This window comes from Mustelus asterias, chromosome 4 (assembly GCF_964213995.1).
Source record: "Mustelus asterias chromosome 4, sMusAst1.hap1.1, whole genome shotgun sequence".
In the NCBI taxonomy this organism is placed as follows: domain Eukaryota; kingdom Metazoa; phylum Chordata; class Chondrichthyes; order Carcharhiniformes; family Triakidae; genus Mustelus; species Mustelus asterias.
The window spans coordinates 60,650,543-60,794,721 of NC_135804.1; the positions used below are offsets into that span (position 1 = coordinate 60,650,543).

The window sequence follows — 144,179 nt, forward strand, 5'->3', positions numbered from 1 at the left end:
GCCAGGCTAGAGACATGAAATGCCATATGTGTCAGGGTAGTATGGGTGGCAAAGGAAGCCACTGGTGTTATTCTCAGGATAAGGGTGAGGTTGACAAGGCCAACATTTATTGCCTGCACTTAAGAAAGCGTTGATGAATCATCTATTTGAATTCCTGCATTGAACTCTGTACAGTGAAGGTATGACCATTGTGTGTTATTGTATCACTGGATTTTGACCACTGACAATGTTGTGCGACTTGGAGGGCAACTTTGAAATTACAGCTTTCCCATGCACCCCCTGCCCTTCTAGGGGGCTGTGGATTTAGAGGGAGCTGCTCCCTGTCATTCGGTGAATATTACACTGCAATCTGCACTCATCAAAGCCCTAGAAATGACAGCAATCGGTTCATCTGTTCTTATTGGTTGAAGTGGAGGGACGACTCTTGGCCAGAAACCAAACTACGCTGCAGATTCTTCTATCTATACCACAACAAGCAAACTGGGTCTTGGTTGACCATTGTCTAAAAGGCATCACCGCCAATATTGCAGCACTCCCTCAGTAAAAAAAGAAAATGTCCTTCATGACCTCTGGATATTCCCAGGTGCTTTTCTCCAAGTACAAAGGACATCGGAACATAGGATCTAGGAGCAGGAGTAAGCCATTCAGCCGGTTGGGGCTGCTGCACCATTCAGTAAGATCATGACTGATCAGATTGTGATTTCAACTCCACTTTTTTGTCTGCTCCCTCATAATTCTTGACTCCTTAGTTCAAGGCTGAGATTGATAGGCTTTTGATTAGTAGGGGAATGAAGGGTTACGGAGAGAAGGCAGGAAAGTGGACTTCATGAGTGTTAAACCAACCATTATTTTATTAAATGATGGAGCAGGCTCAAAGGGCTCCTGTTCTTCTTTTGGTCTAATGGTCTATCAAAAACGTTTTCAACTCTGCAGTGAATAAATTCAATGATTGGGGAAGAAAATTCCAAATACAACGACCCTCAAAGAAAAGACTTCTCCTCATCTCCATCTCAAAGGTAGACCAAAGAGATAGTCATTGACTTCAGGAAGCGTAGTAGAGAACATACCCCTGTCTACATCAATGGGGATGAAGAAATGGTTGAGAGCTTCAAGTTTTTAGGTGTCCAGTTCACCAACAACCTCTCCTGGTCCCCCCACGCTGACACTATAGTTAAGAAAGCCCACCAACGCCTCTACTTTCTCAGAAGATGAAGGAAATTTGATATGTCCAATACGACTCTCACCCACCTTTACAGATGCACCATAGAAAGCATTCTTTCTGGTTGTATCACAGCTTGGTATGGTTCCTACTCTGCCCAAGACAGCAAGAAACTACAAAGAGTCATGAATGAAGCCCAGTCCATCACTCAACTATATGAACGGAGTGGGAATGGAAGGATACAAAAGAGTGGTCTAGTTTGGACCAGGGAGCGGCGCGGGCTAATTGTTCTTTGTTTCTCGTTTCAAGGCTTCATTCTATGATCATCTTGCTGGTGCCAGTACAGAGCGAGACTGCGGATAGTTGGGAACCTGTCTCGGGGGCAGGGAATTCAGATGGTGTTCGTAAAGCAGAAGTGGAAATGAATAGGGTTGGGAAGCATTTTCTGATCAGGGCCAATGTGATCTCCTGGACTCGTTTCGATCGCCTCAGGGGGTCGGAGAGGAATTTCCCAGATTTTTTTCCCCCATATTGGCCCTGGGGTTTTCACTCTGGGTTTTCGCCTTTCCCTGGAGATCACATGGTCTGGAATGGGGGGGTGGGGGTGAGTTAATAGGTTGTGATGAACAAAGCATCGTAGCTGTGAGGGACAGCTCGGTGGATAGGATATTAGGATGTAGATAGACTGGAAAATTGGGCGGGGATCCTGGATTCAGGATTCAATCCTGGACCGGGGAGCGGCGCGGGCTTGGAGGGCCGAAGGGCCTGTTCCTGTGCTGTATTGTTCTTTGTTCTTCAAACCAGCCTCCCATCCATTGACTCTGTCTACATTTCCCACTGCTTCGGAAAAACAGCCAGCATAATTAAGGACCCATGCACCCTGGACATTCTCTCTTCCACCTTCTTTCGTTGGGAAAAAGATACAAATGTCTGAGATCATGTACCAACCGACTCAAGAACAGTTTCTTCCCTGCTGCTGTCAGACTTTTGAATGGACCTATCTCGCATTAAGCTGATCTTTCTCTACACCCTAGCTATGACTGTAGCACTACATTCTGCACTCTCTCCTTTCCTTCTCTATGAACAGTATGCTTTATCTGTATAGTGCACAAGAAACAATACTGTTTGCTGTATACTAATACATGCAACAATAATAAATCAAATCAAAGAGCAGGATTTTCCCCCCCCCTCCCCACCCCCCACCCCGCTATGGCATGTTTTCTAGCGGTGAAGGTGGCTCGCCATTGGGATCTTCCCATCCAGATGATGTCGACAGTGTTTTACGTGGCTCACCCGTCCTGCTGCAAGGGGATGGTACGGCCAGCAGGAAAGGTTGGAAATCTCATCCCAAGTACTTTCCAAGTGTAGCCACTAATGTAATGTAGGGAATCTGGCAGCTTTCACAGTAACACCTGTATTTATGATAATGTAATTATAAAATCATAGAATCCCTACATTGCAGAAGGAGGCATTCAGCTCATTGAATCTGCACTGACCCTCGACAGAGCATTTTAGCCAGGCACACTGCCCCATCCTAACCCCACTAATTCCCTAACCTGCGCGTCTTTGGATGACTTTGATAATGACCAAATAATCTGTTTTTAATGATATTGACTGGGAGACAAATATTGGCCAAAGCACTCAGAAGAACTCCCCTTCTCTACTGTGGAAATAGTGCCATGGAGTACTGCACTGCATGGGTTACTCCAGTATGGAGCACCAGTCTTAATAACATGTTCAAGTCCTTGAGTTGGGCTTTAACCTACAACCTCCTAATTCACAACCAAGCTGGCAATTAAGAAGAATATGTTTATCTGGAAGGAATGGAACTAAAAGTGGACAGTGAGACAACAGATAAATTATGCAGTAATTAATTTCAGAACTGACACAAGCTTGAGACTGCTAGTCATTCTGGAGTTCATTACCCCCGCCCAGGAATGTGAGAGACTGAATATTGGAAACCCTTGCTATAGAAACTAGCCAAATGGGCCAAGCTTTCATTGCATACTGGCATCCAGTACTGGTCCTGCCCAATTGCTTCTACATGGTCAGACTGCTTTTCTGATATTCAACAACAACATAAACTTATATTTGTATAGCACCTTTAACAATAGCCCAAGGCCCTTCACAGCATTAATGAAGAAATGTGATATCAAGCCACATAGATATTGGAAGACCAAAAGATTGCTCAAAGTGTTAGGATCTCTCCAGACACTGATAACTTTTAATAAAATTCAAATGACTGACTGAAAGACCACATGACAAGATTTCAAACTTTAAGACTTTTACTGTAACAGATAAACTAAAAACAATATTGACTAAGCACTGATTTGTAGGCAACCTGCACTCTAGACTAGAAAAAATAAACTCCCCATTTAACTTTTAGCACTACCAAAGATTTCTTTCTATGGTGATATTTAATACTGTCCCTTAACTTCATTCTCCTGGAACTAATCCAAAGCTATATTCTCCACTCCCATTGGCCTGCTTCCTTTAGCCTTTCAGAGCTGCGTAACCTCTAATCCCAGCATTAAATTTCATTGTGAGGGTTACATTGGAGATTCCTCTCTTCTATGCTAAGCTCGATGAATGTTCCAGCCTCCCTTAAATTCTTGTGAAATTATTCCAGATTTGGGACTTGCCTCATTGCCCTAAAGTTAAGGTTAAAGTTTATTTATTAGTCACAAGTAGGCTTACATTCACACTGCAATGAAGTTACTGTGAAAATCCCCTAGTGGCCACACTCCGGCACCCGTTTGGGTACAATGAAGGAGAATTTAGCATGGCCAATCCACCTAACCTGCACATCTTTGGACTATGGGAGGAAACCAGAGCATCCGGAGAAAACCCACGTAGGCACAGGGAGAATGTGCAAACTCCACACAGACAGTAACCCAAGCCGGGAATTGAACCCGGGTCCCTGGCACTGTGAGGTAGCAGTGCTGACCACTGTGCCACCATGCTAGCCATTGTGGAAGTCCTAGCACTGTGGGTCATGCCTGCCTACAGACAGAGAACTGAAGAAGAAAAACTGTGAATGATACCAACTCTTTGATTTAAAGCCTTTTTTTGTTACTGCCAAAGAACATTTGAGCAACAGAAAGAAGTGAATGATCAATGGAGTTTAGGGAGAGAACTCCAGAGAGAGAGAGAGAGGCCTAGGTGGCTTAAGGATTAACAGTGGGGACTAGGGCAAGATTTCCAAGGATTGGACGCAACACGAACAATCTTTCTCCACTGATGTCTATTCTGATATAAAAGCAAACTACAGCAGATGCTGGAATCTCCTGTCTATTCTGCCCTGCCCTCACTGCCTGTCCCATAGAGAGGCCAGTCTCGAGTTTAGATATTTACCATCCATGCCATCTGGGTCTTCCTTGGGCATGTTTTCCAGGTGATTTACCTCACATAACCTCTTTTTCAAACAAACAATCTCCTTTTATTCACATCACAGAATATGTGAGCTTCCTTGATATTACTGCCTCAAAATAAATTCTTCTTAACTCCAGTTATGTAAGATACTTTTACAAAACTTGACGAGTAAAGCGTATTTTTAATGAAGAAAGGAACAGGCTGAAGCCAAGTTGTATCACCCGCTACCACCACCCTGAGCTGAAAGGTAATTCAAAGTCCAATGGGAAATGTTGTGGAGTTCCTCCTCCTCCAGGTGCTATGCCTTACAAAGATGTTGGCAACCATGGACTTCCATTGAATTGGTGCTTAGCAGAGTACTGCAGTGGTTTGCCATTGGCTTCTGCAGTATGGCTAACCAGGAAACTCTCCTGCTCCTACTGCCACACTGGAAGGATCAACCTTAAAGCAAAATATTACATATGCTGGAATTCTGAAATAATAGCAGGAACCACAGGAAAACCTCAGCAGGTCTGGCAATATCTGTGGAGAGAGAAACAGAGTTAACATTTTGAGTCCAGAGTCATACTGGACTCCAAAGTTTAACTCAGTTTCTTCCTCCACAGAAGAATGACACATTCTCGTATTGCACACCTTAGACACTAATGCTCATCAATATAACAACATATCAGAACCATCTGAAGCTAAATTCCATTGACTTTTTATATGACTACTACATTGATCTGTGTACATGGATTCTAAATCTCTTAGGGGCATCAGTATGTTGGACTTGAAACATTCACTCCATTTTCTCTTTCCACAGATACTGCCAGACCTGCTGAGCATTTCTCACACTTTCTGTTTTGATTTCAGATATGTTATGAACATGCTTTTTTAAAAAATCAACAAGTACTGGAGGAGTGTGACTTGAACCCAAAGCTTTTGTTTTAGAGGTAGGTTTGCCAACTGGAATTAAATGTTGTTCTGCCTTCTTACACCAATTGCAAAGCAAAAAAACTCATTGCCCATAGGATGATGTTTGGCTGTTAAGCAAAAAAGCCTTGCCCACCCCTCCTATTTTTCAATACTTATAGATCTGGTAAAGAGAAATGTTCGAAGATTTTTTGAAAAGAACAATCTTTTTAAATCAAAAGAGAAAATACTGGAAATGTTTTTATAATGCCCTGATGATTTTTCTCCAGGGTTTCACAGAGTTGTGATCTGGAGATTGATCCTAGATTGCTCGAGACTCTTATACATGTGCATTAAATAGATTACTTGCATATTTTTGTTAATTCTTTCATGGAATGTGGGCATCACTGGCAAGGCCAATATTTTTTGCCCATTTCTAATTGCCCTTGAGCTGAGTGGCCGGATGGGCCATGTCAATCCAACTCAGAGGTGGGGGACACCACCCACTTTTATTTCTTCGGATTTATGAATGGAATAAATTATGAATGAATGTATGAATGAATGAGTGGAGTGGAGGAGAAAGGGGGGCGGGTGGAGTATAGAAGTCACGCCCCGCCCCTAACGCACCTGACGCTGGGTGACGCGGTGACGTAGCGACGGCGCCTCGCCCCCCCCCCCCTCCCACCCCGTGGCGACGTCCAAAGAGGCGGCGGGAGCCGGAGAGAAAGTGCGAGAAGATGGAGCGCGAGGTGGCGGCGGCAACGGGAGGCAGCGGCTCGGGGCGCAGCTGAAGAGAGGCCGGAGGGGGAGGAGGAGGAGGAAGAGGCCCAGGAAACACCGAGGATTGAAGAGCGGCCTAGTAGAGTTTAGAGTGAGGAGACAATACCAGACGAGCGAGTTTCCACCCCCTCCCCGGTCCCCCCCCTCCCCCCCCCAAACACACCCGGTGCCTCCCGGGGGGAATATGAGCCACCGCCGGTCGCTCCATGTGGATTTCCCGGTCGCTGCAGAGGGGAGCGGTTCTCGCTGAGGAAGCCGAGCGGCTGCCCTCCCCGCGGCCGCCCGAGCTGGCCCAGGGCCGCTTCTACCCGCGCTGTTACCAGCGCTCGGACGCCGCCATGGCCGCCCCGTTCTGTGGCCAGGAGCCGGCGGCTCCGCCTCAGGCCCAGAACCAGGGCAGCCCAGTTCCGCCGCAGGCCCCCAGCCGGCCTGAGGCCCCGGCGGCTCAGGCCCCTCAGTGCAGCCTGTGCCACTCCCGGGGCCTGCCGCCGGCCTCGGGGCCGCGTTCCCGGAGCCTGGCAGCCGGGCCTCCCCACCCCCCTCCCTCTCCTTCCCCGGCCGCCTCGGCAGCGGGTGGCTTGGCCGAGGAGCTGCGCCTGCTGCCCTGCCGCCACTCCTTCTGCCAGCCCTGCCTGGAGGCTCACCACCACCAGCGGCGTCGGGGACAGCGCCCGCCGCCCAACCGGCACCGCCCGGGCAACGGGCCGGGCCCCGAGGCCGAGGCCTCGTCGTCCTCCTCGTCCTCTTCCTCCTCCTCGTCGTGCTCGGGCACTTCGGCCGAGCTCAGCTGCCCGATCTGCGAGCGCCTGATGCCGCCCGCCGACAGCGAAGGGCTGCCGGCCGAGCTGCTGCTGCTCAACAACCTGCTGGACGTGGTGTCGGCGGCTGAGGACGAGCTGGAGCCCGGCGGGGGCAATGCGAGGGGCCGGCCCCGGCCCAAGAGTTCGCAGGCCGGCTGCAGCTCGTGTGACGAGGGCGCCCCGGTGACCTCCCGCTGCCTGGATTGTGCCGAGTATCTGTGCGATCACTGTGTGCGGGCTCACCAGCGGGTCCGCCTCACCAAGGAGCACATCATCCACCGATTCAGGCAGCAGCAACAACACTACAACCAGCAGCCCTTCCCCAGCCTGCCGCTCACACACGAACGGGTCAGCTACTGCCAGCAACACGACAACGAAGTAGGTTTGCCCGCTTACTAACTTGGTTTCAAAATGTGAAGAGGCCGGAGGGCATTTGCTCGCTCTTTTGATTCGTTCGTTGCACGGGGTTAAAATGCAGCGCGTTTCGTTGGTTGCACGGGGTTAAAATACAGTGCCTTTCGTTCGTTGTCCGGAGCTAAAATGCGGCGCCTTTCGTTCGTTATGCGGGGTTAAAATGCGGCGCGTTTCGTTCGCTTTGCAACATTTTCGTTATTTCGGGAGAGAATGCAATATGTTTCATTTATTAAATAAGGTCAAACGTTTTAGTTGCATTATTTCCGACTTAAAAAAATTACTTTGAAAATTTTCGTGTTTTGAAAGGTAGCACCGAGAGGGTTTTAGTTAATTGGGAAGATTTTAGAAAATACATTCTAATCTCTCACGTAATGTTTGATTATTTTCAATTCAGTATTTGTACTGATTTGGTTTCATCAGTAACATTGGTTTAATATTATAAATATTTTGATTTGATACCGAGGACACCAATGGTAGTATCAGTATCCGTTAAATTGTGTGTATGAGTTTAGCCTAACTTAAAGATTACAATTGCTTCCAACATATTTGAAATATTTTAAGACCTTATTTCAAATTCAAACTGTTTCTTCGTGTTCATGTTTAAGGTCGGAGGTTTTGTGCTTGTGAAATGACTTTACGTTCTGGGTTTCCCCTTTTTCAGGTCATTTTAATTTGGATAAGAATTTAAACTGCTCGCAAACATTTCGAAATGAGCCCGTGTAGGATTTACTTTTCATTTTTAATCTGCCCGGTACAGTAGTTCATTGAAACAATCTGGAGGCAACGTGTTCTGACTGGATTTGCAACCTATCTTCAGTCTAATACCATAAATATTAATCACTTTTTGATTTCGATTAAACATTTGGCTTAGTATTACAGGAGTTTTCGACATCTTGATAGCTGTTACCGTCCTCGCTGCCTTGTCTACGTATTTGAATTAAGTAAAATTCACACGTTTTCATGTGAAATCGTTGCATAATTTTTCTAAATCCTGGGTTAATAGTCGTAAAATACAGGTTACTAGCATGTGGTTGGCAGTGTATTCAAACGGGTGTTAACGAAAAGGGCGGTGTGCCCATAGAAAAATCTGGAATGTGCGAGGCGAGGGTGGATCGTGCCGTGATTCGAGGAATTAATTTGGTCAATTCTTTGTTTCCACAAACCATGGTATGGCGAGACGCCAAGTATTTTTCATCGCGATGGTGTCAATGTGCTAAACGTGTTTCATGTTCGGCAGTTTGGTAACAATGTGTCTTCGGAAACGTGTATCGGGCAGCATAGCAGCCCTGTTAACATGTTGTGTTCATTCATGTTCTGCCCAGTGTGGATTGCACAACATATCAATAACGTATCGATTAATCTTGGAATGTCGTGATTAGCGGCAGTATTTTAATTCAGCACTCTGGAGAAAATCACGCCTGGTTTTATATCTCAGAATTATTCGGTGCTGAAGGATGTGGATTTGGTTTTGTGTGTAGACACACGTGTCCTCTCCTTCCAGTCCAGGGGTGCTGGGCAGTTTTTTCCACCAAACAAAATGGTGCCGGTTGTTGGGCGGGCGAGCTCACAAAGTATGCAATTCACTTTAAGGAGATTGGGTCCAGTCGTGTTTTGCATTCTGTAAGCGAAGGGCCATGCTTTGTGTGTCTCTTCCCCTACCGCCCCCCCATATTTCAAGTAACTGCGTGAAGGCAGCGTAGCTTGTAGAAAGCATCAAAGTTTTGTCATTCATTTTTAGTCCTTTCATTAATATTGGGACTATTTTTTAGTGAGATACTTCCCACCCAGGGGAGCAAAACTTCTTTGATTTAAAGAATTGCAATATATGATTTTTCATATATTGCAATGTAACGGTGGGGACACAATTCAATTTCCATTGAGGAGAGGTGAGATTTTGGGTATTTTTAATACATATAATTGGCCAAGTAGAGATGATGCAAATTTTTAATAGTGCACAATGCTCATCAGGATGGATTAACTCATTGGTCAATGGAGTCCAGTGTTCAGCAGTACCTAGTAAAACGCAACAGATTGCAGAAAATCTACATACAACTCCAGAATCAATTTAAATGATTCTGGTATGTTGTGATTAGTTGCTTTTATTGTGCAGACATTCCAAGAGCCTGTTTCTTCATGCAAATTGCTTCACATGTGTGGAAGGGAGTGAGGTGGGTCTGCATATTATGTTCTTTGTGTCCAGAGTCCAAGACTGGTTCTGCTAAATTCCTGTTTAACAAAAATAGCTTATTTCCATTTCGCATAATAGTAAACACAGCTATTTTTCTCATAACTTTCTAGTTAGTTACAATTTGAGGATAGCATTCTTCATAGCAAGACCTTGACTGGAGAGGTTAGAACTGCCTGCTCTATTATACTATTTGAAGTGGTGAATTCTCCTGGACTCCTTGCCAACGCTCTTATTGTGATTTGCTGGACATTGCGCACAAAAGGACTGTTGCATTCAGCTCAGTGACAGGACATGAGAAGTAATTTAATACATGCAAATTACTATGGCGGATTTCTTGAGTGACATGACATGGTGCTACATAGTTGCAAATTAATTCCTGACCCTGGTCTCATTAGCAAACTCCTTTTCCACTGCAAAAAGGTCAGCACAATACATGGATAGGAATGGAAATGTTGGGTGAGGTTATTCCATCAAAATAACCGTTGGTACTGTGCATAGATATGTTTTCATTTGAGCTGCACTGATTTGGGATGAGATCGCTAGTCTATCTAATGTTTTGAATGCAGCCTTTCCATTCAAAGTCTGGGTTTTAATCTTAAACGTCTCCTTTCTGATTTAAAATAGTAGAATTTTACATTGGGAACCTATTTGCCTGGCTTATGAATAGGCTGCCACGTTTTTTTCTTTAACATAGCTGTGAAAGGATGTGTTATGGATTTTCTTTCTACTCTATTCTAATGACATTTGTGTATGAAACAAGATCATTTTGTTTTGATTATTTAGTGAAGTTTGAGTGTCCACTCAAATATTCTTAAGTCAGTCTGGATGCATGCCTCACTTGGAACACAACATAAGCTGAGGGAATGTTGCATTGTCAGATGGTGACTTTGAGATGTTTCCACAAATGACCATAAGAAGTGTTTGAAGGAAAAAGCAGGAGGGTTCTTCTGGCTATTATTTATGCATCCACCATCACTAAAATAAATTATCTGGTCATTTATATAATTGTGGGATCTTGTGTGCAAATCGGCTGGCATGTTTAACCAAATTCAACACTGACTACTTCACCTTATGATTTCTGTAAAGAGTTTGGATGCTCTGAGATGGAGAGTCACTAAATAAATAAGTCCTTCCTCATGCTCCCTGATATTCTCTACTTCAAACCTTTTAGAAATTGGATGAGTCACTGACCAGCAAAAATCATTTTTCCAGCTTTAACTAATCAAACTTCTTAGTTTTGAACTAATTTATAGCTGTGAACTGATGAAAAGTAGCTACTAAATTATAATCCCAGTGATCGAAGGGTTCAGTGATTTTTTTTTTTTTTGTTGCACTTTCTATCTAGGTTTGATATCCTCCCTAAAGGAAAAAGGGTTTAAAACTGGGTATGTTATTCCAGCTGGCCTGGCGCATTTTGTGCACACTTAGTATTGCATCTTTCTCTCTTATGCTATTCAGGTTTTTGAGTTATCCGCTCACCTGAGTTATGAATCATTATCCAACCTCCTAGACCTCAGTAAAGTTTGACCCTTTGTGTCTGATCACTCTGCGATGTATCACTTTGCATTTTCCAAGAACCAGATTTTTGATCTCAAGGGAGTCAAGGTGGTAGGCCAGAAAGTGGAATTATGTCACAGTCAGATTTGTCATAAATTCTTATTGAATGGTGGAGCAGCTGAATGACCTCCCTTTTTTTGATCTTATAAATGTCATCTGATTGTTCACTTTGTCTCTGATCCCCGAGACTTGCCTACAGGTAAGCACACTCATTCCCGTCATTTGCAAGGTCCAAGTGGAGAATTTTGGTCAGTATTTTGTGAAAGGAGAGGAGATGAATTATCGCAAAATCAGGCTCCCATTGATTACTTTTTCTGATATATCAACGGTGAGCCAAAAATGAAAGTAGTATGACTTGAGTATTTTGCATATGATACAAAGATAGGTGGAGGGACGGTAGTATTGAGGAGGCAGGGAGGTTGCAGAAGGACTTGGACAGGTTAAGAGAGTGGGCAAAGAATTCACAGATGGAATACAACATACCAAAGTGTGAGGTTTTGCACTTCAGTAGGAAGAATAGAGGCATAGAGTATTTTCTAAATGGGGGGAGTTCAGAAATCGGAAGCACAAAGAGACTTGGGAGTCCTAGTTCAGGACTAGGTAAGGTTAACTTGCAGGATGAGTTGGTAGTTAGAAAGGCAAATGCAATGTTAGCATTCATTTTGAGACGACTAGAATACAAGAGCAAGGATGTACTGCTGAGGCTCTTTATGGCTTTGGTCAGACCACATTTGCGATATTGAGAGCAATTTTGGGCCCTGTAACTAAGGAAGGATATATATGCTGGCCTTGGAGAGGGCCAGGAGGAGGTTCACAAGGATCCAATTGCACAGCCTCAGAATAAAGGGATGACCGTTTGGAACCAAGATGAGAAGGAATTCTTTAGCCAGAGGGTGGTGAATCTATGGAATTCATTGCCACAGAAAGCTGTGGAGGCCAGGTCATTGAGTATATTTAAGACATAGGTGCTTGATTGGTAAGGGGACCAAGGGTTATGGGGAAAAGAAACATATCATTTCATAATTGAATGGCTGAGCAGACTCTGGGCTGAATAGCCTAATTCTGCACGTATATCTTATGGTCTTATTGTGTAAGAAACGGGGAAGAGGAAGCAATTGGTTTGGTTTTTGTTTCAGGCAACTTCTCGCGTAATTCTGGATTAGGAAATTATGGTTGTGGATTGCTATCTTTTGAGCCAAAGTTGGAAAGCTCAAGTAACATTGTATGGACATAATTGAGCTTGTGGTCAAATACTTGTCAACAGTATAGTTGCGAATGTACAGCAACTGTGAACAAGCTACATAAAAGTTCTTAACTTCAGATTTTTCAGGAGAAGGAGGGTGTCGGATGGGGAGGGGGTCTTCCCTGAAGTTACATGAAGGTTTTTGAATGTGGAGATAGTGTGGGAAAGTGGCAATTATGTCATTGAAGGATGAATTTCCTGTGCGCCTCCGCACCTTGGAGATGAAGCGGTGGATGAAATTGAGGGGTATGATGGGATTCTGCTAGTTATGTATGGCAAAGTTAATGATGGGAGTGAAGTTGATGGCAAGAGACACATGATTTGAGGATCAGGATTTTTCAGTATTCAATTGAGATTATGAATGTTTGAATAATTTAATGTACATTAAAGTGGAAGTGGATCGTGGCTATTTTTCTGGTTCTTAGATTGGGATGATACTGGAGATTTTGATTAAGTATTAGGATGATGTGTTTTGGTTACTTGATAACTGATCATTGGCAATCTGTTACCTGTGTAGATTTACCATTGGTAGACCCATGGGTGAAAATTCATAATCAAGCCCTCTGATCGTTTCTGGCACTCGCATAGCCTTGAAGGACAGGAATTGCATTAAGCCAACTAATCTTTTGGATTGGGTAGTTACACTTCATTTTTGCTGGATAGTGTGGAGGAGGAGCATACTGACTTGTTCAAGGCCCCTGTTGCAGGTTGTTGGTTAAAGACATGATTGGGCCCTGCAATGGTTAACCATTTTGTACCTATCCAAGTTTTGAGATTATCTCATCAAAATACTGGCAGACTGACTTTTTGTCCTTCAAAGATTTTGGCTTCAGAAGTAGTGGATAAATGAACATTTATTCAATTAAAAAAATACAGTGCATTTTGCTCTAGGAAGAAACTTGGTGAGATGTTGTAGAAGTTTATGGGTTTCCAATGGTAACGGTAATAGATTGAGTGGGAAGATTTAGTAACCATTGCAGTTGGGCTGCATCTAGACTTCAATCCACAGTAAGTATTTCGTGTGGCTAACTACATTTTCTCCCTTTGCCGTATCAAACTTGGAATTCTGCAGGTTTGTATCACTGTAATTGGGATACGGGTTACCTTATCTTGGTGCTGAGCTTATTGTGAACCCACCTTCAATTATTTATAGTACTCAAGTTCTGTCAATATTAGCAATATCTTCAAATGTAAAATCACTTTTGTTAGAGTATATAAAGGTTTTGTTAATTCCCAGCAGCATCTGCTTCATCTGACCTTTCTCCACAGAATGCTGTGCAGCTGTATAGTTTCATTGATTGCAAAGAAGAGGGACCCCATCGTGCTGAACTAATTTTAATGCTGTGCTGGAGGCCTTTTGTTGAGATCTATATATAGGTTTATTCCTGCGAATCAGTTAACAATGTGTCCTGCTTAATTTTTTTCTCCCGGCATTGCAGTTATTCTCATATGATAATGCTCTGCTTTTAAACATCTCCAGCCAACTGCCATTTCTTGCTGCTCTCAGCACCCTTCCAAGTGTAAGAAGCAACTTGCTTACTGGCAATGAGCTGGAGTAGATTTGCTTTGTACATGCTACTATTTAGAAATATCAGTGTTTTTATGTAGGTGAAGCAAGCCAAAAGGCAAACAATACTAATTGCATTGTGCACAGGCAATTGTCTCCTTGATTTCCATTGCCCCGCCCATCTTTCCAAGATATTTCAATTACTCCATCATCAGGGCTAATGGATGGCAAGTTTCAGTTAGTGTCCATGAAATCCCCACAGTGTGGCTTTTATACCCAAGTCAAGTTGCTTTTTAAAAAAAAACGAGGAATTTAATATCATACCAAAGTCAGATGTTTCTCAATTAGGTGTTAAGGTTGGATCTGACTGTGGACTCCCAGGATATAGCAATGGTTTTGGTTGATTACTTTGTACAGATGATGCTGAGTTACCAATCCTTCCTTCAAGCTATGTACCATCAAGAATTGAACATATTTCACCATTGTTTAATTGCTGGATCAAAATCTTTCAGCTCTTAGGTACTGGCAATGGAGAGCATCTTTGCCACTTGGATTGTGGTGTTTCAGGAAAGCCCACCATAACCGTATCGAGGGTACAAGAGAGAATCTGACAAAGTCAGGATTTATCGTCTGTGTTGGAAAAGGGGTTACTGTGAAAAGGATCTGGCTGAATTGACACCTTTTCCCCACTATGGACACCTGTATATGGTATCCATAATGACCACTGAGCTAATGTGTTACGGGCAGTTAATGCTTGTGGAACTAAACTCACGGTGTGATATTTACCACACAGCCAATTTTTGTAAGTAAAACTTGAAAACACAGGCACAGACAGTTGGCTGCTTTTCTCTTCATTCGAGGATCAGTCAAGTCAAAACGCTCGGTCTCTATTATCTTTATCCTTTCGCTCTGTATGGGTTAATGTACCAGATGCCCACTGAGCTGCCAACAGAATTTTCCTCATTCTGTACATGCAAATAATTAAAATTGTTAATGTTGTGTGGATTGTGTGTTTGAGTCCATGTTTTCCATGTAGAGGAAAAAAGCACTTAACCTTTTTCCCATTGTCTTAAGATAAAGGACTAAAACTGTCGTGACTTAATGTCACGTGGGCAGTGGAAGCATGTTTTTTTGAAGTTGTTGGAAAAAAGTAGAAGGGACTTTATATGTTGTTCTTGGTCTTGAAGTGAATAATATTGACACTAGATGCCTAAAATGGGAAGTGTTCTGGTCCCTTGTGTGCTATCATCCTTCACCTTGAGCACAAAGTTCACAAGTCATTTGAAAATTCACAAATCACTTTTAAAAAAAAAAAAATAGCTTAGCCTCTGTGGTAGTAATTCACTTGGCAATTCATTTTGGAATCGCCTGTTTGTAACTAGTACCAATATGACTAGGCTATTCTGTATAGATTTGAAATTGGTCTCTGACTGGAATCTTTACCCTTCCCTTTCTAAAATACTGACTGCCTTGAGTCACCCAAGTTACCCCTCAGATCTGCCAAATTACAAATGGTGTAGAATTATTTCAAAATGTCCTTTACTGGAAGTCATAGTTGCAGGCAATTGTCCTTTTGGTTTTATGGTCTTAATTTAGACTGATGGGGTAAAGAAATATCTGCAAATGTCTTGAATAAAATTTAATTTGGGCTGTCTGAAGAGAAGCAAATTGGGGCTGGACATTCTCCATCCACTGATACGCAAAGCAGGCGGTGGGGGAAAAAACTCATTGTAGTAAGAAAAGCTTTGAATACTAGTTGTGACTTGATGTAGACCTTGGGTGGCAAATTTTCTATTTAAATTTCTTAGGTCAATTTTCTTCAACATTTACTCCAGAGAAACTGTTGGTTTTACTGGCTTCACCTGAGCCTGGATTTATGGTGGTGGAATGTACAATTGAGAAATATGCTGGTGTGTAGAAATTAGGCATATATAGTAGAGGACAGTATAGGAACGTAATATCTCAACTTTTCACTGAAAATTAGTAGCTTTGATCCAATGCATTCCGTGATTAGTTATTTTTTTTGTTTAGGTTCTCGTGGGAAGTGTGGAATTAACTGTATGCTAAAAAGCCAGTAATTTGAGCTGGAATTTAATTAGATACTGCTCTGCACCAAAAGTTGTTAATATTGCAGTTGAGTCAATTTATTGGGGGGGGGGGGGGGGTGAAGAATGTGCAAGAGAGAACTTTTTATTTGGCTATCTCATTTTCTCCTGAAATATGTTCTTGGGTTTCCCCCCCTTCTCTCCCAGTTTCTTTGCACGGAGTACAGTTCCACAATGGGAAATAATTTTTCTTCCTTTCTCGTAGTTCTTGTCAACCAAATAGTCTCTATTATTTTGATAGAAGAGGAAAGGGTAGCATCTAATCATGAAATTAGTAGTAAACCAGCAATGTTGCCAGCTAAAACTAGCAGCATGGAACTTGCAATCTTACCCCCCAAATGTGTTCTGTGTGTGCACCTTCAATTATTTCAGAGACTTGGTGGCTAAGTAACTGTTAGAATGGCAGCTGCTGTTAATGCCTTTCTGCCATTTGTTATTAATGCATGGCACTTTTTTTTTGTCACTGGTGACCTTGTGTTCCTGAGGATATGACCTTAACATGCCTCTTTCTTTGAATTGTGTGCTTAGGGTAAGACTCTAGGCATCCAAGGGGGGAGGAGAGGAATGGCTTTACTGCAGATGGTCTTATTTACTGTGTTTTATGGGACTGAGTTTGGTTTATGTTCAGTTCTTTCATTGCTTTATGTTCAAATCTTTCATTGCTTGAAACTTGCTGTTAGGAAAGGGAATTTTGAAGTTGGGGTAGTTTGACTGGCTCATGCAATGAGAGGGAAAAGTGGATGGGGTGTTCTGTGTAGTGACTTTGGATAAGGACAGAATCTAGCTTGTCTCGGACTGCTATTGTTAGAAACCTGGTCAAATAAGTAGGTTTTGAAGTTTACTCGGGATGGAGAAAGGAAGATGAGCCAGAAAAGCGTTATAGTTGGCTTTGGGAGGTGACAGAATCGGAGATTTTCAGCAGCAGATGGGTTAAGGTGGGGGTGGGCATGGGAAATGTTCATGGTGGATTTGTTGCCTTGCAGTCTTTCCATTGTGACAGATTGGAGCTGCCCATTGACAACACCATTCCCTCCTGTAATTCCATGTGGAGACGAGGCTAGTAGGAATGAAACATTTGCTTTAAAAGTTAGTGATTTGTCCTCTCTGAACAAATTTGCCAGTACAATTTAAGATAATTGTATCTTCTGTCACCTATGAGCTTTTCATCTCGTTACTTTCAAAAAGGGCATTGCATATTGATTGCAGATAAAACCGGCATTGCAGTGATGCTCAACTCTGGGGTCTTTTGATAAAGTAGCAGGTTGTACCCTGGAGCATTAGAGTAATGGCATCAAATAGTCATATTCTGATACTTTAGAGTTGTGAAAACATTGGCGTGATCCTCGAGAGCTATGTATCCTTCCTTGTGGAGGGAAGGGGATAATTTAACAAGAGGCCGCAATAAATTGAGAGGTAATTTAAGTTGAGATGCTAATTGGTTGGCCTGTTACACATGCTGTGTTTTTTTACAGGAATTTTTACATTACCTCATCTTAAAATGAAAGCTTGTAATGTGTGTTTACTGAGCCACCCCTACTGGCTCTTCTTCCAAACCTCTGAATTTCTTGTTAGTCAGCCATTAATTTATTCACACTTTTTTTCCAGCATTTAATGAAAATACTCTGGCGTTTTGCCAGAACAGTTGAAGCTGGCTCAGGTCCAGATGCTGAAGTGTCAACAACTGAAAGTTAAATAATGATTATACATTTTTATTATCCTGTTGACAGTGAGGTTGAAGAAAAGTTATAAAGAAGAACATTGTTTGTATGTATACTATTACCAGATTGATATCCAGATTAACCTGCTGTTCATGTACACAGTTATAAATTTGGGTAGCCAGAGTTTTTAAAAACTCAATTTTTCTGTAATAGTTTTCAGTGAGTAACTGCTTGTACTTTTCATTCACTTTGAAATCTCTCTTTCTCCCCACCCTACCACCATTTTAAGTGTTGAACAGTTAATTTGAATTGATTCTTAATGTACAGATCAATCAAGATTTACAGCACACTGGTGTTTCTTTTTCGGATTACTAGTAGGAATTTCTATAAGAGACACTAAATGGTATAGTGGGGTTATAATGCTATTGCTTAATCTCTGGGTTTGGGTACAGTCTATTTCAGCTGTTTGAAAGTTAAAATGCTTTGAACCAGAGACTGGGCGTCTTGGTGGCACAATGTTTAGCATTGCTGCCTCACAATGCCAGGGACCTGGGTTCAATTCCAGCCTTGGGTGATTGTCTTTATGGAGTTTGTATGTTCTCCCCATGTCTGTGTGGGTTTCCTCCGGGTGCATTGGTTTCCTCCCACAGTCCAAAGATGTGCAGGTTAGGTCAATTGGCCATGCTATATTGCCCATTAGCGTCCCAAGATGTGTAGGTTTCGGGGATGGGGCTTGGGTGGGATGCTCTGTCGGAGAGTTGGTGCAGACTCAATGGGCCAAATGACCTCCTGCACTGAAGTGGTCTCTAAACCCGAGTCAAAATTGTTTATAATTTGGCATGAACAGCCCTGGACATTGAAAGAGAGGCAGTAAGTGGCTGGATGGTTAACAAATAATGCAATTGAACTAAAATGTGCTTCTGAGGTGCAGAGTTCACTTACTGAACATGTCACAAGCTGCTGTACTTCTAACATGGTGAGAGTTGATGTTGATAGTGGGTGCTCAAAATGGCAATGTATCATTCACCAGATGTAGTGTTGTTTTTTAATGGATACTGAAGCATCACCAGCAGTTATTTGGCATGAAATTTCAACAGTGCAGAATGTTTGGTGTCCCAAACTGGTAATGCTTAAATTCTGTAAAGATAGATAGCAATCCACCTCTTAATTCTAATGTTAATGTTGTAAATATTTGATAGTACAAAATAAATAGGTGGCAATGGCAAACTAATGAATCCTGCCTACTGAATGCAGGAGTACAGCTTGTTGTTCTCTTGTAGTTGTATGAGCTAGGCTTGGACATAGTCTCAATCCTTACAATATTTTTAAATTGAGTGAGAAGTATTTAAATTTTTGTTAGTCTTTTTGCTGTTTTGTCTTGATTAGTTTTTCTGTTGACTGCAGTTTGATCGGGAATGTATTGCTGTGAGATGGCTGAGATACCTGTATGGATGGATATGTTAGCTGAGAGTTTGTTGGTAGATATTTTAGTTTGTGGGAGTAAGAAAGAAATCCCAGCAGCGTCCGCTTTGGTCCTTATCTGTTTTGTATGGATGGGCACTGTATAATGATCAGATGCTTCTGCTTTGATTTCCCCTCTTCCCCCAGCTTGGGCCACCATGGCCAATTACTGTCTTTTGGCTAGGTAAGGATCAGGAAGTGAATTTCAGGTCATTCCTCTTTAGGCTTTCGTGTGAAGATATGATTAGGGCCAGCCAGAAAAGTTCTTCCTCGTTCCCCTGATCAAGGAGGCTGCCAAATGGTCTGAACGAGTTATTGAGCTTCTGACCATTCCATCGTCACTCAGCAGTTGTAGGAGAGGAAAGTTGGGGGGCTTTTGAGATTAAATTCTTATACTAGCAGCCTGTACCCAGATGTTCACATTGTATAGACATGGTGCTGTGTGTAATTATTTAAATAAATAGTGCACATCAATGAACACCTGAGAACATCCTTCAGCTATGGAGAGTTTCTTGCCAGTTCAAAAAGTGGAGGGACAGAGGTGAAAAAGCATGAGAAACCAAGGTAGCTCTGAACAGATTGATCCAGAAAGACCTTTATTTTCTGATTCTTGCTCATCTTTCATAGTTCTCCAAATCTCTCCCAGAGTATACACTGCCATATTTGTTCAGTTTTTGCTGGCTGTATTATTCAGTGTCTTCTGGTGGCCTTCATATTGCCCTTTGTGCAGAAAAGAGAATGAATGGTAAGCTTGCTACTGAAAGGAGCCGGGTAACTAGCAACTGGTGAGGCAGGGGATGATGAGCAAAATGATAAGTGGTGGTGCAAGGATCGGCAGGCATCAGTTCTTTGCAAGGCGCTACCTGTGGCAGCACAGGAAGTGATATTGCAGGAATTGTGACTGCATGTAGAGACATGTTCGGCACAACCTTGTGGGCTGAAGGGCCTGTATTGTGCTGTAGTGTTTCTATGTGTGGTGAATGAGTTGTGGTGGGAGCAAGCACAGTCTGATAGAAATTGTTTGCACTTATGTTTGCCCTTTTTGCTTAAAATTCTAACCCAGGGTTTTGGTAGATTTTTGGTGCCTCAAACGGCGGTTAACTCTGATCCTGAACTCGCCCAATGTCCATGTCAAAACCATTTTCTTTCTCTCCTTTTCCTCCTCCTACTACCATACCACACATGCACATAGCTCAGGGTATTGAGGAAAATGTACCTTTTCAATACTGCTACTAAGATCACCAAACTTGGCACATGCCAGAGATTGAACTTGGGGCCTTCTTGACATACATAGTACCCACTGGGGAAATAACTTGCAATGGAGCTCTCCCTATGGAAAATATTCATGACGTGGCATCACAGTGGATTTTGGAAGGTAATAATGGCCAATTTTTTTCTGTAAAGGATGTTTGTGAACATATAGTTATCATGGTCACTAATGCTGAGGCTAGCTTTATATTCCATATTTGAATTTAAATTCCACTACCTGCCACGATTTGAACATGTCCTAGAGCACTAGCCTGTGACTCTGGATTATTAGTCCAGAGACATTACAACTGCACCACTGTCTCTCCTGTGGGACTTAACTGGGAACCAATTTGCAATTTGGGAAAGGAGGTGACATGGTTTGTGGAAGTAATGTTGTTTTGAGCAACACCAACCCAGTTGAAGTGTGTTGCCTATAAATCATATCTTTGCAAATCAACTTGTTACACAGTACTTTGACAAATTCAGTGTTATGATTTGGACGCATTTTGATATTTAACAGCTGGGATGTTGCCAGCATTAAGCTGGCAGATACCCAAGTGACGATTGTACACTTACTTCTGTTGATAAATTAAGGAAACCAGGGCTTTAAGTTTCATGCATTCTTTAATGTACAGTGGAATCATAAAATCATTAGATATGTTTGCTGAATTGTGGTTATAAAACTATTCAGGTAATTCTTGCTCTCCAAACTGGAATCACTGGCTACAATTTCATAATTTGAAAATGGCATTGAGAATATTGATTTGGACAACAGAAAGATGCTTTGTTTCCCTTCAGCTTAACAAAATTGTAATTACCTTGCAGTGAGCCAATTTTTAAAAAGAAATCCACAATATGTAGGCAGCCTATACTTGTTGCTTATCGCAAATTACCTTTGAAGAGGTGGTTTTGTGCTGCTGTCTTGAATTGCTATAGTCCATGTAGTGTAGGTACACTCTGTGCTATTAGGGACTATGCTAATGTTCATTGGAGAGCCTGGCATCTTGTTTTGGAATCCTCTAGCAAGGCCCAGTGGTGGTTGGCATTCAGTAACCACCCCATGTTTTTAAATAAAAATCACTGAGACCTCAGTGCCACATAGGCATCATAGCTGACAAACTCTGGTGCCTTGACGTCAACGTTGCCCTAAGTGAGACTTGACATAACCGGAGCCTCACGCTTAAAGCACTACCTGCCCATTAAGTGATGGAGTCTGCAGACTGAGATCTGGATTTAGCAGCAGCCATCTTGGAATCCATTGAACCATAGTGGAAATAAGTTGCCTTCTATTCCAAGGATCTGCCTAGAAGAGAATGTTATGGAGTTCTAAGATTTTGATCCAGCAACATTGAAGGAATATCGAAATGTTTATAAGTCAGTGTGACTAGGGGAACTACAGGATTTCATTGTAATTGTTCTTTGCCGTGGTGGACGTCATGGCTTGGAAGGTGCTATCAAAAAAGCCTTGGCTGCAGTACATTTTGTAGATTTGAAATATAGAAAATGTACGGCACAGGAGGAAACCATTCAGTCTGTATCTGCGAGCTGGAAAGAGCTATCCAAACGTACCCCACTTTCAGCTCTTGGTCCCACACCCCTACAGACAACTGTTTTACTGGGGGGTGGGGGTGAGCGGGTGACTATTTAAGGTAGTGAATGGAGCACTAATTTAAGAAACTATTTGTCCTGGATGGTGTTGAGTTTTGTTGTTGGAGCTGCATTTATCTTGGCAAGAATATTCCATCACGCTCCTGACTTTTGCCTTCCGGACAGAATTGAGAGTAGGAATGTGAGTTAATTGCCACATAATTCCCAGCTGCTGACCTGCTCAGGTAGCCATAGTATTTACATGGCTGGTCCAATTCAGTTCCTGGTTGCTTGTGAACCTGAGTGTCTTAATTTGGGATTCAGCAATGGTAATGGCTAGAGAAATGTGATGGGAAGGTGGTAAGACAAAATGTTGAAAAGTAAAAGTTACTGGTTACATTGATCAAGTATTGTAAATCTTTCACCAAAGGGAGTTTTCTAATGATTAGGCCATTAAATATTTTTTTGGCCCAAATCTTTTTAATAGAAAATCAATTGAAGATGCTGTAGCAGTATTAAAAATTGTTCAAATAATTGTTGCTTGTACTAACCAATTGAATAGTGTATTCATGTGCTGTTCAGTTGCCAATCAACTTTAGTTTTACAGTATTTGTCTCTAATCAATGTGTTCCTTGGTTTTTCAAAAATCCCTACCTCTAAAATGTTAGTACCTACTCTCGTCTATTTTTGCAACACATTCAGGGTATGTCTCTGGTGGATTGGCCTGCTATATTGTTTCTTGGTGAACAAAGATTTTTATTATCATATGTTTATTAGTGTAACAACTAGGCTTACGTTAACACTGCAATGAAGTAACTGAAAATCCCCTAGTTGTCACACTCCAGAGCCTGTTTGGGTATTGTTGCGAAATTGAGTTTGTGAAGTTGGAATTTGATGTTGGTAAAGATTAAAGATGTAAAAAAAATTGTAAAAATGCTGGAGGGGAAAAAAACATAGCGTGTTCCCTTAAATCTGGTGTTTTGTTACAATGCTTGGAGGTTTAAAATGCAAAGTACTTTGAGTCCAAGCTGAAACATTTGTATCAAAAGTCAAGCAGTAGTCTTGACAAGGCAACCTGTTTGAATTTTGCCCAATCAATTTAAAGCAGGCACTCAGCTACCCAAAACCTATAAGATTTGAATTTGATGTTGACAATATCAGACCAATCCTATTATAGGAAAATTGATAGGTCATCGCAGGTATAAAATAGTGCAGGGAAAAAGGAGAGCAACTGAAGGACTGCCACCTCTCATGCCTTGAGAGGGGCGGAGATGCTCTCAACTCTGCCAGCTTCAGATATCTCGAACGCACCATCTAACTAACGAAAAGTACTAAATCAGAGAGAACTTGCAGACAGAGGAATCCACAGAAGAACTTAAAAAGTTTCCGAAAGCCACAAAACCTGTTTGTATTTTTGAGTGACTGAATTCTATTATTATAATTCTTTTGTTAATGAATGAATATTGCATTTATTTGTACCACATTCCAGCAGAATCTTATTTTATTTGGTATGTTACTTGAGTTAAAGTTCCCTATTAGTGTTTATTTTAAAGAGTGTGTCAGGTATTTGTTAGTTAACCGCTAAATGTTCCTGAAGGACAGTTCACACCTTCCCGCACACTTTTTTAAAAACAGATTACGAGGCGAGGTATTCCTCTTTGGGGGATTTGGCATAACCTCGCAAAAGAGGGTCAACCTCCCCATCATAACAGTACACTGAAGAAGAATTTAGCATGGCGAATGCTCCTAACTAGCACATCTTTCGGACTGTGGGAGGAAACTGGAGCATCCGCAGGAAGTCCACACAGACACAGGAGAGCGTGCAACTCTGCAAAGGCAGTGACTCAAGCTGGGAATTGAACCCGGGTCCCAGGCACTGAGGCAGCAGTGCTAACCAATTTTGTCTTTTAAAAAGCATTTAGACAGTTACATGGGTAAGATGGGTACAGGGGGGTATGGGCCAAATGCAGGCAATTGGGACTAGCTTAGGGGTTTTAAAAGAAAGGTGAATGGGCAAGCTGGGCCGAAGGGCTTGTTTCCATGCTATAAACCTCTATGACTCTCTTACAATGTGCCACTGGGTTAGGTGGATTATGATGTGGAGATGCCGGCGTTGGACTGGGGTAAACACAGTAAGAACCTGGTGTTGTTAAACTTCTTATTAGGTGGATTATCCATGGTAAATGTGTGTGGGATGGGAATAAGGGGAGAGCCTGGGTTTGATGCTCTTTCTGAGAGTCGATGCAAACTTGATGGGCCAGGTGGCCTCTTTCTGCACTATAGGGATTCTATGAATCCAGTGATGGAGCTCGACAAGAATATGTTGGCTAATTGCCTTTTGTGCATTTTGAATTTATATTTTCCATACCACACTGCAAGAGCTAGGGTTTAGCAGATTTCTTATGCTGCCAATGGTATAAATTGAGGTGGAGAGAATATAAAATAATGAACAGCCTAATTTTTCAAATTGTTTGTTGTTTTTGAAATGTTGGATTCGAGTTGCTTTTATGCTACCAAGCTAACGAACCGATCAATGATTCAGCTTGTGAGGCTTGTTTAAAATCACAAAGCAAATGAGACTTTTTTGGCTTGGAAGCAATTGTTAATAAGATCCACTGATGTTTGCCACAAGTGCTTGTGCACATCTAGTGACTTGTGTTATAAAATTGCCACTTTTGGCATGTAAAATGTGAATATGATTTCATGAAGGGACATCTGGACAATATGCAGCATGGTTTTGATTAGGAAATTTCGATCTCCCTTTCTCCATAACCCTCTGCGTTCTGCTAGTTCTGACCTCTAGTGTATTCCAAATTATAATTGTGCTCTCATTGACCATACCTTTAGTTGCCAAGGGCCTAATCTCTGGAATTCCCTTCCACGCCTCTCCACCTCACTTTCCTCCTTTGACGCATTCCTTAAAACCTTGCTGTTTGACCAGGCTTTTAATCATGACCTAATGTGACTGGGGGATATCACACTTTTGTTTTATAAAAATCGTGTGAAATATGTTTCATTCAAGCAGTTTTTAAACAAATGCAATGCATGCTGCCGTAGAATTTATACTCTGACTGAGATTATGTTGTATATTTACATTAAATTTTTGAGATTTGATAAAATAATGTAGCATATAGTGTTGGATTAAAATCTAAAATGTGCAAAGCATTTGACAAAATGCATATCCACTTGGGTTGGCCTCGTTTATTCAGAATGGTTTTGAATTAACAGCATTTAACATAGATGTGGAATTCTTGCCTGATCCATTTCGTTGGAGCTTTGAAAGGATAGTGCCCCTCCTCCTCTCAGTTGTGCTGCTGTAGAGTGTTAGATTTCAGAAGCATAGCATTCCATTATATTCATCTTTTTTTTTAAAAATAGAAGTTGAAAGAAAGTGGTATGTTTGTGTGACCACCAGAGGAGCTATTCATGAATTTAGCATTTTCTTTGCAGTGGTCTCATTGAAGCATTTAGCATATGCTCCTCTGCTGTACTGCTTGAGGAGGGAGCAAAAGGTGATTCTTTTGACCTGCTGATCATGTTTCCTATTCCCCCCCCCCCCAACTCCAAGGAGATTGAATGGAAATAGAGCCTTTGTTTTATATGCTAATTCCATACAAAACAGGATTTTACTCCTCTGCCTGGTTAGCTGTGTCTTGAAAGTTTTAAGAAGCAAAATTTCTTTGGACTGTGGGTGAATGGCTCTAAAGTTCTAGTGCTTTTCAGTGGGTTTAGATTTCAGTCACACGGATTTTTTTCCTAATTTAGTTTTGTGGGCCAGTGGACTGTACACCAATGTAGAAGACGGCTGAGAATTGTTCTGAAGAACTATAAAGTTATCAATTTTATTGGGGTTTTGACAGGAGAATTTGCCTTCCATTTTCACGTGCTGAAGCTTTTCACCAAATACTTTTTAAAGCTCCACATTTTCCCCTTTGAAGCTTGTTTATGAGGCTTGAGGATTCAACAGTGGTCTGTGCTGGTTAGCTGATTTCATGATGTGAAGATGCCGGCGTTGGACTGGGGTAAACACAGTAAGGAGTCTAACAACACCAGGTCAAAGTCCAACAGGTTTATTTGGTAGCAAACGCCACTAGCTTTCAGAGCACTGCTCCTTCATCAGGTGAGTGGGAGTTCTGTTCACAAACAGGGCATATAAAGACACAAACTCAATTTACTGAATAATGATTGGAATGCGAGTCTTTACAGCTAATCAAGTCTTAACTCCACTCACATTGTCTGTACCTTTATGTGGAATTGGTATTAGAGGAGGAAATAATTTCCCATGCAACTGAAATTAATGCCTAGATCGCAAGTTGCTAATGTATAGAGAATTGCTCTTTAGATGAGATAGTGGAGATGAATTCTATGACTCTAAAAAGCATTTAGACAGTGACATGGGTAAGATTGGTTTAGAGGGATATGGGCCAAATGCGGGCAGTTGAGACTAACTTAATGATTAAAAACTGGGCAGCGTGGATAAGTTGGGCTGAAGGGCCGGTTTCCATGCTGTAAACCTCTGGCTCTATGACTCTACTTGGTCCATTTTGGAACTGATCAGCATGAGTTGGTGCCCACAGAAAAGATGTAGAACAAAGAATCAGTTTGGAGAGCCAAAACTTTAGATATCCTGCTTCTTGAGAGGCTGTGGTTTGCCTCTGCCTTGTGTTAATAATGCAATGGGAATCAATGTCCTTTTCTTCTGTTGTTGGTTGGTTTTAACAAATGTCACCAAATCCAGTATATTCATCTTTTTTCTAAATAGAAGCTGAATGAAAGCAGTGTGTTTGTGTGAGATAAAAGGGGTTTTGCCCTTCAAACAGGGATACGTTCTTCGTGTCATGTGTTGAAAAAGTTGTAACGAAAGTTGACTTCCCTTGCCCAATTGCAAGATTGTGGTCTGGAAACCACTTGTTTTCATATTTAACATTCAAAATCTGACAAGATTTTGGGCCTGGGATAAATGTACTCCACCTGTGAAACTGTAGGAACCTCACTTGGATGTCTACAAAATAAAATTGCATCTAAAAATCCTCCAGATTATTTGTTTGAAATACATTCTAATGCAAGTGATCTTGCATTATGATCTTGTATTCTAGTTCTAGATCTCTCAGCACTTGTCAAGTCTATGGGGCCTATTTGCAGACTCTTGAGGCAGGCGAAAGTAACAAGTGTCCCATGTGGTCACTCCTGCAGCACATTCACAGAAAATGCTGGAGAAACCTAGTAGGTCTGACAGCATCTGTGGAGAGAGAATAGAGCCAACGCTTCGACCCTTCAAAGACAGCATTTGTTTATGTTTCAGAATCCAGAATTCACAGTATTTTGTCTTTAACAGACTAATAATGTTTCAATGAGTCACAGTTTTTACATGGGATAAGTGCTGCTGCAATCAATAGCACTTGTATGCACTATAGAGATGGAAAAATCTGGAGCTCGAATTCTACCGTACCAGTGCCAATCTCTAGAGCCCATTGGATCCCAAGATTTCCAGTCCAACAGTGCTATTCTGGAATCCATCTGGATAACAGAATCATGTCTGCACAATGGTACTGAGACATGCATGAAGTTAAATTGAATTAAGGAGGTCTGTGAATTTGGACTTTTATTCTTTTGAGGATATGGTGAAAAGAACATTAACATGTTCTTAGTGCAAAGCTTGAAATCTGTTGTGTTCATTTCCTTTCTCATTCCCTTTCCAACAATTTAACTAACATAGTCAATATCTCAATGTTATCAGAACCTTGACATTTATCTGTAGCAAAATAAATAGCTCAATTTATATTGCCTAATTTGGTTGTGCTCAAATCTATGCTGAAATTCTGTAGTGTCCTGTTGTATCTGGATGACTACAGTTGTGGCCATCCAGGCTCCAGAAGCTATATGAAAGAAAGCATTATGCTAATTCATATGTCAGAAGGAAGAGCTATGACTGACTAACAGTTTGATAATTGTTTTGAATTTATTTTTTGTTCTGGCGTTTAGGTAGTGTGGAGCAGCAAGGGTGAGGATTGTTAAAATTAGGAGAAGCGTTCTTTCTATGAAGCAATTAGAAAGATGTTGGAGGTGACATTTTTGGGGGTGGGGAAAATGATGCCAATTACCTTGTGTTGAACTAAAATACATCTTGAAACACATGAATGTGTCTTTTTAATGAGTGGACTGGGTTAAATCGAACTATTATATTTATTTTGGCCACTGACTCTGAAGTCCAAGTATTCCACAATCAATGTATGGCAAACTTTGACATTAAGGCATACCGGTTTTGACTGGTCTTGCCAAATGCTACCAGTCTACATGCTGAAGCAGCTGCAGCCATGTTTGATAGGACATGATCTCTGTAGGAACAATACTATCCTTCGCATGTACAGATAGACCTGCTCATGCATGTATTGATGGGTGCGCACGATGCAGCTAGCTTACAGGGAGGTGAAATAAATGTTTATTGAAGTAATTGTTCATTTAATTAAAAACAATAAAAGGTTTTTGTTGCAATATTTTGGAACAGATTATAATAGATTTTATATACAAGTGAATGTCTGGCTTTAGATACTAATTTGTGTTCTTAGAAAATTGAAGTGTGGCGTGTATCATTTGGTGATGTTCAAATTCTGCCTGTGGTTTTATGATGTTTAAGAACCATATTAAACATATTCCCTGTTACCAAGAGTTTTTAAAAATAGACAAAGATTGATAATTTGACCTGAGAACCTGTTTAAAATTGTACCAGTAAAGAAAGCCTAGATGTTTATATATAAGATTAAGTAGGTAGGAACTTAATGTAGGATTTGTAGCCCTAGACTGTATGTCCAGGTAAACCTGATATGTTTGTTGAAGATGCTGCAGTTTTGATGCCGCACCCACCATTTGTCTGCAGGCTTTTGTTTTTGGTGTTCATTCAAGGTTCATTTCCCCTGTTTTTCTTGACAATCTGTATATTCTTGTGAGCAGACAAATGAGTTGATTCATTCTGCTTTACTACAATTGATAACTTCGCAAAGCATAGGAACAATTTGAGTTATTCAAACAGTACTTTCTCATATGACCTAATGTTTAACTGAGGGCTGGAATCTTTACACATGAATTGGGAGCAGAGTAGGCCATTTGTCCTCTTGAGCCTGCTCTACTGTTTGGTAAGATCATGGTTAATCTGATTGTGGCCAAAACACGACATTCCTGTGTACCCCAATAACCATTGACTCCCATGTTAGTCAAGAATCTATCCACTATGATCTATCCTTTGACGACTCTGTCCTCTTTGCAACTTACTTTCCTACTTATCTTTGATTAGCAATCATTCATGTGGTCCTTTCATTCACATCATTATTGTAAGAATTGAGGGCCCAGTGCTAAACCTTGTGGCACTCGACTTGTCACATCTTGCTGACCCAAAATTGGCCCATTTGTTGATACTCTGTTTCTTGTTAGCCAATTAATATGTTACCATCTACACCATGAGTTCGTATTTTGCGTAATGACCTTTGATGTGGCATCTAATCAAATACGATCTGGAAATCATCTTGTGTATGCAGTTAAGTGGTGGGAAGTTGGTAGATGCCCATGATTCTCCTAGACATGGTTTTAGTAATATTTTCTCTGACATTCTGAACCAGTTGAAGACTATTTACTTTCACCAATGATGACACAGGAAAACAAAGAAGGAACTTTTCACAAAGCATTTGTAGACTTCCTGGCACCATGATCAGAACAGCACTAATGGAAGCCTTGGAGTAGGTCTGTTCCATGCTACCTGCCACATTTGACCTCGGGAGCCAAAGCATGCCAGTGTGTTCACATAGAAACTAGAAGCAGAAATAGGCCCTTTGAGCCTGGTCTGTCATTCATTATGATCATGGCTGATCTCTAAATTTGAGACCCCCTCCCCCACCATCCCTTGATCCCATTAGCCCCAAGAGCGATATCTAATTTCTGCTTGAAATCAGACAACGCTTTGGCCTCAACTACCTTCTGTGGTAGTGAATTCCACACTCTGGGTGAAGAAATTTCTCCTCACCTCAGTTCTAAAAGGTTTGCACCTTATCCTCAAACTATGACCCCTAGTTCTAGACTCCCTCACCATCGGGAACGTTCTTTGCATCTAACCCTGTTGGAATTTTATAAGTTTGAGATCCCCGCTCACTGTTCTAAACTCCAATTAATAGAATCCTAACTGATTTAGTCTCCTCATATGACGAACCTGCCATCCCTGGGATCAGCCTGGTAAACCTTTGCTGCACTCCTTCTATGTATGGCAAGGTCATCCTTGGTCATAAAGACACCCCCCCCCCCCCCCCCCAAACTACTTTCCGTGGTAGTGAATTCCACACATTCACCATTCTCTGTATGGAGAGAGACTTACAATTCTCTATATTGTATAGTTGCCCTATACAATTGCAGTAAATCATCCCTATTCCTATACTCAAATCCTCTTTTGCCGCCTTCACTGCCTGCTATATCTGCGTGCTTACTTTCAGCGGCTGATGTACAAGGACACCAAGGTCTTGCTGAATATCCACCCCTCTCAATTTACACCTATTTAAGTAATCTGTCTTCCTATTATTGCTACCAAAGTGGATAACCTTACATTTATCCACATTATACTCCCATCTGCCATGCATATGCCCACAAACTCAGCCTGTCCAAATCACTGTGCATCCTCCTCACAGCTCACTCTCCACCCAACTTTGTAATATGTCAAATTTGCAGATGATACATTTAGTTCCTGCTTCTAAAGATATAGTATCGTACCTATGATGTACCTTACACTGAAATATATTTGGAAGATGCTTTAGCTGAACAATCCCATGAGTTCACTGCATTGATCAGAGTTCAGGACAGGTATGTGTCTCTGAAAAGGACAGGAAAGGCAGGATTCAGGGACTGGACGTACAGGGAAATTGAGAGTCTAGTCAAAAAGAAAAAGGATGCATACACAAGGTCTAGGCAACTAAAAACAGATGAAGCATTTGAAGAATGCAAGAAAAGAGCTCAAACGGAGTTAAGAGGGCAAAAAGGAGTCTCAAAATATCCTTGGCAGACAGGATTAAGGAGATTTCCAAGGCATTTTATATTAGGAACAGGAGGGTAGCTAGAGAAACAGTTGGTTCACTCGAGGACAAAGGAGGGAAATTATGTGTAGAACCAAAGGAAGTGGGTGAGATCCTTAATAAATACTTTGCATCGGTAATTACAAAGGAGAGGGACACGTCAATTAATGGTGTCTTGGAGGGATGTGTAAACCCTTTAGAACAAGTCATTACGAGGGAGGAAGTGTTAGGTGAATTACAAATCATTGCAGTAGACAAATCCCCAGGGCCAAATGCTATCTATCTCAGATTACTGAGGGAGATGAGATGAAATTGTTGGGCCTCTAACAGAAATTTTTGTTTTTTCGGCCACTGGTGAGGTCCCAGAGGATTGGCTATCCTCCAGTGTTGTCCCGTTATCCAAGAAGGGTAGCGAGGATAACCCAGGTAATTATAGGCCAGCGAGCTTGACGTCAGTGATTTAATTTAATGGAGTTTTTTGAAGAGGTGACAACAATGATTGACAAGGGAAGGGCTGTGGATGTTGTCTACATGGACTTTAGTAAGGCATTTGACAAGGTCCCTCATGGCAGGCTGGTGCAAAAGATTAAATCTCACGGGATCGGGGTGAACGAGCTAGATGAATTCAAAACTGGCTTGGCCATAGAAGAAAGAGGATAGTGGTGAAAGGGTTTTTCTGAATGGCGATCTGTAACTAGTGGTGGTCTGCAGGGATCAATGTTGGGACGTCTGCTGTTTGTAATATATATAAATGCCTTGGAAGAAAACGGAGCTGGTCTGATTAGCAAGTTTGGGGATCGTACTCAGATTGGCGGAGTTGTGAATAGTGATGAAGATTCAGAGAATACAGCAGGATATAGATAGGCTGGAAAATTGGGTGGAGAAATGTCAATGGAATTTAATCTGGACAAATGCGAGGTGATGCATTTTGGTAGATCCAATTCAGCTGGAGCTATAAAATGGCAGAACCATCAGGAGCATAGACACAGATCTGGGAGTACAGGTTCACAGATCCTTAAAAGTGGCAGCACAGGTGGAAAAGATGGTGAAGAAAGCATATGGCATGCTTGCCTTCATCAGACGGGGCATTGAGTATAAAAGTTGGCAAATTATGTTACAGTTGTATAAAATATTGGTTAGGCCACATTTGCAATACTGCGTCCAATTCTGGTCACCACACTACCAGAGGACGTGGAGGTTTTGGAGAGAGTACAGAAAAGGTTTACTAGGATGTTGCCTGGTATGGAGAGTATTAGCTATGAGGTAAGATTAAATAAACTGGAATTGTTCTCCCTGGAAAGACAGAGGCTGAGGGGTGACCTGATAGAAGTTTATAAAATTGAGAGGTATAGATAGGGTGAACAATTGGAAGGTTTTTCCCAGGGCAGAAATGACAATTACAAGGGGGCACAAGTTCAAGATAAGGGAGGAAAGGTTCAGTGAAGATGTGCGGGGGAAGTTCTTTTTACACTGAGGGTGGTGGGGACCTGGAATGCACTGCCAAGTGAGATGGTTGAGGCAGTTACATTAGCCACATTTAAGACTTATCTTGATAGACATATGAAGAAACAGGGAATAGAGGAATACAAGCGGTTGGTCTAGATAGGTAAACGTGATTGGCGCAGGCTTGGAGGGCCAAAGGACCTGTTCCTGTTCTATACTGTTCTTTGTTTATCCCAAAACGCAAAGAACAATGTCATGTTTGCTGTGTCCATTCTGAGTGTTTTTATTCTGCAGATAAATGAAGTTGTTTCCTATTTTGAGCAAAACTGATTGACAAAGCAAGCCTCAAATTCAGTTTAGTCTGACATCCTAATTTAAATAACTAACATTGATTTTCTTCTCTTCCAGGTGATGCGTCTGTACTGTGATACTTGCGCTGTCCCAATTTGTCGAGAATGCACAATGAGCCGTCATGTAGGGCACAGCTTTGTCTACCTCCAGGATGCCGTACAGGACTCCAAAGAAATTACCCTACAGTTGTTGGCAGATGCACAGCAAGGCCGACAGGCAATTCAGGTTTGTAAATATGAACCTTCAAGAAGTAGTAATATTCTCCCATATCCTTTTGTTCTGATTTCTTAAATCTTGTTCTGTCCTCGTTTCAGTTTAACTTCATGAGTCACAAGACTTCAATTATATTTCTCAGCTTATTACCTCCACTTTTGCCTTTTCCCTTGTGTGTTTCCTCAGCTTCTGAAGAAAAGACCTTTTAAAATACTTCAGTAAATGTCCTCAGTATATGTACAGATTATCCCCACAGTAATTCCCAGTTGGCCACGAAGATTAAAATCTTCATTACAGCTGAGGTCTTAGCACTGATCATTGCAATTAACAGTACCATTCACACTGTTAACATTTACCCTTCATTTTTCAAATCCACCCCCTCTTAGGAGCCAATAAACTTGCCTCAGTGTATGGTGTGATGTCACCTTTCTTTTATTATGCTCTTGCAATGCTCCTAATTTTGTTCCCTATTTATCTTTGCACAGGTTTCTGTGGGTCTTGATGGCGATGATAATCGCTAAATAATAATCACATGGGCAAATGCAGGTTAATTAAGGAAAGCCAGCATGGATTTATTAAAGGCAAATTGTGTTAGCAAACTTGATTGAATTTTTTGAGGTAACTGAGGGTTGATGATTCTGCTGCTGATGTGGTGTACGTGGACTTAGAAAAAGGCTTTTACTGTGCAACACATCGGACTTGAGCAAAGCTAGAGCTCGTAAAACAAAAGGGACAGTAGCAACATAGGAAATGGTAATAGAAGTTGATTGTTTTCAGACTGGAGTAATGTTTGTAACAGAGTTCTCCAAGCATTGCCGTAAGGACCACTGACCTAGGCATTGGTTTGAAGAACTCAATTTCAAAATTTGTAGATGGCTCAAAACTACATATTGTGAACCGAGGGTAGTATAGCATTTCAAAAGAATACAAGCTGTAGGGGAAATGTGTGAACAAATGGCAGATGAAATTTAATGCAAAAAAAAGTGTGAAGTAATACATTTTGCTAGAAAGAATGTAGACTTTGAAAATAAGGGTACAATTCTGAAGGGGGGTGCAGGCACCAAGGGACCTGGGTTTTTTTTATATATATATATATAGCAAGGAAGTTGTGCTAAATTTGTATGAAACACCAGTTCTCCCTCAACTGGAGTATTGTGTTCAGTTCTGGTCACCACACTTCAGGAAGGATATGAAGGCATTAGAGTGCACAAATTCAGAGTAATGCTTCTAGGGGTGAGGAATTAAAGTTATCTAGAAATATTGGAGAAGCTGGGATTGTTTTCCTTCAAGAATAGGTTAAGAGGAGATTTGATAGAGGCATTCAAAATCTTCGACATGGGTGTGGACTGACTGGATGTAGAGTAACTATTCCTGTTGGAAAAAATGAGAACTAGAGGGCACACATTGAAGGTAGTTAGCAGAAAAATCAATGGCGACATGCGGAAAAACGTTTTCACAGTCAGTATTTGGGCTTTGGAATGCACTGTCAGTCTGGTGGAAGTAGGGTCTGTTGAGGCATACAAAAGGGAATTGAATTATTAGCTGAAAAGGAAGAATGCAGTATTTTAGGTAGAAGTAGGGGGAATGGCACAGTTAAATTGCTTCTTCAGAGAACTAGCACAATGTGACTGTTTCACAGACTGTTGCTGTTGAAAGTTAGTTTATCAGCAAATTTATAACTGCATATCCAAATTGTGTATTTGAAGAGCAGGAGATCCACATTAATTCCTGAGCATCTTACCAGCCTAAGAAGTTTTTGGGTTGCTTCCAACTCATGTCTAAGTCCAAACAGAACATGCATTTTTTTCATCCTCCTGTACATCACTCTAAGGAACTATTCACATGCCCAGAGTGTGTGCTGCCAAAATGGGCTACATTGCAACTTCAGTTTTCACTTGCTCACTCCTTTTCCCCCAAGTTGACTAATTAATTATGTTGTAGTGATCGAACATGCACACCTCTGGTAAAGGCCTATATAGTTGTGTTTAGATGCTAAATCTGTGACCAATGATTCGTTCTCATCTTAGCACAAAGAATGATGAGGTCGGTTTTAGCACAGCTAGCTGAGGTCAATTACCTGAACTCAGACTAGTGTTTGAACCTCTGACCTTTTGTATAGCTCAGCTATCAATTTGCTGAATGTCATAACAGGGTTTCAAATGTTAGAATGTAAACAAGCAGTGAAAGGTTGAATTGAAGTCTAGTATTTGTACACTTAGAAGCAAATATTTCCAGGTACACACTACATATTGTGCACCTCCTATCTATTGCCAACGCCTAAATGTATTTAAATGCTTCAGGTGATATGCAGTTAATATTAAAAGCCACTTTAACTGCATCCTGAACATTTCTTGGATTTTGGCAGCTACCATATCAATAATTTGTTTATCATGTGTTCACACCCAGCTGAATGGCTGTTACAGGAGTGTGAGCTTCAGGTAAGTACATCTGTGTAGATGTTGTGCAGCACTGATTTTTTTTGCTCCTGTGATTTCAAAGCGAATGAGTGCTTGCTCTGGAATTATATTCATTTTGTGCTGCTATTTAAATGCTGCTTGCAGGATACCCAAACCTTTTGTCCTGCTTGAACATACCTGGTGTGGGAAAATCATTAGCATACGCTGGATATTGCTTGTTTGTAGGGGTGTTAAGAGTACTTGCAATTGAGTTTTAAAACAAAATTAGGTTTGCATTCTCTGGAAATTTGAAACGTGCATCTTTCCAGGAGTGATGTGGCTGACTTTGTTTTTTTCAAAAAGGAACCATCAGCTATCATTACAGCAGTTTTTAATGCCTGCAATCCTGTCATCTTTTCTGAAGGTGACTAAAATGATGTACTGTGCCTTGGGAGTGGTAAATACTCTGATGCCTTGCACATATGAAAGATTATTCCTCCACAGTAGGTGTAGTGTCATTGTATAGCATCCTAATCTTGTCTTTAAAACCCTTTGTTAGTGCACAATTTCACCAGGATCAATGGTTACTTGTTAGAGCATGAACCTTGCTTTCTGTTTGCTTGACCACACTCTGCTCCTGTCCCGCTAGACAAACATTACCTCCTGCATTTGGACATTGTGAATTGTTGGAGGGTTAAGATTTAGGGTAAATTAAGTATTTTAGTGAAGCTTTTCCTATTCGGTTATTGCTGTGTTGTATATCATTTTGTTCGAGATGATACAATGCTGCCGTCCTTATTTGGATGTAGCTCAAAGGATGCACAATGGTTTTCTATGGAGGTTGCACCCATTTTGCTAATTTCAATTTGCACTTTAATTTCCTGCCAATCACTGCACTTGCTGGAACATAAACATTTGCACAACGTATTTAACAGCATGTAAGATGTGGAAGCTGTTCGATCTTTAATTTGATTTGCACTGATACCATAAGGTATTAAAAGACACAGGGTTTAAAAATGATTAAAATTTCATTGTAATGCCAGAAAAATTATACTGCACCCAACATTTTGGTTGTAATTTTGGACCTTGGGGTAATTGTAGGAAATTCAATATATGCCTCTTAAGCTGGGACCAGAGCCATTATCAATGAGTTGGGATGTATTCTACCCAGTTGCTGAGTGCACAATTTGCAACGGATCAGTGGTTTCTTCTCTGGTATAGAAGGAGGTTTCTGCAACATGCAGAAAGACCATTCCCTAAAACATAAGCCATATTTAGTGCTTGCAGAAGTATTAAGGATTGATTGTCACTGACTTGCTCTGCTCAACCTTCTTCAGTATTGGCTGTTTGTGTTCATCAGGAAGCTGCCACTTTGTACTTAGCGCCTAATAGAGCAGGAAATTCCTTTTTCCGAAATGTAGTCTAATGAGAGAGTATTTGGGGTGGGGGTGGAATTTCTTTTGTTAATTGAAGAAATTTTAGTTGCAGTAAGCTTTTTTTGGCTACTCCATTGATGCAATACCCTTGCTTGTGCATTTAGTTCAAAACATGACCTAGTGAATTAAACCTTATGAGTCCAAAAAGCTGAGAAATTAACATCCCCTGATAAACAAAAAACTGTTGAGAATTTTTTCATAAAATATACTTCCGATATTCTAACACCTCCATCCCCCTCTGAATCTTAGTTTACTCCCTGATGACTCATTTGTTCAGAGTGTACATCTGGTGTAGTACAGAGGCATGCAGATTGCAGAAGCCCAGGTTTGATCTCCTTGTTCTATGCTTAATAAGTTGGGTCAGCAGTTAGTAACTTTGGATTCCCGGTTCTGAGACTTCTTGGGCACCATACAGTCAGGGTTCATAGGATTTATTATCTAGTGAACTTTACAGTAAATTTTGAGCTGTCTTCCAGGGTCAGTGTTTTTGCCTGTCCCACAGTTAGCTTGGCTGGTTGGGCAAATTGCACTCAAATAATGGAGACAAGTGAGGTATTTAACTCCATCCTTTAGAAGAAGATATATTGCGAATGAAGCATGATAGATGTGCTTGTATCTTCATTTAATGCCTGAATCTACAATTTATTTCACTTATTTTGGTGAGATGGTGACAATTTATAGTACTTGTATTATGCACAGGTATATGTATATAATGTACATAAATTAGTTTGTATAACTATTGTATAACATTGTGGGTGGCACAGTGGTTAGCACTGCTGCTTCACAGCACCAGGGACCTGGGTTCGATTCCCGGCTTGGGTCACTGTCTGTGTGGAGTTTGCACATTCTCCTCGTGTCTGCGTGGGTTTCCTCCAAGTGCTCCGGTTTCCTCCCACAGTCCAAAGATGTGCGGGTTAGGTTGATTGGCCATGCTAAAAAATTGTCCCTTAGTGTCCTGAGATGTGTAGATTAGAGGAATTAGCGGGTAAATATGTAGGGATATGGGGTTAGGGCCTGGGTGGGATTATGGTCGGTGCAGACTCGATGGACCAAATGGCCTCTTTCTGCACTGTAGGGTTTCTATGATTCTATGAACTTTCACAAGATTCAATCACTCTCTAGATTCATAATAAATAGATACATAATTGGAAAATGGATTCTGTCAGCCTGGGAAACGTTCCACTGTCAGGATGTAACTGCAGTAACTGAACAGCCGTGGCTTAATTTCACGTGCCCACAATTGTCCTCCTTTATAATCTAAATTGGACTGCTGTGATTTATTTTAAAGACTGAGATCCTATACTTTGAGTTTTCAATTTCACATCTATTGGGGCCGTTTTTTCTGAGTCCAAAACAGCCTAACTGGAATTCTAAACACCATTTAAATGGAGAGGCTGGATTATATTTGCAGTCCTCGTGAGCTATGCTGTAATATATGATGTGGGCATGATTCTTTTGCTGCATTAAAAACACCTTCCTGTGGGTGGGGTGGCAATGTCTTGGTAAACTCCCTCAATTTGAGGTGCCACATTTTTATGTGAATCAGCTGCTGGGTGATGGGAGGAAATGATGTGGAGATGCCGGCGTTGGACTGGGGTAAACACAGTAAGAGTTTTAACAACAGGTTAAAGTCCAACAGGTTTATTTGGTAGCAAATGCCATTAGCTTTCGGAGCGCTGCCCCTTCGTCAGATGGAGTGGATATCTGCTCTCATACAGGGCATGCAGAGACACAAAATCAAGTTACAGAATACTGATTAAAATGTGAATCTCTACAGCCAACCAGGTCTTAAAGATACAGACAATGTAAGTGGAGGGAGCATTAAGCACAGGCTAAAGATGGGAGGAAAACCAAGTATAAGCACTACATTTATTTTCCTGGGCTATATTCCTGCTGTTAGTAGCAGAGGAGAGCAGACTAAGCTTTGGAGAAAAATGGGAAAGTGGGAAATTTGCCAAGTAATGGATCTTGTGAAGGATCCTAATGAGACATAAACTTGGTTATAACTGCTGTAAGGAATTTGTATCTGGTTACACAGTCAGTGTTTAAAAGGTTAGTAAATCTGTAAATTTTAAGTGCCAGCAGTTGAAATGGAATGTACTTGGCTGTTTATGATTTTAGTTGAATATTTTAAGCCTCAAATAAAATTGCAAGTAATTTTATTTTGATTTAATATCTTACCTGCCATTTGAATAAATTGAACTGTACGTTGTTCCAAAATAGAGAATATGAAGTTGCAAGTTGGTGAAAAGAAAGATTGTTCTGCTCATGCAATCCCCTAAAGATGAACAACCTATAGTGACGAAGTTGGTCAAAGGAGCTGTGCTGATGTCTAATATCTGCAACTCGGGCTGAACCTGATCTGACTTCTGTGACTTCTGTAACTCTCTCCCCCAACTAATTTCTGCAATATATCAGTGCTTCAAATAAGCTTTGCTGAAATAATGGGACTCAGAAGATTCAAATTCTTTTTCCAGCTGAGGGATGGTCTTCGAATTGAATCTGCTTTTCAGTACACCTAAAAGTGACCTAACATATGAGCAGGGGCAAAGACCATCCTGTAATGGTCTGGGAGATTGTCACAGCCAAGCCTAATGTCATATTTCTGGTATCAGAAGGCGCATTTCTAATGAGATGTCCACATAGCGATCAAGACTGTTGTGTTTTTGGTCTTATACTTGCTCAAGTTCCAAAGTCATTCCAGTAAGCAGACTTCATATGTTCTATGATTCAACGTGCAGCCTTTATTGCCCATTATCTGGGTAAATAATGGCAGGACCCAAGAATCATTACTCAGGAACCTTGCTTTGTACATTGGCTGCTGGAATGGATCATATGCTGCTTTCTTTGAAATACACGTCTTAGTAGACAGAGACTGAGCTGTTTTTTATTTACATAAGATGAATCATAAGTGGATCGTGCATGTCTGTTCTCCTTGATGCAACAAAATACCACAATTATTTTTCTCTGGAGAAGGGATGTTAAAACACACAATTCTTTTTGTACTGTTTAATATAGCTTAGTCTTAGAATTGACTCCGATCTTCTGGTCAGTACATTCTACTCTGGCTGCTCTCTGCAAAGTTGAAGCACTCTAATCTAAACATGGATAGAACTTTCCCTGGGATTTTCCCAATCTGCCACTGAAACTTCAGAAACCAAGATGATGCAGTTTAAATGGCCATTTCTCTGGTTTATATTTTGTGGGAGAATGGGCAACATTCCACACCTTCAAGTCAATAGAACCCACCTGTCCATGGGTTGTCAGTGATTCTGCCAATCAATGCACCATCTTGAGCCTGTTTTTGCCAAGCTGTCCACAAAAACATTCAAGCAGCCTTTGAGATGTATTAAAAGAAACATCAAGAGATGACCACATCTCAATTCTACTATCCAGAAACGGCTGTATTTCTCATCAGTGTTGAACAGAAAGTCAACCGTTGACCATGGTTTGTGATTGTGAATGCTGTGTCAGTTAAACAATTAAAATTATAAATCTAACTCTCTGTACTTGCTGTATAAACTCTCATCAGATGGAGCCCAGCACCACCCTGTTTTCAGTTGCAAAGTACCCTGTGAACCTGAGCTCCTTTCAAATGACTCCAAACATAGAGCTGACTCAAAACCATCTTAAGAGTTCTATATTCCTTGGCTTCAGAGCAAAGAGTTGTGGCTGTGAATTGGAGTTTTCATAGGAGCTTGATTGCTGTGTTGGCTGACATAGAAAACTATCATGCAAGGATTGAACTGGAATTTTTGAAGTGTTGTCTCACAATCTAACAACCCAGAGAAACTTCCCTAATTCTTGCCTGTTAGTAGACTTCCCTAATTCTTGCCTGTTAGTAGACTTGGTAATCATTAAGGCATGTGCGACTTTGGCACATTTTTATTTTCAGATGTCCACTTTTGAAATAAGCTGCGATTTTGGAAAAAGGAGGTGGGAGGTGGCTATCTGAGTACAAGTCCTATTTCAGAGGAACAAGTCTCCTGCTTACCCTCTTGCTATTGTGGATGGAAAGCTGAAACACACTTTGTAATGGGACTAGATGTGAGTCATTCCTTGTAGCATAATTTGGGCAGATAAGCTAGTGTAGGTTAATGTCAAGTCTAAAGACTAAACCCTAAGACTTGACCCTAAATGGGCTTGTGCTGTGAAAGGCTGCCGTAGATGTAGAAAATTGGTATGAAACACTAACGTGCAACTAATAAAGTTGTTCTTGTAACTAGCTGTGCACGTGGACATTACATCAGAAAGAGGAGGTTTTTCCTGGTGGCTGGAATGATGTGGAAGTATTACACAAGATGGATGGGGACGCACCCAGATTTCTGTACATGCTTTCTTGTTTTAAAAAGATTCCCACTCGTCTCTTGGCTGCTTTGAAGAATAGCATCCTGCAGATAAATTGAGGCAGCTGGTTTCAGCTGGCCTGTGAGTTAATCTCTCCATAAAAGCCTAGGTTTCCTTTGGCAAGCAGCTTAGATGTTTGTGGTATGGAATTCCTGAGTCAGCAATTACCTAAAGGGTTTGTGTAGGTGATTGAGTGAGAAGGGTTTTACTACCAGTGATTGCTCCTGGCCTGTGTGTCAGCAGGATAGCCACGATTGTTGTTGAGGTTAGCTGGGAGACTACTTGAAAATTATCTGTTTAAATTTGTTCATGTTAGCAGATGTCAGGACCTCTTTCTTTGCCTGTTATTTTGAAAAGGATACAAACTCCCCCCCCCCCCCCCCCCCCCTCTCTATCAGGACATTGAAACAAAAAGGATTCTGAAAAGACTTTGGAGGTGACCAGCCCGTGTCCCATCAGTAGAAAATATAAACTCCCTGATCATCCTAGGATTGCTGTTGCTGGTTTGGTATGTCCTGGAATTAATCCGAGTTCTTGAGGATTCTAAATTTTGATCTGCAATTTCTAATCAATGGAATGCTTCAGCACCATCGCCCACTTTGCTCCCGGTTATAAAGTTGAAATGTTTGAGAGATTAGTTCCACAAGAAAAATTTCATTTTACAACTCAAACAAGTTTAGAATTATGTAATGGAAATGTAATGTGGTCATTGACGTAGGTCCTTGTCCCTTCCTAACTGCCAGATGAACTGCAATGGACCAAGAAAGGGCGGCATGGTGGCACAATGGTTAACACTGTTGCCTCACAGCTCCAAGGACCTGGGTTCGATTTCTTGCTCGGGCCACTGTCTATGTGAAGTTTGCACCATTCTCCCTGTGTCTGCGTGGGTTTCCTCCAGGTGCTCCAGTTTCCTCCCAAAGATGTGCGGGTTACGTTGATTGGCCATGCAAAATTGCCCCTTAGTGTCCTGGGATGTACATGTTAGAGGGATTAGCGGGGTAAATGTGTGGGGTAGCGGGGATAAGGCTCGATGGGCCAAATGACCTCTTTCTGTACTGTAGGCATTCTATGAAAGCAGCTTGCCACCCACCATCTTAAGGGCAATTAGGAGTGGCCAACAATTGCTGGGCTTGGCAGTGTGTTTATATCATGTGAAAGAATGACAAAAATCTCATTGATTCCAGATGAAGATTTTTTTTGTACTCCCTGGCCAAAACTAGGATTGGGTGAGTGTTGTGTGACTGAGATTGCAAAATATCCAAAACAGACGCCAAAAGTATTGGAGTTCACAAAGGGAGAATTGCAATTAAATTTGAATGCTTAGCTGTGGTTATCATCTTGGTCTCCATGTAGTCATTTTTGAATTAGTCACAGCAAAATGGAATGTTCCAATGTTGAGCCTTGAACTGGACTTCCAGGCTCTGGTTGAAATCTCATATTATGGACCACAGTCGAGACAGTACTGCTCACATGCTGAGGCAAGACAGATTCTTAACGATTTGTCTCCTGTTCTCGACGCTAGATGCTATCAATGTTTTTTTTGCTGGAGTTACTTCAAAGTACTGAGTTTAAATGAAGGAAGAGATCAGATGCAATGAATAGTTTTACTACTTCATTCCTGAACAAAGTGGCTTAATGCCAATGCTTCTGAAAGCTACGAATATTGACAACCTCTCTGCTTGCTTGTCTTAATGGCCATTAAGTGTATGACCAGGTTATTCTGATTGAAGAGACCATAGTGTTAAAGCTTGCTTTACTAACAAATGACCAGTACAGATTTTCTTTCCTTCAACCAAATTCTATTGTTCCAAGTAGCATCAGAATGTGTTATCTCTACTGAAGTTTTCTTTTACTCTGGGTTTAATAAAAAAAAGAATTAGCTTGTTTAAATCATCTGAAGATCCATTGATAAAATTGTACTTTTGCATGGAAGAAAATATTTAACATGGAAAGGGGGACTTGCAAAACATTTCTATGAAGTTATCATTTTTGAGTTCAAATATAAATTGTAGTTTTCCTGTTCCTACTCTGGTCATTCTCTTCCATTCATTGTTTGCAAAGAGCCTACATTGTGGTCCAACCTCTTCTGGGCACCAAGTGAATATTATCTTATGACATGGTTTGTATGCATTTCCCTTTTTCAGGATTGCTACTATTTTGGAATTGGTGCATGTCTGCAGTGTTAAACTGTGCACTTCTGCAGTTCACTTGATGCTGTATGGACAGCTGCCTTCACTTGCCAATTGATTTATGGTGCTCTTCTGTATATTTGAATAAATCATTTTGATTAGCGGTGTACTCAAAATCATGTTTTTTTTTAAAGTCTGAAAATGTTACCCATTGAAGACTGTTTTGAGTGTCTTTTTCTCTATGAACCTTGTGCAGTAATTTTACTTGAGGGGATCAGAATTGAACAGAACCACCCTCTAGGCTATGACCGATCAATAGATTTTTGAATACCAAAGAAATAGAGGAATATGAGGATAGTGTGGCACCAAGGAGCGGAATTAAAAGCTGGATGGTGGTGCAAGTTCAAGGGCCTGGTATGATCTATTCTTATTTCTTAATAGTTGGGGGTGATGTGTTTTGGTTAAAGTGGCTGGTATATATTCATCTATATAAGTTGTGGGACAATTCTACCTTCCCCACAAATGCTTGGAGTATGATGTACCGTTTTGTAGTTTGTGGCATTCTCATAATGTAGCATGTCTGAGCTCATTGCCAACAAATTTTTTTTATTAGTTCATGGGATATGGGGTATCGCCGGCTAGGCCAACATTTATTGCCCATGCCTAATTATCCTTTAAGATGGTGTTGTGCTTTCTTGAACCACTGTAATCCATGTGTTCTACAAACAGCCACAGTGCTTTAGGAAGGAAATTCTAGGATGTTTACCCAACAACAGAAGGTTGTGGTGTTCCCACCCATCTATCCACGTCCTTTTTAAGTGGTAGGGACCTGTTGAAGCTTTTTTCAGAAACTAAGCATTGAGCTAGTTAAGTTAATACAAAGACTTGCGGAGACACTATCCTGATTAAAGATGTTTATTTCCCAAGCTTGATTCAACGCATGAAGAGGAGCGGTTTTGGTGGCATTCCCAAATCACTCAAAGTACATCACAGTATTACAATTATAGTTTTCAAAAGTCATTTGCCTGCCCTTCCTGCTCACCCCAGCCGGGTGTGAGCCAATCGTTATTAATATGGGTTATTTACCTTGACCAATAACATTTATCCTCTGACAGCATTTGAATACGTGAGTTTGTGGACTTTGAGACTTTTCCTTATCTTGTGTGATGTATGGTCTATTCATTTGGCCTGTCTGAGTTTTCTTGCACTCTCATTAGCTAGTGAAACTCTTATTCACTACAACCATCCAGAGACACTGATAAGAATTGCTTTTTCCCTTTCACTCAGTAGCTGTAGTGTTCTGAAGAATGTGGTTCCTTTTATTTGACTACATCCCATCATGCCTTGGAGCGTTGTGCTATTGACGAAGCTTTTAATACAGAATATAATGTTTTCAAAAATACATGTTTAAGTTCTCTAACAGTGGTTATATGTCTCTATGTAAACAGTACCTTTGTAAAATATATTCCAAGCATTTTGTGACTTCACTCTAAATTAATCTACTTTGATTCATTTAGTCTTTTAGTCCTACGTTATTTTAAACCTCTCTTATAGGATCATGGGTTTAGAAGGTGCTGTTGAAGGATCCTTGTTGCTGTAGTGCATCTTGTAGATGGTACACAGGTCTGACAGCATCTGTGGAGAGAGAATAGAGCCAATGTTTCCAGTCAGAATAACTCTTCGTCAGTCAGACCTGCTGAGTTTCTCCAGCATTTTCTGTTTTTGTTTGACTCCAGCATCCGCAGTATTTTGCCTTTACGTCAGTTTTGCTAGGGTTCCTTGATGCCATTCTTGGTCAAGTGCTGCCTTGATGTCAAGCACAGTCACTCCTACATCAGTTCTGGAGTTCAGCTCTTCCGTCGATGTTTGGACCAAGACTATAATAAGGTCCAGGAGCTGAGTGGGCCTGGTGGAACCCAAACTGAACGTCAGTGAGCTGGTTGATGCTGAACAAGTGCTGCTTGAGAGCGCTGACTGGTAATCAAGATTGGGAAGTAAATTGGCCCAGTTGGATTTGCACTCCTTTTTGTGGACAGGACATTTTTCATGTGGACAGTGGCTTTCCACATTGCTGGGTAGATGCTGATATTTTCGCTGTACAAGAACAGCTTGACTGCCAAACCCAAGTTGTGTTTCTAGATTGATGCTCTGTATTCTAACCTGCACAAGAGGTTTGTGATATATAGAAATTACTTTTGTGTTGCACTCTGAAATCATGTTTTCATCTCGCATAACAATGAGGAGACCTAGTTTATGGCCTAATTTCAGTGAACAGAGAGCTCTTTCCAGAGTTATGAGTTGCACCCACAGACTTAAACATGCACACCAAATCCATAAAAACTGTCCTCAAGACATTTGTCACTATTCTATTCTGCTTACTCCATGCTGACGCACAAAGTTTGGTCCTCACCAACAGTGCCGCCACAGACCCTATCTCAGTGAAGACTGGGGTCAAAAAATGCTGTTCTATGGCATCAGCTCTTTCGTTTCCTCACTGCAGTACTGCACCTCCCCTCCAACAAACTACCCATAGTTGCGGAAATAATTTACAGAGCAAATAAACTATTCCTTCTGCAAATACATGTGTGCTGTGTAGATGGTCAGTCAGAAACTGAACTCTCATGCTGATCACCCCAAAACCAGCTTTGCTTCCGAGGACATGTTCGTATGCCTGTCACCAAACTCCCGACTCCAGACTACGGTCACGACAGGAAGCTCCCAGGAGGACACTGGAATTGATTCAGGGTGTCCTCAAAGCACAGTAAGAAGTCTCTCAACACCAGGTTAAAGTCCAACAGGTTTATTTGGTAGCACAAGCCACAAGTTTTCGGAGCACTGCCCCTTCATCAGGTGAGTGGGAATTCAGTTCACAAATGGCATATATAGATACAAACTCAATTTACAAGATAATGGTTGGAATGTGAGTCTTTACAGGTAATCAAGTCTTAAAGGTGCAGACAATGTGAGTGGAGAGAGGGTTAAGCACAGGTTAAAGAGATGTCTATTGTCTCCAGCCAGGACAGCTAGTGAGATTTTGCAAGCCCAGGCAAGTCGTGGGGGTTACAGATAGTGTGACATGAACCCAAGATCCCGGTTGAGACCATCCTTGTGTGCGGTACTTGGCTATCAAGTTTTGCTCAGCGATTCTGTGTGGTCGTGTGTCGTGAAGGCCGCCTTGGAGAATGCTTACCCGAAGATCAGAGGCTGAATGCCTGTGACTGCTGAAGTGTTTCCCAACAGGAAGGGAATGCTCCTGTCTGGTGATTGTGGAGCGGTGTTCATTCATCTGTTATCATTTCGTCTGCATGGTCTCCCCAATTACTGAACTTTATCTGAAATCCACATCATGGTCCTCAAAGCATCCAGAAGTCAAACATCCCTGATACCCCCCCTGGAAAACCCTGGCTTGTGACCAACCAAGATGGAAACAGTTCATTCTGGAAGACATCAACTGCATTGGAACATGTTGGAAACAGATGAAGTTGAGGCATGAAAGAGGATGCAAAAAAAAATAGAGCAACTCTTTGAGCATGTCTGGAGTCTGCAGATCAGCATTGTATTTATCTAAGGGGCAAGTTTTTCAGAAGGTGGTGAATGTCTGGAATGCACTGCAGGAGGTGGAGGAAGCAGATTCTATAATCAAGAGGCATCTGGATGGATATCTGAATAGGCAAGGAATAGAGGGATATAGACCACGTCGTGGCATCTGTGTTGGCACAGACTTGGTGGGCTGAAGGGCCTGTTCTTCTATTTTGCCCATCAAAATGGAGTGGAAGCAAGTTGTCCTGAGGGAGATATTTGACCATAGTGCTCCAGGGCTACTGAAATGAAGTAATAAACTTGGTCTCACTTCTATGAGGAGTGAAATATCAAATGCTGTGACTGACCTGACCATAGCCTACATCGCTGCCTTTTGAGCAAAAAATGATAATGTGTCCATCATTATGGTGTGAGCAAATTGCATACAAACAGTTGGTTTTTTAGAATTGGTGGTTACAGCACAAAGGAGCCATTTGGCCCATGTCTGGACTGGCTCCCTTCAAAAACAATTCACCCAGTCCCATCTACATCTTCCCATAGTCATGCAAATGTTTTACTCCAGATAATTATCCAGTTCTCTTGAAGGCTTTGATTAAATCTGTTGCTGCCACACACTTGAGCAGTGCATCCCAGATCCTAACCACATTGCATGAAAAGGATATTTTTTTTGCGCTCTTGATGCTGCTTTTACAGATCACCTTAAATTGAGAGATCACATGACACCAGGTTATAGTCCAACAGGTTTATTTGAAATCACAAGCTTTCAGAGCACTGTTCCTTCGTCAGGTGAAGTGGAGCGAGGTGCGCAGGCACAATATATAGCCAGATACTATCAGGTAATCAAGTGTGTCAAAGGATAGGTACAGACAGTGTCGTCCAACACTCTTGATTACCTGTTAGTGTCTGGTTATATATTCTGTGCCTCGCACCTCGCTCCACTTCACTTGATAAAGGAGCAGCGCTCCGAAAACTTGATTTCAAATAAACCTTATTGGACTATAACCTGGTGTTGTGTGATCTCTCTTGTCCAGCACCAGCATCTCCACATTATGGCCACCTTAAATTGGTGGCCTTTTTTATTGATCCTTCTGTCAACCTTGTCCTCAAACCTCCATCAAGTCTCCCCTCAACATTCTCTTCAAGGAAATCAACCCCAGTTTGTCCAATCCATTCTCATGCCTTCGTAACTTTCCTGGACACATTGGTTCAGCTTCAACTGGAACAAGTGTTAGACATATGTTTACCATAACTTGCTTTTGTATTCTGCCCCTATTGATAAAGTTCGTATCTTATATGGCTTATAACTTTGAAACTGGCATGGTAGGTTGATTTGTGCATATATGCCCCCAGGTCCCTCTACTCCTGCACCCGTTAGAATTGCATCCTTTTATATTGTGCCTCACTTTTAATGTACCAAAATTAATCCTTTTATACGTCACTGGAAGAAATATCATGGCTATTTGTTCGCTCATTCCACCAGCTTCAACTCTATTGGAGCCTATTACTGCCCTCAACAATTCATAATACTTTCAAGTTTTGTCACCTGAAGATTTTGAAATTGTGTCCTGTACACAAGTCCGGATCATTAATATAAAGCAAACATAGAGGACCTAACACAGTCCCTGAGAGATCCACTATGTACCTTCCTCCAGCCTGAGGAGTTATATTCACAACTGTTTCTGTCACTCAGACAATTTCATATCCATGTTGCTACTGTCTTTTATTTCATAAGCTCTAACTTTCCTGATGCTGTTTGTGGCATGCTATGCCTTTTGAAAGTACAATTTTGTACTATACAATGAAGAAAGAAATAATGGAAACTTGCATTCATTAAATTTAATTAACTCAGTTACTCGATCTAAAATCCATTCTGATTTGGTCTTCCAGGAATAAAGACCTAATTTCAATTTTATAAAATCAGAATAATCTGTTCAGTGATAACTTGTGGATTCAATTTTGACTTGGACATAGTCCTGAAAAATGCTTTGAAATCTTTAACATCAATCTGGACAGGCAGGCACTTTAGTTTACTAACTTACCTGAAAGGGAGCACCTCCAACAACACACCACTTCAAGTGTTGCTCTTAATTTCTGGAGTTGCCCCTCTGAAGCAGAAAACCGTGGGGAAAAGGCTGAGATGTGTTTTATGTATTATATTTCTATAGTTTTATCCCAGTTATTTTCCCTTGTATTCTCTACATAAACAGCAACACCAAATTATGCTCAGAATTTAAGGATAAGAGGACTATTTGGGTTGAAGTTGTTTACAATTGCCTAGCCAAAATGTCAAATTAAAAAGATTTTTAAATAACCTTCCATAGAAACTTGTTGTGCAATTCAGATTAAATTCACCAGCGCAAAACAGCCTTGCCATCAAGGATCAGTCCCCCAATCAGAAAAGAGAAGTAACCCATTTTCTAGTTGTAACTATTTTTACTGAAAATTAATACCCATTATATTTTGGGATGTTTCATGTTATTGGAGTGAATTAGAAGGAATGTGATATGCAGTCAGCTATCTTTCACAAATTTCTTTGGGTACATTTCTAAAATCTGATTTATGCTATAGCTTGAATCCACTGTTATCTTTCTTGCACTGCATTATTCTGCTTGTGCACTAAGCAAGTAAGATGAGTCAAGAGTGGGTGGTATAGCTAGGCATTTTATTGATGTCTCTTGAAGGAAGAAAGGTCCTGTGCTGTAATGGTGTTCCAAAGTGAGATTTTTGTCATGTTGGCTCCATTTTGTAAATGCTGAAATGGTTTCCCAAATGGTGCATAAACCACAGCTATAAGCATTCTTGCCTGTCATTCAAAATATTTAGATTAAACTAAGTACTCATCTAGATTGCTGTAAAATGAGATAATCAACCTGTTCCCTTCTAATACCTGTTGACGCTGAATGTTATAAAGTTCTGCCTGGCTAATCCAGGGTGAATTTGATCCTCTTGGTGTTTGTTCTGAGTAGCTCCCTTCTCTAAAACTGCTATGGCTTAACACCAAAAACCTGGTTGGGTGTCAAGTAGTCTGAGAATTCAATTCAGCTGGTTGTGCATTGAATCAAAGTAGTTTTGCATTAATAGCTGTAGCTTCAATTGCAGTAGAAATTTCTGGTTAATATTGTATGGGGGATTAATGTAACAACTGTCCAAACCGTTGTGTATAAAAGATGGCCTAATGATGCAGCTGGCCACGTCTGTGAAAGCTGAGTCATACAGGCCAAAGAAGTTTGATTCCATATGTTGCAGTAGGGTACTATAGCTAGCTGGCTGTTTTACCCTGGGTTGGGAGGAGGCAAAATGCAGCTGCCACTTCTGATTCCCACTGTTTAGGACCTATCAGCATAAGGTGTTCTTGGAATGTGTGGCTGTTGCTGTGCACACATTTGTGACTGGTGTAATCCCCACCCACCCTCCTGGCCAAAATTCTTCACAAACATTCAAAAGTAAATTTGCAGAGAGATATTTAGTGGCTCTTCTAATTATACTTCCATTTCTCCTCCATCCTATTCTTACAGCTCAGTATAGAGAAAGTCAGGGCCATGGTGGAACAAGTCGAAATGAAAGCTCAAGTGATTCGGTCAGAAGTCAAAGCGGTAACTTCACGGCACAAGAAGGCTCTGGAGGAACGTGAATGTGACCTGTTAAGAAAGGTGAGTTATTCTTGCAGTTTGTCAAATGCAATTTGGTACCTAAACAAGCTAAGTCATCTATGGTTTGTGATTCAGTGCTTAATGCTGGGTGTTCACATGAGAACCTAAATTAACATTTCTTCCTCATCAGCCCTACCCTGTCCGCTCCAGGTGGTGACTTGTGCTGCAGTATACTTTTGTGCCATGCTCACGTTTGAGCTTGGCTGATTTAGGGCTATTGCACTATGATAATGGGATGTTGTGTCAAATTTAAGCTATGTCATAGGCCTACCGTCAGACTGAATAATAGCTGATGCTGTCAGATACAAACGCACATGGCATTGATTGCCTGTACTGATTAGGAGTGGGGGAACGAGCAGTGGTCTCCCTTATGTGACATCTGGTGAATTATCTTGAATTGCTGGATAAAAGCAAGTTACTGCGGATGCTGGAATCTGAAACCAAAAGAGAAAATGCTAGAAAATCTCAGCAGGTCCAGCAGCATCTGTAAGGAGAGAAAGAGCTGAGTCCAGATGACCCTTTGTCAAAGCTGGGTCATGAATTGCTGTGACTCTTGTGTAGGTATACAATCATGATCCTGCAATTGACAATGAGATGAATGACAACTTGAATCTGTTTTTGAAATTGATTGTTATTGGGGAACTTTCGCTTAAAACAACATCATGGAATCGAACACCTGCTGAAACGGTTAAATGGCAGTTTCATGGAATAGAATTTTGCAGTGTGGGAGGCCATTTGACTTTTAACACCTGGTTCTTTCGGCTGTCCTATGCTGGGGTATGACATCAATTTGATGCCATACCCCAGCATTTTTCCCATTACTCTGTAAATTAGTCCTCTTTAGATGAACCGATTCAGTTGCTGCTTGAGAAATCTAATGGAATCTGATATCCCACCACCTCAAGTAGCCTGCTCCAGATCTTAACCTTCCTATGAAGAAATTCTCCTTCCTCCAATTCACTCCAGTTAATTGTCCATTTGCCAGAAGAAATAGCTTTTCCATCTTGGTATAATTTTGAATACCTCTAGATTATGAAATGTCTCTCAGGAGATCAATTCCATCTTCTATATATTCTCTGCATAACTGAACACACACATTCCTGATACCATCCTGGCAAACTTCCACTTTGACCTCTCCAGGTCCTTGACACCCTGAAAATATAGTTCACAGAATTTTACAAGAACAGGTAAGAGACTGAGCATTCTGCGGCCTGTAATTCACCACCTGACTCTTCAAAGCATGTTCACCATCTACAAAGCACAAGTCAGGAGTGATGGATCTCCACTTGCCTGGATGAGTGCAACTCTAACAACACTAGCTGCTTGATTGCACCCCATTCACCATTTTAAAAATTCACTCCCTCCTTCAAGGCATAGTGGCAGCAGTGTGTACTGTGTAACATGCATTGCAGCAACTCAACGCAACTTTTGACAGCACATTCCAAACCCACAACCTCAACCATCTAAGGATGGGGGCAGCAGATGCGTGGAAATGCCCCCACCTGCAAGTTCCCATCCAAGCCACACACCATCCTTTCAAAGAGGAAGAACTATATTGCCATTCCTGTCACTGGGTCAAAATCCTGGAACTCCTAGAAATGTAGCTACACCTACACCACAGGGACCGCAGTGGCTCAAATTGGCTGCCCACCACCTAAAGGGCAGTTAAGGATGGGCAGCAAATGCTGGCTTAGCCAATGGCACTCGCATATTGTAGAAAAAATAGAACAGAATTGTGCACAATATTCCAGCTAAGGTCAGACCCCATTTTAAAAGTGTAGCATGACTGCCCCTTTTTAATTCCATGTACTTCTATTTTCCAAAATATCGCCATTTTGAAAGTCATTACATATAAACTCAAATCCTCTCTTGTTGCCTCAGATAATTCTGATCAACTTGGACATAATCTGCCTTTTAACAAATCCATGCTGGTTGTCCCTTATTAACCCATGTTGCTCTCAATAGAACTTAGCTGTTCTTGACAATTGATTTTGGACTAGTTAAAATCAGATAAATTTACAGCAAGGAGCGAGACCATTCAGCCCATCACATCCATGTGAACCAGCACTTACCATTTGGCCCAATTTCACTTTCCCAATCTTAGTTCATAGCCATGCACTTACGGTAGTTTCTGTCTCCACAACCTTTTTCAGGGCTCCAGATCCCTCTGAGTGGAAATAATCAGAGTGCAGAAAAGGCCCTTCGGCCATCGGATCTGCAATGACAATAACTACCACTCAAGTCACGCTAGTCCCATTTTCCTGCACTTGTCCCATATCCTTGAATGTTATGAAATTTCAAATGCTTGTCCAAATATTTTTTAATGGTTGTAAGGTTTCTGGCCTCCTCCACCTTCCCATGCATTCTAGATTCCCACCACCACCTTGTGTAAAACATTTTTTTTCAAATCCCCTCTGAATCTCCTACCTCTTATCCTAAAACTGTGCCCTCCCTTGACCCCTAAACCAAGGGGAACAGCTGCTCCCTAATCGCACTGTCCATACCCCTCAAAATCTTATAGACCTCAATCATGTCCTGTTCTTCTCCACACCCCACCCCTCCCCAACCTTCCACCTTCTCTGCTCTAAAGAAAACAATCCAACCCTATCCAGTCTCTTGTTATAGCTCAAATGTTCCATCCCAAGCAACATCCTGGTGACCTTCCTTTGTACCCCCTCTAGTACAATCTCATCCTTCCTATAGTTAGGTGACCAGAACTGCATGCAGTACTTCAGCTGTGATCTAACCAACACACTGTACAACTCCAATATTACCTCCTTGCTCTTGTACTCTATGCCACAACTGATAAAAGCAAGTGTCCTATATACCACTTAACCTATTCATGTGCTCTGCCGACATGAGGGATCTGTGAAGCCCTGAGATCCATCTGTTCCTCTGTGCTTCCCAGTGCCCTACCATTCATTGAATACTCCCTGGTCTTGCTGCTTCTTCCAAAGTGCATCACCTTGCACTTATCAGGATTAAATACCATCTGCTGCTCAGCCCATCTGACCAACCCACCTATATCTTCCTGTAACCTACGAACATCCTCTCTATTAGCCACTCTAGAAATCTTGGTATCGTCTGCTAACTTGCTTAACATTCCCCCCACATTTTCATGTATATCATTTATGTATACTGATCCTCGTGATACATCACTGAACGTCTGCCTCCAGTCACATGAACAGCCTTCTGCCACTACCCTTTGTGTCCTATTACTAAGCCAGTTTCTGATCCATCTCACCAAGTTTCCCTGAATTCCAAGATGAAGGCAAAATACTGCGGATGCTGGAATCTGAAATGAGAACAGAAAGCTGGAAAATCTCAGCAGGTCTGATAGCATCTGTGGAGAGAGAATAGAGCCAACGTTTTGAGTCAGGATGACCCTTCGGAGCTTTTTGTTCCAGAATTCTGTGCTTTAGCTTTCTCAGTCTCCCATGTGGGCCCTTGTCAAAGGCTTTGCTAAAATCCATATTACCTACATCAACTGAACTTCCTTCATGCATGCATTTGATCACATTTACGAAAAACTCTTAGCAAATTTGGGATGACCTCCCTCTGTTAAACCCATGCTGACTATTCCTGGTTAACCTATGCCTTTCCAAATGGCTATTAATTCTCTCCTCCAGAATTTTCTCCAATAGTTTCCTTACCACTGATGAGACTCACCGGTAATTTCCTGGTTTATCTCTACCACCCTTAGAACCATATTAGTCATTCCAGTCTTCTGGCACTTCCCCTGTGGTCAAAGAGGAATTAAAAACTTGTGTCAGAGTCCCTGCAATTTCCTGCCTCGCCTCCCGCAGCAACCTCAGGTACAGTACATCCGGGCCTGGGGATTTGTCCATTTTTAAGCCTGTCCAGAGTCTCCAATACCTCATTTCCTATGTCAAACGCTGCAAGTTCTTCACAGTCAGTTTTCCTAATTTCTGTACCTATGTTCTTCTCTCCCTGAGTGAAGATTGAAGAGAAGTATTCATTTAACACCCTTCCAATGTCCTGCAGTTTCACCAGGATGTTTTTTTAGTTTAGATGCCTTGTTCAATCTCCTTGTGGGAATTAATTTTTACAGAAATTATCTCAACTTTGAGAGCCTGCTGCTGTTCATTAACTGTTTTCCTGACCAATTATTTTCGCTGTGCTAAATCCCTCCACCTCAAGTGTAGCTGATGCATACCAACTACAAATGTGCCAGCTTAGATCTCTGGTTGACCCTATGTAGGGGCCTGACTTTCCATAGAATCCCTACAGTGCAGATGGTGGCCATTTGGTCCATCCAGTCTACACAGACTCTCGAAAGAGCATCTTAGAATCCCTACACTGCAGAACGAGGCCATTTAGCCCATCAAGTCTGCATCGACTCTGACAAAGCATCTTACCCAGGCTCCCCACCCTATCCCTGCATCTTTACCCCACTCCACTAATCTCTCTAACCTACACATATTGGGACAGTAAAGGGAAATTTAGCATGGCCTATCCTGCACATCTTTGAATTGTGGGAGGCAACTGGAGGAAAGCCACGCAGACATGGGGAAACCGTGCAAATTCCTCAGTCATCAGAGGCTGGAATTGAACCTGGGTCCCTGGCGCTGTGAGGCAGCAGTGCTTGCCACTATGCTGTCCTTATCCACGTCCACCCTGCTCTATCTCCATAACCCCTTATTTATTATGGCTAATCCACCTAACTTGACACATTTGGACTGTGTGTGGGGGGGGGGGGGGAGGGGGGGAGAGAAAGAAACCAGAGCACCTGGAGGAAACCCACGCAGACACTGGGCGAACATGCAAACTTGACACCGACAGTCACCCAAGGCTGGAATTGAGCCATTTCCAAGCACAGGGAAAATGATTGGCCAGGATTCATTCTATATAGTTTAGTGGTGGGCAATCTTGAGGCTCAGGGCTACGAAATATTATGTTGACCGTGGTGCTGAGGTAGCAGAGCTAACCACTATGACACCATGCCAACTTTACACTAAGCAATTTAGAAAAGAGTGCACGCTTCAAATCTGAATCACTGCAAGTTTGCAGAAATCTAGTAGCTTGTGTCTTTCAGTAACTGCTGAGGGATTGTATCCAGTCTCGACTGGAGTGATAGGTATTAATAGTTAACCTCAGCGCTGGTTAGAGAGAGTGACAAATGCACCAGCCGCCTTGCTTTTCAGTCTCCAAAGATCACTGCAGGAGATATGGGTGTTCAGTAACAATGGATTGGCAAGGATTCCATGTGAATGGCAATTTGAGTGCTAGACCGGTACTTTTGAAACCATAGTGCATCTGTGAAGTCAGTGGTTTGAATAGAGGGAGAAAGGGAATGTTACATTCTGGATATCTCAATAATAGAAACTAACAGCAGGAGTAGGCGCTTCGAGCCTGCTCCACCATTCATCTTGGTTGTAGCTGATCATAGAATTCAGTATCCTGATAGTTTCCCCCCCCCCCCCCCCCCCCCCCCCATATCCCTTTAGCTCCAAGAGCTATATCTAATTTCTTCTTGAAATCAGACAACATTTTGGCCTCATCTACATTTGGTGGTAGTGAATTCCACACATTCACCACCCTCTGGTGAAGAAATTTCTCACCTCAATTCCAAAATTAGAATTTATCCTCAGGATCCCCTTATCCTCAAACCATGACCCCTAGTTCTGACTTACCCACATTGGGAACATTCTTTCTGAATTTACCCTGTTTAGCCGTTAAAATTTTGTTTCCGAGATTGCTGAAATAGGTGACTCCAGCTACATCCGTGCCATTAGAATGGACATTACCTAAATGCTGTTGGTTATGTTTGAATGTATAACCTACAGAAATTAAAATACAGTAGAATATTTGAGGATACCCAAAGATACTGCAGCTGTAGAATTTGGTGTATTAAAATCTAGGCTTATTCAGGAGAGACAAGGGTAAAGATTCATTTTATATAGTTCAGTGGTGAGCAATCTTGAGGCCCAGGACTACATGCAGCCCACAAGACATTTTGTTGCCTGTTGCCCAAGGGCAGGGTTGCCACATTCCACTGACTTCTGTCCATGTAGTTTTTTCCTACAGGTATGACTAAAGTGATACTCGTGTAAAGCCAGGGCAAGTGAAGTGAGGTGCAGGTTGCTTGCACATAACTGACTGAGAGCCCTACACCCCCTTTCCAAAGTGCAAATGTTTATTTTGTTTTTACTATTTCAAATTGAGAGTTCTAGTAATATATGAATGATTGCACATTTTCTCTAACTAATTATAAAATACTTGGCAAGTATTCAATCTTATTCCTATGGTCATGCTTAGTCAACAAGCTCGATTTCCCAATCATTAGCCTAGGTTGCCTCTCACCATCAATCATTGAAGGTAGTCTGTAACTTGAGTTCAGTGCTTAATGTTTTATTTTTTCACAATGCAAACATTAACTTGACAAGATTCAACAGTATAGTCTTAAGCTCAGTGACTCTCGTGCTAGGGCCCAATTGTGAGTTTTGCTCGGAGCAATCTGAGGTAATGAATTGCAGTTTTAAGAGCTCTAATAATTTCAATCAATATAGTGCTTTGTTGAATCATAAGTTTGAGCAACTAGTTTCCAGCATGAGCTGCTCTTGACTTTTGTTGAGAGTTTGGATGTTTCAGCTGAATTTAGTGCCCCCAAGTTAGAAAGTCTTCGGGCCTTGATTTTGATTATTAAACCCTACTGCAACAGCAGCAGATATGGATGTCTTGAGGACAGACTCTGCTCTATATTTGTATTTAAACAGTCAATTGACCCCTTGGGCGGCAAGCTGTGAAGACCTTTTTGCAACAAGGGGAGAAAATTGGCTGGGTCAATAAGTAACTTGGATATAGTGGGTGAAGTCAATAGAATTGTGTTCAACATTCTCTTTTTTTTTCCCTATGTGAACAGGTTGAAAAGATCCGGCAGATGAAGGCCAAGACTCTGCACCTTCAGGTGGAAGCACTGCGTGAGAATTTAACCAGGCTGGAGAGCACTATTGACTGTGTGCAGAAAGCCTTACTGGATGGGCGAGATGTGGATGTACTCTTGGCAAAAGAACAAATGTTTGTCCAAATTCAGGACTTGAAGAAACTTCGGAATCTCCTTCAGCCTCAAGACGACGACACACTTTCATTCATACCACCTGATGGTGTCCTGTACAAAGCCATTAAGTCCTTGGGTATAATCAGTAGCAGCGCATATGCCCCAATATCTACAGCTACTGGCGAAGGGTTGAAACGGGCATTACGTGGGAAAATGAGCAGCTTCACTGTAATCACCAAAGATCACACTGGTGAAGGAAGATCTTCAGGTGGTGATTTGGTTGTAGTTGTTATCATGGGACCTGATGGCTGTCTCTTTCGTGCCGATGTTCTTGATCATCATGATGGCACCTACACAATTAGCTACTCCCCACATCTAGAAGGAGAACATGTGGTCTCGGTGACGATTCGCGGCCAGCATATTGAGAACAGTCCCTTTCGAGTAATTGTCAAAGCAGGTCGCAACTATGCTGGAATTGGGCTTCCGATTTGTTCCTTTGGCGGAGAAGGGGATGACGATGGACAGCTTTGCCGACCTTGGGGTGTTTGTGTCAACAAAGAAGGCTACATTATCATTGCTGACCGTAGCAACAACCGTGTTCAGGTCTTCACTCCAAGTGGAACCTATCACCACAAGTTTGGGACAGCAGGTGCCAGACCTGGGCAGTTTGACCGTCCTGCCGGTGTTGCTTGTGACCACAATTGTCGTATCGTAGTGGCCGATAAGGACAACCACCGCATTCAGGTTTTCACCTTTGAGGGACAATTTGTCCTCAAGTTTGGGGACAAAGGAAGCAAAAATGGCCAGTTCAACTACCCTTGGGATGTTGCAGTCAATACTGATGGAAAGATTCTCGTGTCTGACACTCGCAATCATAGAGTTCAGCTTTTTGGCCCAGATGGAAACTTTGTAAGTAAATATGGCTTTGAGGGAGCTTTGTGGAAGCACTTTGATTCTCCCCGTGGGGTGGCCTTTAACCATGAAGGACACCTTGTGGTCACAGATTTCAACAACCACCGGCTGCTGGTAATCCATCCTGACTTCCAGTCTGCACGCTTCCTTGGCTCTGAAGGCACAAGTAATGGTCAGTTCCTCCGACCTCAGGGTGTAGCTATCGACCAAGAGGGGCGCATCATTGTGGCTGACTCCAGGAACCATCGCATTCAGATCTTTGAACCAAATGGCAACTTCCTGTGCAAGTTTGGGACCCAAGGCAGTGGTTTTGGGCAGATGGATCGTCCGTCTGGGATAGCCCTGATGCCAGATGGACTAATAGTAGTCGTCGACTTTGGCAACAATCGTATCCTCTTGTTTTAATAATGCTGTGTGCTTTGTTTTTCTATATTGTGGATTTGTTGCTCAGGGACAATGTCTTAATTGTTTTCCCTAGAGAAGACAGGTGTTTTTTTTCTGTGCTGCAGTCATCTACCTCATGTTGGTAAAGTGTGAGCTGTGAGACTACTTCAAAACTACATAAATATATAGCAGACCTACCTCACTGCCTACAGATGTTGGGCTGACTTAATGTTTGGATATTTCCATGGAACTGTGCAAATGTGTCCAGGCAATTGGTGCCTTTATGACCTGAATCCAAAGACTTGTTTCTTAGTATTAAAATTGTCCTGTAGCTTTATTTAAAAAAAATCTCAGGTAGGAAGACTATTGGCCACTTCTATAGCCTAAAAAATGGCCATTTGTGGGTGACTGAAAGGCTTTGGCTGCCTACCTGCATACATTTTGTTTTCAGGGATTATTTGATATTGAATATCTCGTATGTTAAGCCCTACACTCTTCTGAATGTAGCCCTACGCTCCACCTGAATGTAAACTAAATACCTCCTTTTTTTGTTTTGTCTTTAGGGTTTAATGTTCTTTGGCCTGATGCACATTATGGTGAACATAGAAGTTAAGGGTTCTTCAGAGTGTTTATTAGGGGTATTTGTGTAAGGAAGATTTGGGTTGTCATTTGATACCCTGAAGATCAAAGTATATTACCTGGGATAATCAAATTATATTTACCTCGACTGCTACCTCAGGTACCTGTATAAAATCAATTTCCTACTGATTTGGTAGGCTGATTTGGTTTTGGAGGCAGTATTACTTTGTGTTGGAAGTGTGAATTGGTCGATTTAAAAGATAGTATCACTTTTTCCTTGGCTCTTGTTTAGTCCTGGTTGGGAATCTGCGGAAAAATGAGTTCAGGGTGGGGAAAGTCCACTAGTCCTGCTTTGAGTGTGGTACTGCTTGGATGCACACACACTGTTACAGATGCCATAAACAGAAATTAAATGAACATCTAACTTAATTAGGTTCTCAATGCCAAGCTTTCTAAATGAGGGAGTTTTTAATCACCCAAAGCTTCGTTGAGAAATAAAGTATTTGGAAGTGATACCTTTATGATATTGTAAAATGCATCTGCAAGCTGACCAGTTCTTTTACTAGTGGGAATTAGGCAATGGGGTTACATTGTCCTGTCCTTTTAAGTAGAAAATAAGTCACTTCTTTACAGAGCATTATTGTAATAGTTTGTGTGTGTCGTGCGCTGGAGCAGTAGTAACACTTGTAAAGACCCATAAGGACTGGCAATAATTGCTGATTGTAACAGCGCTGTTATGTGAATATTCTGCCAGGGTTCTGGTTGTACCTAATAGTTAAGGAAATATATATATATTATATATATGCTGTAGTGGTAGGAACATTGGTAGCATCCATGGATTTTTTCCAGTTCTGAATCTTCAATTTTTCCTGTAGCCCAAAAGTGACCAATTAGTTTAGAAATGAGACTACGTCTCTTTAAAACTATTTTAAATTAAGTTTATGCAAATGATTTCCTTCACAGCCTTCTCTTAAATAAATACAGATTTTAGAAAAAACAGTATTTTTACAGTCTAGGAACCACAGCATGTAAACTTGACATTTTACAGAAGCCACATTGAATATTTTTGCAAAATGTAGAAGTGGTTAACAGCCATAAAATTTAACTCTGAGCCAGTTTCATTGCATCTGCTAAGTTACTCCAGTCATTCTGCCTTGCTAGTCTGGTGATCAGAGTTAAAGGCATGCTCCCATTTCCATTTCACTTAGCCATTTGTCTGCCAGTTATTTGCAGCCATGCTGCAGTCTACAAAAATGACACATTCCATCTTTATACTAGAGTGAACATTACCTTTTAAGATGGAAGGGAATCCAAACGATTAAAGCTGTGAAGGTTAGTGATTTTCAAACGCGGCAGAACTGTTTTCTTCACTTGATTGGGAGACTGGCTTCATTTTGGATCAAAAGTGACATGGTCAGTTATGGAGGCAGGCTTGCCTTTGGAATAACTTATTTAGACCATATCCCCAAATCAAGGGGTTAAAGAACTGATGAATATAGTTGGACCTACCTCAATCCTTTGTGGTCAGGGTTCAAGTGCAAGAGCTGCTGTTTACTTAAAACTTGCATCAATTTGGCTGTTTTATCATTCCTCTGAATTGGTTGAAACAATGTCTTACTTTTGAATTCTTGGAAGGATGGAAAGCAGAGGCATGCTAGCCAGTAAAATCATAATAGAAAATCTGTAATGAGGGGTAGCATTAATGAAAATTGAGGTTTGCAGCCCTTGAGTCTGAAAAGATGGCTGTTTGTGGTTAATCTTCAGCAAGATTGGAAAATATTTCAGAATTTGTGTGGAGCTGTGTCCATTTATAAATGTTAGTATCCTACTTTATTATATGCTCCCTAATGGATCAATTTAGCTTTCAAGATGAAACTGGCTAATGTGCTGCTTCAGATTGTAACAGTTGGTTGAATATGTCGTGGTTAGATGTTGTAGCATAGAATGGCTTTTGTTTTACACATTGGGAAATTGTTCATGAGCAGTGGTTAATGATTAACACAAAACTGTTAAGGGGCCCATCAATTTGAAATGCACATTTAAACGCCAGCCTTTCAAGTATGAAATAGGTTTTGTCTTTAGAATGAAATAAAACCCGACAAAGCCTAATTCCTGTAATTTGAATGCTGTGCTCTTTAGCTTTGAGGTTTATGCAGTTACAGCTTTGGGTGGACTGCATTAGAGATATCTCTTGGAGCCATTTTTCCCCCTTTTTAGCACAAATTTAAAGATACAAGCACACATTTGTCAGCCCCACTTTTGGGGTATTTTTAAAAACAAAAGATCAGCCTTTAAAAATCAACTTTTACAAAACAAGTAAAGCTGTTTTTGTATTGAGTTCCTTTGGGATAGCAGAATTAATAAATCTCCAAATCAAATTGAACCTGTTTAAAAAAAAAACTATGTCCTTAATCAAAACTCTGTTCAAAATATATCTCTTTGTTGCTAAGTTATTAGTATGACATAGGATTCACAATTGTCTGCTGGCTAAAATATTAGCTGCTGATGAACTTTGCTAATATAAAATGTGGGATGACCCCTCTGATCATGTTGCTTGTAATGAGGTTATCAGCTAAACATTCGGTGGAATGGTTGTTAAAATCATACACTTGTTTTTGAACTAATTTTTTGAACATTCTTTTTTCACGTGAAATATTAGGTGACCCTTTACAGGTGTAAAACTTCAAAGTCCATGGGAGATAATGAAGCCCTTATTTTAAAAATTCGCCCATTTTAATCTTTTCTATTTGACTTGTGTCTGCTATCCAATTGGTAACTTATTCTCATTTGGTTTTCTCTACATTTTGAATTGGGTCAGAGTTTGGAGTGTTCAAAACTCTCATTACTTTCCAACTTTATAACTGGACAAATCCCCAAAGTCTGTTTTAGCTTGAGTATTCACAAAACAATTTCACACCGTTTTACAAGCAAATGCAAAGAGTTCACTAAAAGTGCTTAATGGATTATGTTCACAATTCTTAAAACTTTAGTCAGGCACAGTACCTTACCTCAAATAACCTCAAGAAAAGATCAACTTGCAAAACCCCAAGAGGCCAATTAATTCAGAGACTAGGATCTAAATGATACATAATTCTCAGGGAAGTGATCCTACCATCTCTGGAGGGTAATAGGGGTGCAAGATCTGGTTCTGGTGCCTTGTCAGGTAATGGCTTTCGTCTACCTCGGTGCCTCTTTCTGCGGCAGCTTCAAACTACCTCATGTTGGAACCCAATTGTCTCACCATTGGGTGAATAACTTGCACCGGGGGCTAATGTGCAGTTTTTTGATATTGGGATTTTAATGCAACCCATGAATCAGCTGCTGAAAATGGCATTGAACAAAAGTATATGAATGATGGTGTAAAAACGCTCCTGGTTTGTCTCCTCCAGCCACAGTCCCATTCAGCATGCAATTTGGATCATCAGTTTCATAACATCTGAAGTTAAACTTGGGGGGGAAAAAAATCCTTCCACAATCTGAACAGAACTCCTTCTGAACTTCAAATAGGGAATTATCGTTTAAAATTAATCATATATAAATATAAAAGACCACGTACTCCCAGGTATTTTCTGTTAACTTCGTGACATCAAAGGGAAAACTCAATGGCAGATGACTAGCTGTTTGACTAGCCCTGCTCTCTGCTGAATGGTACAGTTTTATTAATAGTTGCGTAATTTTATTTAGTGGCATCACCGGGCAGGCCAACAAAAAATCTCTACCTCTTTTGCACACAGATGGATTATATTATATTTAGATATAATATAGACATAAAAATGGGATGGTTGATTCACATTAATTTAATAAACATGCTGGCCCAATAGGTGTTTGTCCTACTTTCATTGTTCCAAAATTTTTTTGAACTTCCATAGTTGGAGGTGTGTGGTTGGCAGCAGATGGGTCAGTGTCGGTCAAATAACTGGAGTTTCTCATTAAGGTTATTGAGTTGATGTGGCATTCCTTCTGTTTTCCTTTTTCTGCTTGTCAAATGCAGTTTACTCCAGAAATGGGGGGGGAGGGGTGCTGTTATTCACTGGGAAAAAGGTGGCAGTGCCATGCTTGGGGGCAGGGGAGGAGTCGGTGGTAAGGTTGGTTTCGGAAGCAGTTGGATTATAGCCAGTTTGCTTCATCATTCATGTACATGCTTGCAAAATAGAAAATGGTGATTTAGGCACTTGGAGTTGATTTTCTAAGCTTGCCAGCAGATTCAAGTGGAGTCTTGCAGGGTTTGTTTGACCAATTACAAACCAGTGCAGTTTATTCAAAGCTTAATGATAAATTTAATAACCCATTTCACACACCAAATAGTTGGACATTGTTAAAATGTAGACAAAGGAGTTGTTGGCTTTTTCATTGACAAAATGTGATCCCAGCTGATAGTGGGAGCACCTGATTTGCTGTTTGTTTAAACAAATTGTTTTTGTGAACTGATTTTATGAAGTGCTTAAGTTGTTTTTTTTTATATTGTGAAACTGGGTTTCAAACCACTAGTTAAGCAGACTTTATTCAAAATTTATTCTTGAGAATTTAAGTGTCTGGTCCAAGATCCAGAAATCCTGGCTGAGAAAACGTAATATATAGCTTAAAGAAATTTTCGCTGTTTTCTAAAAACGGTGAAACCAAGTTCTGGGCTCAAATTATTTTAGAGGCAGAGCTGCAGTAAAATCAGAAGTTCTATTGAGTTGTATAAGAAGTGATTTTGCTTATTGCCTCTGTTTATCTTTTTCTAATTTTAACTTTGTAGTCTGTGTTCTAGATTAAGGGGATAGCATTAAAATGTCTGGTGCAAGTGGTCAAAGGCCCTTTTCTCAAACTTAGACAAGTGCCTCAAAATGACGGAGCCTATTTCTGTATTTAAAAATGTCCGAGCAGTATTGTTTAAGTTACTGTTGTACAACAACCCAGCATTTAATGTTCATCGGTGGTTACCACTGCTTAAAGGAGAGGGGAAATTGGGGTCCTAGACTACCAGAAAAGTGTTTGTTTTAAAAGAAAATTCCTCTTGGGGGTTGTCTTTACAGTAAGGTGACGGGTAATTTTTTTGTTTCACCCTTTTGTATAATTTCCCTCTAATTGTAAGATCCAGCCTCTGCACCAAAGAATGAGGTTTACTGACCTGGAACACTTCTTATTCCTGTGTGTTTGAAAGCCTAAAAATTGATGTTTGTGCAATTTTTATCTGGATGAAAGTTCAATAAAATTTGTTTACAATTGATGCACTCTTATGCCTTTTTTTAAAAAATGTTTTGTTAAATCCATGCACTATGTACAACTATAGCTTCAGGACTACCACCATGTGGTATTATGGATGGAAACGAGCAGAGACCCAAATTTCATGTAAATCACAGCATATCTGAATTAAGAGTTTGATCTCGAATAAATTGAAGTCCTGTGCTTTCAATTCCGGCAGCATATTCTTGCAGGAGATGAAAGCTGTTGGTGGTTTAAAGACATGTGATGTCACACTCTCGCATTCTAATTTCATTACTGTGCAAGTCCTAATTGGTTATAATATTGGGAGCAATTATAAAGGGATCATGATTTCTTAATCAGTGGACCCCAGCTGATTAAAACCGCTAATCTGTGTATTGTGTGGATGTCAATTATTCCTAATTGGCTCATGTACTGGAGTAAGCGCCTTACCTGACAGCAAATGGATATGAGCTATCAAAAATTAGCAAATGGTCCTTATAAAGTGCTCATGTTTAAAACTTGTATGGACTATTCAGAAATGTGTTAACCTAGGGCTTGGGTAATGTTTCATGATCTCCAGGTTCTTGTAGCTTCAAGTAGCAGGGCGGTAACAATGCGGCAGTGCTAGTGAAATACAATCTGTAGAATCTAACTTAAATTGACAGTGTAGTGGTCATTGCTATTGAATTAGTAATCCAGAGGCCTGGACTAATTCAGGGAATGAGTGCTTACATCCCACCATGGAAGTTTGAGAATTTGAATTTCAGTTTTGCTAGAATCGACTTCAAGTGCAATTGGGGATGGCCAATAAATGTTGGTCTAGCATAACGTGTGTCTTTGAAGTTGCTGGACTGTTGTAAAACTCCTAGTTCACAAATGGCCTTTATGAAAGGAAATCTTCCATCCTTATTGTGAACGCACCTCTTGTGACTCAGACCCATACCAATGTCATTAACTTTTCATTCTCCTCTGAAGTGGCCTAGCAAGTTATTGAAGGCCCACCATCTTGGGAGATAGATGTATCCAATAAATGCTGGTGGCACCCGTGTGCTGTAGTGAACAGGCTAACAGGAAGCTTTGACTTACTATGGCATTACAAAAGCAGGATCTTTTAAAGCTGCATCTGGGTGTTCTAATGACATGTTGCTTCACTTTGGATTCACAAGGTACAAAGTTTAGAACAGCTGTTCAGTGCAGAGCTTCTGGCATTATAAAGTACTTCAGCCATCCATTTTACAGTCTCTGGTGTCCCTTTCTTGGTAAGCCTGTGCCCTTTCACCGTGTGCTGGCTCCCAACAAGAAGTCAGTGAAGAACCAATGGCAAATAGTGTTCTGGATTCTTGGGGTGGGGTCACTTACATTTCGCTGCATTTGTAATGAGCAGAGATGGGAAGGCAACAAAATGTAGCTCAGCAGCTAAATGACATGTTGGCAGTAAAAGTGGAACTGAGCCTCTGACTCTGATTCTGGCTGCAATTCTCCGACCATGCACGCTGGCGGAATTCTCCAGCCCTGTTAGCAGCGCACACCCACCTGTGGGGTGACATCAATGGCAATTCCCATTTACAGTGGCGGGACCAGAGAATTCCACCACTGGCAAACAATGTGCCACCTCCTGCTGGGAGGTCTCTAACTTTTTTTTAAAAATGTCTTATTGCACAAACTGCCCAGTCAAAATAATCCACTTCAAAATTTTTAACTAGATGTATGTTACAAATTTTCACTATTTTTAGATGCACGGTCCTGAAATGAACATATTCACATTGTAATGCAACTTGCGTAATTGCTTATATACTGAAAAAAATGATATTCGCAAGATGTGAACCCAAGGAATTTGATTTAACAACCAAAATATGACTCTCATACAATCAGAGTGGTTTCAGCACAAGATGGTTGTTTGATGCATCCAGACTCTGGCTCTGCGAGAGCAATTTAGCTAATCCTCTTCCCCTTTGCCTTTTCCCCTATTGCCTCAATGAGCTACTTATCCAATTGCCTGTTTAAAAACCACAATTAAAAGTGCCTTCACCACTCTCAGGCAGTGTCATCAAGATCATTGTCACTTGTGTGTAAAAAGATTTCCCTCGCATTGTCTTTGGTTCTTTTACCAATCACTTTAAATCACTGATCTCTAGTCATGATGTTTCAGCCAAGGGAACAGTTTCTATCTAGAGATCATGATTTTGGACACCTCTATCAAATCTCCTCTGAATTTTCTCTAAAGAGAGCAACCCCTTCTCCATTCTAATCACACAGCTAAAGTTTGGTTGTGCAGAACTTGAGTATTGCTGGGGAAAAAACATGTTATCAGGATAGCTTGCAAGAAATACCAGCAGTATAGGGAGCAACATTTGTACTGTATGAGAAGAGTGTGCTAATTGGTTGGCAACTGAACTCTGGTAGAGGCATTGCCATGGAGAATGCAGCAGAGTTAACTACCAAACATTTGTTCAAATTCAAACCAGGTAGGTTGACTCCGGTCAAAACTTTCCACAGAACCAGGGAATGGCTGTCCCCAAGCTTTTGTTAGTTGAAGGTGCAGTGTGAAAACATGCTCCTCAGCTTGTAAAGGATAGCCTTGTGTATGTAGCTTCTAGCATGCAGAAATACATACTTGTGAACCCAACTGATGATCATTCAGCGTATCGCACAAATAAATGAATAATGTTATGAATTTCAGTGCCTATGTAATGCCATAAAGGTAGACTGTACATCCCAACAACTGGTGAATCACATCAAAAAGCAAGTTGCTTCGGCAGTTTATAACAGGCAGGGTACCAACCATCCATCAGTCGCAATTTCAGTAGGCTGACTTCCACTTGTAGTAGCCACAGTGTAATTTGTTTTTCAAACAACTGGTATTTCTTGCAAGCTGTTCTGATGAATTCCAAAATGAGAAGCTTTCATGGCATGCCTTTTTTTTTTCAGCAACAGCTAAAGTTCCTCTGGAATCATTTTTGTGCATCTTTCCTGAATCTTCTCTTAAACCTCTCATCCTTCCTAAAAGTGTGCCCTGAAATGGACACACTGCTTCGATTGAAGCCAAACTAGTGTTTTATAAAAGTTCAACATAATTTTCTTGCTTTTGTGTTCACTGTGTGTAAAGGTCAGAACCTCGTGCCTTATTAACTGCTTTCTCAGTGATTTGCGTACATGTATCTAAGGTCACTCTGCTCCTGCAGCTCCTTGAATTGACTTATTGCATTTCAAGTGTGGCCTTACCAATGTACAACTTCAATATGTCCCCCTGTTCTTATCAAAATGTAGCACTTCATATTCTTCTGCTGTTATGTCTTGCAATTCTACCACACTGTCCTCTTGAATTTTAACACCTGGGTTATCCTTGCGCATTTTTGTGAATAAGGGTGTAACACTTTAAATTCTCCAATTCTCTTGCACCACTCCAATGTTGACCTGGGAGATTATGGTTCTGTACCGTCACAATTTCCACCTTTAGCTTGGGGAGGCTGTGGCATAGTATTATTGTTATTGGACTAGTAATCTGGAGACCCAGGGTCAATGTTCTGGGGATCTGATTTCAATCCCACCATGGCAGATAGTGACATTTGAATTCAATGAAGAATTAGTCTAATAATGACTATTAAACCATTGTTTTAAAAACCCATCTGGTTCACTAATGCCTTTTTACCAAAGAAATCTTTGCCTGCTCTGGCCTACATGTGACTCCAGACCCACAGCATTGTGATTGATTCTCTGAATTGACACTCACTTATTTCAAGGTGATTAGGGATGAGTAATAACTGCCCACATTCTATGAATGATCTTTAAGTATTTCCCTCCACATCCCTAGGTATATTTCTTCTGGTATTGCTAAACTAAGAATAAAACCTGTGCTTGCAAACATTAAAGAAAATAATTAGTGACCGCTGACCACTTTCTGTCCTATTCCCCATGTCAGCTAATACTAACAGTTCTTCAGTTGTCCCCCTCTTGATCAGTCATAGAAATAAGGAGCAGAAGTGGGCCATTTGGCTCTTCAAGCCTGCTTCACTATTCATTATGATCATGGCTGATCCTCAATCTTAATGCCATATCCCCACATTCTCCCCATATGCCTTGATGCCATTAAAATCCAAAACGTATCTTTCTTGAATACATTTAGTGACTTGGCCTCCACAGCCTTCTGTGTTTGAGAATTCCAATGGTTGAGTGAAGAAATGTTTTCTCATCTCAGTCCTAAATGGTCTACCCTATAGCTTGGAACGGTGTCTCCTAGTTCTAGATTCTCCAATCCAGGAAAACCACCTTCCTGCATCTATGCTGTCCAGCCCTGTTTTAGAATATGGGCGGCATGGTAGCAGTGGTTAGCACTGCTGCTTCACAGCTCCAGGGACCTGGGTTCGATTCCCGGCTTGGGTCACTGTCTGTGGAGTTTGCACATTCTCCTCGTGTCTGCGTGGGTTTCCTCCGGGTGCCCCGGTTTCCTCCCACAGTCCAAAGATGTGTGAGTTAGGTTGATTGGCCATGCTAAAATTGCCCCTTAGTGTCCTGAGATGCGTAGGTTAGAAGGATTAGCGGGTGGATATGGGGGTAGGGCCTGGGTGGGATTGTGGTTGGTGCAGACTCTATGGGCCAAATGGCCTCTTTCTGCACTGTAGGGATTCTATGAATACATTTCAATCCGATCTCTTCTCATCCTTCTAAACTCTAGTAAATACAGGCCCAGTTGAAACAATCTCTCCTTGTAGGACCTCTGCCAACCGCAGTATCCTAGTGAACCTTCCCTGCATGGCAAGTGTATCCATTTTTAGGTAGGGAGATCAAAATTGCACGCAATACTCAAACAAAATCATCCTTTGACCCCCCCCCCCCACCTCACAACCATCTCTCTCAACACCTCTACTCTTTCTACATTGTTACATTGGTTGTCTGATGTCTAGTTTTGAGTATGCAGAAAGTTTCTCCAGTTAAATGTTGGAACCCACTGTCTTTTGTTCCCACCACATATCCATGCCATTGCCTTCATCTTACTCTGACAACTCACTTAGACTAACCAGACTGCATGCATAATTGACCCAGAGCTGAGCTCCTGCCACACATCCATCACAACCATCTGTTTCCACCTCTGCTGCTTTGCCTGACTTTGTCCACATCTCAGCTCCTCATCTGCTGCTGCAACCTCAAATGTGATTTCCAATGCACTCCTGACCAGTGTCCCATCTTCCACAATCAAAACACAAAATGCTGGGAATACTCCAGGTCAGGCATTAGCTGTGGAGATTTTCAAGTCAACAATCCTTCATAACTGAGGAAAGATAGAAATTTAATAGGCTCAGTCAGTTGAGTGAAGGCAGAACGAAATGTTTGTGATCGCGTAGAGGGCAGGTGAGGTTAACCTCACCTGCCCTCTACTCGATCAAGGTGGCAATATGAAGAATAAAGAAAGGCAAAGATAAGAACGTGTCCAGATAAAGTGTGCATGGCAGGATAGCTAACATCTGAATGCAATGTGAAGGAATAAAGAAATGTGAAAAAACTGAACCGGCAAAATGAATGGAGGCTGAGATTATGAATAAGTCATGAGTTCAAACTGGAGGTGCTGTCAAGCTTGCATTGAGCTTCACTGGAACACACTCAGTCTGTGGACAGAAATGTCAAGAGTGAGGGCTAAGTGGTGAATTGAAATAAACCACAAGTAGTTCAGGACCACTCTTGCAAACTAAACTGAGATGTTCTATCATCCAATATAGAAGAAACCACATCATAAGCAGCAAATACAGCCTGCTTTCTTAAAAGTACAAGTAAATCATGGATTCGCTTAAGAGGGTAGAAGGTAAGAAGAGAGGAGGTGAAAGGACAGGTGCTGCATTTCCTGTGCCTGCATGAGAAGGTGCTGTGGTTAGGGGTGCCTGAGGAGAGGGACCAAGGTGGTGCAGAGGGAATGGTCTTTTGGAATGCTGAAAGAGGGCAGGGAGAGATGTGCTGGAAATGGTGGACGATGATCTGTTTACTGTGGAGGTTGATGGGATGGAAGGTGAGGACAAGAGGAACCCTATTGTGGTTCATGGGGAGGGGGGAAGGGAAGGGGTAAGAGTAGATCTGACACGGTCAAGGGCCTGTCAACCATGGTGGCGAAGGCGGAGGGAGGGCCTCAGTTCAGACAAAAAAAACATCAAAATGCTAATGTGAAACAGAATCTTCTGAACAGATGCAATAAAGACTGAGAAATTGGGGGTGGGGAATGGAATAGAGACTTTCACAGGAAATGGGATATGAGGAAGTGCAGTTAGTCAGAGGGCTTATCATGAGTATTGGCATCTTATACCCAGAAATGGAAACAGAAGTCCAGGGAGAGTCAGAGATGATCCCGTGAAGGCCAGAAAAGAGTGGGAATTGGAAACTCCCACAAAATTTTCTAGTTCATAAGATCAGGAAGTTGCACCAATCTAGTCATCAATGTACCAAAAGGTACATTGAGGAGGGAGGATGCTGGAGTAGAACTAGAGTAAGAAATGTTCCACATAGCCCACCAAGGACAGGCTAAGAACCAAGCAGATACCCGTTTATTTGAAGTGAGTGGAGATGAAGGAGAAATAGTTTGATGTGCGAATACATTCAGCCAGGAGGAGGAGAATGCTGGTGGATGGGGATAGTTTGGGAAGCTGAAAGCCTTCACCTGCCCTGGTGGGGAATGGAGGTGTCAAGGGAGTGGACATTCATGGCAATGGGGAGACAGGGCCAGGAAAATAGAAATTGTTGAAACAACATAGAGCATCAGAGGAGTCTCAGGTATAGGCAGGAAAAGGCTGGATGAGGGGAGATTAAATAGCAGCGTCAAGGTGGGAATAAATAAGTTCAGTGAGGCAGGAGCCATCTTCGCTTTTCATAGACTTGAGGTCATCCAAACTTCTGCTGCATATGAATCACATCCAATCCCATTCACTCTTGTGTTTATTGGCTCCTGGAAAAGTAATGCATTGATTTTAAAATGCACATCATTATTTCAAATCGCTCTGTAATGAAAATTGAAGTTGCTAAAATCTCATAGGCTGCGCTCCCCCATCCCCTATTTTTTTGAGGGATAGAGCTGACTTGTTTTGATTTAACCTTAGGGTCACCTAAGGCCCTGCTTCTCAGGTGAGGGGTAAGGTTGAGAAGGGTAATGGATAACCTCAGCCTGTATGGGAATTGAACCCATGCTATTAGTGTCACTTCGCATCACGATCCAGTCAACTGAGCTAACCACTTCCCTCCCTTTGTAGCATTGCTCCTCCCAATCTCTGTAATCTTCAAATCTACATTGCTTGAGATATGCATGCTCAGACCTCTGAGCATCCCTAATTTTAATTACTCCATCATTGGTGGCCATGCCTTCAGCTGCCTAAAGACTCCAATCCAGATCCTCTTTAAATCCAAACCAATATTCACAGGCACCCCCTTAAACCTTGCCATCTCACATGGTCTTGCTGCTCCCAATGTATCAACTACAAATAAGGCAATTTCTGATCACTTCCTTCTATCATTCTCTACCCACATTCTCCTTCCTTGCTCCAACTCTATTTCCTTCTGTGTCTGCCCCTGGAAAATCTATCCCAGAGCTCACTTGTGTTATAAGGCGGAGGTGGATCCCCCTCTGAGAACTAATACCTAACCACACAAAGAGGAGTACCTTGCCCTATAATCTTTTTTTAAAAAGTGTGTGACATGGTACAGCAACTTTTAGTGGTTAAATCAAAATAACTTCCCGACACACTCTAAATCAATAAGTAACAATTTATTTATCTAACTAACAGTGAACAAGTTAACTAAACTATTAACAAACCGAATGAAACACTTCAAATGGAATGCGGTTCAGATAAAAACAATTCCCACTCATTAATAAAAATAAAATGTAGTCACTCTCACAATTATAACCAGATTTGGCATCTTCCGGAATATTCTGGGCCTTCTCTGTTGATTTTGTCTATCTGGAACTTCTGTCTTCTTTGGTACCTTCATTGTCAAGTTGGTTCTCTTAAGACATAAATGAGGCTATGAGAGCCAGCAGTTCTCGTGTTCTCTCTCTCTCTCTCGAACGGGGAGCTGAACTAAGAGCTGTTACTCTGGCAGTTACTCTCTGCTTTTGTCCCACTGCACCCTCCTTTTATACCTGTGATGACATATCAATATCCCCCACAATAGGATTGGTCCTAGGTTGCCAAAATCATCAGATTTAAATTTAATAGGTTCTTGGTATCCAAGTGCCTAATTCAAATTGATTGGCTGAATTCAAAAAAAATTCAAAAGCCTGTTGTCTTGGTAACACTGCTGCTTAGCCTTTCGATACAAAATGTTTCATTTTGGGCACCCTATATGTACTTGAATTTTTTTTAGCTTTCTAAGCACAGAAAAAGCATACCTTTTTTAAAGGAACCATGCAATGCTTTTTCCCTATCATTTTACAATTTTACAAACACCAATCTACAACTATTCTACTCAACTTCACAACAGCTTGCAACTCTACTTTTAAAGTCCCAACATTTCAACATGTGACCCTCCATTCTCACATTTCTTCCACAAACTGATGTATTCAATTAAATTCCCATCTCTACCTCTAGTCTCCAATAAAACCTTCTCGCCCTTACAATGTCCCCTTGTATAGTCCTAATCGCTGTTCCCTTAAATCCAGGTTTAGATCCACTGCCAGATCTGGCTGGATTGCACAAAGCACTATTGAGTTTTGTTCTCATCTGTTAATTGCTCATTATTTCAGAATTGTTCTAGAATGCAAAGATAACCCTAGGCGGCTTTTCTCTGCTGCACACCATCTTCTCAAAACCCTCCTGCTCAGTTTCCTCCCCTCTCCACGCCAACAACTAGTGCGAGGAGCTGGTGGATTTCTTTGTCTCCAAGATCAAGACCATTCAATCAGCTGCCTTTATCACATCCATCCTTCCCACTAGCCCACCAAGCCAAACGTCGTTAAAAGTTTCCCCACCCCTGAACTTGGATCTTTCTCTTCGTTTTTCTTCTCTCACCCCTGATGTCCTCTGTTTATCTTGCCCATGAGGATTACTCTATTGACCTGATTCCCACTAAATCGCTGACCACCCAACTTTCCCCCTTCATTCCCACGTTAACAGATACATTTCCCTCCATTCAGGTGCTTTCCCATTCTCTTTTAATCCTCCCATCATCAACATTTCTTCATATTTTTTGTTGAGTGCAGATAATTATTTAAGTATTTGACTTTTCCCAGGTGTGCGCACGTGGTGATTTAGCTTGTGCATGACCAGATGGTCTCACAGCTTAGAATGTTCATCTTCACCCCCTACTCTTTAAAACCAACTGTTGGCCCCATTGGTGTTGCAAACTGCCATCCCATTTCCAACTTCATTTCCCCCACCCAAGCCTTGGAATGTGAAGTTGCCTCCCAAATCCATGCCCATCTTTCCCAGAATGTCTTGTTTCAATCCCTCCAATCAGGTTCCCACCCCGACATAGGACAAAAAAGTATCTTACTATCCTACATGGCAAAGGTAAGCCTCATTTTTCTCAACCTTTCTGCAGCTTTTGACACAATTGATCACACCATCCTCTCTAATGTCTTTCCACTGTCGTCCTGCTGGGTGGTACTCCTTTAGCCTGAATCCACTCTTATCTATTTAATCGGTGCCAGGGAATCACCTGCACTGTCTTCTCTTCCTGCTCCCAGACTGTTATCTCTGGTGCCCCGAACGATCTATCTTTGGTCCCCTTTCCTCTATCTCATCTGCACCCAGCTCACCCTCACCACTGCCTTGCTTGATCCCTCCACTACCTGTACATTGTTTGGACTGCTTGTCTGACATCCAATAGTGGATGAGCAGAAATTTCCTTCAATTAAACATTGGAAAGACTGAGGCCATTGTTTTTGTTCTCCGTTCTATCCCTCTCCCTGGCAAGAGTCTGAGATTAAACCAGAATATGTGCAACCTGAGTGTTAACGTTGACCCAGAGAGGACCTACTGACCACACATTTATGCCATCACTAAAATAGCCCATTTCTACCTCTGAAAATTGCTTGACTTTGCCCCATCTCCAAACACTTGTTGCCAAATCCTGATCCATGCCTTTGTTACCTTTTGGTGCTTGATTAATCTGACATACTCTTGGCTGTCTTTCCACAAACTCTGCTGGCCCTATCTTGACTCAAACCAAGCTCCATTCGCCCATCACCCCTGTGCTCACTGATCTACATTGGCTCCCGATCAGGCAAAGCCTTGATTTCAAGATTCACATCCATGTTTACAAACTCCACCATTTCCTCGCTCCGTTTCTATTTCTGTTATCTCCTCCAGCCTCACAACCCTGTGAGATATCTGTATTCCTGAATGGTATTGACAAGGTAGGTGTGGAAAGGATGTTTCCTCTTGTGGGTGAGTCCAGAACTAGGGACCACTGTTTAAAATTAGGGGTTGCCCTTACAGGACAGAGATGAAGAAATGTTTTTTTTTCTGAGGGTTGTGCAATTTTGGAACTCTGCCTCAGAAGGTGGAAGTGGGGTTATTGAATATTTTTAAGGCGGGGGTAGATAGATTCTCATTAGGCAAGGGAATCAAAGGTTATTGGAGGCAGATAGTAATGTGGAACTCAACACAAACAGATCAGCCATGAGCGTATTGAATGGTGAAGCAGACTCGAGGGAACAATGGACTACTGTTCTTATTTCATATTGTTGCGAAGTTGAGTTTGTGAAGTTGGAATTTGATGTTGATAAAGATGTAAAAAAAATCATAAAAATGCTGGAGGGAAAAAAAGACATTGTGTTGTCCTTCTTAAAGCTGGTACTTTGTTTCAGTGCTTGGAGGTTTAAAATGCAAGTAAATTCCAAGTCCAAGCTGAAACATTTGTATCGAAAAGTCAAGCATTAGTCTTGACAAGGACAATCTGTTTTAAATTTGCCCAATCAAGAACCTGTAAGATTTGAATTTGATGTTGAAAAAAATCAGACCTATCCTATTGTAGGAAAATTGATCGGTCATCACAGGTTTAAAAGAGAGTGCAAGAGGGAAAAACAGGAGTTAGCAACTGCCACCGCTCAAGCCTCGAGAGGGAGAGAGCAGCTCTCCACCCCGCCAGCTTTATATATCTCTTAAGCGAATGCACCATCTAACCAGTGAAAAGTACCAAATCAAAAAGAACTTACAGACAGAAATGAACCGAAAAACTCCAGGAGGTTCTGAAAGACGCACAAGCCGGTTGTATATTTTTTTGAGTGATTAACTTCTGTTTTTCTTTGTTAATGAATGAGCATTGTATTTATTCCAGTAGAATCGTATTTTACTTGGTATGTTACTTGTTTACTTAAAGTTCTCTGTTAGTTAAATAAATAAATTGTTAATTGTTCATCTTGAAGTGAGTGTAATGGTATTTCTGCTGAGTTAACCACTAAGCATGACTGACGGACAGTTCACACCTTCCCCCACACTTTTAACAGATTACGAAGCTAGGTATTCTGCTTTGGGGGATTTGGCGTTATTTCTCAAAAGTGGGGGGGGGGGGGGGGGGGGGAGAGAGAGAGTGTCAACCTCCGCATCGTAACAATATGTCCTCAAATTCTAGCTCGAGCATCCCTGATTTAATCACTGCACTGCTGGTGGCCAGGCCTTCAGGTGCCTGGGCCTTAAGCCCTGGAAGTCCTTTCCTGAGCCTCTGTGCGCCTGCACCTTTATTTCCTGCTTTCAGATTGTGAGGGGTTTTGTGCCCATTTTGGTTTGATAATGCACCTTGGGACACACTGACTATGTTAAAGCTGCTATATAAATACAGCTTGTTCTTTCTTCAGGCATCCTGTACAAGTACCTCACCCCAACTCCCCCCCCCCCCGCCAAGTGACCATAAAAGATCTTTGCTGTTCATTCAAAGGCAAATCCAGAGTTACCCATTTGTCCAGGAGGGCACAGTGAGGAGACATTTATCTAAAAATTAGAAATAGGCCATTTGGGGCTGGTGAAAATCTGGAACGCTGATCAGCTGTGATCTGACTGAATTGTCAGAAAAGTCTGGAGGGGCTGACTGGCCTCCTGTTCTCTCTCATTGTCCACACAGGCCTGTCTTCCAGTACAGGTCACAGGAAGCCTAGCTCTTTTAAGCATACAATAAGTACAGTGTCATTAATCCCTGAGATCAGAGAATTCGACACAAACTGGAGACTGAATGCAGAACTGTTCGAGATACCCATCCTGCTCTCTGTCCAAGCCAGCAGAGAAAGTTCGTGGTTTAGAGCTCGTGGTCAGGATCCAGTGTGACTGAAAACAGTGAGGCATTTGATCATTGTGCTGCTGTTGCTTGGGGCGACCCTCCCGCCTTTTGTCAAACCCAACACCACATCACCAAAAAAAAAGACCCTGGTCTTGCTTTGCTGCGTTTGATCTTCCCATTCATTTTTGACGGTCGCTTTCTAAAAGGGGCTGTTCAGTCTCCAGTGAATGGGCATTCCTGGCATTTCTGCCTTTGTAATGGATTCCATGGTGCTCAATCGCAAAGAGCAGGCCCCCACCCTTTGTCTCTTGTGAGGCTGTGTACTGTACAGTGGGCTGACAGAAAAACTGCGCAGCTCACTCATTGCCCTGTCTTAAAGAGCCATTGTCCTGAGGAATTCCGGGATTGAAACTCCTTGTTGCTATACCCCTTTAAAAGAAAACAAGGGGGGGGGGTGGGTAGGGGGTGAAAAAGGGGTAAAAAGAACGCTCTTTGGTGTTCAAATCACACGTTTGATGCAACACATGGTGACAGACCCTTCATGTTGTTCTTGGATTATAAATCAAAGGGACTGGATGCTGCTTCAAAGAGGGAGGGAGGGTCTCACTGAATGACAGATGTCATTTGGCTCCAGTATTTTTAAGCTTTCGTCTTGTTTGAGAAGGGAGTTGATGGTTGTGTGAAGTGAACTATCTCCCATTTATCACTCTATTAACTGCTCCCCCTCCAAGTGAAAATTCTTGTGTTGTTTGTCAAGCACAAAAGCCAATTTACCTCTGTCGCCATTTGGCACCATCGATAGTCTGGCATCCGCAACACTCGAGTGTTAGCTTTGGCTGTAAACTGAACTCTCAATTGTGTCCCCTCTTTGTTGCAGGCTGAATTGTTTTAACTTGGAAAGAAAGCACCCTCTGAATGGCTGTGTCAATGTGGAGAAACGTTGACAAGAGGAGGGGTGATCTCCCCACCACACCCCCCCCACCCCCCGCCACCCCACCCTGCTTTCTCCCCTCCTCAGGCCAGGGATACAGTCCCACTTCCACAGTGCATTGCTCACGGCTGAGCTACTCAGTCACATGGGGAATCACAGCCAATCCCAATCCTGCCCTGGTGCGGAAAGAAAAATAATGGAATCGTTTTTGGACAGGGCCTTTCATGAGCTCATGCAACATCCCAAAGATATTTAGAACCAATGAAGAGTTTTCAGTGAAGTGTAGCCACTGTTGCTTTGTAGGAAATGTCGCACAGCAAGCTCCCACACACAGCTAGCCGGTGATAACTAAGTACATGTTTTTGGGACTGATTGATGGATTAATATTGACCAGGGCAACTGGGAACTCCTTTGCTCTTCATTGAATTGTACATAAAATCATATCAAACGTACAGCACAGAAACAGGCCATTCAGCCCAACTGGTTTCTGCTGTACTTGAGCTTCATCTCACTTTACATCCTCCCAACATAGTCTCCTAGTCCTGTTTCCTCATGTACCTATTTTGCTTCCCCTTAAACATATCTGTGCTCTTCACCTCAACCTGTGGGAGTGCGCTCCACATTCTGAATAAGGCAGTTACTCCTGAATTCCCTATTAATGACTGTATTGTAATTATGATGTCTAACTTTGACCATGCTCAGAAGCAGAAACATCAGGCTCAATTTTCATCCAGGGGTCAGGCATCTCACATGGAACTGGTTCCGGGTCCTGACCCCGTATGTTATAGACACGCCCACAGGTTGTGTAAAAATGGGGAGCCAATCAAAGGCAAGGGAACGGGTTCACCATCCAATCGGGGATGGCGAACAAGTTCCTGAGATTGGAGGCCTCAATGGGGCCCATCCAGTACTCGAGCCTGTGAGCCACAGCAGCAACGGTGGAAGTTATTGATCTGAAGGTGGAGAGAGAGAATGGGACTGGCGAAGGTAAGTTTTATTGATCTTTAAAATGGCCACAGCTGCCTGGTCATGATCCAGAAGGGGCAACCCCTCTAGGGATCAGCCAATTGCCTGGCAACCTGTTTGGGAGTCCTTCATATGAATAATCCTTTCCTCCCTGGGAAATTGGCATGGGAACGGGGTCTCAATAGGCCCCTTTATTAAATTAATTTGGAGATCATTTACTATACACCGATAGTTGGCCTCTTTGGAAATAGCTCATGGTCGGAAGTATCACGACTATGGCAAATTGTAGACCAGCCCGCTTCCAATCAGGACCCCAGCCTCAATTGAAAATTTGGCGTATTCTCACCATATCTCCCGCATCAAATCCTTTCATAATTTTAAAGACCTCCCTCTATCACGTCACTTCAATTTTCTCAATTCTAGAGACCATAAGAAATTATAAAGGGTTGTGAATGTAGCCCAGTCCATCATGCAAACCAGTCTCTTATCCATTGACTCTGGCTACACTTTGTGCTGCCTCGGAAAAGCAGCCAGCATAATCAAGGACCCCGACGCAGCCCAGACATTCTCTCTCCCACCATCTTCTGTCGGGAAAAAGATAAAGAAGTCTGAGGACACTACCAACCAACTCAAAAACAGCTTCTTCCATGCTGCCATCAGACTTTTGAATGGACCTACCATATATTAAGTTGATCTTTCTCTACACCTTAGCTATGACTAACATTATATTTTGCACTCTCTCCTTTCCTTCTCCTCTATTATTGGTAATATTTTGTCTGTATAGCACAAAAGAAACAATACTTTTCACTGTAAGCCACCCAATACATGTGACAATAATAAATCAAATCAAAGAGAGGAGCGTCAGCCCGTTCAATCCTTCCTGAAAAGTACAACCTCTCAATTGTGATATTGTCCTTTGTAAATCTTGCACTTTCTCCATTGCCTCCACATCCACCTTGTTTTTCAGGAACAAATCCCAATATTCTGGACTGTTGGCTAATTCAGGCTAATACATTCCTGCCAAAATGTTTGCGGTGAGCTTTTTTCATCTCTAAAATCTGGGAATTTAAGTTCTGGAATGCTGAAACTGTTACCAGATTGGAACAAATAAACAGATAAACAGGGGGTGGGGTAGACAAAGCATTTAGCTCTTAATCATTTCCCCAGTAAGTGCTATTTGTTGTGTCTGTCACATGAGGTAGTTCTCTGAAATCCTGTGCTGGGACATCTGTGCTGTTTGAATCCACAGCTGGCAAAGTGGGATATGGCTTTCCTCACAGGAGCAAATCCACATTCCAAAGTTTGCATTTTGCAGAGGACAATTTGTTTATTTGGGAAAGATGTTGGGCAGAACATCAAGAATTCATCCATGAAGAGACATTAGGCTTTTAACACGGGCTGGAGAATGTGTTTATTTTTCTCCCCCTCTCTGTTGTTTGGTCACGGGTCCCACAGGGTTCCTCCTGCCACCTCACCCAAGTGTCTGTCCCTTAGAAGTGGGTGAGAGCAAGCTGTCTGATCATGGAGAATTACAGCAACTGAAATGAATCCCTCCCTGTCCACCATTCCCAGATGTGGAGATAACATAAGAACATAACATAAGAAATAGGAGCAGGAGTAGGCCATCTAGCCCCTCGAGCCTGCCCCGCCATTCAATAAGATCATGGCTGATCTGACGTGGATCAGTACCACTTACCCGCCTGATCCCCATAACCCTTAATTCCCTTACCGATCAGGAATCCATCCATCCGCGCTTTAAACATATTCAGCGAGGTAGCCTCCACCACCTCACTGGGCAGAGAATTCCAGAGATTCACCACCCTCTGGGAGAAGAAGTTCCTCCTCAACTCTGTCTTAAACCGACCCCCCTTTATTTTGAGGCTGTGTCCTCTAGTTTTAACTTCCTTACTAAGTGGAAAGAATCTCTCCGCCTCCACCCTATCCAGCCCCCGCATTATCTTATAAGTCTCCATAAGATCCCCCCTCATCCTTCTAAACTCCAATGAGTACAAACCCAATCTCCTCAGCCTCTCCTCATAATCCAAACCCCTCATCTCCGGTATCAACCTGGTGAACCTTCTCTGCACTCCCTCCAATGCCAATATATCCTTCCTCATATAAGGGGACCAATACTGCACACAGTATTCCAGCTGCGGCCTCACCAATGTCCTGTACAGGTGCATCAAGACATCCCTGCTTTTATATTCTATCCCCTTCGCAATATAGGCCAACATCCCATTTGCCGCCTTGATCACCTGTTGTACCTGCAGACTGGGCTTTGAGATGCCGGTGTTGGACTGGGGTAAGCACAGTAAGAAGCGACACTCCAAAAGCTACCAAATAAACCTGTTGGACTTTAACCTGGTGTTGTGAGACTTCTTACTGACCATTCCCAGCACAGCTCAGTTAGAGAGTAGTCGCTGGACAATGCAGAGATTTCTCTTGTGCCAGTCCCCTCTCCTGAAGGCAGTATTTTGCACTGCAGGTAAATGCTGACTGTGTGCCCCTTGGCATCTGGTATTTATCCAAGCGGCATTCGCCATTGGTGACCATGACAGTGAGCATTGGCAGGATGTTTGAAGGTAGGGGCATCGCAGTTAGGTTCAGTCGCAGTTAGGAGGCAGTCTTGAGCAAAATATTCCCACAATTTGGTGGGGATGTTGCATTTTTTTTTTCAAGGACTTCCCTGAAACATTTCCTCTGCCCTCCTGGTTGTGATGGTGCTTGGAGTAGAGAGCTGGTTTGGGGAGCTTTATGCCTGTCGATGCGGATCGGATGACGTAGCCGCCCAATGTAGGTGATTAACCAAATCCACTGCCTCGATTCTGGAACATCTGAGATAAAATCACCACCATGGTTACCCTTTTTGTTCCCCACTCACCCTTTCTCACCTTCCAGAAACGTCTAATCTCTTCTTCGATTCTTATTCTCTTTCTCTCTCTCTCCCTTTCCTTCTCTCTTGACCCTACAGCCAGTTAAGGAAAGCGCAACATTTTAATTTGAGCTCATGTGGGCGGGTTGTCAATAGTCTGGTTGGAAAGCTCAGCGATGTTGGTATGTGGGAGCGGCGGGGATGGGAATGAAGAATAGAAATCCAGACCAGCACCATGTGACAATCTTGGTTTTTAAAATATTCAGCTCAGGCTACTAAACACTGAGCGGGGAAAGTCAAGGAGATAGCTGACTGAAATGTCAGGCAAAGGCAAAAACAGCTCCTTTAATGAGGAGCCACCAAGTGTTATGGCTGATAATATTCTGTTTACAACAGCTTTGGGGTGAATGTTGAACCTCTGGTTTCACAAAAGGGCCAGAACCACATGCCAATTAACAGCAAGCAGGCAGGAGAAGCCATAAAGCTAATCCGGTCATGACTCTCTACACGGGGCCTAAGTGCTTTCCATTCCTGTACTCCCTGCAGAGAAACTCCCAGTGTGAAACAGATATTAAGAGAGATAAGAAGGAGCAGTCAAATGACTTGTCGCATTATTACCCATACTAGAGGCCTAGTTGATGCCACAGGAAGTAGTCCTGACAGGATTACTGCTTTACAATGGCCCAGAAAGTAGTTAGCTCGTTTGAAAAGTTATCTGTTCATAAATCTCCGGCTTTCCCCAGCCAAGAGCTTCCCATTGAAGTAAAACAATGATGCAGGCTTCACTGCAGCCAGTGTCTGACGACCCGCTGAAACTAAATGACATGGTCATTCTCACTGATGGTGGCTCACAGTAGGCCCTGGAACTGCCTGCCTGGAAGAAAAGACCTTTTTAGAAAGTATGTGGGGGGTGGGGGTGGTTAAATTCTTATCATTAACCCCCCCCCTCCCCCCCACCCACCCACCCACCCAGTCGTCATCGTAATTGGCAGCCTTTCAGTTCTTGTGTGATTTCCCCTCAGGACTGAGGCTCTGATTGATGGTAAGAAGTCTCATCTCCACACCACGCTCTGATTGATCACATGGACAGCACAAACTCCTCACACAAATGCTCTCAAGAATTAACCTGGTGTTGTTAGACTTCTTCCTCAAGGATTAACCCAGCCCCCTCCAGTGCCAACATGTGGATCAGCTGTACCAACCTCACCTCTCACACACATCCTCTAGAACCTGAGCACAGAGAGAGGCGGACACCCCAGTCCAGTGCTGAGGATGTGCTGCATGGAGTTGCTGCATTTCTATACTGATGCTAAACTGTGGTCCTGTCTTCCAGCTCTCAAGTAGATATAAAGATCCCATGGTACAGCTTTGAAGAAGAGCAGGAGGGGTATCACCAGGGTCCAGGTCAATACTTATCACTCAAATCAAATAAAAAACATCTGGCTGTTATCGTATTGCTGTTTGTGGGAGCTTACTGTGCACAAACTTGCTGCCTCATTTCATCAAAACATAGAAAATAGGAGCAGGAGTGGGCCACTCAGCCCTTTGAGCCTGCCCTGCCATTCAATATGATCATGACTGATGCTCTATCTCAGTGCCATATTCCCGTGCTCTCCCCATACCCCATCTTAAATATATTAAGTGACTTGACCTCCACAGGCTTCTGTTGTAGAGAGTTCCATGGGTTCATCACCCTCTAAGTGAAGAAGTTTCTCCTCATCTCAGTCCTTAATTTCCTACCTGTATCCTGAGACTGGGACCCCTGGTTCTGGACATCCCCACATCAGGAATATCGAACTTGCATCTACGCTGTCTAGTCCTGTTGGAATTTTATAGGTTTCTATGAGATCCCCACTCATTCTTCTGAACTCCAGTGAATAAATCCAACTGACTCAATCTCTCCTCATATGTCAGTCCTGCCATCCCAGGAATCAGTCTGGTAAACCTTGCTGCACTCCCTCCACAGCAAGAACATTCTTCCTCAGATAAGGAGACCAAAACTGCACACAGTATTCCAGGTAAGGCCTCACCAGAGCTTGTATAATTGCAGCCCTGCTTGTATAATTCCTCCTACATTCAAATCCTCTCGCTTTGAAGGCCAGCATACCATTTGCCTTTTTTACTGCCTGTTGCACCTGCATTCTTACCTTCAGTGACTGGTGTACAAGAACACCCAGGTCTTGTTGCACATTTCCCTATCTTAATTTATGACCATTCAGATAGCAATCTGCCTTCCCGTTTTTGCGACCAACGTGGATAACCCCACATTTATCCACATTTTATGCATCTGTCATTCATTTACCCACTCACTCAACTTGTCCAAATCATAGTGAATGATCCTCAGAGCTCACCCTCCCATCCAGCTTTGTGTTATCTGCAAATTTGGAGATATTACATTTAGGTCCCTCATCAAAATCATTAATATATCTAGTGAATAGCTGGGGTCTCAGCACTGATCCCTGCGGTACCCCACTAGTCACTGCCTACCATTTGGAAAAAGACCTGTTTATTCTTACTCTTTGTTTCCTGTCTGCCAACCAGTTTTCTAACCATCTCAATACACTATGCCTAATCCCATGTACTTTACTTTTCCATGCTAATCGCTTATGTAGGACTTTGTCAAAAGTCCAAATAAACCACATCCACTGGCTCCTCCTCATCAACTGTAACTAGTAGAGTTGATGGGAGGGAGCCTGCGGATGTGGTTTAGTTGGAATTTCAGAAGGCTTTCGACAAGTCCAAATAAACCACATCCACTGGCACATCCAAAACATCCTTGCTCCTGTACTCAAGTCCTCTTGTAATGAAGACCAACACACCATTTACCTTCTTAACTGCTTGCTGCATCTGCATGCTTGCCTTCAGTGATTGGTGTACAAGGACACTTGGGTCTCTATGCATGTCAACATTTCCCAATCTCTCACCATTTAAATAATTCACTGCCATTCTGTTTCTCAATCCAAAGTGGATAACTTCACACTTATCCACGTTATATACTGCATCTGCCATGTACTTGCCAACTCACTCAACTTATCTAAATCATCTTGGAACCTCTTAACATCCTCCTCACCACTCACACCCACCAAGTTTCATGTCACTGGAAATTATACATTTGGTTCCCTCATCCAAATCATTGATGTATATTGTGAACAGTTGGGGCCCAAGCACTGATCCCTGTGGGACCCCACCAGTCACTGCCTGCCATTGGAGCTGGTGACAGATCATAGAGTCATAGGGTCATTCTGTGCAGGAAAGGTCCTGAGGCCCATCGAGTCTGCCCCAACAATAACTACCACTAAAGGTGCACTAATCCCATTTTCTTGAACTTGTCCCATATATAGATCAGCAGAGAGTTTTGGCAGAAAGATGGAGCACATTCCAAAAAGTGGACAAAATTGGAGTATGGTGTACAATTCTGGGCACCACATTTTAGAAAGGACACAAACACATTGGAAAGAGTGCAGATGAAGTTTACCAAAATAATTCCAAGGATGAGAAACTTAAGGAGATATATAGAAGAGATAAAATCCCTATAGTACAGAAGGAGGCCATTCGGCCCCTCAAGTCTGTACCAACCACAATCCCACACAGGTCCTATTCCCATAACCCTCATTTACCCTGCTAATCCCCTGACACTAAGGTCAATTTAGCACAGCCAATCAACCTAACCCGTACATCCTTGACTGTGGGAGGAAACCGGAGCACCCAGAGGAATTCCACGCAGACACGGGGAGAAAGTGCAAACTCCACACAGACAGTAACCCGAGGCTGGAATTGAACCCGGGTTTCTGGCTGTGAGGCAGCAGTGCTAACCACTGTGCCACCGTGCCGCCCCACTAAAGTTATGAAGATAGATTGTAGAAATTTGGACTCATTCCCTTGGAGAAAAGGCGGCTAAGAGGAGATTCAGTACAAGCATTGAAAATCATTAGAGGCCTGGACAGAGTAGATTGGGAGAAACTATTCCTATTGGCAGAAGGATCGAGAACCAGAGGGCACAGAATTAAGGTAATTGGTAAAAGAAGCAAAAGTTAAAGGAGAAAAAAAACTTTCACCCAGCGTCTGGTTTGGGTTTGGAATGTGCTGCCCGTAAGTGTGGTGGAGGCAGGTTTAATTGAGGCTTTCAAGAGGAAATTATCTGATTATTTGAACAGAAACAATGTGCAGTGTAATGGGGAGAAGGTAGGAAAATGGCAGTAGGTGAAATGCTCATTCGGAGGATCGGTGGAGACACAATGGGCCAAATGGCCACCTCCTCCTCTTTAACAAATCTGTGAAAATGAGTATCGTGTTTGATTCTGGGCTGCATATGTGAGAAAACATATTAAGGTCATGGGTGTAGAGGAAATTTACCAGAATAGTATCAGCGATGAGGGGCTTCATTGATGTGAATTGACTGGAAAATTAGGGTTGTTTACTTTAGAACGGAGAGTCTCCTGAGAGATTTAATAATCTCCTCAAAATCATGACAGAGTAAATAAGGAGAAACAGTTTGCACTGGCGCGTTGGTAAGCAGAGGACGCAGGTTTAAGGTAATTGGCAAAAGAAGCAGAGAGTGACAGGGAGTTTTTCTTAACTGAACAAATTGTTTTGATCAGGAATATACTGCCTGAAAGAACATTGAAAGGAAAGGAATGTCATTGCTGGTAGGAACACTGCAAGCCATGCGAGGCACATAAGCCACAGGACCAAGTAAGAAGTCTCACAACACCAGGTTAAAGTCCAACAGGTTTATTTGGTAGCAAAAGCCACTAGCTTCCGGAGTGCTGCTCCTTCGTCAGGTGAGTGGGAGTTCCTACCTGACGAAGGAGCAGCGCTCCGAAAGCTAGTGGCTTTTGCTACCAAATAAACCTGTTGGACTTTAACCTGGTGTTGTGAGACTTGTTACTGTGCTTACCCCAGTCCAATGCCGGCATCTCCACATCATAGCCACAGGATCCACAGTATTCCTGCTCTTATCATCCAAGAAGTACATTGAACAATGTTAAAGGGTATTCACAAAATATTGCTGGAAATCTGAGTGCTGGGGATAAGTCAAGGCAGCATCTGTAGAGAGATTGGGAATCGGTCTAAAAGCGCTTTCTCAGTACCAGGGGATATTACGCAGTGTTCAAAAAGAGAACAATAAAAGGGAATGGGGGAAGAGGAAAATAAGAACAGAAATCGGAAATAACTAGAATGAACTGTGAAGTGTTTGGGTGGAGAACAAGAGAGGGTTAAATCACAGAAGTGATATTAGCAAGTGAGACAATTGGAGGCATAATGAGTGAATTCAAAGAAATAAAGAATTGAATAGGACAGATAGACAGTGTAAATGTCTAAAGGGAATGAAGAGGGAAACACAAAAACCTGGAAAAGTGGAGCAGCCTGCAGTGGCCCGGAAGACTGGTCGACTCTCAAGGGTAGAGGCTACCCTGATGGGGGAAGGGATTCCTCATCCTTACCCCCCACTATCCTACCTTGCATTAAGTTAATCTTTCTCTACACCCTAGCTATAACTGTAACGTTACATTCTGCACTCTCTTGTTTCCCCCTTTGCTTTGTCCATATAGCGTGCAAGAAACAATACTCTTCACTATATACTAATGCATGTGAAATATTAAATCATATCAAATCAAATTTCAACATCCACTGCCAGGGAGAAGATGAGAACTATAGCTAAGACCTGAAATGGACAATGGGGTCCCTGTCATGGTTTTGATGGTGGGAAGAAGGGGTGAGAGCACAAGCAAAATTAGCAGGGGTCAAATGTCCTGAGTACCATTGGAAAAGGAGGCTAGTTTGGAAACACTGGCTTCGAAGCTGTTGGAGCAGATTCAACATAAAGAAGGAAAGCACAGGATTGGAGTGAAATCCTAACAGGACAAGGGATGGGAAGAGGTCCAATCCAGATAGATATGGGAGTCAGTGATTTGTAATGTCAATGGACAGTCTATCAGCAAGGGCTGGTGAGGCCTTGGTTTAATGCCTCATCACCTCTGACAACGTATTAGTCCCTCAGTTCTGCACTAAAGTGTCAACATTAATTATGTGCTCAAGACCATGGAATGGGACTTGAGCCCAAAACCTTCTGACTCAGTGAAGAAAGTGATGCTCATCAAGCCAAAATTAATACCTCAAAATAATATTTGGTTTGAAGTAATGAGAGATGAGAAGCCTTATGGATGACACTAAACTTTCTCTACACCCTATCTATGACTGTAAGACGACATTTTGCACTCTCTTGTTTCCTTCTCTATGAACGGTATACTTTGTCTATATAGCGTGCAAGAAACAATACTTTTCACTGTATACTAATACATGTGACAATAATAAATCAAATCAAAACACAGTGACTTCCTGCTACTATTGTTCAGATTTTATCCCTTGGATCTTTAGTTGGCGTCAAACATCCATTAATCATGGAATGGTACCTACTCTTCACAGTAAGAAGTCTCACAGCACCAGGTTAAAGTCCAACAGGTTTATTTGGTAGCACAAGCCACTAACCTTCGGAGCGCTGCTCCTTCTTCAGGTAAGTGGGAATTCTTGTCTATTTATGTGTTTCTCCAGATGCTTCTTAAATGAGAGAGTCCCTGCCTCCAGCAGCCACTCAGGCAGCGAGTTCCATATTTCCAACAAAGTCTGCTAAACATTCTTTCCTCACATCCCCTCTCATTTAAGAAGCATCTGGACAAACACATAAATAGACAAGAACTCCCACTTACCTGACGAAGGAGCAGCGCTCCGAAAGCCAGTGGCTTGTGCTACCAAATAAACCTGTTGGACTTTAACCTGGTGTTGTGAGACTTCTTACTGTGTTTACCCCAGTCCAACACTGGCATCCCCACATCATACCTACTCTTTATCCAGATCTAATCCAAGAGAAAACATTGGAGTGTAATTGTTACGGTGTCTATTCCCATCAGGGGGTCATCTGGTGTTCACTTCAAAGCATGCATGTACTGAACCAAACATTATCGCTCAATACTGCTGGGCCTGAGTTCCACTATCACTGTGTCCTGCAAGTTTGCTGCCAGGATTCCACTATAGTTTTGTTGTCTGACATGAAGGAGGTGTGAGCTATTATCTGGGGTGGACTAGTCCTCTGTTCAGAGTCTTCTCACAGGCGGTGGAAATGAATGGGGGATGTGTTGGAGCTGCCCTCTCACACTCCAGAGTAATCCAGCTGTCAATGGCCTGACATTGCCCCCCCACAATCCCCTTCCAAATCTCCTCTTCCAGAGCTTCCAGGTTTTCCTCCCATTCCATCAATCTCCCTTTCCCCCAGATTGCCTTCTGATGTCCCTGTGGATTCCTCTCATTCCTGAGCATTGCTGCCCTGCGCTAATCCCAGCAGCTGTTCCATTCCAGGCTTTCCTTTTCTCCTTCCTACTTCTCCATCCCAGGCTCAGCAAAAGAAGTCTGATCCCAAAGCTATGTTTGCATTAGTGGTTGTTGTTCCAGGAGACTCCAGGGAATGTTGTTCCTGGTGCCTGCTTTAAAGGACCCAAATGTAATCACTGGCTGAGGATCCTCCACATCCCACTGACCTCATCTATTCCTGAACACCCCTACCCCACACTATGTAACTGCCACCCGCTGTCTAGTGTCCCAACAAACAACAGTGTGTGTGTGGCAGGGGAAGGATGAGGGGTTCGAGCAGTTAATGATTAATATTAAGGTTCCTCTTGCAAAGTGTTGCACGTCACCGTGGGACTCTGAATTAAAAAGGCACAGTGACATTTTCCTTGTTGGTGACAGCAGTCATTGTTCGAGGCACAGGATGATTCTAGCCAAGGTGGATGCCATTCACTCTGGAATGTGTGCGTTGTGGAGAGTCCACTTCAGGTAGCAAGCAGCGAGAACATCGATATTCACACTTCAACCATGAAATCATGGGGTTCTGTGCTCTGATGGCTGGATAGCTTGCTCCTGCATAACAAGCTTCACATTCTGCCCTTTTTCCACATGCTGTCTCTTTGCAGTGGGTGCTCCCCTAAGCTGCTTGATCCCTTTGGCTCTCCTCATTGTTTGACAGACACCAGTTGACAAACACGGAGCTTCAGAAGGCTCCATATGGTCAAGACTCCATGAAGCTAATACCTTCCTGCCGTTTGGTAGATTGTAAGGGATTGGATAAGTCAATTGGACCAGTGGGGCCTAGCTCCCTCCAAAGGCACCTCGTGCCAATTGTGTGACACAATACTTGCTCCAGTACCTTCAGCAAGAATTCCACCTTTCTGACAATGTTAATCTGACATTCCAGCCTGTCCATTTTTTACTGGCATCTCACTGCCCTCATGTTGTGTCAAGTTGTAATGTACAATGTCTGTGGCGATTTATTTCTCATTGTTGCTTAGGGGTGTGGGTAAAAGAACTGCAGCAGCCATGGCTGCCTCGGTAGTTAACCAAGATGTGTTGCCAATGATGTTTGTTCAACTGTTGGGGGCACATTTCACAAGATGCCTCAGCACAATAGCATGTTTCCAGATCCAACAACTTCTCAATTGAGAAACTGCAGCAATGGGTAGCTTGATTATCATGGGCAGGATTTTCCGGTCATGCCCGTCCTGGGACTGGAAATTTCCACCTGAGGTCAACGGACCTTTAAATGGTCCATCAAATTGTCCATCCCGATGATTCCCGCTGTGGGCGAGATCGGAAAGTTTAGCTTCATGTGTCTGTGGTGTCTACTTGTCACCAGAAGTCACAGTCACTGTGCCCATGTCCTGATGGAAGAAGCTGTAATTTTTATGCATTCTCTGCACATTGTGACTGGTGAAGCCTCCAGGGAATGGTTGTAGATCAGCCAATGATGCTTCAACATGCTAGAAAGATGTTCCTTGCAGGAATGTCCCGATCCAGAACGTCATTTTGGAAAGGCGGTGCTGAGCTCCATTCCATTATGGATGAGAAAGAGTGGAACAGGTGCTTCATCTAGTTATTCCCCAACTCCATCCAATTGTTCGTGTCATCCCTGAAATGTAGAACCTTCCTTCAGAAATTTGATGCTCTAAGCTAGGAGGGTGGGAACACACGAAGCAAGTGTGAAATACAAGGAAAGTAGAAAGAAACTTAAGCAAGGAGTAAGAAGGGCTAAAAGAGTCATGAAAAAGCATTGGCCAGCAGGATTAAGGAATATCCCAAGGCTTTTTACACATATGTAAAGAGCAAGAGGGTAGCCAGGGAGAGGGTTGGCCCATTCAAGGACAAGGGCGGGAATCTATGCATGGAGCCAGAGGAAATGGGCGAGATATTAAATGAGTACTGTGCGTCAGTATTCACTAAAGAGAAGGACTTGGTGGACGATGAGTCTGGGAAAGGATGTGTAGATAGTTTGAGTCATATTGAGATCAAAAAGGAGGAGGTATTGGGGTTCTTGAGAAACATTAAGGCAGACAAGTCCACAGGGCCTGATGGGATACACCCCAGAATACAGAGAGAGACAAGGGAGGAAATTGCTGGGGCCTTGAGAGAAATCTTTGTATCCTCACTGGCTACAGGGGAGACCTGATAGAAGTCTACAAATAAACCTGTTGGACTTTAACCTGGTGTTGTTAAACTTCTTAGTGAGAGGCAACATGGTTTTGTGAAGGGGAGGTCGTGTCTCACGAACTTGATCGAGTTTTTCAAAAAAATGACGAAGATGATTGATGAGGGTAGGGCAGTGGATGTTGTGTACATGGACTTCAGTAAGGCCTTTGATAAGGTCCCTCATGGCAGACTGATACAGAAGGTGAAGTTGCATGGGATCAGAGGTGAGCTGGCAAGGTGGGTACAAAACTGGCTCAGTCAAAGAATGCCGGCGTTGGACTGGGGTAAACACAGTAAGAGGTTAACAACACCAGGTTAAAGGGGCTTGGAGCTCCGAAAGCTTGTGTGGCTTTTGCTACCAAATAAACCTGTTGGACTTTAACCTGGTGTTAAACTTCTTACTCAGTCAAAGAAGACAGAGGGTAGCAGTGGAAGGGTGCGTTTATGAATGGAGGGCTGTGACAAGTGGCGTTCCTCAGGGATCAGTGCTGGGACCTTTGCTGTTTGTAATATATATATATAAATGATTTGAAGGAAAATGTAACTGGATTGATTAGTAAGTTTGCGGACAACACAAAGGTTGGTGGATTTGCGGATAGCGATGAGGATCATCAGAGGATACAGTAGGATATAGATCAGTTGGAGACTTGGGCGGAGAGATGGCAGATGGAGTTTAATCTGGACAAATGTGAGGTAATGCATCTCGGAAGGTCTAATACAGATAGGAAATATACAGTAAATGGCAGAACCCTTAAGAGTATTGAAAGGCAAAGGGATCTGGGTGCACAGGTACATAGATCACTGAAAGTGGCAATGCAGGTGGAGAAGGTAGTCAAGAAGGCATACGGCATGCTTGCCTTCATCGGCCGAGGTATTGAGTTTAAAAATTAGCAAGTCATGTTGCAGATTTACAGGACCTTAGTTAGGCTGCACTTGGAATATAGTGTTCAATTCTGGTCGCCACACTACCAGAAGGGTGTGGAGGCTTTGGAGAGGGTACAGAAAAGATTTACCAGGATGTTGCCTGGTATGGAGAGCATTAGCTATGAGGAGAGGTTGGACAAAATTGGTTTGTTCTCACTGGAGCGACCAAGGTTGAGGGGAGACCTGATAGAAGTCTACAAGATTATGGGAGGCATGGACAGAGTGGATAGTCAGAAGCTTTTTCCCAGGGTGGAAGAGTCAATTACTAGGGGGCATAGGTTTAAGGTGTGAGGGGCAAGGTTTAAAGGAAATGTACGAGGCAGATTTTTTACACAGAGAGTGATGGGTGCCTGGAACTCGTTGCCGGGGGAGGTAGTGGAAGTGGATATGGTAGTGACTCTTAAGGGGCGTCTTGACAAGTACATGAATGGGATGGGAATAGAGGGATATGGACCCTGGAAGGGTAGGGGGTTTTAGTTAAGATGGACATCATGGTCGGTGCAGCCTTGGAGGGCCGAAGGGCCTGTTCCTGTGCTGTAATTTTCTTTGTTCTTTGTAATCTTCTGTGGAATCCAGTTTATGAGCAGGAGTCAGTGGTCGTGACAATCCTTGAGCCTAGTTGAAAGCTTTGTGCCCTATGAACATACATACATATGAATTAGGAGCAGAAGTAGGCCACTCGGCCCTTCCAGCCTGCTACAGAATTCAATAAGATCATGGCTGATCTGATTATAATTTCAGCTCTACATTCCCACGTACCCCTTATGACCTTTCACCCCCTTGTTAATCAAGAATTTATCTACCTCTGCCTTAAAAATAGAAAGCATTCTTTCTGGTTGTATCACAGCTTGGGTTTGGCTCCTGCTCTGCCCAAGGCTGCAAGGAACTACAAAAGATCATGAATGTAGCCCAATCCATCATGCAAACCAGCCTCCCATCCATTGACTCTGTCTACACTTCCTGCTGCCTTGGAAAAGCAGCCAGCATAATTAAGGGCCCCACGCACCCCGGACATTCTGTCTTCCACCTTCTTCCTTCGGGAAAAAGATACAAAAGTCTGAGGTCATGTACAAACCGACTCAAGAACAGCTTCTTCCCTGTGCTGTCAGATTTTTGAATAGACTTACCGTGCATTAAGTTGACCTTTCTCTACACACTAGCTATGACTGTAACACTACATTTTGCACTCTCTCATTTACTTCTCTATGAACGGTATGTTTTGTCTGTATAGCGCGCAAGAAACAATTTTCACTGTATGTTAATACATGTGACAATAATAAATCAAATCAAATCAAAATCAAATCAAATAGTCAAAGACTGTGCTTCCACTGCCTTCTGAGGATGAGAGTTCCAGCAACTCACCACCTTCTGAGAGAAAATATTTCTCCTCATCTCTGTCTTAAATGGACAACCCCTTTTTTTAAACAATGACCCCAAGTTCTAGATTCTCTGACAAGAGGAATCATCCTCCTCAAATTCACTCTGAATGTGTCTTGCAGCCATTTCAACACTTTAAATTGTTGTTACTGCTTTGTAGGCATATGCAGCAGCCAACTGGTGCACAGCAATGTCTCACAACCAGCAATGAGATGAATGATCAGTTAATCCAGTTTTGGAGATATTAATTGAAAGATCAGTATGGAGCAGGACATGAGGCAGTACGGTGGCACAGTGGTTAGCACTGCTGCCTCACAGTGTCATGGACCCGGGTTTGAATCCAACCTTGGATGACTGTCTGTGTGGAGTTTGTATGTTCTTCCTGTGTCTGCGTGGGTTTCCTCCAGGTGCTTCGGTTTCCTCCCACAGTCCAAAGATGTGCAGGTTAGGTGGATTAGCCATGGTAAATTGCCCCTTAGTGTCCCAAAATGTGTAGGTTAGAGATATTTGTGGGGTAAATATGTGGGGTTAGGGGATAGGGCCTAGATGAGATGATCTGTCGGAGAGTTGGTGCAGGTTCAATGGGCTGAATGGCCTCATTTTGCACTATAAGGATTCTATGACAGTTCTCCTGCCTTGAAAATTGTCCCACAGGATCCTTAACATCCCAGTTGTGAGGGTAAATGTGGGCTCTGCTTGGTATCTCACCAGAAAGGCAACAAGACTTTTCACTGTATACCAATATACGTGACTGTTGCCTCATAGCTCCAGGGACCTGGGTTTGATTCCCAGCTTGGGTCACTGTCTGTGTGGAGTTTGCATGTTCTCCCCTTGTCTGTGTCGGTTTCCTCCATGTGCTCCGGTTTCCTCCCACACTCCAAAGGTGTGCAGGTTAGGTGCATTGGCCATGCTAAATTGCCTCTTAGTGTTCTGGGATGTGTAGGTTAGAAGGATTAGTGGGTTAAATATGTGGGGTTACGGGATAGAGTCTAGGTGGAATTGTTGTCGGTGCAGACCCGATGGGCCGAATGGCCTCCTTCTCATTTCTATGATTCTAAATCAAATCAAATTTAGGTCCAACAGTGTGGCACACTACCTCAGTACCTGTAATGTTGTGGCCAGCCAGGAGAATTCACTAGAATATGGATTGAGCCCTGCACTTGGGTCATTGTCTGTGTGGAGTCTGTACGTTCTCCCCGTGTCTGCGTGGGTTTCCTCTGGGTGCTCCAGTTTCCTCCCACAGTCCGAAAGATGTGCTGGTTAGGTGCATTGACCCGAACAGGCGCGGATTGTGGCGACTAGGGGAATTTCAATGCAGTGTTAATGTAACCCTTAGTTGTGACTAATAAATAAACTTTAAAACTTTTTTTTTACTGAGCAGGGAGAGAGGTTGGCGAGGGATTAAAGGCAAAATGTGTAGTCGTGGCTCCCTAGGGTTGCCAACCCTCCAGGATTGGTCTGGAGTCTCCAGGAATTGAAGATCAATCCCCACCCAGGACGCTGCTGTGTGCGACCCTGAAGAAAAATCATCAGGACATTAAAACGGATAGTTTTCTTTTATCATTTTCTTTTAACATTTCTCTGAACCAGATAGAAACATATTGAAAATGAGGGGAAAAGGGCTGTTTGGCTGACAGTCATGCATCATCCTGTGAGGAACTGAGTCTTTTTACTTTCTAATTGGTGTAGGGAGGCAGTGCGTCACAAGAATGGATGTGTTGGCTGAATAATGGTTGGAGTGTGGGGAAAGTCATGTGATGAAACCCCTAGGTAATCACAGTTGGCAACCCCAGCTCCCTCTGAGCAGTTAGGGCAATTCCTGATTCCATACTAAACCAAAAACAGATGAACTGGTCCTTAAACAACTCTGGTCGTGAAAGGTCTTTTGTGATGAAAGACCACTCAGATGATAGCATCGAGGGCGGTCGGTAGAATTGTGCCTGGCAATGGCTATTTTCAGGAAATGAATTGGAGACAATTGGCCAGAGCTAAGAGGACAATGTGTTTTATTTAAGCCACACCGTGGGGTGGGAAGGGGGAGGAGGTATTTTTTTGACTGAGAATTCAAAGTCTCACAGAGCGGGGTCTCGGAACTGTGACCTAGCTTCCTATAAGCAGGCCCTGAGATAATAAGGTCAAAGAAATCAGGACTGACCCAGGGAGAGATTAAGCCATTGATAACCATGGGCTCAGCATTCAAAAAGTGCCCACTTAGCAATGGGCCCTCACAGGGCTGTGAATTCCACCGTGTACGTGTGTGTATGTGTGTGTGAAGGGGGTGCAGGAGCAGGCATGCCCCAGTGAGGGGTAGGCCGGGAGTGGGGCCATCTCCCAGTGTTGCGTTGCACACTCATATTTAAGCCTCCCTGAGTCAGGGAGCTTTGCAATGTTTGTTTTTCAGTGTGTGTGTGTGTTTGTTTGAGGTTCCAGTCTCCCTTTACACATCACCACTAACAATGACCTCAAATCCCCCCACCCCCCACTGCTCTCCCCTCCCCCTCATCTCAGCATGTAGGCCCGATGTCAATCCGAGGCTTTCTGAGTTGGAGTCCAATACACTGGAGCTGCTTGGTTGCCTTGGAAACTACAGTTAAAATGGAGCTGAGTGCATGATATGGTGTTGTTTTTTTTTAAATGTCTTCTCTCGGTCTCTTTTTTTCCTCTCCAGCTTCCTTGTAGTGCTTCTCTTCTCTCTCTCTCCTGATGAGAGACAACAACCTCCCATTTGGACACCTTTATCCCCCACCCACCTTCTCCACTTCACAAGTCTGAGCTCAGACAAATGAGTACTGACACAAGACAATGTGGCCCCCAACAGCTGAGCACACTTAATCCGACCCCAATTCTGACTCCTGAAATGTGTGTGTTTCCAGCCCACATCACCGGTTCGGACTCAGTGAGTCAAGTCCCACTCCAGAGATTTAAGCACACACTCTGGACGGCAGGACTGAGGAAGTGCTGCAGTGTCTCGCGGATGAGATAGGGTTGCCAACCCTCCAGGATTGTCCTTGTATCTCCAGGAATTTAAAATTAGGAGCGACACGATGGCATAGTGGTTAGCACTGCTGCCTCACAGCGGTAGGGACCCAGGTTCAATTCTGGTCTTGGGTGACTGTCTGTGTGGAGTTTGCACCTTCTCCCCTGCTGGAATGTTACTGCCTCGCCTTCCACAGGAATTGCAGCGGGCGAGGTCCGAACGATGGAAAGGTCTGTTGACCTCGGGTGGGATTTTACGGTTTTGGGACGAGCAAGGCCGTAAAATCCCACCCCTCCGCATGGGATTCCTCCGGGTGCTCCAGTTTCCCCCCACAGCCCAAAGATGTGCAGGTTAGGTGGATTGGCCATGCTAAATTGCCCCTTAGTGTCCCAAGATGTGTAGGTTAGGGGGAATTAGTGGGATAAATATATGGGGTTACGGGGATGGGGTCTGAGTGGAATGCTCTTTCAGAGAATCGGTGCAGCCTCGATGGGCCGAATGGTCTCCTTCTGCATTGTAGGGATTCTATTCTATGATTAATCTCCAGGACACCCGAAGGAAAATCAGAGGTAGCGTGAAAACAAGGTGTGATTCTTTTTTTCCTATACTTTGCACACTTGCCTTGAATAATTATACAAAAAACCTTGCAGATGGTTTAAAAAGGGCTGTTTGACCCAGTGGAGGAGGTGGAGGTGAGAGGTCATGCAATGGAAACCTCCAGGAATACATCTAACTAGAGTTGGCAACTGTAAAATGAGACCTAAAACTGAGGTCTCTTCTGTCCTCGCGAGGTGGATACACACATTTCCAAGTGGAGAAAGAGCTGGGGAGTTATCCATCACGACTGAAGCAAATGGTCTGGTCGTTATCATGCTCTTGTATGTGTGGGATCTTGCTGTGTGCAACTTGTCTGCGAGCCAATGTTATGATGGTGATAAGACTCTTGAAAGTATACTGTTGGCTGCAAAGCACTCTGGGATGTCCGAATGGGGGTCACAACCTCAATGGAAACCCTTTCTCCCTTTGTGAAATCGCATGTCAGCATGAGTCAGCAACTTCAGGGCAAAGATACAGAGCACAAAGCAAGCCTGGACCATCCGAGTCCAGAGAAAAAAGATGACTCAGCCCAAGGCTATAAATTATTGATGGCCTCGGGCATCTTCCTATTACTGCTTCATTATTTGAATTCAGTTAGTGATTCTTTGTGGACACAACATTCCCCGATTAGATTCAAAGCCTCCCTGACACACCGATTTAATTAATTAACAATCTAAGGGCTGGGTTGTTCCGAGGCTGTGTTTCAAAGGTAGAGCTCCAAAATGGAAGTAAATTAATGATGGCCCCTTTGTTGGGAGATGCAGGGGTGATTGAATCAACCCTGGCCAAGTGTGCCTCTGTTAAACTGTCTGTCAGAGTATTTGTATGCTAATATATTCATGGTGCTAGCAGCTGTTCACTACAATTGGGAGGAGATTGGAAGTTAGTCAAACAAGAGCTGTAGGGAAAAAAACAAAAAGAATCAAGTGTTGTAGGTTGGCAGCCTATAACTAACATAGAATCATAGAAACCCTACAGGACAGAAGGAGGCCATTCAGCCCAATCAAGCCTGCACTGACTCTCTGAAAATGCATCCCACCTAGGCCATATCCCCGTAACCCCAAATATTTACCCCGCTAATCCCTCTAACCCACATATCCTGGGACACTAAGGGGCAATTTAGCATGGCCAATCAATCTAACTCGCATATCTTTGGATTGTGGGAGGAATGATGTGGAGATGCTGGCGTTGGACTGGGGTAAACACAGTAAGAGTTTTAACAACACCAGGTTAAAGTCCAACAGGTTTATTTGGTAGCAAATACCATTGCATTTGCTACCAAATAAACCTGTTGGACTTTAACCTGGTGTTGTTAAAACTCTTACTGTGGGAGGAAACCAGAGCACTCAGAGGAAACCCGCGCAGACATGGGGAGAATGTGCAAATTCCACATTACACACATACAGTGACCCAAGGCCAGAATTGAATCTGGGTCCCTGGCACTGTGAGACAACAGTGCTAACCACTCTCTCAATTATGGGCCAGAATTATACTGCCCGGCCACCCCAGAATCGGGGCAGGTTGAGGCTTGTAGACCGGAATTCTCCGTTGGTGTGGTGAACCATTGTTGGTTCCCACCAGGAGTGCTGAGCCATGGTCTGGCCAGTACTATGAGTCTGTATATATGTTACTGTTGGGGTTAGGGTTGGGCTGTTCTACCTGTTAATATAGTTGTTATGGTACACCCCAGTCGGCTCCGCCTCCTGGGAGAGGTATAAAGGTCACTGCTCTGCCTGGTGACCCTTTAGTCTGGGATCGTGTACTGTATATGGTAGCTCTGTTATTGTTGGCAATAAAAGCCTTTATTTCCCGAGTACATCCTGCCTCTCGTGTGTTATATCGCGCGTCAATTTTATTGCCAACAAATAAATTCTTTTTTTTTGAAAAAAAAAACGACAAAGAAAACATGGAGCAAATGCTTAAACCCGAACGGCTTACGTTGGACCCACGTACGGCGGGAGCTTCGAACACTTTCGACCACTGGTTGAAGTGTTTCCAGGATTACCTCGACGCCTCCACAACGGTCAACGACGACGCCGACAGACTCAGGGTCCTCCACGCGAGGGTAAGCGACGCTGTATACCTGGCGATCCGTGGGGCCACCGACTACAAAGGGGCCCTCGAGCTTCTCAAGAAGCGATACAACAAACCGCCGAACGAGATGCATGCTCGATACCTTCTAGCCACTCGACGGCGGCAGCCCGGCGAAACGACGGAACAGTACGCGTGCGAGCGTCAACAGCTAGCCAGAGCCTGCAACTGCAAGGCAGTGTCGGCAGACCAGTACATGAACGACCTCGCTCGAGATGCGTTCGTGGCGGGAATCGGCTCGTCGTACATCCGTCTTCGGCTGTTGGAGCAAGGTAACCTCGATCTCACTAAATCCATAGAGTTAGCTGACGCGCTAGAAACGGCCTCCAAAAGTCTGGCGATGTACCCCGACGACCACGTGGAGACAGCGTGGCAGGGGCAGTCACAGACCCCACTACCAGAAGGACGTGGAGGCTTTGGAGAGAGTACAGAGGAGGTTTACCAGGATGTTGCCTGGTATGGAGGGGCTTGGTTATGAGGAGAGATTGGGGAAACTGGGGTTGTTCTCCTTGGAAAGACGGAGGATGAGGGGAGACTTAATAGAGGTGTATAAAATTATGAAAGGCATAGATAGGGTGAACGGTGGGAAGCTTTTCCCCGGGTCGGTGGTGACGTTCACGAGGGGTCATAGGTTCAAGGTGAAGGGGGGGAGGTTTAACACAGATATCAGAAGGACATATTTTACACAGAGGGTCGTGGGGGCCTGGAATGTGTTGCCGGGCAAGGTGGTGGAGGCGGACACACTGGGAACGTTTAAGACTTATCTAGACAGCTATATGAACGGAGTGGGAATGGAGGGATACAAAAGAGTGGTCTAGTTTGGACCAGGGAGCGGCGCGGGCTAATTGTTCTTTGTTTCTCGTTTCAAGGCTTCATTCTATGATCATCTTGCTGGTGCCAGTACAGAGCGAGACTGCGGATAGTTGGGAACCTGTCTCGGGGGCAGGGAATTCAGATGGTGTTCGTAAAGCAGAAGTGGAAATGAATAGGGTTGGGAAGCATTTTCTGATCAGGGCCAGTGTGATCTCCTGGACTCGTTTCGATCGCCTCAGGGGGTCGGAGAGGAATTTCCCAGATTTTCTTTTCCCCATATTGGCCCTGGGGTTTTCACTCTGGGTTTTCGCCTCTCCCTGGAGATCTCATGGTCTGGAATGGGGGGGTGGGGGTGAGTTAATAGGTTGTGATGAACAAAGCATCGTAGCTGTGAGGGACAGCTCGGTGGATAGGATATTAGGATGTAGATAGGCTGGAAAATTGGGCGGGGATCCTGGATTCAGGATTCAATCCTGGACCGGGGAGCGGCGCGGGCTTGGAGGGCCGAAGGGCCTGTTCCTGTGCTGTATTGTTCTTTGTTCTTTGTTCATTCAGCGGGACCGAAAAACTGCGTGATCGCGTTCCCAGCCTCGGACCCGACGACGGCAGCAGCTCCAGGTGGCCCGCGGTGTTACTTCTGTGGGGGGGGTGAAACACCCTCGGCAGCGATGTCCAGCTAAAGCGGTGTTGTGCTCCGCCTGCGGCAAGAAGGGGCACTATTCCAAGGTATGCCGGTCCAAACTTCCATCCAAGACCAGCAGTGCGGCGTGTGACTCCCCAGAGCCGGCCTCCTTGTCTTCTGCATCTTCAAGGTCTTCTGCCACGTGCGATTCCAGGACATCGCCATTCCGAACGACGGAGTCGCAAGACACGTGCGACCTGCAGGGGCCGCAGGTTTTGGCGCCATCGTCCACGTGCGACCTATGGGGGCAGCCATTTTGGTCAGCACCGACCGCGAATGACCAGCAGGGGTCGTCATCAACCATCTCAGCTGCCTGCAGTTGCGCCCACGAACCAACGGTGGCGTCGATCATCCTGGACCAGGCCAAGCCTCACAGACTCGACAAGTCCATGATGGACATACAGGTAAACAAACGCCCGATTTATTGTTTGTTTGACAGCGGGAGCACGGAGAGCTTCATTGACCCTGACACCGTGAAGCGGTGTGGTCTCCAGATTCGGACTGTCAAGCAGACAATTTCGATGGCGTCAAGGTCCCGGTCTGTCACCGTGCTAGGGAGTTGCGTGGTAAATCTGACGGTGCAGGACACAGTCTACGAGAACTTCAGGCTCCTTGTGTTACCGCACCTTTGCGCGCCAATACTCCTAGGACTAGATTTTATGGTCCACTGGAAGAGTGTAACCCTGCAGTACGGTGGGCCACTCCCTCCGCTTTCAGTGGGAGACCCGCAGCCTGTAAATTGCCCAACGCACTCCACATGTAGTCTTTCAACGCTTAGGATTACCACACCCTCCCTATTCCAGAATCTTGTGCCAGGCTGCAAGCCCATCGCAACAAAGAGCAGGCGTTACAGCGCTGAAGATCGGATCTTCATTCGATCTGAAGTTCAGCGGCTCCTCAAGGAAGGGATCATCCAACCTAGCGCTAGTCCTTGGAGAGCGCAAGTCGTGGTGGTTAAGAATGGGAACAAACCCCGGATGGTCATAGACTATAGTCAGACCATTAACAGATACACGCAGCTGGATGCGTATCCCCTCCCGCGCATATCTGACATGGTCAATCAGATTGCGCAGTACCGGGTGTTCTCCACCATCGACTTAAAATCTGCTTACCACCAACTCCCCATTCGCCCAGAGGACCGACAATACACGGCCTTTGAGGCGGATGGTCGCCTGTACCATTTTTTAAGGGTTCCTTTTGGTGTCACGAATGGGGTCTTGGTCTTCCAGCGTGCTATGGACCGAATGGTGGACCAGAACGGACTGCGGGCTACCTTCCCGTACCTGGATAACGTCACCATCTGCGGCCATGACCAGCAGGACCACGATGCCAACCTTCTTAGATTCTTACGCACTGCATCTCGCCTGAATCTGACCTACAACAGGGAGAAGTGTGTATTCCGCACACGCCGCCTAGCTATCCTCGGATACGTGGTGGAAAACGGGGTCCTTGGCCCTGATCCAGACCGTATGCGTCCTCTCCTCGAACTTCCCCTGCCCACTAGCGTCAAAGCACTGAGAAGATGCTTAGGCTTCTTCTCATACTACGCACAGTGGGTTCCCAATTATGCGGACAAAGCCCGTCTGCTCATCAAGTCTACTTCTTTTCCCCTAGCAACAGAGGCTCGCTTAGCCTTTGCAAGAATAAAAGCCGACATCGCGAAAGCCACGATGCACGCTATCGATGAGTCCATCCCCTTCCAGGTGGAGAGGATGCATCTGATTTCGCCCTGGCCACCACACGTAACCAAGCGGGCAGGCCCGTCGCCTTTTTCTCTCGCACCCTCCAAGGCCCTGAAATTCGACATTCGGCGGTGGAAAAGGAGGCCCAGGCCATTGTGGAGGCCGTTCGGCATTGGCGCCATTACTTGGCGGGCAAATGGTTCACTCTGCTCACGGACCAGCGGTCCGTGGCGTTCATGTTCAACAACACGTTACGGGGTAAGATCAAGAATGATAAGATCTTGAGGTGGAGAATCGAACTCTCCACCTACAATTATGATATCATGTATCGTCCAGGGAAGCTCAACGAGCCCTCGGATGCCCTGTCACGTGGAACATGCGCTAGTATGCAGGAGAATCGATTGCAGGCTCTCCACAATGACCTCTGCCATCCGGGGGTCACTCGGCTCTTCCACTTCACAAAAGCCCGGAATCTACCCTACTCGGTGGAGGATGTCAGGTCCATAACCAGAAGCTGCCGGGTATGCGCGGAATGCAAACCTCACTTCTACCGACCTGACAGGGCACAACTCGTTAAGGCCACTCGTCCCTTCGAAAGACTGAGTGTGGACTTTAAGGGCCCCCTTCCCTCGACAGATCGGAACGTGTACTTCCTCAATGTGGTTGATGAGTACTCACGATTCCCTTTTGTCATTCCCTGTTCTGATATGACCGCTGCCACGGTTATCAAGGCATTTCCTGATCTTTTCACCCTGTTCGGTTACCCCTGTTACATCCACAGCGATAGGGGCTCGTCGTTCATGAGCGATGACTTGAGGCAATACCTGCTCTCATATGGGATTGCCTCTAGTAGAACCACGAGCTACAACCCAAGGGGTAACGGACAGGTCGAACGAGAGAATGCTACAGTCTGGAAGGCTGTCTTACTGGCGTTGAGGTCTAAAAGCCTTCCAGTCTCCCGTTAGCAAGAGGTACTCCCTGATGCGCTCCACTCCATATGCTCACTCCTGTGTACGGCAACCAACGCTACTCCTCATGAGAGAATGTTTTCATTCCCTAGGAAGTCTTCCTCTGGGACCTCATTACCGTCTTGGTTGACGTACTCAGGACCTGTCCTCCTGCGGCGACATGTTAGGACCCGCAAGTCCGACCCTTTGGTTGAACAGGTCCATCTCCTCCACGCCAACCCTCAGTATGCCTACGTGGCATATCCTGACGGGCGAGAGGACACGGTCTCGATTCGAGATCTGGCGCCAGCAGGGGGCTTGGAAACCCCTGTCGCTCCCACACCTACTGTTAGGGACCCCCCAACCATTATTCCCCTCCTGACACGGCGCGGGCAGTATCGGGACCACCACTTAACCCTCTTACTCCCGTGTACAGCTTGCCTGAGTCCAGGAGATGGTCACCACTTCAAGGCGTGCCCGAGTTCAGCAGATTGTCATCACCTTGGGGTCTACCGGCCCGTGAGGCACTGGAGGAGTCGCTGGACATCACCTTGGAGAGACCGTCACCGCGATTGCCTGAACCGGTGTCATCGCCGGTGTTGAGGAGGTCACAACGACGGTGCGGTCCCCCTGACTGTTTGAACTTATAGACAAATGAACAATTGTTCTGTGTTTTGTACCCCGCCGGCCTTTGTTTTCAAAGGAGGGGTGAATGTGGTGAACCATTGTTGGTTCCCACCAGGTAGTGCTGAGCCATGGTCTGGCCAGTACTATGAGTCTGTATATATGTTACTGTTGGGGTTAGGGTTGGGCTGTTCTACCTGTTAATATAGTTGTTATGGTACACCCCAGTTGGCTCCGCCTCCTGGGAGAGGTCTAAAGGTCACTGCTCTGCCTGGTGACCCTTTAGTCTGGGATCGTGTACTGTATATGGTAGCTCTGTTATTGTTGGCAATAAAAGCCTTTATTTCCCGAGTACATCACGCCTCTCGTGTGTTAATCGCGCATCAGTTGGCCTCAGGCGGGATTTTACGAACCTTGCCCAAGTGAGGTCGTAAAATCCCAGCAATGGTCTCTCTCTTTCTCTGTGCCTCAGTGAGGACTGGATTTCTGCACCAGGTGAGAATTTGCCTCCGACACCATGAGTAGGAAACTGCTTACAACCTGCCTAACCGGGTATCTCTGAACCTGTGGGTTGGGTCTCCTCATTGCCTTATGCGGTTGGCGGGGGGGGGGGGGGGGGGGGGGGCGGGGGATGGGGGGGGGGGGCGGGGGGGATTAACCATTCGAGGATGGGCAACTACCATCTTTTTTGGACAGCCAGGGGCCCTGTTTCTACAGGCAGCTAAGCAGCGGGCCCAGTACTCACCGGGGCCTGGGTGTTAATGGCCGGTCACCTCACATCAGGCTCTCATCAACGTGGGCTTTGATCAACTTGCAGGAACCCTCAGTCGAAATAGCTGTTTACCCAATCTGAGAAAAAGATTTTCCTGGCTCTCGTTCTAGGGGTTTGGAAGTTAACTGCAAGGCTGCCATTTATTTTGCCTCCTCACTTGGCCCTGCTGGGTCCCTTCAGAGAGAAGTTAAAGGGAACAATGTGTGTTTGATACCCTTGTTGGCCAGACTGGGTTGGGATGCCAGGTTTCAAAACCAAAGAGACAGCAGCGAAATAGTCCAGTGAATACTTTTAATGATCTCAACTTTTAACTCCTGGGTTAAAAAAATGAAATTCTCACCTTAGGCCTCACTGAATATTCGCAGAATCCCTGTCGCCCATCACCAAATTTTTACCTTTCATTGCCCTCTCCTGCGCTCCCTCCATCTTGAAGACACATGCTGGGCAATGATTCTAAATGTCTCCCATTATTCCTGTGTGATTGGACACAATTGGTGTCAGAAGACTGATCCACTGGAGGCATCACAGCAGATACTGCCTCTGTGTACTGTGCAGCAGGGATCGTCAGATTGACGAATTAAAGTTGCTCATGATACTCAGGTAGTTTTTTTTAGTCATTCACAAGATGTGGGTGTTGCTGGCTAGGCCAGAATTTACTGTCCATCCCTAATTACCCTTGAGAAGGTGGTGTTGAGCTACCTTCGTGAATCGCTGCAGTCCATGTGGTGTAGGTATTCCCACCGTGCATTAGGGAGGGAGTTCCAGGACTTTGAATCTGCGACAGTGAAGGAACGGCGATATAATTCCAAGTCAGGATGATGAGTGACTTGCAGGGAAACTTCCAGGTGGTGGTGTTCTCATGTGTATACTGCCCTTGTCCTTCTAGGGAGGCGGTAACATGGTGGTATTTTCACTGGACTCGTAATCCATTCATCCAGGATAATGCTCTGGGTACCTGTGTTTGAATCCCACCAGGGCAGATGGTGTCACTGGGGTACAGCATGTAAATGAGAAATACAAGGTGGATGGCATTGATTGGATGGTTACTTGAGCACACATTAAGAGGTACGTACTGGTACAGGGTTGAGTGAGGATATATCCAACTGTAATGTTAGGCTTAATGTCAAATTTCTTCCAAATAAAAATTGGCTCTGGTTTAACATAGAACATAGAAAGCCACAGCACAAACAGGCCCTTCGGCCCACAAGTTGCGCCGATCACATCCCCACCTCTAGGCCTATCTATAGCCCTCAATCCCATTAAATCCCATGTACTCATCCAGAAGTCTCTTAAAAGACCCCAACGAGTTTGCCTCCACCACCACCGACGTCAGCCGATTCCACTCACCCACCACCCTCTGAGTGAAAAACTTACCCCTGACATCCCCCCTGTACCTACCCCCCAGCACCTTAAACCTGTGTCCTCTCGTAGCAACCATTTCAGCCCTTGGAAATAGCCTCTGAGAGTCCACCCTATCCAGACCCCTCAACATCTTGTAAACCTCTATCAGGTCACCTCTCATCCTTCGTCTCTCCAGGGAGAAGAGACCAAGCTCCCTCAACCTATCCTCATAAGGCATGCCCCCCAAATCAGGCAACATCCTTGTAAATCTCCTCTGCACCCTTTCAATGGCTTCAACATCTTTCCTGTAATGAGGTGACCAGAACTGCGCGCAGTACTCCAAGTGGGGTCTAACCAGGGTCCTATAAAGCTGCAGCATTATCTCCCGACTCCTAAACTCAATCCCTCGATTAATGAAGGCTAGTACGCCATACGCCTTCTTGACCGCATCCTCCACCTGCGAGGCCGATTTAAGAGTCCTATGGACCCGGACCCCAAGGTCCTTCTGATCCTCTACACTGCTAAGAATGGTACCCTTCATTTTATACTGCTGCTTCATCCCATTGGATCTGCCAAAATGGATCACTACACACTTATCCGGGTTGAAGTCCATCTGCCACTTCTCCGCCCAGTCTTGCATTCTATCTATGTCTCGCTGCAACTTCTGACATCCCTCCAAACTATCCACAACACCACCTACCTTGGTGTCGTCAGCAAACTGGTTATCAGGACCAAAACAAAGACCATGGGCGGGATTTTACGGCCTTGCTTGAGCGAGACCAGAAATTCTCACCCTAAGTCAATGGACATTTCCGTTGTCCGCCCCTCGCCTGCTCTGATTCCATGCGGGCGAGGCGGTAGAGTTCCAGCACACCTCTCCAAATCCCTGTACAGTCTCTAAATTGTAAGACTGCTTGGCCAGTACTGGATGGACAGAAATTCATGAATGCCAGCCTCATCAACACTTGAATATCAACTTCCATCTAAATCCTTCTTGCTCTTCACTTCCTTATGGCACTATCCCTCCATCCAATTTTACCTTTTGCCATGTTTCCACTATCGATTCTGACCTTTCCCTCTTTGATGCTGAGCAACTACTTAAATCCGTTACACACCCTCATCCAGTGGTGGATTTGCCATATAACAAACCGCATGGTGGCATGGGGTCCAAAAAAAAGGGCCCCAAAATGCACGCCAATGAGAAAGCAAAATTACCTTTATCTGTTGCATGAATTGTAGGCAAGGGAGCGATGGCCGAAATCAAGATGAGATTTACTGGTTTCCTTTACCAAGATAGACAGTAGAATGTGAGTTTGTGTAACATTGCTGCTTTTTGTATTGCAATAAGTTTCTAGCTGTCTGTCCGTGGGCTCGGGTTGGATCCTCAGGGGAGCCGCGCGTGGCGCAGGGTAAGAAGGGACACGAGCGCTGGGGATGTTACGTGTTCACCGAGTGTGAGTAGGAAGGGCGGCACGGTGGCACAGTGGTTAGCACTGCTGCCTCACAACACCAGGGACCCGGGTTCGATTCCCGGCTTGGGTCACTGTCTGTGTGGAGTTTGCACTTTCTCCCCATGTCTGTCTGGGTTTCCTCCGGGTGCTCCGGTTTCCTCCTACAGTCCAAAGATGCGCAGGTTAGGTGGATTGGCCATGCTAAATTGACCCTTAGTGTCAGGTGGACTAGCCAGGGTAAATGCATGGGGTTATGGGGATAGGGCCCTGGGTGGGATTGTGGTTGGTGCAGACTCAATTGGCTGAATGGCCTCCTTCTGCACTGTAGGATTCTATGATTCTATGATCTGCTTCTCCCAACCTCACAAAAAACACTTTGCACATTTGGTTCTCTACCCCCTCCCCTTCCCCCAAGGCCCCGGGACCCCATTCCATCCCCCCAAGGCCCAGGACCGCTTTTCTCCCCAGGCCTGGGGTTCTCCTCCTCCGTAAGAGTTTTAACAACACCAGGTTAAAGTCCAACAGGTTTATTTGGTAGCAAATGCCATTAGCTTTCGGAGCGCTGCTCCTTCGTCAGATGGAGTGGAAATCTGCTCTCAAACAGGGCATACAGAGACACCATTGTTCTCCTCCTCCCCCAGTCCCCCCTCACACCTCCTCTCTTCCATTGACAAGATGGGATTCAGAGGCCAAACTCCAAAGCCACCAACACACTGAGCAGCCATTCTGCTGAAGTAGAAAAGGAGACAGACAATTCTTAACAGAGTAGTTAAATTTAAGCCTTTAATAATCGGCTAACAACTCCTTTTCAAACATTTTTTTGGTTGTTGTTACTTCCCCAACATTTAAATTCCCCTGCTTGGGTTTGTTTTTCATGAATGGGATGGAGCAAGGGCCCTGAACATTGTCCTGTTATGGGGAAGTCATGGAGCACTGGAGGAGGCCATTTGGCCCATTTGGCTAATGCTGCTATCCGAAAGGAAAATCGAGTTGTCTCACACTGTCTCATTCATGCGCACCATTCAGCTGTATTTTCCAAAAGAACACTTTAATAATCACACATCCTGTGTGTGTGTGTGTGTTGGACTGATTTTGTTGAATTTTGATTATCCTGAATTTGACGACAATTTGGTTTTGTTTATCAGAGAGCAGGAAATCCACAATAATGGAGTAAAGGTTAAGCCTTTTCTTTCTGTGGCTTTAAAGACTGTCTTACTTCACGCAAGCAAACTGGATTGAATATTCTTTTCCTGACGGCTTGCATGTGCAACATATTACAATATTGCAGCTCTTAGCTTCTCCTAAATGTAAATGCTGAGTTATCAAGACAAATGCATGGTAATATTTGCAACGGATGAAAAACGGGAGTGGGAAGGGAGAGACGGGGAAGGGGTGGTCAGATAGGAGAGAATGTTGTTTTTCTCAGCTGGGTCCTGAAGTGGGGGTAGGGCTCGAAAGTGAAACTGCACCAGGTCCCACAAACTCTAAATCTGCCTGCCCCCATCTCAGTGAGGTTTGAGCTCGCTGCCATGTCTCTGCGGCCACTTAATTGATTAGGAGACTCCTCCCCCCGCCATTGCTGAGTGGATCCTCTCTACCATCTTCAGGAGTTTCATTAGGGATTTCCCCCATGGTATTGGCCAGCTCAATTTTCCGACTGCTCACCCACACTAAACCCACCTCCCCCAAGATGAATTTTGCTTTGACAACATTCAACAGACTCTCCCTGTCCTTGAATGTTGCCAAAATAAAACTCATATAGCAGCACCTGGTCAGCCAAATATTCCAACTGCCATGAATATTGAAGGAGAGCCTCGGAAATGTATTGAGCAGGGGAGGCGATGGCTTAGTGGTATGCATAGAATCACAGAATTCCTACAGTGCAGAAGGAGGCCATTCAGCCCATCAAGTTTGTACCAAGCACAATCCCATCCAGGCTCTATTCCCGTAACCCTCATTTACCTTGATAATCACTCTGACACTCAGGGGCAATTTAGCATGGTAATCAACCTAACCCGCACATCTTTCGACCATGGGAGGAAACCGGAGCACCCGGAGGAAACCCACACAGACACAGGGAGAAAGTGCAAATGCCACACAGACAGTGAGTGACCTGAGGCTGGAATTGAAACTGGGACCCTGGCGCTGTGAGACAGCAGCGCTAAGCGCTATGGTCCGTGCTGTCCTGTGCCACCGTGTCACTAGACTATTAATCCAGAAACTCAGCTAATATTCTGGGGACCCGGGTTTGAATCCTGCCACAGCAGATGGTGGAATTTGAATTCAATAAAAAGTATCTGGAATTAAGAATGTACTGATGACCATGAAACCATTGTCGATTGTCAGAAAAACCCATCTGGTTCACTAATGTCCTTTACGGAAGGAAATCTGCCATCCTTATCTGGTCTGGCCTACATGTGACTCCAGAGCCACAGCAATGTGGTTGATTCTCCACTGCGCTTGGGCAACTAGGGATGAGCAATAAATGCTGGCCAGCCAGTGATGCCCATGTCCCATGAATGAATTTTAAAAATCCCATACCTTGGCAGCCACCTCTCTCAAAAAGCCACCATTGGCGAGGAGATTCAACACTGGATTCAACACTGACACCGGGGAGGGTGGTGCACTGGTAACATCCCTCGACAAGAAATCCAGGGCTCAGCCTAATGCTCTTGGGACATGGGTTCAAATCCCGCCCTGGCAGCTGATGGAATTTAAATTCAAGTGGCATTCAATTTCAATCTGGCGGGGCGGGGCGGGGCGGGGCGGGGCGGGGGGGGGGGTGGCACGGGTGTGGCAGGATGAGGGGGGCTGTGGTGAGGTGGAGGGCAGGGGTGTGGTGGGGTGGGGGGGCGAGGGTGCGGAGTACAGAAATAATATGGCAGTTTAACAGGCTGCTCTGGAGCACCGCCTAGTGCTCAGTTTTAGAATCACATGCCAAGCAATCCTCCAGTTGCTTCCTCATAGTCAAGGAATGATGGCTGGCCAGGGATAGAATAGAACAGTCTTCTTTCAAACCAACAATGTATAACTACTTAATCCTCCATGGCTCAGAGAGTTTACCTACTCATTGACAGTGACATAGACACCAACTGGCTCAAAGCACTTTTCCAACATTGCCAGTCGTGGCTCAGTGGATAGACCATTTCCTGTCTCGGACTCACCGAGTTGTGAGTTCAAGTCCCACTCTAGAATCTTGTTCACCAAACTCAAAGACTGGTTTGTCAATAACTGTTAGATGCAATTATTGGAGAAATGATTAATTCTCACTTGTGGTTTAATGAATGAAAGCCAGCATATATTTGTTCATGGCAAACAATGTTTGACTAACTTGATCAAATACTTTGATGCAGCAACAGAGAGGATAGATGAGGGCAGTGTAGTTGATGTTGTGGATCTAGACTTTCAAAAGGCATTTGATAAACTATCACATAACAGATTTGCTAGTAAAATAGAAAGTCCATGGGATTTAAATGTACAGCGGCAGTGTGGATATGAAAGGAAAACAGAGTAGTGGTTGTTTCAAATAGTTGTTTCAAATTGGAAGGCAGTATAGAGTGATATTCCTCGGGTTTATAAGGACCACTGCTTTTATAAACTCTGTGTCATTCCTACACTAAACCAACTGGAATGCTCTGTTAACTGGAATTTCTGAACTTGTGAAAGCTGTTAAACAAAAAGAAAATAGAAAAACCCTGACTTTATTAATAGAGGAATCCCAGGGATGAGGGATTCACATCATGGGCTGCAAAGGTTTAAGAAAGCACTCGCCACCACCTTCTCAAGGGTAATTAGGGATGGGCAATAAATGCTGGCTTAGCCAGTGACGCCCACATCCCAGTGAATGAATAGTATGGGGAGACTGCAGAAGATAGCAATGTCCTCCTTAGAGCTTAAGGGGAGATTCGATGGAGGCGTTCAAAATCATGAACAGTTCTGATAGAGTGAATAAGGAGAATCTGTTTCCACTGGGGGAAGGGACAAAGAGCAGAGGACATAAATTGAAGGTGATTGGTGAAGTAACCCGGGGCGAGATGAAGAGAAGAAATTTATGTGTGAGTTATCATAATCTGGAATATTCTGTGTGAGGGCGGTGGAAGCTCTCAAGAAGGAATTGGATAAATTCTTAAGGGGCAAAATTTGCAGGGCCAATGGGGAAAGAGCAGGGTGGGGAGGGAATAGAGAAGGACTATTCACATAGCTCGAGAGAGAGCTAGAAGAGGCATAACGCACCAAATGGCCTTTGTCTGAACTGTATCATTCTATGAATTTATACCTGGGGTTTTCAAGCCCCCACCGTGGCGGGTTCCCCCGTGTCAGATGCGGCAAACCATTTAACCGTCGCTTGACTTCGGCTGGACTGGAAGATCCTGCTTGGCAGGAGGGGCTGGAAAATTCTGCCCTATAACTCAAACATGTCACTGCAGAACTGAAGAAATGCCGCACTGTTGGAGGTGCTGTCTTTCAAATTGATAAGTTAAAGCTCCATCTGTGCTCTCCGGTGGATTTAAAAGATCTCATGGTTCCATTTTACTGCGGCACAAATCAACATTTCCTGCCTGTCAGCACTGACTGTGGTTCAAACATTGCCTGCCGAACACTTTGGGCCCTCCTATGGCTGTAAAAGTCTCTGTTTTTAATGCAAGTTCTATTTCTATTTTACCATCACTGTTGCTGACTTCACTGATGTCAGGCAATGTCTGAGTGCTCCAATTGTCCTCAGTGCCTCTGGGACAGAGGAGGAAAACATTACCCATGATTCACGCTCTGTGCAATGATATATTTAGATTGCAGATTAGGTGGGGGATGGGTGTGGGGGGAGGAGGAGCCATGGGTGCGGGTGGTGGCGGTTGTGGAATTTACCCCATACCTATGGAGAGGTGATCAGGAGGGACCATAATGTGTTGGAGGCCAGTGGGAGACATATCAACATAAAGGCACCTCTGGGTAGGGAATATGTCATTACAAGTGGCTATTGAAGCTGAGCTGATGGTACTTAAGAGGGAATTTGAAAAACCCTTGAAGGAAGAACAATTACTAGAGGGATGGGGATGGATTTGTGCAGTTAGCTCCGTTGGCAGAATGAGCATACTCACAAAGCACAATGAGCCTCCTTCAATAACAACATTTCTGTCATTCATTATTGGTGCTTAAGTATTGGCAGACTATTGGACCATGGAGGCCATCGCTAATAAGTTTGATTGTGTTCTCATCTAACATCCAGATAACTAGCCTGGATGATGATGTGCTGGGAAGGGTTGGTGGGTTTGGGGGGAAGCCACGTCTGATCTTTGACACCCCTCCCCAACCCAGCAGAGTGACTGTAGCCCCTTTTCTAATATCATTAGGAGAACTTACCTGCTGAAAACAATGCATGCACCCACCTGACCTCTCTGCCGAGAGCACCCACTCCCACCCCTACCCCACCCCCAGCTTCTCTGTATGACACTCTGGTATGTGGAGTGGATGACAGTTATTTCTCTACTGTCTACCAATACCTTACAGACCATAAAAGCACCACAGCGAACTCTCTTTAAATGGTTCGAGGTTACATTGGCAGTTGAAGCCCTGGTGTTGAAATGCTATTTGTAGGTCTATCTATCTAACCCCTGCAAGGCTTTCTGTTAACCCTCTTAATGGTATCAGATAAGGTGGAGTCACTCTCAGGCAGGACTGTTTGCTTTAGCAGTGACCCCTGAGGAGACAGGCCAACAACCTTGCAGTGACCCCCACTGTCCGGCCTGCAGACCCAGTTCCACAGGCCTTCTCTACAAGGCCACCCAGAGGTAAAGGGCACTGTGACCAGAAATGAGAGCAGGCATCAGGAAATTGGCTCATTATTTCCCAGGATAAATGTTGAGATTCGCCATAGTATTAATCCAATTCTGCCCAATAATGAGCCTGTCAGCCAATCATAGGCTGTTACAGAGTGGCTGCCACTCTGAACACTCAGTGGTTAAGTTCATCCCTCAGTTTGATATTGAGTCTGACAGAGCTGGAAGACATGATGTGGAGATGCCGGCGTTGGACTGGGGTAAGCACAGTAAGAAGTCTCACAACACCAGGTTAAAGTCCAACAGGTTTATTTGGTAGCACAAGCCACTAGCTTTCAGAGCGCTGCCCCTTCATCAGGTGAGTGGGAGTTCTGTTCATAAACAGGGCATATAAAGACACAAACTCAATTTACAAAATAAAAGAATGCAAGTCTTTACAGGTAATCAGGTCTTAAAGGTACAGACAATGTGAGTGGAGAGAGGGTTAGGCACAAGTTAAAGAGATGTGTATTGTCTCCAGCCAGGACAGTTAGGATATGGCACTCGACTCATCGATCGACAGTTCCGACACGCCACAGCGAAAAACCGCACCGACCTCCTCAGAAGACAAACACAGGACATGGCTGACAGAGTACTTCCCCGGAGTGGAGAAGCTACAACATCTTCTCCGGAGTCTTCAACATGTCATTGATGAAGACGAACATCTCGCCAAGGCCGTCCCCACACCCCCACTTCTTGCCTTTAAACAACCGCACAACCTCAAACAGACCATTGTCCGCAGCAAACTACCCAGCCTTCAGGAGAACAGTGACCACGACACCACACAACCCTGCCACAGCAACCTCTGCAAGACGTGCCGGATCATCGACACGGATTCTCACGTGAGAACACCATCCACTAGATACACGGTACATACACTTGCAACTCGGCCAACGTTGTCTACCTGATACACTGCAGGAAAGGATGTTCCGAGGCATGGTACATTGGGGAGACCATGCAGATGCTATGACAATGGATGAATGAACACCGCTTGACAATCACCAGGCAAGAGTGTTCTCTTCCTGTTGGGAAACACTTCAGTGGTCACGGGCATTCGGCCTCTGATCTTCGGGTAAGCGTTCTCCAAGGCGGCCTTCACGACACATGACAGCGCAGAGTCGCTGAGCAGAGACTGATAGCCACGTTCCGCACACATGAGGACGGCCTCAACCGGGAACTTGGGTTCATGTCACACTATCTGTAACCCCCATGACTTGCCTGGGCTTGCAAAATCTCACTAACTGTCCTGGCTGGAGACAGTACACATCTCTTTAACCTGAGCTTAACCCTCTCTCCACTCACATTGTCTGTACCTTTAAGACTTGATTACCTGTAAAGACTTGCATTCCAACCATTATTTTGTAAATTGAGTTTGTGTCTTTATATGCCCTGTTTGTGAACAGAACTCCCACTCACCTGATGAAGGGGCAGCGCTCCGAAGGCTAGTGGCTTGTGCTACCAAATAAACCTGTTGGACTTTAACCTGGTGTTGTGAGACTTCTTACTGTGTTTACCCCAGTCCAACGCCAGCATCTCCACGTCAGAGCTGGAAGATCCCAGACACAGGAACATGTGCTGTGCTGTGCTAACTCCACTCAGCTGAGTGAGAATGGGACTGCCAGCAGTAAAAGTCCTTATAGAATTAGCTCCAGCAGTGCCAGGATTAGGAGAGGAAAACCAATCATGTCACTGTGTTTATGTACTCCCTGGCCAGGATTCTCCCAAACTAATTCTAAGTCCCCAATTTGCGTAAAAGCAGGAGTAACTCCTGCTGTTTTTTTTAGCTTGGTTTTCAAAATGAACCTCCCACACGCCGAGCACTGCAGAGTGCCTCAGGGAGATTCACTTTGAAGATCAGGGGCCGAGGCCTATTCCTCCCCAAGAGGCTGGCAGCATAGCGCTGAGCAGGCCACTGTGCATGCGTTGAACTGTCAGCACCCAGATCAGCGCACGCGCAGTGGCCCCGCACTGCCGACCCCCTGATTGCTGGCCAGTCCTGTGACCCCGCATCGCTGCCACTCTGACCCCCCAACCCGCCAATCACTGGCCTCCTGGACTTCTCTGGGCAAGCCCCTATGCCCCCCCATTCCCGGCCAGCTCCGAACTCTTTGACTCCCCCCTCCCCCCCCAGCAGTCCCGGCTCCACTCCCTCCTGCCAGCCCTAACTCCCCTGGCAGGCCCCCCACCACCCCCCCCACTTTCCACTCGGATGGTCAGCCCCGATCGCCGTCCTGCCTCCCTCTGCCACTGATCCCGAATGCAGAGTGGCAGCAGAACGACCCACCGATTGCCCTCCATATAGACTCTCCCCCCCTCCAATAGGCCCTGCCTCCTCCGGCCCTGAAGCCCAGTGGGCAGTGCCATGGTGCCCCTTTAGCATTGCCAGTTTTCCCCTTGGGCAGTGCCAGGGGGCCAGGCTGCTACTGCCCAGGGGGCACTCCCTCTGACCCTGACCTCCGGTGGTGGGGGCGGCCTCCATGGCCTCTGTTCACTCCAGCGGGATTGGGCTGCCTGCTCCCCGTTAGTGGGGAGCTGTTGTAAATCCCTCTGGAGGAAACCACTCCTGGGAGGCGGGGTGGGCGGGGAGTGGGGAAGAACGACGGGGACGAGATACTAGTGGGCCCGGAGACTTCAGTCCCAGGCCTGCTAACCAGATGCTAATCCACATTTAAATATTGAAATCAACTCCGTGCTGATTTCTGGCATGGAGCTGATGACTCCAAAAATCTTTGCCCTGGAGACGTGCAGAAGCCGTGGCGCCCAGCAGGGAACCCGCGAAATGGCCTCCGCTGATGTATCCCAGCCCGCTGTGCTGCTCTAGTACCTCCCCCATGTGTTGTGTGCCTCTCTGCACGTACATCCTGTGTGTGTGTGTGTACTATATGTATGTACGTGTGCATATTCTATGTATGTGTATCTATGTGGGTGTGTGTGAGTGAGTGTACTCCATCTATGTTATCTTTACGTGTGTACTCTGCGGGTGTGAATGTGTGTACTTTGTGTGTGTGTACATGTTTAAGTACTCTTGGTGCGTGTGCCTGTGTGTATGTATTTTGTGGACAGCGCTGACTAGACTAGCATTTATTGTCCATCCTTAGTTGCCCTTGAGAAAGTGGCGGTGAGCACCCTTCTTAAACCTCTGCAGTCCCTGAGGTGTAGGTACACCCACAGTGCTGTTAGGGAGGGAGCTCCAGGATTTGAACCAGCGACAGTGAAGGCACGGCGCTATACTTCCAAATCAGGATGGTGAGTGACTTGGAGAGAAACTTGCAGTTGGTGGTGTTCCCAAACATCTGCTGCTCTTGTCTTTCCAGATGGGAATGGTTGTGGGTTTGTCAAAGGAGCCTTGTGCATACTCTGTGTGTGAGTGCATATGTTGCGGGTACTCTCTATGTGTGTCTATGTGTCTGTACTGGGTGCTTATGTGTGTCTGTACTCAGTGTGTATTTGTGTACTGTGTGCAAATGCATCTGTTGCTTGTGTACTCTGCGCGTGTATATGTGTACTCTGGATGTGTACTCGTGTGTATATGGGTATATACTCTGTTTTCAAGTGTATGTGTGTGCTGTGTGTTTGTTTATGTGGAACATATATGTGCAAGGATACATGTATATTTGGTGTGTTTGTGTATATGCATACAAATATGCACATGTACCCTGTGCATAATATATTTGTGTGCAAGTGTACGTGTGTGTGTGTGTGTGTATCCTATGTATATATACTTGGGTAGTGTGTGCATACTAGTGCATATGTGTGCTAATGTGTGTAATTGTGATACATTGAACTTTTAAGCACGTGTGTGCATGTGCGGCTACACTAATGTATTCATGTGTGTACATCTACACATGTATGTGTGTTTGTGTGTATGTGTGCGTGTATGTGTGTGCAGTCACTGGGTGAGGAGAGCAGTGGCTCTGGTTGTGATGCTTCCCCAGGTTGAACAGTCTGACCTGGCAGGAGAGGCGGACACTCAGGTGAAGCGGAGGAACTAAATCAAATCAGACTCAGTCCCTTCAGCAGAGGAGGGAGAAGGGATTTGGAGGAAAAAATTTATGGAACGGAAATTCAGGATGATGTGATTTTGCGTGCTGGACATTTTAAAAAATCTGACCTGTTGGTATCCGGAGAGATACTGATAGCAGGGTAATCTGGGGAGAACAGAAAACATCCCAGGGCACTGTCTGAATGAAGAACATCAGAGCTCTTCTCAATGTCCTGGCCAATATCTCTCCCTCAACCAGCACCTAAGACAGACTATCACAATACGTTTGTGGGAGTTACTATGTATGAATTGAGCGCCCTGCATGGTGGCGCAGTGGTTAGCACTGCTGCCTCACAGCACCAGGGACCCAGGTTCAATTCCCGGCTTGGGTCACTGTCTGTGCGGAGTCTGCACATTCTCCCTGTGCCTGCATGGGTTTCCTCTGGGTGCTCCGGTTTCCTCCCACAGTCCGAAAGATGTGCTGGTTAGGAGCGTTGGCCATGCTAAATTCTCCCTCCGTGTACCCGAACAGGTGCCGGAGTGTGGCGACTAGGGGATTTTCACAGTAACTTCATTGCAGCGTTAATGTAAGCCTACTTATGACATTAATAAATTTAAAAAAACAAGACAACATCGAGCACACTTCAAAAATATTTCACCAACTGAGAAGCACTTTGGGGAACTGGAAGGTGGTGAGAGGCACTGTGTAAATCCATCTCTTCGAGCCTAGTGTGTGATATGCAGCTGTTTACTAAAGATGGACCATGGGGGTCTGCGGGTGTATTAATCTGTGTCTTTCAAATAACACTTAAAATTGAGGTTGTTACGTAGGAATGGTCAAAGCATGTGGGCTGATCTCTGGCTTTCCCACTGCACCTGCTACACTTCACAGGAGGTCAGGTCAAATCAGATGGCCCAGAAAGCAACCTGGTCTCCCATGTACTGATGGAGCGGAAAGGATTAATATCCCATTACATGCCTCATTCCTTCCCATAAACCCTACACATGGATATCATACGTATAGTTTCTTGGACAGCAAAGTAAAAATCCTGCAGATGTGTCCAGCTGTGTGGTTGTTAGAAGTCAGTGAGTGACTGAGTTGTGCTGTCCAGCACTTTAGGCTGACTGAGATGATATCTCCCCTGACACTGGAAGTTGGGAACTCTGCAATCTGCTGCGGTGAAGGACATCTAATCAGCTGGAGTTTCTGACCTCTCCCACTGAACACTCGGAGAAGTTGGACACCTGGTGAAGATGGAACAGGCTGTCCTTGTGATGCATCTTATGGTTGAACAGCCTGATAGTACACACAGGGACTGGCCACTCGGGCAGGGTATTCACCCAGCAACCAGGGGAACTGCGCTCGCAGATTTGGACAATGTGAGTTTGTGCAGAACACCTACTGCACTTTGGAGCTTGCAAGAATGATGTGGGGTGGCGGGTGGGTGGGCGTGTCTGTGCGGGGGAGGGGGGGTGGGGATGGATGGGTGGCAGTAGAATGAGTTCACCCCACTCCAGTGAATCTAATCTGACACTCCAATGCAGCACTGAGAGAGTGCTGCACTGACAGAGGTGCCCTGTTTTGGATGAGATTTTAAACTGAGGACCCATCTGGCCTCTCATCCCATGACATTATTTGAAGAAGAGCATTGGAGATCTCCCGGTCTCCTGAGGCCAATATTTATCCCACAGCCAACATCACAAAGGTAAGTGTTCTGGTCATTATCACATGGGTTGGAGCTTGCTGTGAGCAGGTTGACTGGCATGGGACTTATAACTGATTGGCCTCAGGTCATGAATGGCACTATAGAAATGCAAGTCTTTCTCTCTGTGTTAAGGGTGCTTTTATATTGAGTCTTGTAACAATGCACTTTCAGACTCTTCATCAGTGAACAAAAAGAGATTCATTTACAAGTGATCTTCAGGAGCAGCATGTTTGCAGCTAATTCCCAAATAACTCTGCACGAGGAGAACTTCCCCCGCCCCCACATCCTTCTCTCCCCCTCCTCCAGGGTCATTGCACACTCTGAGTCCCAATTGGTCACACAGACCAGATGCCCCCTGATGCACGTCAATCGAGCACAAGACACAAGGCTTCGGTAACTGAAGGCTTTTATTGCCTAACAATGGAACTATTAGAACATAAGTACACCACTCCAGACTGAAGGGGTCCCGCCCGAGCAGGGGGTCTTATACCTCTCCCAGGAGGCGGGGCCCGACTGGGATGTGCCACAACAGCAACAACCACAGGTGTATTAATCCCACAGTGTAAACACCCTAGCCCAACAACAACATTAGAACAATCCCACAGTGTGAACACCCTAGCCCAACAACAACATTAGAACAACCCCACAGTGGGAACCAACGATGGTTCACCACACCCCCTTACTCTGCTGTGTTGCCCTTAAAGGGACAATCACCGCAGGTTTAACGGAGCTTTCTATTGGTTGATTTAAGCAAAGCCTGAATGTTTATTCTGGGCAGCAATGGACTGGCTCCACCCCCACCCCCACCCCCACCCCCCCCGCTCCCCCCCCCCCCCCCCCCCCCCCCCGCAGCTCCCTCCCACCTCCACCCGCCCAGCCAACACAGGATTTACACAGATCAAAAGAATGTGAGTCATTAATCCAAGGGTACCATTAGCCCAGTGAGACCCCCTCAGTCAGGTGCAAGCAAGACAAGGCTGCCAAACACAACCAGCTTAAGGGCAGTGCTGGTTGATCAGCCAGCAAGATGTCCCCGGCCTCAATTATCCTAACATCATTCCCTAATTTTACAGTGGCTTTTCCCATGATCTCAGATCCTCCATATGAATTGGCAGGATATCAGTGGACTTAACTCCAGAGGATTCTAGAAACCTCAAGGCCTGTGCGGCTGCAATGTTTGACATCATTTGGAGGATGTCAGTGGCCAACAGGCCACCACAAGTAACCATAGCAACTGGTCTGTCTGCATGCCTGGAGGCTGAAGTAGGTCACTAGAGGCCTGCTAGCACATAATCAGCAGTATTAGACAGTGAGGAAACACATCCCATGGCCCTGCGTCCGGTGGAATTTATTTCATATGACTCCAAACCACATTACACATTGTAAAATCTTGACATTGATGGTGAGCTGGTGTTGTGAGCATGGCTTGGATTTACATTTTAGTGCGTGCTTCTCAAGTTCGATCAAGAAATTTATGTCATCCCCTTTGGGAGCGTTTTCACAGGAAAACAGAACGATGTGTGCAATAAACCGAGTGAGCAAGTGCAGAATAAGGAGCAAAAAAACACCCAGTAAAGAGAGAAAGATTGAAGGAATGAACAGGCTTGGCCCTTTAGGTTGACCTATTTCACCTCATTCGGTGGAAACAAAAGAAGCAGACATTGACAGACCTACTTCAATTCAGTTAAAATAATTTCCAGGATTAAGGTTAAGGATTATTATAAAATGATAACCTGTGAATCAGCAGTCACCATTTGGACAGGGAAGGTCAGCCTGACTAAATTCATTGACCTCGTAGTAACCATGTGGATTGTGGGAAGCCCTATGGCATTAGTGCGCCTTGACTTGGTGAGTGTTTGAAAGATTTTCAGTTGCGAATGATTGACAGTGAGTACAATCCTGTCCTCATCTTAATTATACATGTACATTTTCCAATCACAATCCCTTGGTTAATTGCCTTCTCTACACCAGGCTCAGGCAGCTGGGAACAGTTGTGCCCTATTTCAGAACCGCTGTCACACCAGAGAATGGAACTTAAACCAGGCACCCGTTGTCTTCAGGTCTTCGGTATTGATAGAATGGCACAGCAGACTTGAGGGGCTGAAAGGTCAGTGTGGTGGTGTACATGTGTGTGAATGCATGTTTCTGTGTCTGTGCATGTGTATGTGGGGCATGACCATGTTGCTCCCTTTATCTGTCTTTTTATATTATTAATTCAAGTGATGCGGGCTTCGTTGGCGAGGCTCAGCATTTATTGCCCACCCCCAATTGCCCTTGAGAAGGTGGTGTAGAGCCACCTTCATGAACCACTGCAATCTGTGTGGTGTAGTTGCATCCACAGTGCTGTTAGGGTGGGAGTTCCAAGGTTTTGACCCAGCGACAGTGAAGAAACAATGATATATTTCTAAATCAGGATGGTGAGTGACTTTGAGGGTAACTTGCAGGTGGTGGTGTTCCCATGGGTCTTCTGCCCTTGTCCTTCTAGATGGGAGAGGTCTTGGTTTGGAAGGTTCTGTTGAAGGAGTCTTGGTGAGTTACTGCAGTGCATCTTGTAGATGCTGCTACTGTGAGTCGGTGGTGGAGGGAATGGATGTTGAAGGTTGTGGATGGGATGCCATTGAAATTCTCTTTTGGAAGTTAATATTAAATCTGCTTCCACCACCCTTTCAGGCAGCAAGTTACGGATCAGAACAACTTACTGCATAAAATACTTTCCTCATTTTCCATTTGGGATTTTGTTTTTAACCAATTATCTTCTGTTTATGGACTTGCCTGACAATGAAAGAGTTTCTTATCATATGCTCCATCAAGTCATTTGACACACTCCATTGCATATCCTCTTAACCGTGCCTGCTCCAAGAAGAACAATCCCAGTTTCGCCAGTCTCTCCAGGCAATTGACATTCTTCATATCATTGCAGGGAACCTCCTCTGCATCCTCTCTGTGCTCTTAATGCTCTAACTAAAAGCGTGGTGCTCAGCATTGTACTCAATAATCTCAGAAGCACAGAATCACACGATTGTGACGTCGCAGAGGAGGCCATTTGGCCCATTGTATCTGCACTGGCTCTCCAAATGAGCCTCATGATTTAGTACCATTCCCCTGCCTTTTCCTTGTACCCGCTGCATGTTTTTTCTGTTCAAATAATCATCCAATGCGTTCTCGAATGCCTTGACTGAACCTGTCTCCACCACACTTCCAGGCAGTGCATTCCAGACCCTAATCACTCGTTGTGTGAAGAACTTTTTTTCTCACATCACATTCACTTCTATCTGAACCTAGGTTCCCGAATGATTTTTTATGGTTTTAAGCACCTTGCTGTCACTTTCAAAGAAAAGAAGTGGGGTTGGGTTCAGGTTAAGTGCGATTTCCATTCCCATCTTTTGACCAAATGCCTGTGACTTTGTCGTAGGTCATGTCCTGACCCAGTGATTTGAATTGAAGGAAGATCCTATTTGTGATTTTCTCCTGTACAAGCATCCACTGGGATAGGAAAATGGAGGAGGAGAGTTTTCTGTTCTGTTGTGAAGCTGGGAGTCTGGAGAGTCACGGAGTAAGTGGAACAGAAATGGTGGGGCATAACCTGACCCAACCAGGGTTTCACCATGTGCATGTATAAGCCCACATTCTGGTCAAAGATGAGGGCCACAGGCTGTTAGGTCTAAGGGCGAAGGTCAACTCAAAGGGAAAAATCCAGTAAAACATGGAAATTAAGAATACCAGAAATTTTTTTTCCGAACTTTTTTGTATCTTTACAATGCAACTCCACTATTATGGATTTTTACTGGGATTTGAAAATCTTGAACTGATTTTTCCTTCTGGGAAAGTGTGTCCCTGCATATAAATTCTGCAGTACCAAGTCTCCAGGTCAATCTCATGTTGTGTCTCTGACCCCATGATCTCATAATGTGGAGATGCCGGCGTTGAACTGGGGTAAACACAGTAAGACGTCTAACAACACCAGGTTAAAGTCCAACAGGTTTATTTGGTAGCAAGTGGCACTAGCTTTCGGAGCGTGCTGCTCCTTCGTCAGGTGGAGTGGGAGATGTGCTCACAAACAGGGCATACAGAGACACAAACTCAATTTACAGAATAATGATTGGAATGCTAGTCAAGCTAATCAATGCTAATACAGCCAATCAAGTCTTAAGGGTACAGACAATGTGAGTGGAGAGAGCATTAAGCACAGGTTAAAGAGATGTGTATTGTCTCCAGACAGGACAGCTAGTGAGATTTTGCAAGCCCAGGCAAGTTGTGGGGGTTACAGATAGTGTGACATGAATCCAAGATCTCGGTTGAGGCCGTCCTTATGTGTGCGGAACTTGGCTATCAGTCTCTGCTCAGCGACTCTGCGTTGTCGTGAGTCATGAAGGCCACCTTGGAGAACGCTTACCCGAAGATCAGAGGCTGAATGCCCTGTTTGTGGGCACATCTCCCACTGACCTGACGAAGGAGCAGCGCTCCGAAAGCTCGTGGCATTTGCTACCAAATAAACCTGTTGGACTTTAACCTGGTGTTGTTAGACTTCTTCCCATGATCTCAGTCATGGACAGAACCAGCTCTGATCACCACTCACCTTGCTCGGGCTGGTGAATACTCAGATGGGTGTAGGTCGAACTGATGATGGGTTAATGCTTTCACTGATGACTGATTTCACCGCCTGTCACTTGCTCCCCCCCCCACCCGCCTCCCACCGTCCAGCAGTCCACTGGACTGCTCCTGCTTCCCGGCTCTTACCCACCCCTGAGATCTGATACAGAGTCTCCACTCTAATGGACCCGAGTACCACTCAACTTCACTTTTCAGCAGGGTGGAGCAGGGAAATTAAGTCAGGCCGCAGGAGTTCACTTTATTGTTGTGCAGGTAAGGAGATGAGAGGGGAATTGAAGTCATCCCCATTGAAGGTCTGACACCACCATGTTATTGTGTGCACGGGGGTTTACCCGGTGTGACAAGGACTTATAGAATAAAATCCCTAGAGTGCAGAAAGAGGCCATTCGGCCCATCGAGTCTGCACCAACCACAAACCCATCCAGGCCCTATCCCCATAACCCCACGCATTTACCCTAGCTCGTCCCCCTGACACTAAGGGGCAATTTATCATGGCTAATCCACCTAACCTGCACATCTTTGGACTGTGGTGGAAACCAGAACACCCAGAGGAAACCACGCAGACAAGGGGAGAATGTGCAAACTCCACACAGACAGTGACCCAAGGCAAGAATTGAACCCGGATCCCTGGTGCTGTGAGGCAGCAGTGCTAACCACTGTGCCACCGTGCCGCTCTTGGACTTGCATTTATACAGTGTCCTGCACAGGCGCAGGACATCTCAAAAGTGCATGGCTACACTTGCCTGCACCATGAGTGTCAAATCATGCATGCTCGATGCCCTACTGTTCTTTTGAAGGGTGATTCTACACTATAGCATTCCAAGTGGCACCATTGGAAAGATAACAGGCAGCAGGCTCATTATAAAACTAACTCAGGCTTGTATTTGGGGCTCCTATGAGCTTTCGGCCTTTTTCAAAATGTTGGCCAGTTTTCACCCTGTTCCTGGGTTGCTGTTTGACGGTACTCCAATCTGGTTACTGTCACCCATTCGGCCTGGAACACACTAGTTCATTCACAATATCTTTATATTAATAAGAGTTTGGATAGATTCCAGACTCACTCTATGATGAATCTGGCCCCCATCTATTGTTGTTGTATGAGATCTGTGCACTCAGGGAAGTATGTTTATAAAACAGCTCCAATCCATTATAACTTAACTCCCAAACATTCAACATGGTTTATTAAACACACTGAATACATTCAGACAAAGTGGAATATTGTGTTCTGCTTAGTCTGTGTTGGAGCAGACCATTTATGGTATATCTCACACTGTCTGAAAACAGGATCAGTCATGTGCAGCTTCAGCTGATGTGATAGATACAGAGAAGTATTGGATCTACTCCACAGGACCACTGGGGTAAAGACTCCTGGTATGTCACAGGGCATAGGAACGAAGGTGTAAACACGGGAACATGGAAACATGAACATTCAGCCCATCAAGCCTGATCTGCCATTCTATCAGATCATGGCTGGTCTGTATCTCACATTCAGAACAAACAGTGCCAGGTTTATTGCCCATTCTCGGTAGAGCTAAAAGATCTGAATCAGGACATAACTATCATCGGCTTCCCTGTTCTGGCGTAGAGAACACAATTCCCACGGGTTTGCGTCAATACAATAGATACGTTTTGTGCATATTGAGGACAAGTTCGGACTTGTTATCAATTGTTAACAGCTGAATATCCAAACTGTAATTTAGAGAATGACCTAAAGGAGCATTTGCTACACTCCAACCACCCAACTCAGGCCTCTCCAGTGTTATTCACCTCTGTTATTCCTGCTCTGTGATCAACCAATCCAGAAGTAGTCAATCAGCCACCTGGTCTAATGGCTCCACACTCCAGAGCACATTATCGATGCTGATGCATGTCTTGGAATCTGAGGGCAAGGCTTATATTTTTTTGAGACAAACCTTAATAGAAAAGGGAAACTTGAAAAGGGTCATGGATTTTTCCAGTTGCTAAGGAAACTGAAACTGATGAGATTGGAAACCGAAACTGATGAGATTGGAAACCAAAGCTCCTGGTCGAAACCATGTAAAAAGAGACAGAGACATCAGCTCAGTAGGCAATGAGTCCAGTGGGGCAGTACAGGCAGGCTGAAGAAAACAGCGGTTAAATCCAGAAGTAAGAGTAAGCAGAGATATAGGGTGGGTTTTCCAGCCCCTCCCGTCAGTGGGATCTTTTGGTTCTGATGAAGTTAATGTACGTTTGGCTGGCTTGCCACATCCACCATGACAGGACCCGCCATGCCAGCGCCGGAAAATCTCAGCCATTGTCGCTGCAGCTGTTTCTGTTAGTTGAAGGTAACATCAATGGATCCAGATGGAGTTGAGGAGCTTTTGCAGAGGTGTGCCATTTTTGATGAAGATTGTGCTCCTGTGACCCAGGTTGGTGGCACATTGCTCTCAGCTGGAGATCAGACTAAAGTCCTTGAAGATGAGGAGCTGAAATTCTTTCTGAGAAAGGTAGAGTTTTTAAGGAATTTCTGACTGAGTGGGCAAATTTGACAAATGGAGTATAGTGTGGGAAAATGTGAACTTGTCCACTTTGACAGGAAGAATATAAAAACCGTGTATTATTTAAATAGAGAGAGATTACAGACCTATGCAGGATAGAGCGACCTGGGTGTCCTGGTACATGAATCACAAATGGTTAGTATGCATATCTAGGAAGTGAATGGGAAGGCAAATGGAATGTTGTTGTTTATGGGGAAGACTAGTAATCCAGAGATGTGGGCTGGAATTTTACTGGCACGCCCACCTGAGGCTCGTAAGATCATGCCTGAGGCCAAGGGGAATGCCATTCTGTGAACCTTGCCTGCGAACCTTGCCTGCCCCGATCAGGGCCTTGGGGCATGCAGAAAGAATTTGAATTCAATAAACATCTGGAATTAAAAGTCTAATAATGACCATGAAACCATTGTTGATTGTCCTAAAACCCATCTGGTTCACTAATGTCCTTTAGGAAAGGAAATCTGCTGTCCTTACCTGGTCTGGCCTACATGTTACTGCAGACCCACGGCAATGTGGTTGACTCTTAAATACCTTCTGGAATGGCTGAGCAAGCCACTCAGTTCAAGGGGCAATTAAGGATGGGCAATAAATGCTGGGCCTACCAGTGACACCCACATGCCATGAATGAATAAAGGAAATATTGCAACGGGAATGGATCATAAAAGCAGGGATGCTTTACTACAGTTGTACAGGGCGTTGGTGAGACTTCACCTGGAGTACTTTTGGTCTTTTTATTTAAGAAAAGGATATAAATGTCTTAGAAACAACTCAGAGAAAGTTCACTTGACTGATACGTAGGATGGTGAGGGAGGTGGTGGTTATAATATGAGGAAAGGTCTGACAGGCTGGGCCTATATCCATTGGAATTTAGAAGAATGAGAGGGGATCTTATTGAAACATACAAGAGCCCGAGGAGACTTGCCAGGGTGGATGCTGAAAGGATGTTTCTCCTTGTGGGTCACAGTTTAAAAATCAGGGGTCTCCAATGTAAGATGGAGATGAGAAGATTTTTTTCTCTGAGTCATGAGTCTTTGGAACTCTCTTCCCCAGAGAGCTTTGGAGGCAGGGTCACTGAATATTTTTAAGGCTGAGGTAGATAGATTCCTGACTAACAAGGGAGTCAAAGATTATTGGAAGTGGGCAGAATGTGGAGGCCACAATCAGATCAGCCATGATCTTATTGAATGGCGAAGCAGACCTGAGGGGCTCCTATGTTTATATGTATGAGATTGATGGCCTGTAGACTGCGTGAACTGTTGATACAATTTGTAAGATCTGTCTTAGTTGTATCTGCCATTTAATGTGTAATTTATAATTCATTATTGACAGCAATTTGCCTGTTAGTTCATGTTTAATATCTGTTGACTCTGGGTTTTAGAGTATGGCAGATTATCTATCATAGTATTTAATGTTTGTTTTGACTCTTGTATATAAACCATTGTTTTAAACCATAGAATCTTGAGACTTGGTTATTTCAGTAATTGACAGGATTTTGGATTTCTTTTTTTTAATGTTGCAGGTTTTGTTTGGGATTGTAACACACTCCAGCGCAGTACTGAGGGAGTGCTGCACTGTCAGTGCTGCCATCTTCCAGAAGCAAAGTTAAGCTGACATTTTGTCTGCCCTCTAATGTGGATGTAAGGGATGATGTGGCGATGCCGGCATTGGACTGGGGTAAACACAGTAAGAAGTCTGTACCACATTGTCTGTACCTTTAAGACTTGATTACCTGTAAAGTTAGTGCTGCCAAATAAACCTGTTGGACTTTAACCTGGTGTTGTGAGACTTCTTACGATGTAAAGGATCCCATGGCACCACTTGAAGGAGGGCAGGTGTTGTATTTACTTGCCATTGTAATATAAAGGTGCTTGGCAGAGAAAGGGTTAATGTTGGACTGGAGAATAGCACCTCCCACTGTATGATGTATGGAGTCACAAGGCAATAAACCCATAGAACAGTCTAGAAGGAACCTACCTGCATGGGAGCAGCACCCTGCATGATAGCAACTGTGATCTGTACATAGTTAAAGACTATATTTAAACATGTAAGTCTCAAGATCTCATCAATGAGACACCAAACAAACTCTTAACACAACAGGGAGATTCCTGGTTAACAAATATCCCGCAAATCACACGGCTAAAGCAAATTATCTGGTCACTATCTCTTTGCTTTTTTGTGGGAGTTTGCTATGTGCAAATTGTGCTTGTTGCATTATAACAGTGGCTATAATTTCAAAGTACTTCATTGGCTATAAAACAATCTGGAATGTTCTGAGAGGGTTAGAATTGAGAGTTTATTTCTTTCCTTCTTTACTGGAGTAATGTGTCCATTTCTGACACCGCACTTCAGAATCATAAGAAGGGCAGGGAATAGACAATAAGGACCCTCAAGCCTGCTGCTCAATGAGACCACGGTGGAGCATTTTCAACTCATTCCTGCCACATCCCTTGATCCTGTTAACCAAAAAAAATCTCAGTCTTGAATATACTCATTGAGTGAGCATCCACAGGCCTTCAGGTAGAGAAGATTCACGACACCTTGCATGAAGAAATTTTTCCTTATCTTAGTCTTAAATGGTCGACCTCTTATTCTATTTCCTATCATTCTAGACTCTTTAGCAAGGGGAACAGTCTGCCAGCAACAACCCTGTCAAACACTCAAAAGAATTTTATGAATTTCAATGAGATCACCCCTCATTCTTTTAGGTTACAGGGGTAATGCAGGCCCAATCCATTCAACCTCTCTTCGTTAGGACAGCCTTCCTATCCCAGGAATCAATCTGGTGAACTTTCATTGCAAGGTCCCTCCTTAAGTAAGGACACCAAAATTGCACACAGTACTCCAGGTGTGATCCTAACATGGTCCTGTGTAATTACAGCAAGACTGCTTTACTTTTATACTCAACTCTCTTGCAATGAAGATTAACATACTAGTTGCTTTGCTGTCACTGTAACTAACTTACAGCATTTTGCAATTTGTGTATAATGGCACCCAAATCCCTCTGAATGCCAACATTTATTCATCTCTCACCTTTTATAAAATATTGCTGAGAAAAGAAACTTTTTTTGTGGAAGTTTTTCATCTTGCACTCATCAAGACCACTTGCCAACCAATCAGCATTCTTCTTGTTCAGGATGAATGAGGTGTCTGAGGCATTCAGCTCTGAGGCGTTCAAGTTAGGCGACGCTGACCTATACAAGAAAGCCAGATATAATCTACAGAGATCCATCAAAGATGCCAAAAGACAGTCCCGGACCAAGCTCGAGTCCCAGGCTAGCCACATGGACCCCCGCCGACTATGGCAAGGTCTGCAAGACATAACAGGCTACAAGTTGAAGGCAGGTAAAATTGCTGGCTCCAATACACCCCTCCCTGTTGAGCTCAATGCATTCTATGCCCTTTTTGAGTAAGAGGTCAGCAAGAGCTTGGCCCCCACCCCGGAAGCCTCAGACGAACCTGTATCCGAGGTCACCATTGCAGATATCAGAGCAGCCTTCTCGCAGGTCAACCACGGAAAGAACTTTCCCGGATGAGCACTCAGATCCTGCGCGGACCAGCTGGTGGGGCTATTTGCAGACATCTTGAATTTCTCTTTACAACAATCTGAGGTCCCTATCTGCTTCAAGCAGATGACCATCATCCCGACACCAAAGAAAAACCAAGCAGCGTGCCTTAATGACTATCATCCGGTGGATCTGACATCCATCATTATGAAATGTTTTGAAAGGTTAGGCATGGCACGAATCAATTCCGGCCTCCCAGATTGCCTGGATCCACTACAGTTTGCCTACTGCCGCAACAAGTCCGCAGCAGGCGCCGTCTCCTTGGTTCTGGTCTCAACCCTGGAATACCTAGATAACAAAGACACCTATGTCAGACTCTTATTTATCGACTACAGCTCAGTCTTCAACACCATTATTCCCACGAAACACATCTTCAAACTCCGTGGCCTGGGGCTTGGCTCCTCCCTCTGCAACTGGATCCTGAACTTCCTAACCCACAGACCACAATCAGCAAGGATAGGCAACAACACCTCCTCCATGATCATCCTCAACACCGGTGCCTCACAAGGCTGTGTCCTCAGCCCCTTACTATACTCCTTATACACCTATGACTGTGCGGCCAAATTCCCTTCCAAGTCAATTTTCAAGTTTGCTGATGACACCACCATAGTGGGTCAAATCTCAAACAATGACGAGACGGAGTACAGGAAAGAGATAGAGAATCTGGTGAACTGGTGTGATGACAATAATCTCTCCCTCAATGGCAACAAAATAAAAGAGGTAGTCATCAACTTCGGGAAGCATAGTGGAGGGCATGCCCCTGTCTACATTAATGGGGACAAAGTAGAAATAGTCGAGAGCTTCAGGTTTGTAGGTGTCCAGATCACCAACAACCTGTCCTTGTCCCCCCATGCCGACACTATAGTTAAGAAAGCCCACCAACACCTCTACTTTCTCAGAAAACTAAAGGAATTTGGCATGTCCCCTACAGCTCTCACCAACTTCTACAGATGAACCATAGAAAGCATTGTTTCTGGTTGTATCACAGCTTGGTATGGCTCCTGCTCTGTCCAGTATCTCAAGAAATTACAAAGGGTCATGAACGAAGCCCATTCCATCACTCGAACCAGCCTCCCATCCATTGACCCTGTCTACACTTCCCGCTGCTCGGAAAAGCAGCCAGCATAATCAAGGACCCCCCCGCACCCTGGACATACTCTCTGCCATCTTCTTCCATCGGGAAAAAGATACAAAAGTCTGAGGACACGTACCAACCGACACAAGGACAGCTTCTTCCCTGCTGCCATCAAACTTTTGAATGGACCTACCTTGCATTACGTTGATCTTTCTCTACATCCTAGCTATGACTGTAACAGTACATTCTGCACTCTCTCCTTTCCTTCTCTATGAACAGTATGCTTTGTCTGTATAGCACGCAAGAAACAACACTTTTCACTGTACTCTAATACATGTGACAATAGTAAATCAAATCAAATGTTGTTGTTGCTTCCCCTGATGGTGGTATTCTTGATGTGGAGATGCCGGCGTTGGACTGGGGTAAGCACAGTAAGAAGTCTCACAACACCAGGTTAAAGTCCAACAGGTTTATTTGGTAGCAAATACCATAAGCTTTCGGAGCTTGCTGCTCCTTCGTGAGACCACTCCATCTGACGAAGGAGCAGCAAGCTCCGAAAGCTTATGGTATTTGCTACCAAATAAACCTGTTGGACTTTAACCTGGTATTGTGAGACTTCTTACGGTGGTATTCTTGCCATTGTCCTGATGAGTGCAAAATGAAAAGCTTCAACAAAAGTCCTCCTTTTCAGCAATACTCATGTTGTACACAAACCATTATTTTAAAAAATATTCGGCCTTATCAATGTGGATAATTTCACTCTTTTCCCAATTACTATACTCTATCTCTCACTTTCTTACCAATCACTTAATCAGTCAATTTCCCTTCTCTCATCCGTCTCATTATACCATCTAGTTTTATATCGACAGCAGACTTTGATATATTACACTCAGCCCCCTCATCTATCTCATTCATCTAGATTGGACATAGCTAAGGTCTAAGAAATAATCATTCAGGTAGTCCACTCGTTACACACAGCCATCCTGTAAATAATCGGTTTATTCCCCCTCCCTATTTTGTCAGTCAACCAATCCCCAATCTATTTTAATATATTACCATAGGCACTAATCTTGTATCATAACTAATTGTATATTATGTAACAAATACCCTCTGCAAACCTGAAACATGATATAAACTGATTTCCCCCCTTTCAATTCTGTTAGTTATCAGTTCAAAAACCCGGAACAATATTCCTTCCTGGAAACCATGTTAACTCAGCCTAAGGAAGGATGAGGTTTTAGAGAGCTTACTGAGGAAGCTTATTAGAAGTGTGTCAGGACTGAGGGACAGAGTGATGTGGAGGGAATAGCCGAGTGTAAGTTGGTGTCGGAGTGCAAGAAGGAGTGATGTGGAGGGACTGAATGTGAGTTAGCATTGAAGTGCGAGACAGAATGATGTGGAGGGAGTGCCTGAGTGTGAGTTATGTCGGAGTGAGGGACAGAGTGATGTGGAGGGACTGACCGAGTGAGTGAGTGTTGGAGTGAGGGACAGAGTGATGTGGTGGGACTGACCAAGTGTGAGTGAGTGTCGGGGTGAGGGACAGAGTGATATGGAGGGACTGACTGAGTGTGAGTTAGTGTCAGAGTGAGGGACAGAGTGATGTGGAGGGACTGACCGAGTGTGAGTGTTGGACAGGAAATTGGAAGAAAGCAAAATGAGCCTGTGGATGCGGTGTGAGACAGAGTTTCACACCCCATACTCCCCCTCCCATCCCCCCATTGGACTGTGAGTGAGATCAGTGGGTGAAACAGTCAAACAAGCACAAGGAGATGGCATCAATACCCATCAGGCAGCTAAGCTTTTAGCCTGACCATTTACCCACTCTGTTGGCAGGGAGATGGTGTTACTGATCATGGGTGCCTGCAGTTGAGTGACTGGCTGGTGATAATTACCCCACTGGTCCGTCCCGCCACGCTGCTGGATATGTCTGTTGGGTGACTCACACAAAATTGCACAGGCCACATTTCTTTAGTTATTGTGACAGAACCCATAGCTTACAAATTTGTGTGTGTTTAAAATCATATTGTTAAATGAGCCTGAGTGTGACAACTGCCCATATACAGAGTGAGGAACCACAAATAGACCCTTATCAGTGACTTCGATCAAAGTAATGTTGTCAGCACATTGCAATGTGTGGTGGAGACATGGATGAATCTTCGTACACAGCAAGGGGTTAAAGGTGACGTGATTCTAGTGGCTGCATATCAGGATGTTCGGTGCATTGTGCAACAGAGGTGGACCGTACCCCCCTGGTTGATCTGCTCTTACCTCCACCCACTCTGCTGACTGCTGCCAGTTTCTCCTGTTTTCCTTTCCCCCAACTCCTTCCCACCCACACACTGCGTCAACTATTCACAGTCTGGGTCCTGTCTGTATTTTATTACATCTCTCATTGTACATCCTACTATCTCACGTTAATGTCAGTGTGTGTGTGCATTTGTGTATCTGTGTGTGTGTGTATGTGTGCATGTGTCTCTCTGTGTGTACGTGTGTGCATGTGTGTGTGCATATGTGTCTCTTTGCATGTGCGTGAGTCCATGTTTGTCTGTGTGTGTGTGTGTGTGTGTGTGTGTGTGACGTTGAATGTCTGGACATGTATGTGTTTAGAGAGGATATTCCTGAGTTTAGATCCAGGCACCTACCATCCTCTCCAAAGTCCATGAACATATCATCTCCCAAATCCATTCCCATCTTACCCATGTTTGACAAAAGCTCAGGTTTTTGTCTCTGTCACAATACAGAAACAGCCCTTATCAAAGTCATGAGTATGACAAAGTGTAAACCCTCCCCCCCTCATCCCTGTCAAATTGTCTGCAGTAAGAAGTCTCACAACACCAGGTTAAAGTCCAACAGGTTTATTTGGTAGCAAATACCATAAGCTTTCGGAGCACTGCTCCTTCGTCAGATGGAGTGGAAATGTGCTCTCAAACAGGGCACAGACACAAAATCAAGTTGCAGAATACTGATTAGAATGCGAATCCCTAAAGCCAGCCTGGCTTTAGGGATTCGCATTCTAATCAATATTCTGCAACTTGATTTTGTGTCTGTGCCCTGTTTGAGAGCACATTTCCACTCCATCTGACGAAGGAGCAGTGCTCTGAAAGCTTATGGTATTTGCTACCAAATAAACCTGTTGCACTTTAACCTGGTATTGTGAGACTTCTTACTGTGTTCACCCCAGTCCAACGCCGGCATCTCCACAAATTGTCTGCAGCCTTTGATCAAACCATCTTCCTCCAATATCCTTAAAGATTTCAAAGGAGATGGGGATAGCGCAGGAAAGTGATGTTGAGGTAGATGATCAGCCAATGAACTGAATGTCAGGGCAGGCTTGATGGGTTGAATGGCCTACTCCTGCTCCTAATTCCTGTGCTCCTAATGTTGCTCTGCTGGGGTCTAGCTGGCTGGGACTGCTCTCACCTGCTTCATTCTTATCAATATAATCACAGCCAGACTCACTTGTAATGGCTTCTCTTCCTATATGATGTGACTTTATCACATAACCCCCAACTTCCCGCACCCGCTGCCTCTAACAGCCTCACCCAGTCAAATAGCCATTTTCCCAGTAGCCACACATTGTCAACAATAAAAATGGCCTCTTTCTGCACACTGTCGGGATGTTGTGGTTCTGTGAATAAACAAAGGGAAATGGCAAAACACACAACTATTGCCATCTTCCAACTGGCTGAAGATTAATCTGTAAATGCTGGAGAATGTAGGACAATCGTGGAGGATTGGCAAACCCTATCTGAGTATAGAGCACATTTGTGACCTGTCCCTTGAGCCCATTGGTTTTCAAACTGAAGGCCATGACCCTGGGATGGGTGGCAGGATGTTAAAAAATGGGTCACCAAGATTGATTCTGCAAAGGTTCCTGACCTATTTGTTCCTGTGGGTCAATGAAATACATTTCCTCTCTGCGATACACAGTATGAGCACATGAGGCAGCTGGCAGTTGATAGAATTCCAACAGTAGAAGGAGGCCATTCGGCCCATCAAGTCTACACCGACTCTCTGACTCAACATCTTACCCAGGCCCAACCCCATCCTGTCGCCCCCAACCCCACATATTTATCCCCTTATCTACACATCTTGGGACCCTAAAGACTAAATTATCATGGCCAATCCACCTAACCTACACATCTTTGGACAGTGGGAAGAAACCCACGCAGACATGGCGAGAACGTGCAAACTCCACACACACAGTCACCCAAGGCCGGACTTGAACCCGGGTCCCATGAGGGACCGGGTCCTTTGAGGCAGCAGTGCTAACCACTATGCCACCGTGCTGCCTGACATGCTCTGTACACGCATTGCTCACATACACACTTTCTGTCCATTTGGTGCCTATTTTCTTTCCCTTTTGATTCACACGCTTTCTTGACAAGCTGAGTGCAATCCATGGATTCTTCTTTCACCCGAAAGAGAGGGCCAGAGACTCCAATAGCCAATAAACCCACTGACCAAGATCTCACATCTGAATCTGCCAGGGAGAATGTTAGCTGTCTGAGGGGAGTGAAACTCATGGGTCGGCCCACATTGAAGAGACGGAGAGAATGTGAGCGAGTTGGAAAGCAAGCTGACCCAAAGTAGGAGCCACAGCCTGAAAAGGACACAGCTATCAGTTTTCTGACTGAAATAGCATTTCCTTATGTTACTGTCTCTTCTCAAGCGGTTTGATTGAACCGACAATGAGATTTAGAGTTAGCTGGTTACTATCACTGGGCTGCGTGCGTGAACCCACCATTTGGTGAAAGTGAGTCGCCTGAAAAGAAATTTGAAAAGCACAGTCTAGGACACAGCTGTAAATAAAGCCAGATAGTTGTGTCTCCTTGGAAAGTGCTGAGGTGTAACCTGCCTGTAAAATCCAGGCTGTAAATCACTTACTCTCCACTTTCTTTCTTTTTGAAAGGCCTGTGCTGTTAGACAGCTGAGGTGAGGTTTAGCACTAAATTCAAAGAGTTTGAAGTTTTAAAGGTTAAAGTTTTTAAAGTTTATTTATTAATGTCACAAGTAGGCTTACATTAACACTGCAATGAAGTTACTGTGAAAATCCCCGAGTCGCCACACTCTGGGTACCCTACACTGAGGGAGAATTTAGCATGGCCAATGCACCTAACCTGCACATCTTTTAAACTGTGGGAGGAAACCAGAGCATCCGGAGGAAACCCACGCAGACACGGGGAGAACGTGCAGACTCTGCACAGAGAGTGATCCAAACCAGGAATTGAACCCCGATCCCTGGCATTGTGAGGCAGCAGTGCTCACCACTGTGCCACGTGGCTAATTAAATTAGAGTTTAGGAGGGGATGAGGCCTTCTGAGTGTTTAACAGGTGGAAGAGGAACATCGGTAATCCTGTCAGCTGAAGGCCTGGCTGCGGTTGAGGCCTGTTCACCATTTCCCTGACCCAGCACATTCACTGTCCTTGGCAGCTCAATCATTGACAGACACCCTCCCTCTGGCTTCTCAGCTTGCAGAGGTTTAAGTCACATTTGAGCCCAAAATCTAGGCCGACATTTCAGTGCATTCACTGAGGGAAGGTGTTAGATGAGATGTGAAAATGAGGCCCCATATGCTCTCTCAGATGAGTGCAAATGATCCCATGATACTAGTCTGAAGAAGAGCAGGGGAGTTCTCCCCGATGTCCTGGCCAATATTTATCCCTTAACCGATATCACTAATATAGACATGGGCCTGTAAAAGAGAAAGAACTTGCATTTATATAACACCTTCCTGACCTCAGGGCAGCTCAAAACATTTTGTGGCCACAATGAAATACTTCTGAAGTGAAGTCAATAATTTAATGTAGGAAACGGGGCAACCAGTTTGTGCACAGCAAGCTCCCACAAACAGCAATGTGATGGTGACTGGATAATCTGTCTTTGCGATGTTGATTGAGGACGTGGGGGGATAAATCCCCTACTCTCTTTGAAATGTGGGGTAGTGCCACCTGGGAGAATTGTAGACTCATAGGACGGTAACCAGCCTGTCTATAACGTTCTGTAATCTAAGGCTTTCCATCTTGCTAACTGTCACATCACCAATTTTTGTGTCATCTGTGAACTTACTGGTCATAACTGATAGGATGGTTACTGCACATAAGGAGGCCATTTGGCCTGCTGCATGTGTGCTGGATCTCAGTCAGAGTAACTCCGTTAGTTCCACACACCTGGTTTCTTCTGCAGTCAGCCTGAAACTCATTTTTCTTTTCAGATAATTATCTAATTCCCTTTTGAAAACCATGATCGAACCTTCCTCCACAACATTCCTTGGCAGCAGTCTGCCAGCTATTAAGCATCCTCACTGGTGGGTGAATGTCTTCACCCACCCGCTGTGTGAAGACATTCTCCTCACAGACAGTTAGAGGGTTCAGCAGATGCTGAGGGTGCATTTGCTCCTCGGGTGGGCCACACGCAGAGGTTATATTGCTAGTGACACCCCTGTTTGTTCAACATGAACTTACCCATTTCTAAGCCACTCTCTAGAACAGGCTTCACTGGAGGTGCTTTCTGTGGAACCGAGTGGAACTGTCAACAACAAACAACAATAACTTGAAATTACTTAGCATCAGGAATATAGGAGCAAGAATAGGCCATTCAGCCCCTCGAGCTTGCTCTGCCATTCAACTAGATCCTGGCTGATCTTTTACCTCAACACCATTTTCCTGCATTATCCCCATATCCCTCAGGCCTTTTAATAACCTGAACACTTATCAATCTCTGTTTTGGACATACTCAATAACTGAACTTCCACAGCCTTCTGGGTTAGATTCACCAGCCTCTCCGTGAAGAAATTCCTCCTAAAGTCAGTCCTAAATGATCTACCGAGAATCATGGAATTGTTCATAGAATCATAGAATTCTACAGTGCAGAAGAGGCCTTTCGGCCCCAGTGTCAGGTCCACACCGACGCATTAGAAACACTTGAACTCTCACCTAATCTCATCTGCCAGCACTTGGCCCATAGCCCTGAATGTTATGCCAAGTGCTCATCCAGATACTTTTAAAATTAATTGTTATGGTGCAGGAGGCCATTTGGCTCATCATGTCTGCACCAGTCATCAAGCACCTATCTACCCTTGGTCCGTAGCCTTGTATTCTATGGCATTTCAAGCACTCATTTAAATGCATCTTAAATGCTGTGAGAATTCTTGTCTCCACCACCCTTTCAGACAGTGAGTTCCAGATTCCCACCATCCTCTGGGTGAAAACATTTTCCCTCAAATCCCCTCTAAATCACCTGCCCCTGACCTTAAATCTATGGCCCCTGGTTATTGACCCCTCCACTAAGGGGCAAGGTTTCTCCCTATCCACCATATCTCTGTCCCTCATAATTTTGTACACCTCAATCAGGTTCCCCCTCAGCCTTCTCCGCTCCAAGGAAAACAACCCCAGCCTAACCAGCCTCCCTTCATAGCTGAAACGCTCCAACCCAGGCAACATCCTGGTGAATCTCCTCTGTACCCCTTTGAGTGCAATCACATCCTTCCTATAGTGTAGCAATCAGAACTGCACACATTACTCTAACTGTGGCCTATACAGCTCCATCGATCAGAACCTCCCTGCTCTTAAATTCTATGCCTCGGTTATTAAAGACAAGTAGCTCATCTGCCTTCTTAACCACTCTATCTACCTATGCTGCTGCCTTCCAGGACATATGGACATGCACCCCAAGGTCCCTCTGATCCTCTGTACTTCCTAGAGTCCTACTATTCATTGTATATTCCCTTGTCTTGTTAGTCCTCCCAAAATGCATTACCTCACACTTTTCAGGATTAAATTCCATTTGCCACTGTTCTGCCCATCTAACCAGCCCGTCTATATCATCCTGTAATCTAAGGTTTTTCTCCTCACTATTTACCACACCACCAATTTTTTTGTCAGCTGCAAACTTACTGATCATACCCCCTACATTCACAACCAGATCATTAATGCACGCTACAAACAACAAGGGGCCACCACTAAGCACTGGACACAGGCTTCCATTCACAAAACAACCTTCAACCATTTCCCTTTGCCTCCTGCCACTAAGCCAATTTTGGATCCAATTTGCCAAATAGCTCTGGATCCCATGAGCTTCTTGATCAGTCTTCCATGTGGGACCTTGTCCATGTAGACTATATCAACTGCATTGCTCTCATCTACACACCTAATCGCCTCCTCAAAAAATTAAATCCAATTTGTCAGACATCATCCCTCCATGACAAAGCCATGTTGACTACCCTTGATTAATCGTTGCCTCTCCAAGTGGGGATTAATTCTGCCCCTCAGAATTTTTTCCAGTAATTTCCCTACCACTGTTGTGAGACTCACTGATCTGTAATTAACTAGTGTTTACCTGCTTCTCTTCTTGAATAATGATACCACATTAGCTGTCCTCCAGTCCTCTGGCTCCTCTCCTGTGTAAGAGTTTTAACAACACCAGGTTAAAGTCCAACAGGTTTATTTGGTAGCAAATGCCATTCGCTTTCGGAGCGCTGCTCCTTCGTCAGACCTGGTTGGCTGTAGAGATTCGCATTCTAATCAGTATTCTGTAACTTGATTTTGTGTCTCTGTATGCCCTGTTTGAGAGCAGATATCCACTCCATCTGACGAAGGAGCAGCGTTCCAAAAGCTAATGGCATTTGCTACCAAATAAACCTGTTGGACTTTAACCTGGTGTTGTTAAAACTCTTACTGTGCTAACTCCAGTCCAACGCCGACATCTCCACATCATGGCTACCATCCTCTCCTGTGACCAGACAGGATTTGAAAATTAGCCATGGAGCCTGTGCAATCTCCTCCCTTGCCTCACACAGCAGCCTAGTATACATCTCATCTGGGCCTGGGGATTTATCCACTTTTAAATCTGCTAACACCTCCTCCCTCACAATGCTAATCTGTTTCACAGTCCCCCTCACTGCTTTCTATACATACATCGTCCTTCTCCATACTGAACACAGATGCAAAGTACTCATTTGATACCTCACCTATCTTTTGGCTCCACACTGTGTCACTTTGGTTCCTAATGGGTCCTACTCATTTCCTGGTTACTCTCTTACTCTTAACGTACTTATAAATCCCTTTAGGATGATCCTTGATTTTATCTGACAGCGAGTCACAGAAGGAGGTGAGAAAATCTTTGTCAAAGCGTCTAAAAGAGGAAAGCAAGGTAGAGGGGCTGAGATGTGTATTCTGGTCAAGAGGCCAGAATGCGAGGAGGACAGACATCTCAGAAGGTTGGGGGACTGGGGGGAGATTACACAGATAGAGAGGGGCAAACAATGATTTTAATATTGAAATGTTGCTGGGCCAGGAGTGAATGTGGAGCAGTGTGCACAGGGGTGAAGGCTGGGTGCGGTGGTATGGGTTAGGACACAGGCATGATGTGGAGATGCCGGCGTTGGACTGGGGTAAACACAGTAAGAAGTTTAACAACACCAGGTTAAAGTCCAACAGGTTTATTTGGTAGCAAAAGCCACACAAGCTTTCGAGGCTCTGAGCCCCTTCTTCAGGTGAGGTGGATCTCACCTGAAGAAGGGGCTCAGAGCCTCGAAAGCTTGTGTGGCTTTTGCTACCAAATAAACCTGTTGGACTTTAACCTGGTGTTGTTAAACTTCTTACTTAGGACACAGGCAGCAGATTTTAACATGACCATAAGTTGTCCAAGAGTTGAAGAGTCTTTGTGGGCAACACTGCCATCTGCTGGTCGGATATGGAGGTACATGAAAATATGCAAAAGAAGCACTAAAACACAAAATGCTGGAATGGCTCAGAAGTCTGACAGCATCTGTGGAGATAGAACAGAGACAATGTTTCTCGCCTGGATGGCCCTTCATCAGAACTGAAAACAATACAAAATTTGCTGAAGACAGCATATTCAGTCTCAGAGAGAGGAAGGTCAGAGGGTAAGGTGAATACACGGCAAGGTCAGAGGGTATCGTGAATACATGGCAAGGGCTGGGGTTAGGAGGGATGGGATCCAAGGGATGGCAAGGGGAGGAGGATCTTGGATGGGCGTTGGTATCGATCAGATGTTGGAGCTTGCGTTCCTTAACACCTGAAAGAAAGAGAAAGATTTTCCTGCTAAGGCGTCGGATGAGACGAAGAATGAAATGAAACTGGACAGCTTTAAGATAGAGTGAGTGGCTGCTGCTGGAGAGAAATATTGACGTGTGCGTATGGTAGCACGTGGCACTGAGTGTGGATCTCAGGATGCGGCGAGAACATTTTATTTTTTCATTGTTCATTTTCAACTTTTTTAAAAAATCTCGCTTTCGATCTCTTTTCCTCACCACTGTCCCCCCCCCCCCCCCCCCCCCCCTCACCCCACTAGGCCATCTGATATCTGTTTCAGGTTGTCCTTTGTCATACTGCTTACCTTTGTTCTTTCATTTACATATTCTAATCTCTTAATATGCCACTGTTAACCCTTCTTCACCATGATCGCCACCATTTACATTCTCTCTGTTGTCTTGTCTATGACATCTTTGTCAATCTTTCACGTCTCCACTAACAACTGGCCCATTTATCCAGCACCCACAACTACCCCTCCCCCACCCCTCCTCACTACAACAGTATAAATCTCATCCCATTTTGTATTGTCTTCAGCTCTGATGAAGGGTCACCCAGACTCAAAATGTTCTCTCTCCACAGATGCTGTCAGACCTGCCGAGACTTTCCAGCACTTTCTAATTTTGTTTCAGATTCTATCATCTGCAGTATTTTGCTTTTAAATGTGAAAGGGGCAGTCAGTCTGCATGGTTCGAGTTGTTAATTGGTTGAGTTGTACTGAAGGAGGGTTTTGCTCATTTCTATGCGAGGTTAGCTGGTCACAGGCTGGGGTGGGTCCCAGATGGAGTTGACAATGGAGGTGCTGCAATTAGACTCAGTGCCTGGGGGCTCCAGGAGGGAATCATTGACAAGGCTGTCTGTATTCCACTGGATTGGGACAGCCTTCAGTCATGTGAGGAGTGAGTGCCTTTAGAGAAATGGGGAAGGGTGGAATCTGACTGGGATAAATATCAAGGCAACATAGACTGTTTCCTTCTTGCTTCCTGTTGTCACATTAATCATAAAGAGCTTGGAAGGAATTGTTAAATGAATATATAGACCCGGATGCCACATTTTGAGAATGCATTGCTAAGTAACAATGGGCCATAACTTCCAAGCAAGGCAAGGTTGGATTAGGGATACTCTGAAGATGGGCTTGGGAATCTCCCCGGCCTCGCTTCCCGCAACACCCGACCAGCCTCTGCCCCAGCCCCGGTCCTGACCCAACTCCCACAATCTCTGACCTGGCCGCTCCCCACTGCCTCCGCCCCAGAGATTGGAGCACCACCTTTAAAGAGCACTCTGAGCTGCACTAAAAATAAAATCTCCCTATGGACACGGGGACCCCTCCACAAGCCCCCTTCCCTCTCCCCACAAGAATCAGGCACCCCCACACCACAAGCATCGGGCTCTCCCGTCCCATAAGCATTGCATCCCCCCACACCACAAGCATTGAGGTGCACCCCATCACATATAAGAGGAACTGGTTGGCAGTGTCAGGTGGCACTGTCAGGGTGCCAGGAGGCACTGCTCAGGCATTCCCTCTCACCCTGGGGGCTATATTTTCTTTGCGCCCAGGTGGTTCCCCTTGACCGCTTCAAGTTTTTAAAAGCCTGTTGTAAACCTTGCTGACATGATGTCATATTGCGAGATATGAATATTCAGTGGGACAAGGAGGCTGATAGTCTCCACTTCATCTCTGCTGGAGCACTGAACCCATATGGATCAGAACGCCACAGGATGGGATCTTGCATTCCCACTAAATCAACAGGCTTTGGACTGGTTTGCAGCATCTGCCGCACTGGGACCAGAGGATCCCGGCCCCAGATTTGAGCTGGGTTCATTGTTTTTGTACAGCATGGGTTGTCTGTCACGAGAATCTGACTCTCCTGCTCATTCCCCACAGATCCTGTGAATTTTCCCTCCAAGTTTTTAATCCAATTCCCTTTTGAAAGTTATTGCTCAATCTGAATTTGGTCACCTACTACATACCAGACCGCAACTTCAGTGTACACGAAACATGTTTCATCCTATTGTCTTTGGTTATTTCACTAATCACCTTGAATGTGTTTCCCTGGCTTACCCACACTTCAGTCACCAGCAATTGTTCTTCTTTTTCTAAACAGATGGTTTTGAACATCTCTTTCAAATCTCCCCTTATCCTCTCTGCTCCAGGAAGAACAATCCCAAGTTCTCGCATCTCTCCGTATTAACTGAAATCTCTCATCCTTGATATCATTCTAGTAAATCCATTCTCTGAAGCCTACTCGAAATCCTTCTCAGCTTTCCTGAAGTATGGTGCTCAGAACTGAACACAACCCTTCAGCTGACATCCAGCCAGTGATTTGTAAATATTTAGCTTAATTTTCTTGCATTACGCTCCATTACGCCATTAATGTTTTTATGAGTCCTCTCATTCTTGTCTTTTCCCCCTTCAAAGATTTGTGACATTTACTCCCCATCTTTCATCTCCTTAAAATGTACCATTTAATTCACATTGTCTCTTTGTTCTTCCTACCTAAACGTATCACTTTATCCTTCTCAGTGTTAAATTTAATCTGCCACATGGCTCTCATTTCACCAGTCTATGTCCTCTTGCAGTGTGTTAGAATCATGGGATGGTTATCACACAGCAGGAGATCATTCAGCCCATCAAGTCTTCACTAGCTCTCAGCAAGAGCAACTCAGTTAGTCTTGCTCTCCCCACTCTTTTCTCATAGCCCTGCTTCTCCAATTTCTCTTCCAATCTCCTTTCGAAAGCCACAATTGAATGTGCCTCCACCACACTCTCAGGCAGCACATTCCAGATCCTAACCACTCGCTACATTAAAAAAATGTTTTCTAATGTCATCCTTGTTTCTTCTGCCAATTACCTTAACTCTGTGTCCTCAGGATCTCCATCCTGCCACCAATCGAAGCAGCTTCTCTCCTGATTTTGAACAGCTTCATCATCTTCTCTCATCCTCTTCTTTTCGAAGGAGAACAAGTCCATTCTCCGCATCTTGGGCTGTGGGAGGAAACCAGAGCACCCGGAGGAAACCCATGCAGACAGGGGAAGAATGTGCAAACTCCACACAGACAGTGACTCAAGCTGGGAATTGAACCCGGGTCCCTGGCTCTGTGAGACCTAAGTGATCAATCCCTAACCCTGAGACTGTGAGCTTTAGGACTGGACCACTGCAATAAATGACGAACTGAGTTAACAGTGGGGCGGCATGGTGGCACAGTGGTTAGCCAACTGCTTCCTCACAGCGCCAGGGACCCGGGTTTAATTCTGACCTCGGGTCACTGTCTGTGTGGAGTTTGCACATTCTGCCCGTGTCTGCGTGGGTTTCCTCTGGGTGCTCTGGTTTTCTCCCACAGTAAGAAGTTTAACAACACCAGGTTAAAGTCCAACAGGTTTATTTGGTAGCAAAAGCCACACAAGCTTTCGAGGCTCTGAGCCCCTTCTTCAGGTGAGTGGGAATTCTGTTCACAAACAGAACTTATAAGACACAGACTCAATTTACATGAATAATGGTTGGAATGCGAAT

The 144,179-nt window shown here is 44.0% G+C and overlaps 1 protein-coding gene across 1 annotated transcript; it reads left to right on the top strand.

Moving 5' to 3' along the window:
* Positions 1-6,133: 6,133 nt before the first annotated feature.
* On the top strand, positions 6,134-64,617 carry trim71 (tripartite motif containing 71, E3 ubiquitin protein ligase). The gene is made up of 4 exons (XM_078211132.1): positions 6,134-7,380; positions 32,866-33,033; positions 50,385-50,519; positions 57,403-64,617. Exons 1-4 carry the CDS (start codon positions 6,409-6,411, stop codon positions 58,852-58,854), a joined length of 2,727 nt encoding a protein of 908 aa, XP_078067258.1. The 5' UTR covers positions 6,134-6,408; the 3' UTR covers positions 58,855-64,617.
* Positions 64,618-144,179: the final 79,562 nt, after the last annotated feature.

What these genes read in the sequence shown, in the direction of transcription:
- trim71 (XM_078211132.1), top strand. Translation starts at nt 6,409, where the DNA reads ATGTGGATTTCCCGGTCGCTGCAGAGGGGAGCGGTTCTCGCTGAGGAA. An exon ending in GCCAGCAACACGACAACGAA is followed by an intron (nt 7,381 to 32,865) that starts GTAGGTTTGCCC and finishes CTTCTCTTCCAG; the next exon opens with GTGATGCGTCTGTACTGTGA. An exon ending in AATGTGACCTGTTAAGAAAG is followed by an intron (nt 50,520 to 57,402) that starts GTGAGTTATTCT and finishes CTATGTGAACAG; the next exon opens with GTTGAAAAGATCCGGCAGAT.